The 144179-nt window shown below is 38.6% G+C and overlaps 1 protein-coding gene across 2 annotated transcripts; it reads left to right on the top strand.

Annotated features, from left to right (window-relative positions):
- The first annotated feature begins 48298 nt into the window (after positions 1–48298).
- Positions 48299–128161, top strand: col5a1 (procollagen, type V, alpha 1). Of its 2 annotated transcripts, none has more exons than XM_086152248.1 (66): positions 48299–48696; positions 68449–68616; positions 75184–75397; positions 75804–75966; positions 86061–86192; positions 87879–87986; positions 88156–88563; positions 89299–89946; positions 90038–90094; positions 91873–91914; positions 92476–92538; positions 92631–92705; positions 94112–94204; positions 94496–94552; positions 94903–94956; positions 95198–95251; positions 95439–95492; positions 95615–95668; positions 95779–95832; positions 96600–96644; positions 97257–97310; positions 98267–98311; positions 98961–99014; positions 99101–99145; positions 100346–100399; positions 101450–101494; positions 101674–101727; positions 102329–102373; positions 102695–102748; positions 104090–104197; positions 105096–105149; positions 105735–105788; positions 107088–107132; positions 107329–107382; positions 108058–108102; positions 108188–108241; positions 108330–108383; positions 108465–108518; positions 108992–109099; positions 109190–109279; positions 109754–109807; positions 110340–110447; positions 110538–110645; positions 111641–111694; positions 111797–111850; positions 111933–112040; positions 112129–112182; positions 112297–112404; positions 114411–114464; positions 114616–114723; positions 115142–115195; positions 115291–115344; positions 115461–115514; positions 115619–115672; positions 115789–115896; positions 116050–116103; positions 117322–117375; positions 117613–117720; positions 118293–118346; positions 118432–118467; positions 118583–118636; positions 118744–119011; positions 120155–120267; positions 122532–122600; positions 125201–125434; positions 125913–128161. In XM_086152248.1, exons 1-66 carry the CDS (start codon positions 48597–48599, stop codon positions 126057–126059), a joined length of 6138 nt encoding a protein of 2045 aa, XP_086008374.1. In that variant the 5' UTR covers positions 48299–48596; the 3' UTR covers positions 126060–128161. The 2 variants fall into 2 exon arrangements, with proteins under 2 accessions (XP_086008374.1, XP_086008373.1); XM_086152247.1 differs by lacking the exon at positions 122532–122600 and adding an exon at positions 122402–122470 and having other exon boundaries at positions 48301–48696.
- Positions 128162–144179: the final 16018 nt, after the last annotated feature.

Raw genomic sequence — 144179 nt, 5'->3', positions numbered from 1 at the left:
AATTAGAGCTGAACCTCCCATTTAGAGTTTTATGATCAACTTCCACCGTCCCAGACAAACATGTCCTTAACTTCAAAGTTATCTAACGTTAACCCAGTATCACCCATTTCTTATTGTCTTTCATTGTCTACCATCATGCTACATTCTTATTAAGGGAAAAAAAAAAAAAACATGCAGTAAGGAGGAGATAAATGGAAGACTGAAAGCTGCTGAGATATATTAAGCAAAAGTGCATGATATGAAAAGTAAAAAAAAAAATGTGTGTTTGTTTGTGGGTGTGTTCTGATTCTCCCAGATATAGAATCCACATGTAGAGCAAGTTGAAGCTTTCTGTCTTGCTGCCTGAGCGGAGTGGAGCTCATTAATCCAGCCACGGGAGCCTGCAGTCTCTCCAGCAGGGCCTGCGGAGCACAGCGGACCGCAGCAAAGCAGTGTTCTCCAGAATCCTGCTCCTGATCTCTGCTGAGCTAGCATCCATTACTACCACCGATGCCACAGGCACTGCCTTGACACATGAACACCCAACTCCTGCTCCTTTTTAGCTCTTTTCTCCTCCTACCTAACCGATCACGGTAAACTCCTCTACAATGTGATTGCGAGATGTTCTCCGATCTTTTTCTTTTTTTTTTGCCCTACTTGGTTGCAGAGCTCTCCTGGGGAGGGGAGGGGGGTTGGCTGGATTGTTGTGGTGAACCAGCCACCTCCCACCCCCATTCAACAGTAAGAACAAGGCCTCCACCCCCATGGGGTTATCCTTTGCTCATTCTGGGGAAGTGGAAAAAGGTCTGACTCACAGGGTGATAAATTCCTTTCCAATGTTGAAGGATTCCCCAAGGACACCATTACCAACATGATTCGCCTCGAGTCAAAAAGTGAAAAAAAAAAATAGATTAAAAGAATGTTAAAACAATAATAATTAACTTGTGCTGTGACAGCATTTTAGTTCGTGTAAAGATTGCTAATGGTGTCTTTGGTTTGGACGTTTGGAGGGCAACACTATGTAGCGTTAGCTCACAAAAATGAGGCATATGGTTGGTTTTGGCAATGAAACAGATGGAATCATCATTTTCCCTTCCATCCTGTTTTAAGATTTTAAGATTGCCTCATATTTTCCATGTTTCATTTGACTACTGTTGATTTATAACTATTCACTGTTTTTGGATTAAAAAAACACAGAGCTTTGATTCTGCAAAGATTTAATAAGAAGATTCAGGCAAGAGTTCATAATGTGTTCTTGGCTGGAATATCAGCTGTCAGTGGACAAGGTTTTGTAACCGTCTGAGACACATTGTAGATTTGGACAAAACTGTATCTGTTAAATGGCAAAGAGGGTATAACTGCAACTTTAAATGTTTAACTATTCCCTCAAGATACCATTAAATCAACAATAATCCCCAGAAGCAATGTTACATAAACCCTGCTTCCATCTATCATTCAAGATATTACAGTAAGAAACACCAAAATGTTGTTTTCTATCAAGCAACACAATCCATATTTCTCATTTGCTTTTGTGGTATTTCCTGCTTTGCCTCACTCCACCTTCTTATGGGGGAATTATGTGATGTAAAGTCTACATTTTGTTGCTGGGAGAGGTTGAGTGAGCAGTAATTGCAGATCCGACTTTAGAGAAACAAGGAGATTCATTCCCAGGAAAAGGGGTCTGCTGAAACTCAAGATGATGCAATCAGATTTGGTGGGAGGGATGCTAAAGGCATGAATTCTACAAAAACTACCCCATTGGTGTGAGACATTAGTTTCTTTTTTTAAATTCCTCTCAGACCCTGCAGTCATGTTCTTCTGTTGCTCCATTTGTTGCAGTCGGCAGTCAAACACAGAGCAATTGCGGTACATCCCTTTCCTGCTTTGTTTGTGTAGATCTGTCAAAACAAATGCAGATGAGCCCAAACAGCTCACTGTCTCTTCCTTCTGTGGTCAAAGAGCTATATCATCTCTTTGGAAGCCTTTTCATCTCTACAAATATCCAAATGGTGTGTTATAAAAGGTGCATACATTTACACATGACCTTTAAGACTGACTGTCCGTGGTTGGGGAAAAAGAAACAAATAAGATCAAACGTTTATCATAATCGAGAGATTTCCTCTCTTTCTGGTTCTGCCAAAGAAGACTGAGACTGCCCGAGCTCATCCTTTGCCATTGAGTCTATCAGAAGCACCAAGATATGTTTTTTTATTTATCTATTCGTTGTATAAACTGCTTGAGCTGCTTTCGTCAGCTTGAAGTAGACTGAACTTCAGGAAGCAGGAAGTCAGATGCCAAGATGACATGATGTCCAGTAGCCTCATTACTACTGTAACTACTTGACTTTTCCTCAATTATATTTACACATTGCAAGAAGTGGACCTTGCAGCCAAATGGGAGAAATGCTATGAACATTATATTTATATTGTACAAGGTCAGAAATCAGTGGGAAAATCAGAAAATGGGTTAAATACCATAACAATACTTGGGGGGTGTTGATGAAATAAGCAAGTCTGTACAGACAAAATGCTCCCGGTAGAATTTGATGGAGCAATTACAGCTGTGGATACATTTTGTGGGACCCAGTGTGAGACTGTTTGGTTCACACATTTTAGAAAAATAGAATGGAAAGATGGCAGGGAAGAAATATGGATTTTGGCCACTTGAGGCCTGCAAGTCTGAACACGGCTTTGGTGTGAAGATCTATCACTGCAAATTGGATCAACAACCCAACCCCTAAATCATAGTGATCAAGATAAACCTTTGCTCGCACTGATCCAATGACAGGGCTTCAGTGTCTCAGTTACTGACATTATCCAACGCTGAGCTTGGCACGTTTTAGATGATTAGTGCGCTGAAGCTCTGACCAATCTGGACGGTTGTGAGAGTCGCTGCTCATCTTGCGCCTCAAGTTATCTGTGGGCACATGTGTAATAATTTTTAGCTTCATCGCAACTGCAGTCCATGACAACAAATGCACCATTTTCACCTTTTGGTTAGACATTTTCCACAGTAAAAACAACCATATTATATTACGGTTTTGAAAATGGTTGGAATAGAGAGCCATAATTTCCATTCAGGAGGAGCAGAGTCTCCATGCTGGTTAACCTTCATAGTTCTTTAATGCCATTTTTGTGACTTTCTGCCTTTAGACTGACATAAAGCATAGAAAGACATGAAAAAAGCAACATCTTATGTGCATTATAAATTAGGCAGAAGCAGGGTATTGGTGGTAAGGAACTAAAAACAAAATCAAGTTGACTGACTCAGTCTCCCTGAAATAAATACTTTCCCCTGCACTTATACATTCCCACTCATCATCTAATATTTCTAATACAGGCCGTTTATTCCCCAAAGACGCATGTGTTTTCTTGCTCCATTGTTTTTGAGAGTCCTGCCCACAGTCAGTAGCAAGAGTCAGCAACCACAAACTGCAGGACCTTTTCAGAAGCTTTAGACTGGTTTTAACCCCAATACTCAAAGCTCACGCCAGAGCCCGCATGGTTTTCATTAAAAGCATCATATTAGGCCCAATTTCAGGATACCGTGTTGGAAAGAAGGCATCACTGTTTTGGGTACAATAATAAAGCTTTGGTTACAGATCCAGTGCAAGGATCTGAGATCAGGGTTGGTTGATCAGAAAGAATCTTGCCCTCTGAAGAAGAAAGTAAAAAGTGGAGACAGAGGTGAATGCAGTGAACAAAAAAAAAAAAGACTTTGGAATTTGTAGTCCTGCCAAATAACTTATCTTCAAACTTGATATTGAATCGCCCATCCTATTTGGCATCAGGATACAGATAAGAAAATGAAATACAACAGGAAACAATTTCATAATCAAATCAATCAGATACTTCTAGTATTTCTTATTAAAAATTGTTGATGTCCTGTTGCAGCATGTGAACTATTCATTACACTTTCTCACTTGTATAATTTGCATTAACAACAATCCAGGTAAAGCATGAGATCATCAATCACTTTTGAGAGAAAAAACAACAACACCTGTCAGTTTGACATTTATTTGTAATGAAACTGACCATGGAGAGAATATTATTTGGATGTCTTTTCCAGGACTTTGGAAATGAGAGGAAAATTTGTGATGGCTTATTAATTAATTTTCCTTTTTATGGCTGCAAGTGTGACAAATCTCCCAATTGAACATAGGAATCATGTAAATTCAACTCCTGTAGTCCATCAGTAAAACATAGCTCTCTGTAATTTGTGTACGTATAATATGCTTTGTCATGGGTAGGGTGAGTTTCATCAATCTTAATAAAGACACTGTCAAAAAATTGGTTAAATTAAGATTTAATATGGATCCACACTTTTCAACCCAATAACTACAGATTTTCCGTAGAAATCTGCGTGTAATGAGAATTATTCACATTAAAAATCAGCCAGGCAGGAATAAGATGCTACCAAAGCATTGAAGCAACCTCTGGAATGCTATTTTTTGTTGCTGTTATAATATGACAACAGTTGTTTATATTGATAAAGAATATTTAAAGGTTAATTCATTTGTTCACTCCTACCCTATCACTGTCTATGTAGCGGCGCAACACTAAAATCACAGCACAACAATAAACATTCACAGGAGTATAAATCAAGTTTTAGTGGTTTATTTTATATAAGGGTTGTTGTATGTTACTCATTGTTTTCTCAGATAATATAACACAATGATTATCTGATCGGTCACAAGTCATGTATTCCCTCTGGAATGTGCTCAACATGGCAGTGCAATCAACAAATGTAATAGAACTGTGTGGATGTAATACAACTGTGTTTGCAAGCAGCTGTAAATGTTTTATATGCCAGGACTTTTTTTTTTCTTTCCTGTAACATCTCCTCCGCATATCTGTGGGATTTTTGAGCCTGAAGAACTTGACATCAAATTTTTGCCCATTTCAAGGACCAAGTTTACATAGCTTTTTCCATTTGGTTTGATTTCATTTGAAAATAAACAAAAAGCACAGCATACCTCTCTTTACAGGAGGAACTACTGTTTTAGTTTTCTCATCATCCCACAATCACAGGTCACCTGTCTAACTTTAAACAGTTTGGCTTGGCTGTTAGTTTTATATCATTCAACCCCCAGGTGTTATTGCAGCAAACGGTGAAGTGCTTGTTATGTCTGAGGACGATACGATACAATGACAATAGTAGATGAGAAAACGGGAAGAAGAGGTTTGTGGCTAAGACAAAAGAGAGAGCAAGAAGCTTTGCACTTCCTTTGTTCCTGCTGATTTTCTAAAATGCTTGTTATCCAGATTTCCCCTCAAGACATCGCTCTCAACCGTCCACATTTCATTTTACAGCTCAATCTCCCATGACCCTTCACCATACAGGACCTCGGGCAAAAATAAATACAACGACCCCTTTTCCTCTCAATAACTTTACGACAGTGGTTTTCATTATCCACCACCCTGAATAAGAGTAGTGTATTGAATGGTTCGTGTATGAGCAAATGGCAATAATGCATAATTACAACGTGTACAAACATGGTGGAGACAGCAGTATTTTAATGGGGTTTGTATGCGTTCAGTGGTCTCAGAAATGGAGCATTGGGATGGAAAGAAGAATGACCACAAGTGCAAAATGAAACTTGACTCTGTAGAACTAGAATTGCTGGTGTAAAAGGCAAATAAACATAAATCAAGTAATGAGACGCTCAAGACTGCAGATCATTTGGAATGACATGCTGCAATCCCTGTTTCGATTTTAGTCATTACTAGTAAGCGTCTTCCAAAATATTAGACTTTGAAATTATATAATGATCTGAAATTAAAGAACCATGTGTTGCATAGTCAAAGTACTGAACCTTTGTGTGATGGATAACATATGGATAAATATATTTTTTTCAATTTTCATTTATTTTAAGAAGTCGCTTGACGTGCTCCTCGCACCATTAAAATATCCTTCATACTTGAGTTATCGAATTTGCACAAGTAGACCTGCACTGATGCATGAGGGATTTTGTTTTGAATCAGCAGTGCTCAAAATGGCTATGCACCAGGAATCTGCCTGAATGTGTCCAGGGAACACAAAGATGCCTCAGTGATTTATTTGTTTAATTATTGTCATTTGGCAACAAGGTAGCATAGCAGAAAATATCATTACTGTGTCAAGAAGAAACTTGCAGTAATACTTGTAATTCCCATTTACACCAGTGACTTCAATTGTTGCAGTGTAGCTGGTAAAGAGCCGCCTGCCATGTGCAGCAAAGAAATCTAAATCATTCAAGAAAACAATGAATCACATTGGATATAGAGAGGATTTATAAAGTTAAACAGTTAAACAAAAACCGTCTGAATAAAAAGAATTGGGAAGTGCAAAAGGAAACCTATCTTTTATTTTTACCTCTTTAAAGTAACAATAAGTTGTCTGCATCTGGCTGAAAAGGTTCAATGAGAAAATTAAATTTCAGACATTAATTTGTCTGAACTTTAACTCTCACATTTACTAAATTCCTTCATAATATCGTAATATAACTTGACTTCATCAACAAAATATGGTGCTAAATACACGTCAAGAGTGGAAAAGGGAGGATGGGGGGTTGATTTCTTTTTGACATATATTTTCTAACAATACTTTAACCACAAATATAACAATAATCTGTTTATTCTGCTGTAAAATTATTTAGTGTTATCTCTCTTCTCAACTGATAACACTTTATTCCAAAAATGGGAGAATTTTTGATTTGTATGTTTCAGAAGGCTCACTAAAATGGCATTGTGAGCGCAATTATTCTTTCATGCTGGATGATTCCCCCACTCCCTTCAAATGAATTTTTTTATTTACCGTTTTTATTTATTTTCACACTCTCTCTCACACACACACACACACGCACACACACACACACACACACACACACACAGTTGCTGTTCATGCTTTATGATAATAAATATGCTAAATAATTCAATTTTATATTACCTCCTCTTAAATCTTGCAAACCAAAGTAGAAATGTTCCGTATTTATTTGATGCAAATGAATCCCGAATGAACAGACTTTTCTCAGGAGATGAGTTTTGACATTTGCTTGGTGTCGATATAAGTTTACAAGTTTTTCCGCCTACAATCCATAGGTAAATCCGTGGCGTGTTCAGAGGTTGTTGAGTTACTTCATATCAACCAAGTAACATGAACAATACTAACCCTCAAATGTCTGAACCTCTGACCCACAAATCCACTTTTCTTACCCCCTGGCTCTTCCCCTCTGCGGCATAAAGCCTGGTTGACACGCTGTACATGGACTCACATAATCAAGGATTTTCTTGTTCTCGATAGAGGACAAACCACCCGCCACATCACAGATTCATGACCACTCGGACCCGTCCAAAATTTAATTCGAACCAGAAAATGAACCACAGAACAAGATGCTGTATTTTCCACTCTCCCACAGTATCCTGCAAAGTTCTCCTATGCTGCAGCTGCTGGATCCCCTAACGTCACGATTAGTCAGTGTCTGTGCCTGAGTCCATATCGCTGATGACTGGGGGTAACGGACTGTTTAAAGTCACAACAAGGGAAATGTCTCCTGAAGTAATCTCACAGCACTTCAGCTCAGTCGTGCTGTCACTGTCGACTGTCTGTTATACTCTGGTTTGTGTGTGTGTGTGTGTGTGTGTGTGTGTGTGTGTGTGTGTGTGTGTGTGTGTGTGTGTGTGTGTGTGTGTGCGTGTGTGTGTATGTGGGTATGTTGAAGGAAAAGATGAAACATATCCCTCTTCAAAACAAAGTAAACAAAGCAGCCAAGAGGACTCCCCAGATGTTTACACACAGAAACACAGTCCGGATCTCATCTTCATTATCCTGCAGCTGTGAGGGGATTTGTATGGTCATTTAAAAGCACGTGTGAAAGAAAGAGAGACATGTTTCGGTAAGGCCAGCATTCACGGCATCCGAGTAGACCTTTCCACTCTCAGTCTTTCCACTCTTACCACCCCCCGCCCGCACTCCCGCCCCCGCTCTTGTGTTTTAGCTGGCAGACATAAATCAAGTGTCTGGAATGGAACCACTCACGTTACTGATGTGCCACATATGTTAATACTTTAAAGTGTTTTCCTCCTTTTTTAACTCTTTCGACATGAGCACCTGAAAAATGCAAGGGGGTGGGGGGGGAGAGAAAAACACAGGAAGATTCAAATGAAATTGTCGGCCCGCCCCGCCTTCACTCTCCAGCAGCTCAGCAGATCAGATCAGTGTGTTAACCAGTGGGGAGGAAGAGAGGGAGAGGGGAAGAGGAGGCCTGGTTCTGCTTGACCCGTGAGGCCGACAGAGGTGGAAAGAATGTGCTGTCCAGCCGGTGAACACGTTAACATAAAGGGGGTGGGGTGGGGGGCTTCCTACCAGCAGCTTTCCCACCATCACAAACCCCCTCACCCACCATTTACAGAGTCGATGAGTAGCGCAGGGGACGGGGAGGAGGGGAATGAAATTGCAGAGAAATCGAGAAGGTACTGGAAAAAAAGATAGAGCTGGAAGAAGAAACTTGGAGGCCAAAAGAAGAAAGGAGGAATGCAAGAGATGCATTTTAACCTTGAGGAGTCAAAACTAGATGACTTAAATAGTCTCAGACTGCAGTGAGAAGGCAGAAGGCGACAGAGTATTATATTATATAATGATATTATATAATGATACAGTGGAGAAGTCAGATATTTTAAACATACTAAACCTCTTTCACAGGAAAAATGATGGTAGCTTGAAGGATCGGAGACGTTCTCATTTTGGCTTTGAATACTGTTAGTCTCCCGAAACTTGTTTGTCAGCACAACCAACCATCTATTCAGAATTCTGAAATATTTCCAGATCTCTGTAGGCCAATTAATTTGTTTAGCCTATGGTATTCAAAATATAAATAATTTTTGAAAAAGGAAACAGCTGCCCACGGAGCTCATGAGGAAAGTAGGCCGAAGAGTCTCCAAAGCCGAATACATCAGTATCCTTATTTGGAAGTTGAAAAATCTTGGTACTGACAAATATTTCACCTTCATTTAGATTTTATAGGGTACTGTTTAACATTAATAAATATTGTAAACTTTGAATTTTACATCAGTGAAATGTAATATTTTGGACTGGAAACCAACAAAATGCATTAAAACACCACATGTGTAGCATCAGAGGTTTGGAAGATTTTTGATTTTGGTTATTAAACCACACAAATGAAAACTAATATCAGTCATATCTGGTCTGTTCTATACCAAGTGACTGGTTGGTACATCTACCTGCAACCATCAGCGTAAGGATAGTGACACATTTTACCTGCATAGATACTGACAGATGGGAGGAGAGGAGCAAAGTTTATAACACCATGAAAAAATATTTACTCTCATTTCTCTCATACCGTCCCCGGTGAATACATTACCACATTATTATTTTGGCACTTTGGAGTTGCAAAATCATTTAGGACAAAGAACACGTAAAATGGTTTCTGTGTGCTTAACAGACAGTCACTTCGTACATTGCTTTCTGCTTTTTGATGCTTCATTGGTTCTGTTCACATAACAAGGAAACTCTTAAAAAGTTCATTTTCTGAATGGAGTTTGGTGGGATTAATATTTAAAACTCTTCTCCGTCAATCTTTTCTATTGCGACCGCTATCTCTTCCCAAATTTCTGCTTCTCTTTTGCATGCTCTGTGAGTCTTCATAAATACCGCAGTGGATGTCAGTAGTTGTGGCTGCTATGGCAACCAGGTGGCATGCTTTGTCCCAGGTATACACAAATCTAATCAGCATTTGTATTTGCTGCATATTCATATTTCAAAAACAGAATAGAAAACAACAAAAACTTTGTTAAAAGAGAAATAAACAGATTCTACTTCCTTATTCAGGTGGCAGGGCTGACATATATTACAGTGAGGCCAAAAATTATAATTAAAAACGAAGCAGGTAATAGAACAATTAAAATAAAACATTCGTGACTCGCTACACTAAATATGTATAATGAACTATAGCAAACGTGTGCTGTACATACAGAAATGCTTATGAGCTGATACAAAATCCTTAGAAAGCACCAAACAACAACAGTTTCTGTTTTAGCCAGGCTTTCCAAGTGAAATGTTATTAACTCATTCAAAAGGAATTATCAGCAAATACAGCAGTCTTTTTGTTTTATTTATTGTGTGTGTGTGTGAGGGGGGGGTGCAAAGGGATTGATGTTGTGTTCTTTAGTCAAACAGAACTGATCATGGCTCCCAATGCATTTTATCATTTTCCAGCATTTTTCACAAAAATCCCACTACATTTTCAGGGACTGACTTTGTTTCTGTGTTTTCTCCAAAGTCATGACATTTCCAATATGTTTAATCTAAAGACAAAGACTAAAGATAAATTTGAGTTTTAAATACTTAGAAATACATTTTTCTCCCATTTTCTATATGATTTATGTTCTTGTCCATGTCTGTCATACTAACAGATCATGTTCCTTCAGTCAATCATCGAAATTAAATAACAATAATAATTATGCGTAGTTGCCATAGTGTCAACAGGAAATGGGAAACAGCAACCTATAAGGTACAGGGAAACTTTTGGAGAAAAAAAAATAAAATTCTGAATCCTCTGGAGCATCTGAACAGATGAAACTAAAGCTGCATATCTGGCTGCGTTAAAGAGATTTCGGTAATTCGGTTGAGCGTTTCTATTAAAAAGTGAGACTTTTAGTGAAAAAAGTAGTTGAAAGGTAAACAAACAGCAGAAAATCAGAATGATGAGATGTTGGTGTTTCCTGTTGTTTCAGAAAATGTCAGACCCAACCGGCCAGCCATAAGAGTGTCTGAGTGTGGGTGTGTGTGTGGGTGGGGGTGGGGGGGTGCAAATGTGTCAGGCTTCTCTGGGGGTCTCTGATAGGGATGCTTTATGTGGAACAGACCCACACCTGTTTGCCTGTCTCGCTGGAAACCAGAAACCAAGAGTCAGCGTCCCTTCCTTGCAGTGGAGACACCCTTGAATTCCACGTAGAGCCAGCCTCTTTCTGGGGAAGCCAAACCTTTGTCATGATTTTGTGGGACCTCCCAAGAGGGATGGTATCCAGTGCATCAGCAGACAGAAGGGAGGATGTCCATAGGAGAGCCAGGGAAGGGTCAAGGGGGCCCACTCTGCCTAAGAGTTGGCTCCTTCTGCCTGGGATGACTCAACGGCAAAGCATCTTTTCCAAGCTAAACATCCACGTCAGCACTCCCTACATTAAAAGTACAATCTGGCCTTATTTTTCTCATTTGCTTAACTTGTTCATTTCAATCCATACATTTGAATCTTTTTAATTTTCACAACGAATGAGGTTCATACTCGCAAGGGTCACTAATTGAACTTTTATTCCGAGAGTGTGTAAGAGTGATAATCTGAAATGGCATGACTGTGATTATATGGTAACATTCCTAGAAGTTTTGATAACCGAGGAGAAAAGGCTCTAATGTCTTTCACAGACTGTGGATGTTGTAAACAGACAGGGCTTCTCAGTCCATCCTGGGACGGCTCAGCCGTGCACCCCACATCAAGCTTCCTGTACTCCTGTGGGACCATCTGTCATTACTAGTCCACTTTATCAATGATCTAGCCAGAATCTTACCTCATTTATTACTTTTTTATCCTTAATTGTGTGATATTAGGCATTTGTCGGGTTAAAAAAAAGAAAGAAAAAAAACAGAACCCTGACATTCAAAAGTATGAACATATCTGTGCCAATATTCCCTTCAGTTTGTGATTTTTGTATATAATTATACAGCAAGGTGCTACAGGGATATACTATTTCTCAGGTGATAGAAAAGGAAAAAGAGAGAAAAAAAAGGAAAAAACAGAGCCCTGACATTCAAAAGTATGAACATGTCTGTGCCATTATTCCCTTCAGTTTGCGATTTTTGTGTGTAATCATACAGCAAGGTGTTACAGGGATATACTATTTCTCAGGTGATATGAAATATTCATTGAACAATAGCGATACCGCTGCATACATTTTTAGATGCAGCGGTGAGAGGGTTCTATAAGCCTCCCTGAACCAATCCACAGTTCAGGAGGGATATCAATATTTTTTCAATTGTATCTGCTGGTTTCATTAGAGGCTCATTAGATAAATCACATACAATATTTTCCACTGTGTCAATGAAATTATCAAATGAACGGTAGCATTTTAGTCACGGAAACAACCGGGTGACGGTAAAACGTCTGTTTAATGAGCAATAGCTGTTGTTGGCCACAGCCTTACAACTAACTGTTCCTGCCCAAATCCAGGTAAAAACACCCAGAATTCATTTCACCCCGAACCACACCCACAAAATTCCCAGCAACACCAAAATCACACAGAAAACAAGCATCAACATAATCCCCCTACATTCTTGACTTGCTATGGTATGTATGTCTTTATCTTATATTTCTATAAAATCATCATGAATCATTAATTAGTTTATAGATGCAAGATAAAGTTTAGCTTTAGTTTTCAGAGCTCAGAAAAAAGAAAGAAAGTTCAAAAAACTCAGAGGCAGATGCAGTTAAAAGGAACAATTTGTGGTGTGGATAGGAACACAGGGCTTTTTGAAAATGCTGACATATGAATGTAAAATTTCTGAAACAGCAACTTTGCTTGTCATCTTGTAAGCCAATACAGCCAGTCACATAGAGCAATCACTATTATGGACACAAAATATGTTCATGTTGTCAGACCACTGACCAGATTAAAAAATAAGTTGATTGAAGGATTGGAGATATAAACAGCTTGGAGACACAGTGACGGCTCACACTCTCATGTTCCTATTAGAGTGACTGATTCAGAAACAGCAGTACGCTGTGCAGACCTTGTATCTCAAATAGAGATAGCTTAAAAACAACTTGACAGTCAATTCTTTATATGTCTCGTGATTTTCACAGCAACCGCCCCTTCAAGCGATATTGCCTGAGTCTCGTAGCCAGATGGTGAAATAAATATTGGATCATATTTTTTACAACACACTTGCTGTGGGAACATTTTGGAGCGAGAATAATATCATAGAAGGTTTGCATTAAACAAATGAATGGCAAAGCAGTGCTAATAATGGGCAAGACACAGGAGTCTGAAGGATTTGTTATCAGTAAAGTAATTTGAAGCAAGTCTTGCGATACCAGGTATTCAGAGATCTTCTCAGTTGTCCAGATTCAACCTCCTGCAAATGATGGTCCATCGAGTTTTTTTATTTATTTTAAAATGTATTTCTTTCACTTTGAGTTCGAGACACAAATGCTCAATGTCTCTTCTTGGTAAATAGTAAATGTCTTGAGGCCCGAGTTAAGTGAAGCAGCAAGAGGTAGACTGGTTACAGACAGGTTAACACAATAAGGTGGGCTGACAGGAGATATTCAGGTGTTCCTGGGTGGAGTTCAATAAACATGCAAGAACTCAGTTCTAGTTTGCTTGAACTGCTAGTCAACTTGCCAAGGAACCAGGTTGGCTGTGGAGAGTTGAGTAATGCTCCAGACCCCAACAGCAGCATATCTGTGACACTTCCACACAATAGTTGGGTCAACAAGGCCAACAATAGTCTTCCTATGGAAAGTCCAGTTTGAAGCAATCACTTAGTTGATTCATTTTGAGTGTGCAAGTTGTCTCTCAGCAAGTAAGTGCAAGTTCACCATTAATCTTAGGTAGGTGTTAAGAGCTTATCAGCAAAAGGATAATGTACAGGCAGCAACGGCTCAGGGCTGACAGCTGTTACGTTGAAGAGAAAACCAAAGGAGGAAATGCAGCCATTACAGGAGTTTGGACTAGGATAGTGGAATGTTGAAATGTTACCATGAGTCCCTTCACAGTGTGCGGTCAGAGATGGTTTGATTTTTTTTTTTTTTGTCTTTTGAATAACAGAAGATTCATTTAAGAATATTACAGGAGAACAAAAGAGCTTAAAGAATCAGGGATTCATTCCAATGTGGCCCACTTTAAACTGGTTCAGTCACCAAGCTGAAAATCCCCTCAAAGTGGGATTGAAGCAATTTGATTTTATTTTTCTTTGCCGCATTAACACCTGGACTGAAGACATACATGTCATCGGGTCTGTTAGGACTGACCAACCAAGAGAGGATGATAAAATATATTTAAATTTCATTTTAGTCCAAAAACTCGAAGGAAAAAGGAACACTGGTGGTTTAACCAGATCTACTCATCATTTTCTCATTCTTGTGGACGTGTAATATGGGCTTTGAAAAGGACGTCAATGATGTTATTTCATTGTTTAACTTTATGGTTTGCTATAAAAGTGCAGCTGAAGTTTTGGCACATTTGGTACTGCTTAAGGCCATGTCCTGGAGCTTGAGTGAACTTCAAGAAGGGGAAAGAAAATATTTGCTACAAAACTCAACATGCAATAGAAAAAAGCTAAGTGATATAAAATCAGGATGCCTTTGACCTGAAGTCACAGGATTTGAGTGAGAATTCTGGGAACACTGTGCCAGAAATTTAAGGTGAAACATTTTTTCCCTTTCAACTGTGAAAAACAAACCCCCACAAAACCGCCTGGATGGTTTTCCAGGAAGCCTCTACTACTGACACATTTCTAACATGACGTCTTTCTCAGCATAAGGGAGCATGTGTTGAATCCAATCATTTAATGATGCTGAATGTAGGACCCCACAGTTTTGGACAAAGTACTTGGGGGGCCACTTTTGGAGGGCGAGTGGTGGTAAAAGACAAAGATGCGGCTGGCTAGGTGAGATTGATAGGAAATCCTGACCCCTGGAGAGCAGCAGTTTTCTGTTGAGGATTTGCCAGAACAGGATGAAATACTACGAGGACAAGCTCAGGAATCCAGTCGGCCTCTGTACAGACATTGAGAGCAGAGGAAAGGCACAATTTTCAGTTTCATTTATCATTGAATCCCCTTTTCTAACCAGTTCTGCAGCAAGTGGAAACTGGCTTTCATGCGATATGTGGAGCTGTGGCCGGCAGGCCCATTATTTTCATTCTACTTTTATTTAATACCAACTGACGCCTAAATTGATGCACCAAAAGCAAAGGTTTAACACAAACAGGCAGGGTCACATGGCCACACCCATTATGAGCAGAGCTTCAGAAGCCTCATAAAGAATAAGCGTTCACAAAAGCAAAGTTTGTTTTTTAAGTTGATTCAATAAGGCACATTTTCCATCGCACAGCATTTTAGGTTTCCAAGGTTAGCACCTGAAACTAGGTTTCCTTTTCCATTTTTGTTGAGCTGAAGCTCACTTCTCAAGGGGCCAGCTCACCTATATATAAACACGAAAAATATGTATTTTGAATACCTTTTTAATTATGATTCATAGATCCATGTGCCTTTAGATCCATGTGACCTGAGAGATACTATAATTTGTATCCCATGAATTACATTTACAAAGGTTGATTGAATGAAATAACCGACATAACAAAAAAGTCACAAATTGCATTTATTCTTCAAAGTCTTCAATAAATAATACAAAGCAAACTTTCCATATCCTCCATGCAAATTTCTTCTACTCAAAATCATCAAGTGTTTTTTACCGTCTGAAAAGTGAAACTGAGAAAACAGCGATCACAGAATACGGTATTAACACTTCAGATGGCAATGGAATCTACCATTTGGCTCCTATTAAAGTTAAGTTACTGAAGTCCTGACAGTTCAGTTCAAGTCAGGCAATCAATTGTGGGCATGAAAGAACATCTCCATTGCAGTTAAAAAGGGCTCTTGAGCAAGGCACATGACATGTATGCTGTCTTTGTTTGTATACATATATGTACCTGTCAATGTTGACTAGAATAAGAGCTATCTTATTCACATCCTCTTCTCTTTTTTGGGATTGGGGGGGGGGTGCAGAGGGATTGCTGGTTCATTTGTTGCTGCCGAGCGGGTCCGGCAGCTCTGGTTAGAAACAACAGCATGCTGTTGGAGGCCCATGTTGCAAGTGTTACTGAGCCTGGTGTAGAAATGCTCCTTGTTTAACCTGGCAGACTGGCAGACAGAGCTTCAGAAAAGCCACTGATGTTGAGTCTGGACCAAGTGAATGCTTTGTGTTTGAAGTTGTCACAGACATTCCTGCATTTGAACTTTGCCAAAGATCTGCTTATGGTAAGATTGTCCGATGACTTATGTGTTTGTCAGCCTCCAAACTCGACTTGTAGCAGGATCTCTTTAAGGAGATGTTGAAGTAGAATCCAATCTATAGATCTTATCCATCATGAATTGTATTGGTGAGCTAAAAGTGACATTGAAATGTTCAATAAACATAATATCAGTTGAAAGACTAAGTGATAAATAAAAAGTTCTGTCATACTGAAAAGACAGATTTGCACACACAATAGATGAATAATCATGAGTGGTTAGAAATGTAATATGGAATCTCTAAATTTCAGCTCTCCAGTGATAATCAGGAATTAGGTTTTCAAATTCAAATCAGTCATTTGTATTATATTTGGGGCTGGGTTTGCAACATGTATCACTGCATAACACTTGAGGCTCGTAAAATTTGCCAGAGATAAGGGAGTAGTAGACTGGGAGTTCTTTCTCAGAGTCTGCAGTGACTCAGCAGGTCTAGCTCAATGGCAAAGTCAAGGATTTTCCCATGTAACCATGAGGACAAAAAATAACTGTACCTTAGATTGAGTTGCACTGGCTTGACCGCTTATGTCGGTCCAGTTTGTTGCCTGTGGGAGGTCAGTGATGAGCTCAAAAGTTGGGTTATTTTTGCATTGATACATCTCATAGCTTTGTCTGTGTCTCATCATATATTAGTAATGTGCAGTTAAGGCTGTTAAATTGGCTGGGTGCTGCTTGTATGTGGGTGGGGGTTGATTTGAGAAGTTTATCTTTTCTTAATTTTATGGTTTGTGTTCGGTAGAGCACACTTTAATGCCAAATAACATTTTACAATCAATCGGCCTGTTATTTCCTCCACATCTTTCATTATGTATTTCGTAGCTGAATAAACCTCATAAATGTACAAAAAGTAGATGATCTACTTCCTAAAACAAACCTGGCTGACGTAAGTTGAACTAAGTCTTAATGGAAAAGCGCTATATCTTCGACACACAGATGTGCAGCCTGTTCTGTACTGTAATTCAGAACAATAAATGTAGAAAGCTGGGATTTAAAAAATGGCATATATTGAAGATGGATGATGGTCTAATCATTGCTTTGTAATACTGCTCATAGCTCAAAGCAGAAACAAATTTCAATTTCACAAAACAGAACATTTTTAACAAATCTTTATCAAGATGCTGCAATGATGCAGGAACTAAACATTTCTGTCATTACTACCACATTTGACTTTATTAAGAAGATGTCCTCGGACAAAAAATTATATTTTCATAAAATGCAGCTGTTTGCACCCCCCCCACCCCCCCTGTGAGGGAGTTGAGGCCTGTTTCTTATCCCAAAGACTAAACTCATCTTCCCTTATTTAGCGAACTCACCCACCCTGCCAAAGTACACACTCATGAGAAGGAACCTCAAACAGAATGTGCTGCCACACAACAGGGTAAGACATAGTGCTTGCAATTTATATCTTAGTCCTCGATTATCTATTTCTCTTATTAATCCACTCTGTCCCTTGTGGCTGTTCATTCAGTTGTTGACTTTCAGGCACAGTGCTCTTACGCGTCTCCTTTTTTGACGAAAAATCAGCCATTCAAGAAAAAAAAAGGGTGACTAAAAGCACTTTACAAAATAGACAGGGGAGAAGAGCAGATGCCAAGGGTAGGAGAAGTGGGAGAGTGATGAAGTTGGGACGTGAAGTACGAAAAAAAAAATGAAGGGAGAGTTGAGCTGCTACGGGGGAGGAAATTGCAAGAGGAGAAAGGAGGGAAAATAAGTGACGGAAAGAGAAAAAGTAGGAGTTGTGAGAACGTGAGGCAGGCAGAGCAATGAATGATGCAAAAGGTTCGGTTGGAATTCGCTCAGTTAATACGGAGTTAATACGAAAGTGTTGTTATCAAAGACGACTGTTCGCTTTGAAAACACCCGTCCATCTTTGTTTGACTTGTCCTGACGTACTAGACCGACAGACAGGAGGAGGAAAAGTTAAGACAACAAGGGAAATAAAGAGTAATAGTAATTCATTTTTTTTAAATAGCAAAGAATGACAAAACAGAATGAAAGTGATAGAAACACAGCACACTGGAGATTCGTAAGTTTTGTTAGAAGCAAAAAACTCAAGAGTGGAAAGTGGAGACTCACAGAGAAAATAGCAGGATGGAAAGTCAGCTCGAAAAGAAAGGAAGGAGAAGAAAATTAATAATAGTTCTCAGTGCACCGTGTATCCCTCACCCTCCCTGTGGACCCAGGGCCTGCAGACTGCTGTGCTGACATATGTTTCTACTATTACATGATAGGCTGGAGAAAATATAGGAAACCCGTATCTGTCTGTGAATTGGGAGGGGGGCGGAGAGTGAAGTGGGAGGAGTAATATCGACAGAGTTGTCTCTCCAACAAAGAGCTCCACCTTCGTCTGGTCTCTTTGAGCGCCTGAAGTTTTCCAACGGAGGCTCAGGATCCCCAGCCCGTCCCACCTGCACTCGTTCTCTTCAGACGACAGTATAAAATCAGCAACGTCTTTTGTTCTAGTTCATGCCAGCTGTCCTCCACCTGACTAAGCCTGATATTTATTTTTTTTTAAATTTTTTTAGTAGAAGTGGAAATTTCATGTCATTGAGCAGCATGAGTAATTCACACATCCCCATGGGGGAGGATGGGGTAGTGATGCCATGACATGATCTCCGTCTGGTATGTGGCAAAGCCTGTTACGGCTGAGTCTGGCAAAGCATGTTGTGGTAACGGAAAGGAAATGTTGTGTTGTGATGTCACCCAATGAGGTCATACATAATTGGGTGGTTTAAAAGGGGTCCATGAGGCCTAATGGTTAAAATGTGCACCACATACTGTTATAATATGCAGAAGAATGTGCAAAAAAGGTTACTTAGTAAGGAAGGCACACAAAGTAATTACACGAACATTAGATGAATTTTATTGTCGCTGGGTTTTATGTTAGTCCTATTTTACTGATTTGACTCTTATAACATGCCCTCTCCTTGTAAAAGAATAAAACCCTAAAAGAACCTTGAATGTTATAATACTGTATGTGTTAATAGAAATAGGCCACATTCCTATTTCACCTCATTCTAAGATAAGACAATACTTTATTGATTCCAATTGGGGAAGTTTGGGTGGCGCTTGTCAGCAGCACAGAACAGAGAACAGGTATTAAAAGACATTTAACAATAACAATAATAATAAAAAACAACAAGTATGAATAGAAACATTATTAAGACAGATAACAGTAAAAAGATTAAAAAAAAAACTTGCAACACGGGGATCGTAGTAAAGTGACATGAGTGGGTGGCAGTTGCAGGAAGGGGCCAGCGGTACAAATGCGACTCTGGCTGTGCTGTCCAGACTGCTGTAGTACAATCTGATGGCCCTGGGTACAAAGAAGCATCTGAAGTGTTCGGTTCTGCACCGGGGCGGGATAATCTGCCCAAAGGATTGTCCAGGAATGCTCGAAATTTGTCCTTCACCCTCCTCTAAGCTATCATTTCCAGACTGGCCAAGTTTAGTCCCGCCATCAGGCGGGCTTTCCTCTCTGGCTTCTTAAGCCTGTTGACCAAGCCAATCTTGGTTCTGCCCCAACAGCGCACTACAGCAAAGATGAGTGCACTGTCTACCATAGACTGATTGAAAGTCTTGAGGCGCCCGCTACAAACACTGAACCACCTCAGTCTCCTAAGGAAGAGCATCCTGCTCTAACATTTCCTGTAGAGGGTATCTGTGTTATCTGTCCAGTTTGGTTAAGCGTTAATGTGGCCCTCAAGGAACTTGCATACGTCCACCATTTCCACCTCCTAACCCTCGATGGGGATTGGTACAGGTCTCCTCCAGTTCCTACTGGGTCCACCACCACCTTCTTGGGATTTGTGATGAAGCTAGGAAGTTACCAGTAGCTTTCTATCTTTTGTTTGCATTACATTACATTACATTACAGTCATTTGGCAGACGCTTTTATCCAAAGCGACTTACAAAAAGTGCAATTCAGTCTCCGAAGATCCCATGTCTCGCGCCAAAACAGCACTAGAAACATCCAAGAAGCCACCATTCTATGTTATCTGGTTATCTGGCTCCACTCCCAGCTACCACTAACTCTACCACTATCTGTCCCTATGTATTCCTATCCTGGATACCAAGCCTATCCATCTCTTTTCATCACCTGTATTGCCTGCAACAACATGTCCATTGAAGTCTACACCCATTACCACTCTTTCACCTCTGGGGATATTATGCATCACTTCATCTAACTCTCTCCAGAAATTCTCCTCGGACTCATATCACACCTGTAGGGTGTAGCCACTAAAAACATTAAGCATCCTACCTTCAATTTCCAATTTTAGACTCATAAGTCTATCTGACGCTCTTTTCACCACCAGAACATTCCAGTCAAACTCCGCCTTCAAGATAACTCCTACTCTATTTCTGTTCCTGTCAGTATCATGATAATACAACTTAAAACCTGCTCCCAAGCTCCAAGCCTTGCTACCTTTTCACGTTATATCCACCTTCCTTCTCTGTACCATGTCAACCAACTCTCCAGCTTTTCCTGTCATCATCCCAATATTCAAAGTCCCTACTCTCAGTCCCAGACTCTTGCTTTTTCTCTTATCTCTCTGCTCCCATACACGCCTACCTCAACTCCTTCTTTGACCCATAGTAGCCCAATATCCATTGGTACCCCGTAGGTTTTCGGCACCAATGGTGGCCATTGTTAACCCGGGATTCAATCAGTATGAGATTTGTACGTTCGATTTGCAGATTTAGTTTTGGCATAAGTGTTAAGCCAGGTACCCTTCCTGATGCAACCCTTTGCATTTATCCAGACTTGGGACTCGCTAAGACAGCCACTGGCTTCTGCCCCCCCAAGGCTTCATTGCCTACAAAAAAAGATGATTTTATTATAGAGAAGTAATTTCATCATTATCCATTGACATCAGCCTCTTGAAATGAGATTCCCTTATGGAATAAAAGTCAAAAAGGTCGGTCATGGACATCTGGCTTGGTTAAAGTTAGCCACCAAACTCTTCATTATGATTCAGAAAACAGATTGAGTTTAAATTATTGAAATGCTGTGTTTGAAACAGGACTAGATAATTGTGGTCTGTTGTTTTTCAGACTCACATAAATTGGAAATTGTAGGTCAACTGTGATCATCTATAAAAGTTTCATTGTAAGTACTAATTCCTGGCTATTTATTTTTTTTATAATTTCCTGCTCATTGTTGGCAGTGATGCTATTTTCCGGCTTCTCTGGCATTTGTGAATCAGCATGAATAGACACAATCCCTTCAGATGTAATGAAAGAAAAAAACATCTGAGACAATGCTGACTGAAAATGCAATTGGAGAAAATTCACATAGTTCTTTAATTTGCTGTTGATAAAATAAAATATTTCAATACTGAATCAAGCAGCTTCTACTTAAGTGTTTAATCATTTGAATGCATGGTCTGTGTGTCCTTACATGTTTGACAAACCCAGAGGCACTAGATGGGGAATTATTTGCAACCTCTGCTTGTTGCAGATGGACTTGTCAAACAAACTGTGTGTGGTACTGGATGTATATGAAAAAGAAAAACACTGGAGACAAAAAAGCCAAAGAAAAGGAATTGACAAACATTGGATACCAATGATTTTTAAGTTATAGCTTACACCCACAGTTAAATCGACCAATACTTACAAATTTATCTTCACGTCTGCTCTTAAAAATCATGGGCTATAAACATGCCAACCATTTCTTTGTGTGAAGTATTTACATGTGTTATAAATGGGGGGGAAGGGCGTTGCAGGTTACAGACAATAAAGGAGAGGGATTCCGCGTTTGTCTCATGTCAGCAGACTTTAAGTTTGATTGAATTAACTGACTGTTTTATGTGTATATAGCCAGACCTTCTTGAAAATGTCCGCTCTCACCCCTTTATCCCGCATTACCATCCGTCCAGCTTTAGAGAATCAAGACACTCATCCCATTTCAGCTGTGAATTTGAGGGCCAGTTTAGAACCGGTGACTAAACCAGGTTCTTCGATCAATTCTTGGCCAGAAAACCTGGTTCAAGACCAACACCACAAGGCTGCCGTTGTGCAACAAAAAACTACTGTCATCAGGAGCACAAAGATTGTGAATAAAGCGAAACACACCGTCATTCAAAGTCTGTCCTTCAGGATTTTTTGGTGTTTGCCAGATGTTTCTATGGTTGTGTCATTCTCAAAACTTTTGGCCATGACTGTAAGGCTATCTCTCAAAAGGGGGAGTTATCATGATTTGGTTCTGTATGAGCATCAATCAACTGATACAAAATTATAATATGAAGTTAATTCATTAAAATTTTACACTAGTTTCATGAACACTTCTGATTTAACATGACTGGGGGAAAATTTGAATGGTTCTTAGATGTTTGATGAATAATGATGTGGATCGAAACCAGTTAAGAACTTGAATGAATGATAAAATAGTCATTCATTTGGAAGAATAATATAGTTAGAATACAATTTTTTTCTTTCATTATGTTTTTTATGAGCCCACCTTTGAGAAGTCTTAATAATTTGTTTATAAATTTACAACACTGGCTGCAAATCTTTTTTTTTTTTTCTTCAAAAGTGATATGTGATTAGAGGTGCTAATGAGCCAAATGGAGCTAAGCAGATTTGCCTCTGATCATGATTTTCTAGTTTTCATTAAAAATAATATATACACGCAGTAAAACATGTAGCCTCCTTTCTCTCCCCCTTTCAGGATACCAATAAGATTTTTATTGAGGAATCCGCTAAATCATTGAAAAATTGAGGGCAGAAAAGGATGTTGTTTTCCACTTTTAAACACAAAAGGATTTATCCATACAGTCCCTCAAAACCATTACATTGCTGGTCTGTGCTGCTTGCATTCAGCAGTGAAATTAGGTTTATTTATTTATGTATTTTGTTTATTCATGTACTTTTATCACATTTTGGTGGTGGTTTCAGCAGTTTCCCTCCACCCTCCAGTATCTTTCAGTGTGCCAATTTTGAGCCCATTACGATATATGGGCAAACAAAAGATATATGTCAACAAATCATCCAGTTTAAGCCTCATTAAGAAAAAGAGCACACTATATTGGCCAAACATTTGGTTCTCTATACAAGAAAAAATACTGAATATTCATCTGGCCATTGATTCATAATTCCTCACTGCTCTTGGAAAAATGTCCATTTTGCCTCAACTGATTTTTCTAATGGATCTTTTCTGTCCCCAGCTCTCACCAAAAGCGTTTTCTGTTCTCTGCTTTTGCTTTTTGCATAATTAAAAACAGTGCTAACACCTCTTTCATTGCACATCACTTCACTATATATCATCGATATTGAGTGGCAGTCGACCCATCAATTTTCATTCCAAAGAAAACATCAAATGATGCCATATCCTGCAAATGAAGTAGGTTGAATTCCTGAGCCCAAAGTCCAGATGACAGCAAAATCAATGCCAGTATGTGCTGCAGATTTCTGGCAATCTCACTCTTATCAACACACGTTTGTCTTTCAATGGCTGTATGCCTGCTTTCCGCCATGTGTGAAGTTTGCTGGATTGAAGCTGTGACATTTACTTTGTCACCACAGTCCATTTCGGTTCCAGAGCACTTCATGGTCACTTAGCCTTATTTTTGGAAGACAAGGTTGTCAGTGATCCACCAAGAAACCAATTCTGATAATTAAATCAAGATCATGACAACACTTGTTAGATCTTACTGCAGAACCAGTACAAAAGTGAGTCCAGACTTTTCAAAGTGGACTATGTTGAACTCTGACACAGGAACAGGTAAAAAAAAACTCAAGAGATGTACATTGTGCATTGCAAAACTGGTCTTTAAATTATCGGAGGTGGCCAAAGTCCATCCATGTTTTGGAAATAGTCACTATTTTCATTTTCTTCTCCTTGTCTGAGATGACGCTTTTAGGAACAATGCAATCCTCAAGTTTATTAGGAAAATAGTCTTGCTGTGTTGTTGACAGCTCAGCATCCAAAGTGGACATTTCTGTGACAAGAAAACTAGTTTAGGTATTGCCTTTTTTGCCTCACATTAATGTTGAGCATTTCTGAGATTTTGGATGATGCCAGACAAGTGGTATGAAGACAATTAACACTTTTTTTTCCTTTTTTCCACCATTTATTTCAGTTTTCAGGGGGAAGCTGATTGTAATTCTGCTGATAACCCATCTACCAACGTCAGGGTGAGTAGACGTGACTGAACATTTATTTAAATGCAACATTCCACAAGGATTTTACCACAGAGAGATTACTAATGTAAATGATGCACAATCCTACAAAAACCTCAACAAAACAGATACCATCCGCCTCTTGTCTTTTGTGTTATTTGTCTATTCTACAATAATGCAATCTTTATACTTGGTCCTTGTGAATTGCTTCTTGTGCCAAATTAGTGGTGTGAAACAGTTAAGTAATTCATGGTAATGATTATTAAAAAAAAATTGCCCTGTTGGTATTTTTGGGACATGAGCTATTGTACTTAATTTGTATGAAATGCTATTTAGTAGTTAACAGATTATGCAATATAATATGAAAACAGTTGCAACAGTGATCTATGCATTCTGTCCACAATGATTTGTTTTGTTTTGCAAACTTTCTTAAATGTATATTTTTAATCTTTTTTATATTAAGTTTATTATATTAAGTGGACAGTGTAATTAATGAATTAATAATTTTGCATTGAAATGGCAAAATTGTATTTGTTTATGCTTTTACAACGGTGGGGCAAGTTTGCCCATTCTCTTCAAACATAATGTTAAAGACACAGTCTAAATAACAATGCTTGTGCAAAATAAACTTGCTCGCATTTTCTCTCAGTTCTGTCTTGTACACCAATGTAGCAGCACCCCATATTGCATATTCATAAAGGTAAAATGTGAAATTATCATGCACAATTCTTTGTAACTCACACCCCTGGAGGCAAGTGGCATCCTCCATGCAGTATTAGCCTGATAGCTCGCCTCAATTTTTCATCATTCAAGTAATCTGAATATAATTCACCACATCCCCAAAAGCACTTATGCTGCGCACCTTCGATCCCTTAAATAGGGCTATAATGGTAAGACTGCATTTGATTGGGGTTAAGTGCAGAAGTTTCTCTTACTTTGCAAGAGTACAGAAATGTCAAATGGGGAGTGGTTATTAGGGAAGCTGTGTCATCTTAGCATGTAGGACCAGTCGCACAAGGACAGATTATGGTAAAGAGGTCAAAATTGTGCATATTTCTCACCACTGCAAATTGGTGTGGAAAACTCCACAGTGGTTTGCTCTCCATGACATTTGTGAACAATATTATGGTTAATCTTGCTGTTGTAGACCGTTTTCATTACCATTTCTTTCTAACATGCATGGGAGTGAAACAAGCTGAATAAAGGGACAGACAATCAGAATGATAATGCAGTAATGCTGTGACTATCATGGTCACCAGTTGGAGTGAACTATTAACATTTGGGTGAGTTTTGACAGATATATAAGGCAGTGTTCACCACTACCACGTTCACTATGTGGTTCTATCCTTTGACAGACTCAGTCACCCTTCAACCCATGTGAACATCAATCTAGCTTGTATCAGCACAATCACTGCACTAACAACTTGGACTTTGATTGAGAGATAGCAAATTTTCCAAATTCCGTCTTTGAAGCATCAGGTTTCCACCAAAATAAATAAGAAAATTTTCACAGAATTTTGGAAAAACATCTTATCCAATCTATACTTTGTTGAAATGTGAGTATTCAAAGTTGCTGTGGTTATAAACAATGACATTCTCCCTCCAGCAGAGTGGTGCAGCTTTTTCATCCCCCTATTAATTCAGTCTGGACAAAAGCTGTATCAAGGGTTATTAATTAGCAGACGTTAACTGTTCCTACTGTTAATTCACTGGACCTCAGTCATTTATTTGAGTCTCTGTCAGCAGAGAATAAAATCTCTCAAAGCCATTTACTGTTATTAGAGAAATCAAAGTACATTTTCTGTGTGCTCTACTCTGATACACTCTCCTCACTTTCTCTATATAGTATACAACCCCTAACTTATGATTGTTATTATTATCATCATTTTTGAAATCCAGCAAACATTGTGTATTCTAATTTTATATTTACTACAGTGAAGTCAAGGTCGTAGTTCACATCTGGCCACAAAAGAAACAGAAAGCTATCTATTTCCCCTTCTCAATCATTTCTCTGTGACTTAATTGCAATATTAAAAACCATAAAACATCGAAACACACTTCTAGAGACACATTTCCAAGCTTCTCTGCTTCCTTATCCATAACAGTTTTAAGAATGTGCAAACAGTAAAAGACTGACAATTTCCAATAAACAAAATAAATCATGCATATTAGAGAGATGCATATAAGAGATGCAGCAAAGTTGTTACAGTCAAGTACAAGACTCCCTGAACGTTATGTAATATATACAATATTTATAATATTAGTCAAATACTCTTATTCACCAACAGCCCATCCAATTCTTGTTAATGACTGAAACTTTTCTAAAAATGTCTAAAACCACCTCTTCCATATTTTAGAACATGTCATTTATTTCAATGTTTCATTTCTTTTTAGATTATATTCACATTTAACTTTATATATGCTCCTTCCCCAACCACTAATTGTTAACAAATGTCTACTAAGTTTTAAACAATCAGGATTTAGTACTTGTCACATCAGAAAGATAAACATTGTCATCTGTAGTAAAATCCTCTATAAATCTCCTATTAAAAATATTGTTTGTAACATATTTGGGCATGCAAAAAATGCTTCCATAAATTTGAAACATTATGTATTCAATTGTAAATGTGCCTAAAATCCAGTGGATAAAAATACAAATAAAGAAAAATCCAATGGAAAAGACAGCAATGATTTTTTCTTACTGTAGAACCATGGTCATGGTTAATAAACCAGGAAAATGCATCATTTTAATGCTGATTTTTGTTTTTGGTTGCAAACTAATATGAGGTCATTCTGACTCACTCTCCCTTGATCTCCTCTCGTTCCATTGTCTCTCATTAATATGCTTTTTTAATTCAACTTTTTTTTTTTTTTTTCACTATTAGTACAGATCATTTGAGCAAAAAATGGCAACCAAACTCTTCCCTCTGAGCCAAGTCTACCTCAGACCTTGTTTTGTTTAAACCACCCATATGTGAACATCAAGCATGTGGATGGAAAATGTTGATGCGCAAGACTTTTGTAGGGCTGAGCACGAACCCGTTGGAGGTAGAGGTGGGGAAGAGGATGTAAGCAGGACTACGTGCCATATTACACTCAGTGACCTCGTCCCTTCATGCCATGCTGTCAATGTAATGAAGCATATTTACTTACCAACAAATTCCACTGAGACGTGTCGAGGAGTGTCTTTGGCACAGATTCCTACAAGAAAGGATGATTTGACAGCATCTATTAATACAGACATGTTAGGTTTGAGTAGTGTTTCATTTTATAATGTATTAATATTTGCAATTTTTAAACTTTTTTTTGAAAGTCATACAAATACCTTGCTATAAAAGGACTTTTTCAAATTATTATCGTTCATATATTGATCATCAGGATGTGGCTTAGCTGTTCGTTGTATTAGCTTGCATATTTCCGGCCAATAGAATGGCAAAATAAGGTGCAGAGTCCTGCTTCTGCTCTGTTCAAATGATCTTGGAAAGTTAACAGTACGGACCAAACGAACTGTATTCTGACTATTGTTACATTTTGCAATTGCTGCCAGGTTGCGGTGCTGCTCCATCCTGGAGACAAATCGCTGCTGATCAGCTTTCAGTGTTTTTTTTTAGTTCGGAACCTGCTGACAGCAATGAACGCCATCCATGGTGAGCCTGCTGGGCTACAGCACAAACACTGCGAGCAGCCTGACAGCAGTGCAGTGCCAAACCTAGGGCCCAGTTAGCTTGCTGGAAATCAACAATCTGTTTGGTGGCGGAAGTAGACTGCGATTGGCTTTTGGGTTTAGAGACCAATCAAATGTAGTTTTGTCTTTATATCATTAGATATCGGGTTATATCATGAAAAAAACTGCCCCTTTAAATGCTAAATGTGGAAAGAAAACCAACAAACTAAAAGTGACAAACATTGCTGAGATTCTTGTAAATATAGCCTGGGTCAGAGAATTTATGGTCTATTGGCTTAAAAAAAAATTGGACCATTCTGATTTTTAACATTGCTTTATGTGCCTTCAGAAATCCCACAAAACTACTCCAGCTAAAAGACTAACAACAGAAAGACACAAATTCTAACGCTTGCAAAAAAAGTTTTCTAGAAGCGTTTAAAACTTAATATCAATTGTAGGGTTAAGTTTTCCCATTCCATTCTGTCTCATACAATTCTTTGCAGACTCACATTTTGAGCCACCTTTGTGCATTTAAATGGGGTTCTGGACGAGCAGCCATCTCACTGATTTGTATAGCCCAACAAGAGCCAGCAGCTCACAGTTAAGAGGACAAACCTCAAAGCTACGTTTCCTCTTTCCATCCCCCTGGCTTTCCGTCCTTGTAATTTTGTAAAGATTCTGGAAAGTGCTACCTCACACTTTCTGTATATCCTCTTTTTATAAAAAAACAGTTCTGAACAGATGAGTCCCTGAGTCACCCCTTCTGTTGGCAAAAATGAAATTTCAATACATACATTTGATACATGTGCTTTTCTGTCCTTTAAGAGATGGAGAGATCAGAGAGAATATTGATAGAATTCAATTATGAATACCATTTTACTGTGTCTCACCTCGTACAGTTATATGCACATTTACCATCTGCTTGGAATGTGAAAGGGGCCGGTGCTGTGGAGGGGATGGAAAATTGCATGAGGCAGGGAGAAGGAAAGGGAGACACTGAGGGGAAAGAGATCAGCTGAAGGAATATGAATGGAAAGAAAAGAGAGCAGAGGGCAATGGGGCCCGGAGGAGACCATAAATCCGTGAGATGATGGTCTAAAAACAGAGGATCCTGAGTAAGCCTGGTTGGAGCCGTGCACACATTCACCAGAAGCACAGCACACATCACTAACGCACACTTCAAAGAGCAGAGCTCAGGCAAGCCAGTCTAGACACGCTCTTGCCATCACACGTTCACTCCCACTAGGTTTATTTTGCCCTATTCTACTCTCTTCAGAGTTTATCCCATCCAGTGAGGACTTTCCGTCGACTCAATTTATATTCATATACCTAACTGGCACATTAAAACAATTATGTATGACAACACGGACAGAAACTTTTCACACCCAAAGATCTTGGAAGTTCCCATTATGTAAAAAATAAATACGGGATAGATTCATGGAATCAGGTTCAGCAAATAACAGAAAGCGTAGGAATTCCAGCCACTCTGCTTGAAAAATGGCCATTGACAAAGACTTGTGTTGACTGATGAAAGGATGTATCATTGATTTAGTTCAAGAAACGGAGACAGATCTTGTATTTAATAGCCAAAAACAATATGCACCTACCCTGCAGTTATGTCACAAATATGTAGTCAATATCTTCTGTCGCTGGCAACTGGCTCAGGAATTTGCTCCACTAACTGTATATCCTGGTTAGTACAGTAGCTCTCTATAACTACAGTGGATGAAAACAGCCACAAAAAACACAAATAAATGATTCACAAATAAATTCACAATGCAAACTGCAAAGTTTGCATTATCTTAAATAAATGAATTAACTGGAAAAAAATTTCTGTGGTCAGTTCGGTCATACAGTGGAAAGCTCTCTTGCCTCACAGCAATATGGTTTTGCAGTGTGGTTGCGGTGGCCTACCGGGGCCTTTTGTGTGGCGTTTGCATGTTCTCCCCATGCCTGTGTGAGTTCACTATGGGTTTTTCTCACTTCATCCCACACACAAAGATGCAGAAACCTAAATTATGACTCTAAATCGTCTATGGCTGAGAATAAGTAAGTCAAATAGTCTATATGCAGCTCTATGAGTGACTGGCATTTGATCCAGGGTGTGGCAACCTTTCGCCTGATTTAAAATGGCATTAGCTCTGAATATATCTTATTCCTATTTCTCATTATTTTGTCCTCAGTCGTGGGGGTATAGTATTGACATGGCTTCATCACACAAACCAATCTGCAATCTTATAATACAGGTTCTCCTATAACTCAAGCTGTCTGAACACTTCAGTCATCCATGTTACTACTCCAGGTTTCTGCTCACATGTCTGTTGGATGAAATTGTTTTGCAATGTGTGACTGTCAGAAATAAATGCCTATTTTGTACATGGACTTTCCCAGGCTACTCTGTGATCCATGTTGGGCATGCCTCACTTTGACTGCATAGGTCACAGACACCTGAAAGGCAGCGGATCAACAGAGGAGCAGTAAACAAAGCCTGTCTCCGCACCATTTGAAGACAAGGCTGTTTTTGAGCCTTGCTGCTCTTGTTAAAGTTGTTGCTGGTGTTACATCCTTGTGCCCAAACCTACATTTTTATTTATTCTTTTTGGCTTTCAGCTCAAGGGCTTTGTAGAGGTTCTCTATCATGATTTTAATGTTTGGGAAGTTTCTTTTCTAGTCAATCACAAGTTGTTATTTATTATATTGTTGCCAGAAACCGATGAGGCTTGACATGAATTATTTCCTGCCATTCGCAGACTTTTTTATGTTACCAGTTATCTTTGGAATAGATGTTAGTCACGTTATTTGACAGCTGTGCACTTTCCTTTAGTTTTTTTTCGTCCTCGTATATTTAGATAGCGTTTCAGTCACGGTTCTGTCTTAGATATCAAACAAACCAGTGCTGACATTGATAAGAGGAACCGATGACGCTTATAGACTCTCTATGGTATAATGGTCGGCTTCCTTTTAAATTATTATTATTTAAATGATTAGGAATCAATTCAGCTGCAACCACTTCTTGACTCAGCGGTAAACCAGCAGACTCACGTCGCCATCCCTGGAATTACAAAATTAAATAAAAACCTTATAATGGCAATAACTTCAGTTTTAAGACAAAGAGAGTGAAACCGTCATATAGCATTGCTGAAATTTTCCCACTGTGTGATGATTAAAGGAATATTCTGTTCCGTTCTATTCAGCAACAGCTCTCAGTAAATAATGGGAAAGTCCCCCATCCCAGCCTCCGTCTCCCCCCCACCCCAACCCCACCACCAGTGGCTCCATTCCCCAGCTCTTAGTCTGGATGGGAGAAGTTGACTGAGTCACTGCTAGACATGGAGCAGACAATTTCTTCCACCAAAGACCACGGGCCTGATCCACGATTGGCTTTGTCACAGATACATGCAGTATTTGAACAAGAAAGTTTATGTGTCGTTCATGGAGTGGATTACTAAATTCGAAGCGTGTCTGTTGTAGTCTGGAATAACCCTTTTACAGCCTTTTTTTTTTTCTTTTTCTTTAATTTAGCAGGAGTTTTATGGTGGAAGCATTTGTGTGTCATGAGCCACATGAAACGCCCGTCACACTGGGATTTCTGACGTACTCTGCCCCCACGGTACCGGTCCGTCTTGACTTGCGGCCGTCTGCATATTTTCAGCATCGCCTGTGCCCATATGTGTTTTAACAATGACACCAACAGTTTAATACTATATGGGTGTTCCCAGTGAATATTGTCCATCAGCGAATTTATCCCCTCACGACCCCCCCGAATGCTCTGCCTCCTTTAGTTTCTTTTCCCTCCCTCGACTTTCCGCTGGAAAAGACCCTCCTCCAGTTTTCCGACTGCATCACCACGCAGACATCTGGATTTCAACTGGTGGCTGTTACACGGCAAGAGCACTAGCTTTTAGTAGCTTACAGAAAAAGTGGCGAGAAGCAGCTATAAAATGACAGACTCCCCAAAGAGTTCCATTGACTTTCCAGGCCGGTGAAGAAGACCTTGTGGATCTTGTGTTCTTTAGTCCAAACTTTGATAAAGAAATTTTAACTTTGAAGATTTTCTACAATAGTTTGCCACCATGTTACAAGTCCCCAGCCAGACTTTGTGTTTATCAAAACCAATCAGGGCTTTGGCATCAGCCCTGCTGTTGAGATTTTCCACAGGAGTGCTGCCAAACCCAAATGAGATGTTTGAGATGAATTGCGTTAGATGGAAAATGTATTTAAAGGACTGAGCAGGGAGATTATCAGTAAAATAATGAGAGATGGCACAGTGGCGTTTGATTTTTATTTCGCTGAGCGCTTATTCGTGATATCCTGGGACTCAGGGAAGAGCAGGATACGTTTATAAACACGATATCCCCAGGAAATCCATTCCACTCACAATGTACAGCTGCAAAGTTGGCATTTGCTAGCTTTCGTTCAAGACTTTCTCCTTCAGCGCAGTTACAAAAACTTCCTAGCTTAAATCTTGAGTTGAGCAAGGAAGATTAAATGATACGGGAATTTTTGGACCGTCAGAATATTCTGACAAATTCCAACAAAGCATTATTTTAGTTTATCCCATTTTATCTCAGGATTAAGAATCCTAGCAGTGTTAGTTTTTAATGTGTTTTGCCAAATAATAAAAAACATGTCTATTTTCATCCAAGCTTTCTTGATGACCTTTGGCTTTCAAGGTCATTGGACACTGTAGGTTCACAATACATACTGACAAAAAGGACTTTTTCACAAAAAGAAGTTGTGCAATGGCGGATACAATTTTTGATTTTTAAACCCCAAGTGGAAGAATGTTTAACCATAAAACTTTGATGAATTTGGTCTGACAACACTTACGATGTTGGGAAGGAACAAAGATTTAATTATTTTAACCCCCCCTGGCAGGACTGACTCATGAGCCAGTCTCCAGATGCTTCTCTCAACTACAGGCTTTAGGTGCAAGCACCCCCCTTTTCCCTCCTTGTTTTATTTCCTGCCTTGTTGATTATCCTCGCCTGCGTTTAATAAATCTTCAGCACTGCAGGTTTCAAATGTTTCTGCCCAATTAGCTCCCTGCCAGCCCTGATGTTGAGCACCTGTCTCTTGTTGAGTAATTAATCCATTTTGTATCTCAATTCGATTTGGAGTTTGTAGGATCCTCTGTGCTATTGATTGGGTAGTCCATCTTCCAACAGCTTGATTTAAGGTCTTCCGGAGCACGTGGGTGGCCTGACCAAATGGGGTGAACCATGTTGATAGAATATACTTCTTTACATGTTTTAAAAAGTGATTAATATGCGAGACTAAACTCAAATAAACACCCAAAAATTATAAAGTAAAAGTCTTTAGTGTATTTGCAAAGCCATTGCATAAAAATGTGACCCTTTAAGGGTTTAGCTTTGTAAATACTGGCTCGAGAAACCATCCAAGTAATAAATGTTGTACTCCAATGTCCTGTGAATTATTTTTTTTTGGCTTCATCACTGACATAGACACTAAAATTCTCACAAAGCTGTTATTTTATCTTAAAATGTTTAGGATCATATTTTTGTTATTACCTACAATACACACTATCTATTTTTTTACTGATACATAAATGTCACAAATAATAGATTGACTCATTGAAACATGGCAAAATTGTGGTGCCACGGATAAGAAATCAACTAAACAAAGATGGATATTGATTCTAAAGTTGAAAGACCGGAGAAACCTGTGGTGACACCTAGACAGCCCTCTTCAGAAAACTGCATTGTGGATCTCAACATAAATATATCTAGTATCATAGCCAATCATGGTATCCAGGTAATGTTCGAGGATTGTGGGGAATTAAAAAGTTTGGGCAATTTGGAACACAAACCTAGTTTGTAATATATTTAGAATTTTTATGTTTAAGTTACAATATTACCTCTAACTTGGGATCTTAATAAATCTTAATCGACATAAATCTTGGAAGTTTTATGTTGATCAATAATAAGTTTTCTCTCTGAAAAAGCATTATTCAGATTCTTGCCAATAAATTGTTTATCTTATATTCAAGATAAGGTCTGTAAGTTAACACCTTTCTCAAATAGAACTCTTTCTCATGCCTGCATGGATCTCAGCCTGGCCCTTCTTTAATATGCTCATCCATGCATTCAAATATAAACTCTTGAGCTCTAAATCCAACTAAAAGGAGAATTGCAAAGAAGCAGCGCCACCACAGAGGGGTATCTGATGAGTGTTAATTGAGTTCTGCTGAAATTATCAAAAAAGGCCCATCAACTGAGGCAGGATGGAACTATATCCCATGGGGTCGAAGGGGTGGCGGTTTCTTTATACTGTGAGATTGTGAATATGTATGAGAACACCTGTTTGGCACATTTCAGATTGGATTAAGATGAGAGAGAGGCCATCAGGCCTTGATCTCTGTGACAGTTTGTGTCTGTGGTTGAACTTTTCCAGAAAAGTTCCACATATGAGAGTCAGTTTTTTAGGCAGGAGTTTCTGAATCCAAACCCTCGGTTTTGCCCTCAAAGTCAAAGGGATATTTGAGCCAACGGCATCATGACCGTTTGAGGAAAACAAGATGACCGCAGGCTGCTTGACTCAGCATATCTTACTGTTCCCAGCATTTCCTGCATATACCACAATGCTTTAAACATAGAAGTTCCGATGAAAGGTTAAAGTCTCGAAGAGCATTTGAAATGAAAATATAACTAAAGCTTTATACAGACTGCAAGCCTAAATTTGTAACAGCATTACAGTATCAATTAAGTATGATGGCTGGTTTTAGAAAGTCTAAACTCAAGAAAAACCAAACATGTGACTTGCAAAGCGTTTCCGAGTCTGCTGTGGATTAAGATTTGATTCCGATTAAATTTCCCCAGATCATTGTTCATTGTTTGCAGGCATTACATTGTCTTGGTCAGTTGATACTGACATGATAATAGATGCCGAACTTTCAGCTCAAGCGGCAGCAAGTTGTAGGAAGTGAAATTTTGACCTGATGATTGAACTGAATTAAAAGGTCATCTGAGGAAGACTTCACATCGGATCATAGTAATTCTTTGATAAAAGTTATACAGGACGTTTTCAGCTTTTTTATGATCTTATATACACTTTATATGGTTAGTTTTGATTTAGACTTTATCATGACTAACCCTCAAGCTTCTCTGACCCTTATCTTACAGTGTTCTGATCTCAGTATGTTGTCAATTGTTTGGGCTCTTTCTATTTTGTCTGCCAGGATAGAAAGCACCAGCCTTGGTTGCTGCACTCAACAGTAAATGAAATGTTTGTGAATTGGGTTATCACTAAGGATCCAGTTTCATTGGGATCACAACCAATCTTTCTTCACGTGCATCTTCATTTTTTTTAACACAGGCACTTTAGACATATGGACACCTTGCTTTGAGCCAAACCACACCCAACCTGACTCCAGCTGGTCTGTTCACTGTTAATCCATGGATATTTTGGAGCCTCTGATCACCACATCCTGCTAGCACTTCATTATTTCAGCTGGCATGTAATGTTTAATTTATGGCATCAGCTGTCCAAAGACTAAAACACATAACAAAGTAAAAAGAATACACCAGCACATCTAATAGAAGCCAAGAATAGGGGCTGCATGCCACATGCTAGACCATGATAGTGTATGTGAGTGGCTGGTCGCCGGCAGGGTCGAGTACAGTCAGTGCAGAGGCAGCGATCCAAGACATGTCACAGCTGCTGACAGAGTCACTGAGGTCATTCAGTTACATACTAGTGATGCAAAGGTACTTCCAAAGCACAGGGGCTGCTCACATGTGACCACAAATGCATCATTTATCATGCACCAAAGTCTTTATTTATGTAAAATGATGTTCTTTTTTCATGGCAGTCACCCAACATTTGCAGGATAAAACAGCAGACAGCTCCACAAATCCTACAGAATTACTCAAAGCTCAGTCAGTCATAAATCATAAACTTGAAACACATTTAAAGTACTCATGACACCATCTTAATCACTTTAGATATACAGTGCAATACATTTCTTTGTTTAAAAGCCATGTTAAAATTGGCAGATTTTATTTTATTTTTAAACATTCAATTTGAAATTCAAATTGTTTTTTCTTTTCACTTTTTTAGTGGGGTCTGCACTAAATTGTTTAATGCACATGCAAGCATAATCAAAATTAAAACAGTCTTTGTAATGGGCAAGAGTAAAAAAGAACAGTTGCCTATGAACATGCCTGACCAAACATTGTGAATGGGGAAGGAAATTTTGGTTGATTTGTAAGTTCAATAAGAATGAAACGAAAAAAAAAAAAAATCAACTAAAATCAACCCAAAAGTCAGAAAAAACAAAATCCACCAAAGGATTGTCCCGGTGATTAGATACACATTATTCTTATTCTTCAAAAAAAAGAAAAGAAAAAAAAATGAAAATAATAAAATACCTGGTGTTAATTTGTGGTTTCTTCCTTTAATTGTTTAATCAAAACATAAATGTTTAGGCCTAAATGAAATCCTTTGGCAGAACATAAAAGTGGGAGTATTATGAGTCACCAACATATGGCTTGCACCGGTTCATCTTGAGAGCTTTTGCAGGATTGTGAGGCCCCAAACACAGAGTGGTGCTTCCAAGCTGCATTCTTTTAATGTAAATAATGAAAAAACGTGATCAGGAATGCAGCAAGCAACACAAAAGGCAGACTGAAACATGCCCCGTTTCGTGATGAGTCATTTGTTAAGATAATACAGAATGTAATCCGTGATTTATATTAAACTAAGGGTCTATCTGAAAACATGGAACATGAAAAGATTCTACTAACTCAGGGATAAAAATATAATTTAAAAAAAATATGCAGAACTATAAGTAGAACAATAATCTGTAAATACAGCAAATAGTTTCTTCTGTGCTCACTCATGTACAGTACATTCAGGTGACAGCCATAATATATTCAGTAAAGCAGCATTTTATATCATAGGACCAATTAAATGTTTTTTTGTTTCTTAATTCTGCAGCTCTTAAGACACTCCTGCTACCCTGCCACAGTGGTCTGAGAGCTTATAATCTGCATCAATGATTATTTAAAAAGGATGCAAGACATACAGCAAGCAAACTTACCTCGACATGAACTTCCAATACAGCTCCGATCATGCGTGAAAAGTGGTTTTATCTTTGTTTTATTTAGACAATATAAAATATGTTTTCGTTTAAAAAAAAAAAGAAGTTGGCATTTCAATTAAAACTCAAAGAACTGGTATTCCTTGTGAGCGCAAACAGGCCTTCCACTGGACCCGTGCCCATTAGGAATTTGCACTCAGTTGATAACTGGCAGCTGCTGGGTTCATGACAATGTGTCAAGTGTGCGGGGTATAAAATAGCAATGTGTGTCTTTGTGGTCTTTAACGTGTGCGAAAACCTGAGTGTACAATTCCATTGCCGAGCTTGACAAACTTCACTCCATTGTAAGTGACTGTTGATCACCCTCACAAGTGCACAAGTGCTATGCACTCATGATAACGTTTGGAAGATCCCCATTCTAACTAAATCGATGAGCCCTTGCGGAATGTTTCTGTTTCTCATTTTTCTTTCATTGTAGGTTTTATACAGCAGTAGTAGATAACCATTAGAGCTGTCTGTGGGGAAAACAGGGATATTAACAATTCCTATTCTGCATATAATTGCTTTTTCTTACCCTATGCTTGTTTGTTAAGTGATGAATACTTTGGTGCACAGTAAATACTTCAGAACAATAGTAACATAAAGCTGAAGTCTCCAAATGAACTTATACTTTTGAATTGACCTCACTGGCAAACAAACTATTTCTTTGTCTGGACCAGGGCATGATGGTAGGGGAGTCCAGTGCTACCCACAGAAAACATTTTGCAATTGTTTCAAAAGTTTGTTTTTCAAAAAATTCAAACCCAACTCCCATCTTATTTGATTCCACTGGTGTACAACAGTATGCAACCTCAGTGATTTGGTAGTATGCTGGAAAAATTCCTCACTCCAATAGGTCACAATAGGCTGGTTGTCGGAGGATTTTCAATTTAAAAAAAAAAAGGAAAAGAAAGAGTACAGTTCAGTTTAGAAGGCCCAGTGAAGCAAGCATCCAAACATACAACTGACAACGACCTTATAATCCTCAAAGGCATTCAAAATGTATTTCCATTGATCTTAAACTTGTCTGTTGCTCTGCCAGTCAGCAATGGCTTGTTTTCGTGGCAGCAGGCACCACAGAGGATGACCTTGACCCGTAGCTGTTTCCTTTGAATGCAAGAACAATTCCTGTATACTACAAACCACAAGTCTTGTATGGGGTAAATGTGTCATGTAATGCTTCACAACTTACAAGTAGTATTTTGTAATTGGTGCATGCATTTATTTATTTATGTTGTGGTGTTACAAATAATGCTTATATAGTCAATTACGACTTTGTGATGGACTTACTGATTCATTGTTGAAAACAATATAATGCTGCTGTATGTGGTCACTACTGATTTGTAGATCAAGAACTCAAAACATATTGTAAGTTTTTATTCACTTACAAGAGTTTCCTAAAATTATGAAATAGAAATGATAGAACAAAAATGTGTTGTTGTTTTTGGACTGGGTATCGTTTTGGTATAAGGGCAGGTAAATATTTTGAGTGGGTCCCAAAACTGGAATCTAAAAGGCCTCTCCTGCTTCAGTTTGTTGGAAGAAGCACTGATCCCAACCAGCCCTTAATGTAGACATTCTCATTTTTTAGCAACAGTAAGCAAAAAGTATTACTGAATATTGGCGCATTATTGAACATGCAACATTGATGTTGATGCAGTGTTGTCATTTTAACTGATTTCTCTAACATCACTGATCTAATAAAGTAAAACTGATATTCATCATGATACAATATGTTTATTCATAATTACTAATGTATAAGGATCTTAATAGGAATCCTTAACTGTCAAGAATAAGGCATCATGGAATGCTTTATTTTGACACAACTAGTGGCAGGTAACAAAGTGCATTAAAAAATCATACCACCAGCTTCTGACCTTATTCATAGCAATAAAATATATTCAATGTGTTGCGCAAACATTTAACTATGTAATAGCTTATCCAAAATCAGCATGCTGGACTGATAACCCACCTTCCGTCACATTGCTGTGTTGATAGATTCCATCAATTGACACAACTTTAACAACATAAGCATGAATTTGCCTTTATGCCCGCATTATGATATAATAGATGCGCCATTATAATAGATAAGAGCATGTCACTACAAAGGTTGTAAAACAAACAAAAAACAACATTGTACAACCATCGTTAACCTTTGGAGCAGCAGAAAAAATTGCCTTTTAGTATAATTTTCTCTATTTTCTATATTGTTGTCACTTAATTGAAATCCTTCAGTGCTCAGCATCACAGATATTTTATGTCCCTGTCCAAAGTATTGATCTTTTAGTTAGCCGTCCCAATGGGACTCGTTTCACCAAGTAGAGATGTTTATAGCAGCAGCTGAGTATCAATAACGCCAAAGGGATTACAGAGGGCTTTACATGATACAACTGAAATGTAACTGACATGTAGAAATTTTTGTTCCTTAAGGGACAAACAAAACAAACATTGCTGAAACTCATTTTATTGATTTGACATGATTTGACGTGTAAACTGATACACATTACCAACCCTACATGTTCAAGTTTGATGATGAGATATCACACTCAGATGGTTCAGTCTGCTCACTGTATGAAATGAAATTATGAAGTTAACACAATTTAGAACATTTTGATGAATCCACAAATACCCCAAAAAAAGTAAAATGAACAGCAACAACATCGCCACCACCAGCACCGCCACCGCCACCACCACCAACAACAACTATAAAAATTATAATACAAGCATATGCTAGTCAGCTTTTTATCAATTTCTGTCAATACAAACTATTCAGGAGGCATCTTATAATATCAGGGAATATTAGACACATAAAGTCTATTTTAATTAAAGATGATTTGAAGATGCTTCAGGACTGATTTACAATCAATCTGAATTTCAAGCCAGATGATCAAGATGCATCTAGAGAATGAACACAAATTTTCTCGTATTATTTAGATTTACGATCCAGTCATTAATTTTCTGTACTGCTTGTCCTGACATGAAAGTGCTCACCACAAAACCAACTTGTTGCTCCATTTATGTTCCATATGTTTGTCATACTCCATTTGATATAAAATTGTAAACCACTAAAAATGATCAAGTTGAATCCCGATTTCTTACTGTTTTTAATTGCTGTGCATTTTGTGGAATGCAGTGTTATTACCATCCAGTTTCACCTGGAGACTTTAGTCCAAACCTCGGGACAAAAATCTCATTAAATGGCCACATTGTTGTCACGCTGCAGACGCTTGCAATTATCTGCCACTGTCAGCCTTGAGAGAAGAACACAACAAATGGGTCTCATTAAACACATGGCTATGAACTGCCTTCCATAATTACGGTCACCACTACAAAAAGCCACCAGGGCGGAGCTGGGATTACAAGGGTGGGAAAGGAGACATGGGTAGTTAATGTAGTAGACAACAGACGACAATATATGCACTTTTATTCTTGCCGTTTGAGACAACAGACAAAACTAAATTTAAAGGACTGTTTGATATCCACTGTTCATTTGATCTGCGGGCTTTTTGATTTGCAGCTATCAAGATTTCAAGATTATGATTTGTTATTACACAATATTATTTATAATTGTACATGTCTTCATCATGTAAATTAGTTGGCCCACACCATAACCCATAATGGTGGTAGGATTAAAAATGTTCTCACTGTTGAGCCCATCTTAAATTTCCTCCAAAGAGTAATGCTGTGTTACATAGTACAGACTGATTTCACTTAAAGATAAATAGAAGTTATATGTATCTAATTAATGCAATCATCAATTCTTTTCTGGATATTATAACTGCTGAAAAGCCTTTAAGTCACATTGAAGCTATTTATATGTTAAGAAGTGATATCACAAGAGGGCCTTCATGATCATATTTATAGATATGATCAAATTATTCAGCGGTAACTACGTCTGCTCATGAGAAATACAGTAGATACATATTTCATCCATTCATACATACATTCCATTTCCAAGTAGTTTCCGGACTTGCATTCAGTGACGGAGTACAATGATGAAGCTGTTTTTGGTGCACTGGACGGAGGCAGAAGAAGAATGACGTTCTCGGAAACACTGAATTCTTGTACTGACTACATACCCTGGAGATTTCAGGACCAAATGTCTCATAACACAGTCTGGGCCACAAAAATGCATGAGATTTATGTGGCATAAATGAACTGTGAAGAAAAACATGACTCTTCTTGAATGGATAAGCCATTCGGTCTTTTATCTCCATTAATTTTGGGGAGAACGGCTATTTTGAAACTATGGAATTGGTGACCTCCACTTTAAGTCAGAAATAAGCAGTTTCGATTTTCATCTGAGAGCAGTCACGTACAACCGCTGAACTGCTATTAGTGATGGTTTTAATGAAATCTATTTATGGTTCTAATAGCATCTCAGGATTTACTTGTACTTTTATAAATTTACTGACTTTCTATCATTTACATAAACATGTGATTGAACAGATTACTCCTCTTTCTTTGTCTTTCATGCAATCATACTATGTGATGAGAGGTTTTAAACCTCCTAGATGGTAAATGGGATCTGTCAAATCAGGGTTTCAATGAGAGTTTGATTTTTGGTGACCCAAGTTGTGCATTTGTAGGAATGTAGCTTTGTTGAATCCAGGAATCATTAAGAAAACAAGTCTTCTTTAGTTTAATACCCTTCTAATTATCAAACGAAAGCACCAAAAGCATGAACCTCAATTGGGTTATGACACCATTTCAGTCTCAGAGCACTTTTAATGCTGTTGCGGACCATTTGTTTTACACTCTTAATGCATGCCTGCACTGGGTACACATGGCCAAACATGCTTAGTCGTCTTATCGGATTTCATTTAGAGAATGCTCATTGATGGATTTGTGTCTGACATTAGCATTTTGACATGCTTCTCTGGGAATGGCAAAAATCTGGGTTTGAGAATTTTTCCAACACATGTCAACGAAGAGATGAATTGCTGCTGGGAGGCTGAGAAGGTGGGTGGGACTCACTTATCTGCGGATGAAACGTTATGTTTTGTCTTCATTTTGTAATTAAATGTATACTCGCACTTCTATTTTTCCTCCTTAGGCATAACAGATAATTCCCGCAATTTCACATATGGTAACGAATAGGAAGTATTAAAATGGAAAAAAAAACAACTTTGATTGTGAATAGCAGCACCAGTTTGCATCTGGCATTTGGTTAATGGACCTGTTGACTGTTTTAACAATTTTTCTTAAGGTGTGTGCTTTGGCAAAACCAACCGGCATCACATGCACCAGCTATTTAACCTGGGGACATTGCATTTTTCTTGTTAAAGTGGCTGTCTAAATTAATCAGTTAAGCTGTGATTCAAAAAATAAAAACGCTGTCTATCTTGAGGTTTAATATTCTATTTTTCTTTTCTCATCGGCATTTTACAAAGGAATAGATGGCATCATTAAACCAGAAATGTAGTAGCTGATACCTACACCAATTATATTCTATGATAACTAACATCTGTTTTTAAAGCTCGATTCAAAATCCACTCTTCTTTTATTTCTTGCAGAGTCTTCATCTGCAGGATCTTTATCCTAAATTGAGAAGAGTTAAAAAGAAAAAGGTTATTTGGAGCTGCCCATGGCCACTCGGTGCCAGAATCCACAGTATATCTGGTCTGCACTGAATTCCCCCTCTGCCTTCTTAAGAATCTGTCATTAAAGCGGAGGCTTAGAATCAGCTCCATTCTGTAATTTATCTTCATCACAAGACAGAGGAGAAATGGCAGGGTGCAGGTTTGTGAGACATAGCACAGCGTAATGAAAGGTGAAAAGATGTAAGAGGCAGGACTAAATAGGTGTAATTCAGCTTGTAAAAAGTTTATGAGTTAGAGAAAAATGACATGTTTTGATTTTGAGGTAAGTAGAGGATTTGTTTTTCTTTTTTTTTTTTAAATACAAAGAAATCCACTCATAGGAGTTTGAACATTTAACCTGCAGGAAGTGAAACTCGGCAATAGAAAACACTCAGTTTTAAAACAACCACTTAATCCATTGTGTCATCATTTCGAGGGCTGAGTTGCATCGGCAGCATTTATTAATTTAGCTGCCCCTCAGACTAAGTGTCAAAAGTCTAAGACTTGTTTAAGACTAAGTGTCACCACCACCCCCACTACTACTACAACTACTGCTACTACTACTAATCAGATAAATAAACAGCCATGAAATGAAAAAAGGGAGTTCAAATATATTGAGAAAATAGGAGTTACATTTCGTACAAAGTTTAAGTAAAGAATAAACCTGTGAAAAAAGAAAGAAGAAAGAATATTCTTTTATTCTTTACAAATACAATGCCATGACATCATCTTAGAATCAGGACAAAGGGGTTTAGGGGTTTGGTTTAGGATTAGGGTTAGGGTTAGGGCTCTAGGTTAGGTTTGGGTTGGATAATATTTGGATTAGGGTTAGGGTTCAAGCTAGAGTTTGGGGTGAGTTTTAGGGGCTAGTATTAGGGTTAGTGTTAAGGATTCGGTTTGAGTTAGAGTATGGATGAGGGTTAGTGTTAGTTACGGTTAGGGTTGGGGTTAGGTGTAAGTGTTGGGGTTAGCGGTTAGTGTTACAATTAAGGGTTACGGTTAGTGTTAAAGGGTTCGAGGTTATATTTGTGTTAGGGTTTTTATTTAGGTTAGGATTGGGGTGAGGTTAGGGATTGGTTTAGGGTTTGGGTTCATGTTAGTGTTAAAGTTAGGGTTCGCACTCCTCTTTGATTTCTTGCTGTCCTCATCTGCAGGATCTTTATCCTACATTGAGAAGAGTTAAAAAAAAAAAAAAAAGGTGATTTGGAGCTGCCCGAGGCCACTCGGTGCCAGGATCCACAACTGATCTGGTCTGCATTGAATTCCCCCCCTGGCTTCTTAAGAACCTGCCATAAAATGCTGGCTTAGAATCAACTCCATTCTGTAATTTATCTTCATCACAAGACAGAGGAGAAATGGCAGGTTGCAGGTTTGTGAGACATCGCACAGGGCAATAAAATGTGAAAAGATCTTAGAGGCAGGACTAAATAGGGGTAGTTAAGCTTGTACAGAGTTTTTGAGTTAAGAAAAATGACATGTTTGCATTTTGAGGTAAGCAGAGGATTTGTTTATCTTTGTTTTAAATACAAAGAAATCGGCTCATAGGAGTTTGAGCATTTAACCTCCAGGAGGTGATACCCGCCAACAGAAAACACTGAGTTTTATAACAACCACATAATCTGTTGTGTCATAATTTCAAGGGCTGAGCTGCATCAACAGAATTTATTGGTTTAGCTGCCCGTCAGACTAAATGTAACAAGTCTGTAATTACATAAGGCACAATTGTTAGAACTTCCGACTCATGTTGGTTATTTAAGTTTGAAGTAATGTATTAACTTGATTGGGCTGAGTCATTTTACAGCAGGTCCCAAATAACTGACAAGGTTTTACAGTCATGACCCAGGTCACTTCAATTCCACCAACATCACCACCATTACTACAACTGCTACTACTACTAGTCAGAAAAATAAATAAACAGCCATGAAATGATTAAAGAGTGCTAAAATGTACTGAGAAAATATAAGTAACATTTAAGAAAAACTTCATGCAAAGAATAAAACTGTGATAAAAGACAGATGAACGTAAAAAAAAAATAGAGCTGATGTAAAGAAGTGATGTAAACTTGGTAGAAACATGTTTTAGGAGAAGACTTAAAGAAATGATAGCATTGGCTGTATTTCTCAAGGTCGATGTCATGTAAAGGTCATAGAATGTCAGAAATTATAATTAAGAGCCCCATTGTCTTCTTTACAAATTCAAAGCCATGACAGCATTTCAAAATCAGGGTAAAGCCTGATAAAAATGTGTATTTAGTTAAGATGCATTTCTTGTAAGAGGTTGGCGAGGCTTAACTCATCAAATTTGGCACTTGAAACTTCCTCAAAACCAAGTCATGGGACTGGATTATTTTTTTATTTGGTTAAGAGTAATCAACCTGGAGGTTATGGAATCCAGAATTCTGTCCAAAGGGATCAAGACATCTGTTTTGTCAAGGAGAGGACAGATGACCTGGGACTGTGACCAAAGGGACTCTTATTTATTGTTGGATGATCTGCAGTGGCTCTTAAATTAGTTTATGGTAGTTTTGTTGTTGTTTATGTTTGGTGAGGAGTTTTAGGTACGCTTGGACATTTTATACCAGAAAATAACTGGTTTACTAGCTCTGACCCCAAGGCAGTAATGGTTTAGTTGTGATCATAAAACTTTTTTATGTCTCTCTTCACGTTCATTTCTTTAAAAAGAGGGATTTCAGTGAACTCCACTGCTTGAGGTTATTGTTCTTATTAATTTTATTTTTCCCATGCAAGAGTTTTAAAAATCTCAAAATCTTTTTACCCAAATTGCTCGACAAACTTTTTGATGGGTAACATATATTTAGTATAAAGCAGCTTTTCGGAATGCAATGACCATATCAAACCCAATGAGATAAATCAAATAATTTACAATATAAATAAATAAATAAATATGATGATTTAAAGAAGGTATAATCTGTCTGTCAGTGATTGAACTTTGCTATCACTTTTATTGCTGTCACCCTTTGAATACTAAGAACAGAAAATTCTGTTTTAAATGAAACTATAATTTCCACACATGCACTGTTTTGTGTGGCAAGAAACTTTAAAATTTGTGGCTTTTAAATCGCCACTTATTGAAAACTTTTACTACAACTGGGTTTGCAGTTGAACTATGTGTGTGTGTGTGTCTGATTAACTACCAAAAACAGAGTTTAGAATTTTGGAAATGGCCTCGACAAACGTCCCATCATATCTTGGTTTTACTAACTGTGAAGGACAATAAAAAAGATGGATCGAATTAGGTTTTCTGTGGCTTTCTCATCCAGGACAAAGGGGGAGCACTGATGTGGGGAACAAAAGGACAAGCTTAGAAGTGACTTGGAAAAAAAAAGTCGAGCGCTAAATCACATCTTTGTCACTGTTTCAGACCTTAAATCCTGAGGTTTGTGTCACAGGCACATCTTTGGTGAGAAATTATTTGTACTGCAAGGCCTCAAACGAAGCATCCGTCCAACAGCACTGAGCTCGCTGTCATGTTTTTTCGGTCTCACCCTCAAGCGTCACGTCAAAATCTTTTGGTGCTCGTTGGTGCTGGTACGAGGCCTCTATAAATATAGCTCTCAGGCCCAAATCTGACCTCTGTACCCCGACCAGAGGGTACAGAGGTCAGATAAATGGAGTATCTTTTAAAAACGAGCCACATGAGTGAATATACACTAACATCTACATTTACCGTGTGAATTTAATCGTAAAAGTTATTGACTTAGAGCCACAAAAAAAAAAGCACAGCGACTGAGAGGCCTCAGGCAAGACAGATGTGAAGCTTATGACGATGAGAGAAAAACTGGCCGAGTACAGATGTTGTTTAATTACAAGTGTTTGCAGTGATGACATGAGGAGAATTTATTTTCTGTTCATATTTTGCTGAATTCCTCTGTCCACGTTTAAGTGTCACTGATTGAATATTTTTAATATTTATTAGCCAGTTGTGATGCTTTTCAGAGCTTGATTGACTGATTTTAAATCAGCAGTCTGATACCATGGTCATGTCCAAAGGCATTCAGTACAGTCACCTCAACCACCGTGCTGTCTTTTGCTGACCTTGCCCTCCAGACACACCTACACACACACACACACACACTCGCGCTCACACACACACACATGCACACGCCCAAGCCAGACGAACACTTGTAAATGACAACTGCCACTTGTGGCTGTTCTTGAGACAGCAGAAGCAAGAGTTAAAAGTTAGTATTCAATGCGGCTGTGCATTGCTTTTTTTTTTTTTTTCCAGGGCTTTTTTCCTCCTTATTAAAAAGTACAAGTGTACCAATTATGCTCCTATAATTTACAGCAATTTGTTTCCTTGATGAGGTCATATAGAAGCTCTTTTCTCCCAAATTTAAAAAGAAGAAGCCTATGTGAAGTGACCGCAGCTTTTCAGACCGCAGAAGACAGCATTGGCACGTGTCGGGATTTTGTGCCAGCACCATGGGATTGGTGCCAATGGAAAGACCAGTTGGGGAAACATTGTGGCTTGGTTTTGAGTTGTGAGATGTCGTGTCAACTGGATTTCTCATATTTAAAATTTCTCTCACTTTAAAGATTAACATGATATCTTTGGGTTTTATTTTGAAGGCGTGCTGCCACATGATAAGGAGATGTCATGTCTTTAATATCTCATTGTACAAAACTGTCATTGTGCATTGTTGCTTTGAGGCGCAGGAAGAGGACTCAGGATTCTGGAGGTAAAATAACATCAGAAGCAAAATGAAGACGATGAGGATGTATACGTGCGCATATTTCCCCTTTCATATATGGCATCGTAATCCGTAAACTTGCCTAACACACAGTGCCTTCGAAGTGCTAAAAGGTTTCAGGCTGTTCTTTGGATAATCGATAGTTTACCATATTTCCGACTTAATCGAGTTTCATGGTTGCTTATGTCATAACCTGTTTGGACCGAACAGTTTTAAACACCGCTGAGGTAGAACAGCTAAAGTTTCAGGGCTCCAAAATACGACTGATACCTTTTGATTTGTCATTTATAGCTCACGGGCCAAGTAACTTCACACAATTAAAGGGATTGAAGTTTAAAGAAATGTCATCCAAGAATGAAATGTTTGACACATTTTCAAGTATTTGTAATAAGAAACGATCAGAAAAAGCTTTGCTTGGATCTCGTCCATACTCGGGTATTCATAGACCAATTTTTATGTGTTAGGTGTTGAAACATGTTAAAAAAAGGCGAGCCAAAGTCTTTATTTTATTCAAATCACAGAACAGAACTGCGCAGAAACGTGTGCACACAATATCATCTGACTCAATGAAAATAAATAGTTACGTCTCATGGAGAAGTTAAAGTTACAAGACAAATTCTCAATCCCCTGAAGAGAATCTTAAAGTTTGACTCAATAAACCCAGTCAATGTGTGCAGTTATGGAGGGCATCCGTGATCATGAGTCATTATCACTGCATTTAAAAATAAAAAGAACAGTGGGATCATGGTGAGAAAAGATGAGCGACCTCACCCAGCTTCTGTGATCGCCCCCCCCCCACCTCAACCCCCGCTGTGACCCGTCCACGGGATGGAGCAGACTCAGTGCGAGGGGAATTCAGTTGGAGGCGTGAAACTTTCCCCCTCTCAACTTTTCCTCCCCACCCCCCGGCCAATAACAGGGAAGGCTGTAATATTCGGGCTCCTCCGATTTGCCTAAATCCCCTGTCCGCGGAATGAGTGACGGCCTGAGGGTGGGTGGGGTAGGTGGAGGGAGGGAGTGGGGGTTCTTGCGACCACTGAGGCTTGCAGGGGCTCTACGTGACGACTGCAAGTGTGGGCTGCACTTCTGATCGGAGGCGCAGCGGCGCAAGACAGTTCAGAAGCGCAGTAAGGAAGAGGAGCAGCGCGGGAGCGGCGGGTCCATCCGTCAACTAGCTGGAGGAAACCCACACCAACCAACCCCTATGGCTGCTTGAGAAATAACCAGAGGCCCCCCCTTTCCCCCCCTTTTTTCTCTTTCTCTTGGACATTTGGCTTTCTTAGTATTGTCCTGTCCAAAAGAAAAAAAAAAGTTGTCGCAAGTCCAATTAGTTTGTCCGAGTTGTGAATCCACTTACCGTGGACGTCTCAGGCGGTCATGGATACCCACAGAAGATGGAAAGTTAAACGGAGAATAAGGGACGCCCAGATCACTTTGGCGGTGATTCTGCTTTTTGTCACATCGCAAGCAAGTTCAGGTAAGATGCGGCGGGTGTGGGGGGGAACTCGTGGGCACGCTTTGGAGGCAGAGCTGCGCGCAAAACTTTCCCCTCTCCCTCATCTACAATGGATACCCTCCAGATCTCCCCACAAACTCATCATTTTGGTACTTTAGATCTTCCCTTAGATCAGCATTTCTTACTCTAAGCGAATTAGTTTTTTCCTCTTTTCCTTTTTTCTTGATTTATACAGAGACAGAGAAAGCTGAGAAATTAATAATAAAATATTGCAGTGCAGTTGTGCATGGCTGCAAAAACGGCAAAAATCGTACCACAATAAAAATCCAAAAAAAGTATAAGCACATAGTTATTACATTGTTTAAGTTTTATGTATTCCATAGCAGCTTTAGTTCATCATCAGGTGTCTCTTTAAAAGTTGTTCAGAGATTTCAGACTCTTATTATGTGATTTCTGGTGGTGAATTTTTGAGAATGCTCAGTGGCCTCCCTAGCCTTTTTTTTTTTTTCAAATTAAGTGATGAGGTGGATGAGCCCAACATCCATAAGAGGGTGGGACTGGAGCTCCTCTAAAGTAGTAGGGTGGAGCCGCCTTTAGGACTGAGGCACAAAGACATATTTTCTAGGGCACTCAAAAGGAGGCTCCTTACGCCACATCTGTCATCAGCTATTACCTGGAAGTTCTCAGTACAACACTTGGCCATCATAGCTGCTGGCAAGGAATAACACCAAACACACAACATGTTACTTGACAATCACAAAATCTAGTTGCTCTCCCCATTTAGTTTTGAACGTAACTTTAAATTTTTATTTTTTTCCAATTACTTTTTGACACTTGTGTTGTGTCCCAGGGGTTTTTCGGAGGTCATGTAGCAGTGGTATTTGTTGTGGGGGGTGTTGCCTCGCATTTATTATTAGCACCTTGAGACTGCCCGGCATGGTTGGTGGTCTGCTGTCTGCTGCAAATCAGGCCTGTGAGTTGAACAGGTGGATTCCTCAGTGTGTAAAATGGTAGGTAAGAAAGTGCCCAAAAATAGCTCGTATGGTGTGAATATTAGGGGTTTTGCTGGCGGACAGACAGAGATATACACTTCCCATGCACAGCTTGCACAATTTTATAAAAAAAAGCATTCCCAATATTGTATTGTTCATTATCAATGGATTTATTGCAGATCGTTTGTTTTTAATGCCCCTTATAAATAGTGTTGCACCTCTGATCCATATCTGGATCATTTATGGTTACAGTTTTGTCCTCCAGCGGTGTACTGGACAGCCTGGGGAGGGGATCTATTCTGATGCTGCAGGCGGGATTTATTCCGTTCTTAAGTCTGTCAGAAAGCAACCGGAGTAGGTGATCCTCAGGGGCACTTAACTTCCTGAAATTTGACACTCTACATATGTGAACAAGGAAATACATGAGAGTGCAAGCATGTCTATGAATTCCAAGAGTTATGAAAACAAACCTTTTAATCTGGTGCGTATTGCTCATAAATGGTCATTTTTGTACTTTAAGTAATTTTTTTTTTTTTGTTTGTCCTTTTTCTTCGTTGATACGAACACAATGTTCCTCCAAAGGGAAAACACAGAGCACTTTTAATCACTTTTCAGTTTGTCATCGGCAAAATAATTATCTTGACCCAAACCAGATGACCTCTTAGCCTGAGGAACATGTATTTCATTCACCGGGAGGCAAGTAGAGGCCTGCTCACGCGCAGATCAGTAGTTATCTTAGACATTTGGTGGAAAAATAGGAAAAATATCTACTATACATCAATCTATTCTGATATTTTACCTACATATAAAGATATCACAGAAACCAATTTTAACAAACCATTTTTCACTCCATAGTTCTTTGAATGCAGATTAAGGATGGTACAGTTTTCATCTCTCGTTTGAGCTGCAAATAAGCTCTTCTGCATGACGTAATTTGAACTGGCTGAGCATGAAACTCCCGCTAGTTTCAGGTACTGGAAGCTAGCTGAGAATTGTCAGGAAATTTATGAAGGAGGCTGAAAAAAAGAGGAAGAACTGTGTTGAACTCTGCCCATTCAAAGTCAAAGTAAGAGATCTGAAAATGTAATGATCCTCTATTTTGCCTCTTGGTATGAGCAAAGGTTGCTGCAGCACAGAATTTATCGCTGATAAATTTGACGTTACATAAAAGTAAATAGCATACAACACTGTTGTCACTTTGGCCACTACTGGGAATCCCTCAACAGTGACTTATTTCAATGGTACCATCATTTGGCGATCGTTTTACTTTGGGTTATACCGTGTCTGAAAATGCTGCTCATAATATCTGTTAAATCACAATTACAGGGTGGAAACATGAGCAATACGCTGAAACATCTCCCCTCTCAACATGGGCTTAAATTCAAGGAATGCTGTGCATTTGACACTCTATGCCCCACTTCTTCTCAACAGAGCAGTGCGTCCAGCGAGGGCAAATACGTTAGAATAACATTAACGCCAAGCCGGGCGCCTTAGCAGATATTTTTTTTTCTTCGACCGAGAAAACCTAAATGGATATCAGTGCTGCAAAAATATTGTTTCTTTTCACTTTTTTTTAAATTTTCTATTTTGAGTGACAGACTGTTGCTACTGCTAGCTCTGGAGATACAATAGCTCATGAGCTTTTTTTCACTATCATGTAGGGCAGTGGTCTCCAACCCCCGATCCCCGGACCGGTACTGGTCCGCAGATCATTTGGTACTGGGCCTGCAAAGAAAATCTTTCTTGGTACATATTAGGTTTTTTTCATCACATCTTCTGGATCTTATTTTGAAAAATGACTTTTTCCGCCTCTGCCGTACTGCCGGACTTAATATCGTAATTGTCTAGTATAAAGTGCAATCGTTGTATTCAGACTAATTACTGTGAACTGACAAAAGTTTTATTATTTGAATCCCCAGGCCTCTAACTGGTCCGCTGAAACATTTTAATGCATAAAACTGGTCCTTGGTACAAAAAACGTTGGGTTCCGCTGATGTAGGGGATATAAATGATGAGAAAAGAACAAATAAAAAGTGATTATTCAGTCACAGGATATGTTGCTTAGGGTTCTCCACAGCAGGAAAACCTGTATTTCAGCTGGTTACATGCATTAACTGTTACCTATGTGCTAAGTTATATGACATCACTATTGATATAATTTTACAAATTTTACAATTTTTATTTCAAATCAAAACACTTGCAGTGAAACGTGCCAGTAATTACAACTTCTTGGTTTACTTTTTTTTTTTAATGCTTATTAGTTGATCTATCAACCTGTGATTGACTGGAACCTGAGTGCAGAATAAGCAGCAGATGATGGATGGGTGGATAGATAGTTGACTATATCTAAAGATTATTGATTACTTTGCAACAACAGTATGAAGTAAAAACATCAAAATACTGTCATCAGATGTTCAGACAATGTCAATGTTTTGTTAACAAATAGTTAAAGTTACACATTCAGAATATTTTAACATCAGGGGGATAGATAGGAGCTTTAACTTTCATGTGTTTACACTCCCTAAATGTTATGGATGGATATTCATTTTTCTTTCACATCTATTTTTGGTCTTACAAACTTAAACTAAATCAGAAAATGTATTCTCCAGTGATGCTAAATGTTCTAGTATGTTTAACAGTGTTTTTCACATATAAGATTGAATTATGAAAGAAAGGCTGTCGTAAAGATATATACTGCAAGAGTAAGTTTTATGCTGTTCAAACAAAAGTCTCAGTTGCCATGGTCTGCACAGTAGAACAGCAAAATGAAATAATGTAACTTTAAAAATAGCAAAGTACAACTTTAGAGAAACCAGAAAAAAAGCAACATTTTGTCGGTGCTACCAAACCAGGTGTTGGTTACAAATGCAATAAATGAATCAATAAATAGATTATCATCAAAACCACCTCTGCTCAGCTTTACAGAAAAGGAAAAAAGAAATAAATCAGTATCCCTTAGAGAAAGTTCAGTCTTTCTACATAGCATTTATTAGCTAATGCTAATAAGTAGTCATGCCTCAGTAATAGGTACTAACTTTTGACGTTCTATTGCTGCAATTTCCCTAAAACAACCGTCCAATGTCATTTTACGAATATACAATAAATTAAAAAAAAGGAACATATCCACATACATGCAGATGACAGGACCAGAAGGGCTTTTTTTGTTTTCACTGGCAGACCTGATGTCAAAGAGGATTACAACAAAACTGAATTAAAATCGAAAAGGATTGGTGGGTGCTGTCCAAAAACTACTCCTCCTATGGGACGTCATTTCAAACTGGCGTTAAAGAGGAAATCTGGTTTTGAACAGACATGAGAAGTGGTAATAACAGAATGTTTGTTGATCTTTAAAGAAGGAATGAGCAGAGTTCAGCAATACAGGTCAGGACATTCAGAAATATAGTCCTGGGTTACGTTTTCAATGCTAAAGGAAAGAAATCTTTCTGTCAGTGGATGTGAGATGCTTAAAACTGGACCAGTCTTTGTTGCATTGCCTCTGATATAAATGTGATGTGCAGAAGGTGAAGGTGGGCAGAATATCTATAAAGATGAGGAAAAGAATCAGATTAGCCATTCATCTGTAGTTTTCAGCTTTTTGTTGCTTTTATTTGGATGTTCTAGCACGATAGTTGTATGACATAGCCCTGGAAGACCAAAATGCTCAATTTCTCGATTAGCCGTTTAGGATTTTGCTACGGCGCCCTTTACCTGTAGGATCTGCATCGATGGATTTCCTTTTGTCACCCCTTCGTAGAGGGTTATTACGATTAAGTTGCCTAAAGCGTGTTTTCTTTCCCCATTGGCAGTTTAATGTCCATAACAAACGTTCATGCAGAACTCATTTCTGCCTGGTACTTAAATGATCAAAAATACTGAAACAACATTCTTTGAATAACTTTGAGCAAATGAAAACAAGGATGGATTTGGGCCAAAACCATGTTTGGCAACAAATAACAATGGCAAAAGACCGAAAGAAAAGTTAAAGAATGGGGCAGTATTTTCATGATTCTAAAATGATATTGTGTATTAGGATCTCAAATTTGTGGATTCCTTATATATGCTCTATTGGGATAAATGGAAGAAGGCCTTGCGTTGACTGTGCGCTTTCACATCTGGATTTGATAAGGCCCATTGTACTGTCTGCTAAGACCTCCAAAAAGCCAGAAAAAATGCCTTCCAGATGTTTTCTTCCCATTCTTGGTGGAATGAAGGACTATGAAAAGTATATAATGTTGCATTTTTAAAAAGAAAATACACAACTCTGTGCTAGTTTGAGAGAAAATACCAAATTGAATAACATTTTCAGCCTTATAGCTGAGTTTGTAAAAATAATAGGCTTGTATTTCAGCTGGGATTGCGGCAACACATCCAAGGTCATTGAGAGGTTCTTTTTATTGAAGTTAGCCAACTTTATAACAGGGTTACAGGTCAGATGCAGATATTCTACAGGTGCTTCTCATTTACTCTCTCCCTACAGCAGGTCGTCTTTTCTTCCAGATACATTAGCATAGGTAATATATCCCCTTTGCCCGATTGTAAAGTAGGACAAGGTGATTTAATTCTTGTCAAATGAAAAAAAAAAATCTGTAGTATATTCTTGAATTGACAGAATTCATGAATTTATAGAACTATAATAAGTGGTTGCTCTGATGGGACTATTATAAAATAAACGCAACAAAGAACTATTGCTAATAATGTCTGTTTGATGCATTGCTTCTCATTTTCAAATGCAAAAAATACATCTGGATAATCTTGTTGGTGTATTTGATTCAATGGGAAACTAAAACTGTTGGTGATGCAGTTGTGTTAAATGCTAAACGGAGAATACCTTTACAATACCCATATTGACGATAAAGGTTCAAAGAAAGAGCTAGTGTGGAAGTTAGAAATCATAACTGGAAATGTTGTATACAGGAGCGAACACAACTAACAGCTAACCATACAACCTCAGCACTATGCAAAAGATGCAAAACTGCGACTACCTTTCTGGGATGTAGCAAACATGGTTGTGAAGGTGATGCATATATCTGTACTTATCTGATTGGATAGAGGAATGTACCTCGTTTATCCAACAGTCCTGTGATACAAAAAACACTATCGGATGGCTGCTGTCTCTATTTATCATTAGAGAAGGGATATTAAGAAGCTGTGTGCAAAACAGCAATTTTTGGCCATGTTGTCTTGTTCTTGTCAAGATCATGACCAATAAATGATTTCCGGTTAAGAAATATCAAGGCACAACTTGCTTGCTAATTTTATAACTTCTGGTTTTCTTACTGCAATGATTTCTTTAAGCTTATCAACCAATCATAGTTTGTTCACCTTGATATTGTTATTGCTGACAAAACGAGTTGCAGATTAGCTGCAGCAATAAATGTTTTGTAGTGTGCTGACTCTTTTTCTGGCAGTGTAACCATTTTGCTAGTACACTGTTGAATCCTGCAACAAGCTCAGATCTGCTTGAGCCAGATTGGCCGAAAAAGAGGCCTTCAATAGGTCATTTAAACTTTTAGGATAAACCACGAAGCCTATACTCAACGAGAGCCTTAGGTTTGACCCAGAATGGCCCAGAATGGCAGGCCTAAGGTCTCTATTTTATGGGATGGATTGCAAGCAAAACTGTTGAGATCAAGCCTCACACTTTACGACATGTTCAAGGCACAGAATAGACAGACACATGTGGCTGCCAGGAGAGACTGATATCACCTTTTTTGTTGGCAATTATCTTACCATCATTTAATTATCTCTCTCTGAGTCACGTTTCACTGTGAGACGTTAAGGTAGCCTCCCATCAGATGAGATAAACACAAGTGCTGACATTATGGGTTTTTTTGGGATGGCACTGATGGCGGAATCTGATTTAACTGAGACAAACATTGACCGCGCATCTGTATGTGCCACATCAACCCGTAAAGCACGCTTTGTGGAAAAACCTATGATAATCACCTCTAATGCCTGATAACAATATAGAAGATAAAACTAAATATGCAGGACATGTTTCTGACCCTTTGTCAGGGTTAAGGCGTTTCTTTGTGCTGCACAAATAGTTCATTATTTGCCATATCCTGGACAGTATATTGTCTATTCCTTTCCAGACTAATTAAGGGTCAAATAATTGTTTTCAACTGCTCAATGGCGCTCTGTACTAATGAAACAGCAGACTTGATTTGAGGCCAGTCCCAGATGGTTTTATCCAGATGAGTTGCTTGGCCCAAAACTTCAAATCCACTAAAACACACAGACAAAGATTGATTTCAGATTCCAACTGAAGTGGACAATGTGTCCTCTGTACTCTGATATGTTTGTCTTGAGTAAAATGGCAACGTGAGGACATCACTGATGTAAAAGTTGGATGAGCTATGAAGTGATGCAATTTTTTGCTCCTGTATTTTGATTTAAACTGTATCCTTTGTTGAAGCGTGTTGTGCATGGCCGAGAGAAGTTAGTCCGGTCCGGGCTCAAGCACTGGGAAACAGTGCTTTTCTCTGTAATAGGGTATTATAATCATTGAGCATGGAAAGCAATGTATGACTCATCCTTTCCAACCCCATTCCCCCCTGCCCCAGCCTGGGTTTAGCCGCAGCCTGGGCTGTAAAATTACCGAGTGTAAGCATTTTTTCCTATACTACGAGAAATACAATGGTTTTTGGTGACTCCAGAAGCTTCTCTGCAGTCAAATTTATTCTATTTTTTATTCATTAGGTGATGAAATTAGCAGGAGTTAGAGGGGAAAAAACAGCACACTTGCATGGCAAGATTCTGCTTATTCAGCAGTGCTAAGTTAAATCTTATGTCTTTGGCTTAATTGGTTTAGTCTGATGCATCAAGGTTCTAAACTACAGTTGGGGCACAAATACCAGCAGCCATGGAAACAGTCTGAAAGAAAGATGTTCCACAAATTAAAACAACACTATATTTCTTTTTGAAAAACTCAGTCAAGGCCATTTTTTGAGACATATATCCTCTAACATATATGCATATATATGATTTTTTTTTCTTCTCTTATTTCAACATGCTCATTTCTTTTTAGTCAATATTCCCTGCTCAGATTTCCTTTGTTTTCAACCTTATATTGAACTAACATTTGTTAGTGGTCTAACAAATGGCACAATGAAAAGTCAAATAAAAGAGAAAAACTCACCTTTCAATATTTTCGCCTCTTTGCCATCCACTACATGGCTTTACATTTTAATCAATTTATTTTTTAAAGTGATATATGTCTCAGTTCTTAAACCTTGCCCATATCTCTATCAGTGATGTTGCGTCAGTGGGATGCAAACTGCATCACAAATGACCTAATTGGCAGGCGACTCAATAATCAATACTGATGGATCAAGGATGAATATGAATGTTACTTTCAGTAAATAACTTGCAACCACTAAACATGATTATTGGGAAATTCACAAAAAGTTGTTACCTTAGTATTATGATTAATAATGTAGCTATGTTGATATTGGAAACACATTTTCTTTTCAAAAGGTTATCGCAGATCAAGTAAAACACTAGTTTGTGTCATCAGGAGAGAAATTAAGCTCTGACATGCAAATTCTTTGGCAATGTATGAGAAGTAGAGCTTTCCTTATTTTAAGCTGCAGTAGTTTGTTTTTTATTATCACAAGTGTGATGATTAATTCAGTGGTCTTAGCTCTTATGTGGCTGAGCTTGAGGGAATTCTGTTTTTTGTCTTTTTGTTTTTTCAGCACAATTACCTGACTTGCTCTCACTCAATCACAAACTTCTTAAAATGTGGTTGTCACATTTCAAAATCACTCAGGCTTTTCAAAACCCATGTTTGTTCATAATGCAATTTGTGGTGACTTTTTATGAAAGACAATTTAGGGCTAGTAAATATATAATTGCTAATTTTGATACAGCACAAAAACATCTATAAACTGGTCTAGAGTCTAAAACTGACTGGAAAATGAAAAAATCTGCTATATAATGATATATTCCATGATTCAGATATTAAATTACCTGTTGCATGATAGATTGTTTTGTACTTATCAAACAGCCAAGAGAATATGAAAAAGAAAGGAAAGGAAAATCTTGGTCATCACTATAAACCTGACTGATAGGCAAAGGCCTGCAAATATTTAACTTTAATAGCGGTTCAAAATACTTGTGTGTAAAAATCATACTCCTATTGGACTTAGTATGATTATTTGGTATTAGTAACTGTATATTAGTGTTATATAAGTGTATTTACATTTTGTGGCCTTGGTGAGAGTTCTGTTTTAAGAGATTATTGGTCACATACTTTTACTTTCAGATGAATATTTTTCATTTACATTTTTTTGATAGATTTTGAAATTTACCTTTATCATATAATCTCAAATATTTGTTGCCGTCATTACTTACGAGGCACAGCTTTGTAGTTAAGTGCTTTAAAATGTGACACTTAGATTTATTAGGTGCCACATGGGTGTCAGACCTTGATTGTACAAAAAGTCTTCATTATCATACATGATTTGATTTTTAAAACATCCCTGCTTCATGTTTTATTTCAGTGCTGCTGGAATTATGGTTATCTATGAGGCTTGCTGTGGAAATGGCTTGGTAATGCCAGTGCTGTAGGGCACTCTTATCAAATGTTTTTCAACAGTCTGCTATTAAAATTGTATCTGCTAGACCGAATAGGGTAAATGTTGTAAGATAAAACAGGCAGTGAGAGAAAAAAAATGCTAAAAAGATAAGAAAGTTAAACTGAGTGAAGCCAGTTCAAAAGAAGAGGAAATTTAAGGCAGGGCTAACTGCAATCACACATGTCCTTCAAAAGTACAATGTAAAATGAGCATTCAGAAGCGCACGATGGATTTTTGAGTCAGTTTTTCCATTTTAGTCTGTGGTGGACGACCGACAGATTTATCCTCACTGCTGTGAGCGGCATAGTGGAGATAGTCAAGCAAACCATCTGGTGTTCCCTCTGCTAAAGCAATAAGAGTCCAGCTAAAACACTTGAGTCCTGGGATATGCAAGGTCTCATCAGAAAAAAAAAAGAAAAAGTATCATCTTCCAGGTCGTCTGGTTAACTGTGACAGACAGTACCAGTGAGTATCGGCTTGGCGTGCATCGGACTGTACCTGGGGATTCAGGATGAGTTTGTCATCTCATTTGAACTTCTCATTTCTTTCCTTTTAGTGTGTCTTACATCTTCTTCACTGTCTTTTTAGATATATTCTTTAAATATCTCATTTTAAATCTAATGCGTAAGGAGTAATAATGAACGTATCAATATGCAATATGTCAATGTATATGGAAAATATGTGGCCTTTCTATGATTAATTGGGATGTATTATTTATCTACATCCATACATGGTTCATTGATGGCCAGACTAAAAAATGTTTTCGTCATAACCTAACATAACATTAAAAAAATTGTGGAGATAAACTATGTTGTAATGCAAAACAAGTTTTCATTTTTCAGTACTGCCTGGGTCTGATAAGTAGGGAAATAAGGGTATCATCAGGTGTCTTACTCTTCTCATTTCCTCCTGAAGCTTTTCCTCCCTGCTGCTGCTGTGTTACAGCTTGTGCACGTGTAGCTCTCAGCTGAGGTCAAAGGGTCATTGCTCTGAAAATTGTGGATTATAACAGGGCTGACAAAGTGAAACTTCTCTAATACTGATATTTGAGGTCATTTACAGAAAGAATGCTGATGTTTTTGTAAAAACTATCCTCCGGCACCTTGCAGAGTTGGAAACAGAGTCATTATCTAGCTCTCACTTTGTTATTCAACTTTGTTCTTCAAAACATTCTGCTATGCTGCCATGGAAGAATTGCTCTTATTTATTATTCTTTATTAAAAGTGTTTCATATTTTTTGTATAAATTATGGATGTTTTTCCCTAATTTTTGTCTTAATGTTTGTATTATTTCTATTTTTACATTATATCACAAAGGATTAAAAAAAAAACTTAAATCGTATCACTTCAGACTGTCATCTTCCATTGACCCGCCAAAGGATTATGGGATTGTGACATGAGGTATGAGAGGCTCTCAGTCCAATCACTGTCAGAACATATTGCTTCATGCAATTTTATCACACAACTAATATCTTTAGTTAGAAAGGCAAAAAAGGAGGGGTTTTGGTTACGTCTTCATGATTATTGAAAGAGTAGTTTTCTATCTCTTTGTATATGCAAGACATGAAATTCACACTTGTGATACACAATTTTTCCTTACCCAAGATGAGGAACATTACGTGACATGAAAAGTGTCTGGCTTTTTGTCACGGACATGACTAAAGTCAATGAGTATGAGGCTAAATGAAGAATCCTCTAAAGATAAAGAATTTACCACCAGTATATATTGGTAAAGAGTGATACCAAGGGCGAGGAGCCCTGCCAGGATAGTAGTCAGTTGTTTTAATTAATTTAGGCACAGGGGTGGTGTGGGACCACCTGGCATCTTGCTGACTCACATCCTCTTCAGTTTTGTGCTTCTAAATTATCATGTGTTGCACATCTGCAGTTTTGTGAGTTCTCTCACGGATGCAGTGTTTTCAATGTGCTTAATCTAGCAAGCATAATGACTGTGGTATGATTCCCACGTCTAGTCACATGAGACTCCCCACAGACAGTCTTAGGTCAATGATGGATGTGTGTCATTCATTTTTTCCCCATATTTGTAGACCACATTTGTGCAATATGACACTTATTTATCAGTTATGAATATCAATCATGAATTGTTGTAGTGGTAGATAAGAGAATATGGAAGAACAACTCTAAAAGTGAAGAATACTACATATCATATGGGCTAAGCAATAGGTTTCCTCTCAAACACGTCCAGTTAGAGAAGGACACATTCATATTTGTTTAGTAAATCAGTGTTTAACATAAAAAACAACATTAAGATTTTGTATGTTGATCATTTTTGTCTGCTATAACTTACATATATAGAGCTGTGTCCTCAAAAGCAAAGGACAAATTGAACTTTTGTTGCGTTCTTATGTTATCTTATTTTATTGTTTTATCACTATTATTTCTTTTTTACTTTTTATTTCAGTATCTGACTTCTGTGCATATTTCACACACATCTATGGCACTATACCTGTATCGCTTCTACTGGATAATTTTGTTCCATTCCCCCATAGTGGAATGGCAAACCTTGAGTCCTTGAATCCTTGAACTTGAATTAGCATTTATCGGCACATCTCATTTAAAATGAGTGTAGGAAGACACTCATTAAGTAAGATTATTTACCTGAAATGTGCTGGCACAATCAAATGAATAAAACAGAAGAGGAAAAACTCTGGAGTGTATTTGATTGAGCAAGAGAATTTGTTATTGCATATGCATTCAGCTATTTATTTATGAGGGGAGTTCTGTTTCAGATCATCATTCAATTGCCATTTGGTCTTGCCTTGAGGAATAACAATCAGAGCTTTAACTTTTTTAAAGGCTTCGACTTTATAAGAAAAACAGGTAATAAATAATATATAAAAAAGCACCCTTTCTGTGATTCGCTCTAGGAGGGGGAAGTCTGTCATTGGGCATTCTTGCTTTTGGCTGTGCAGTTTCCAAGAGGCAGGGTCCTCTTTATGGCTGCTAATTACTCCTTGTCCTCAGCGCCAGGTCAAGCATGTGGTCGGAGAGTCAGGCCTCACTTCAGGAAGGGCTTGGGGAGGAGAAGGAGGAGGAGAAGGAGGAGGATAGGGGCAGTGAAAGAGGGAAGAATGTTAATCCCCCCCCATGAAAAAGTCCTAATTCACAGGTCCAGCACCCTCCTCCTGTCAAATGAAATGGTGCCGTCTGGAGTCACTGACGCTTGTTACAGACAGAGAGTATGTATATACGTGTGCCTTTGTGGAACTGTAAATATATTGGTTTAGGGAATGGGATCCACCACAGCCTTGGCACTGAGCCGAAATTTGGATTATGGATCTTGCACTTGAGCTACTGTTCAAAGAAAGACAAAAAAAGGTGAAAAGGAAAGTTAACATTGTGTGGTAGGGGGTGGAAAATATTCACAAAACCACATCATGTGCATTATACCGCTGCTGTAGTCTGGTACATTTTATCACAAGTTCTATATATTTAATGAATTAATTAACTTTTACTGTGCTGAAGCCCATGTCTCCAAACGAACCCATAAAAAATACAAAGTCAACCACTTCAGTTTAGTATGTAACATCAAAGATATAGCAATTAGCTTTCTCACATTAAATGTTTTCCTGCTGTTCATATGGAATGAGAGAATCTACTCTGTAAGTACAAGTAGATTACTTTGAGTTTACCATTTACGAGTTTACCATTTGGATAAAGGGTGTTCTGAAAGCTGAAAAATAAGTGAAAATTAGTGCATTTGCTGTTATGGTTATCATTAGCACTTTCTACCTACTTTGCTTATTTTTACCCTTATTTTGTCTAAGGGTTTCTCTGAAACCTTTTTTTAAACCAAAAGCAATGTTCTTTTGGAGTCAAGATTTCATTTGAGAGAAAATTTAGACATCCATCAATTATTTTGCAACAAAGTCTGCTCACACGACAATAAACAGCAGAAAACACAGACTCAGCTGGAGAATGTGAAGAAAAAACATATCTGACTGAAATGGGACTCTCAGGAAGTTAACTCACAGGGAGTATTGGCAGTACATCCAAATGCGGTTGTGGAGCAGAGACGAACCATTCTTTTATATTTGGGGTCATAATTTTCCCTCTCTGACTCCTTATCCTTGAACTCATCTTTGTACCCCCTGAGAGGCATTGCCTGGATATAGTCTTCTTGTTTTGTTTAGAAAAGAGTCACATAATGTAGCTTAACCTGGGCATCATGAGATCCAAGGCATTATGAACCCCTCACAGTTTAACACACAAATGTTATGGGGCATGTTCAGGACAAGAGCATGAAAACCAGGAATCAGATTGGCAACATAATAGCCTGGTTATTACATTTTACATATTTGTTTATGGGGAAATAAAACGAATACTAAAATGCTTGAGGGCCCATGACAGGGTTACTATTATTTGTGATTATAACACCCCCTAATGCTGCCATGCCCAATAACCTGTTCTATGATTGTTTGACAAAGGTAAAAATTAAATATCCCTGGGAAATGTATTTTGATGTTTATGGAATTCCAGGTAAAATGATGCTGTATCATGACATCTGTGAAGTTTCTCAGCCATTGAGGGCATGGCGTAAATCTTATCATTAAGATGTTTCACCTCTCATCATGGATGCCTCTCTGGTTCAGGACCAAATTGCTCAGCATTACATCTCATCTGCCTGGAAAGGTTTTTACACATGAAATGCTCAAAATATTTGGATTTATGTCATAGCATTTCTTTTTGTAACACTTTCAATTTACTCGAAAGTCATCAAAACCGGCAAGATTCGGGGAAAAATACACAAGACTGTGTCATACAAACAGCTACAGTGTATTTGAAGGGAAAAGCCCTGCTGGATATGAGGGCCTGTGTGGTCATAGGGAGATGTATTTTTAGCATCGACTGCCAAAGGTGTGAGTCTCTGGAGGGAACTGCCATGCTAAGAGGGTAAAAATGTCCACTTAACAAGGTGAGACTGAGACCCATACCTGCGGCTAAGGATGTGGTCAGGACAGCTTCCGTGTGAAGGTCAGCTGGAGGTGACCGAAAGGCATGAATGAGATCACATGTGTCTTATTGCGGAATAGATAATATTCATTTTCTGCTGTGCCTGTGAATCAGCAGTTAACTTTTTAACAATGATTGCCATATGCATGACCTAAATAGAAACTAAAAATGTAAGTTTTTGGTCATGTAGGCTTTATAGAGCTGTTATATTCTATTTATTATGTTATCCTTTCACCTTTTGTCACCCTTTCTATAGCAGCTAATCAGGCCGCAACCCCTGCCTCACCTGCAGGTGACCTTGCAGAGGCATTTAAACTCACCAGGAGATACTAAACCTCAAAAACATCCAATGTAATGGATATTAGATGAAGGAAGAGGAAATGGGCTAATGAGAAACGAGCAAGTACAACGGTTGGAAGGTTGACTAATGGAAGCAAAGTGAGGTTAATGTGTCAAATAAGGGTTATCCTAATAGTTTTTCCTCAAAAATACAGATTTCCGTGGGATTAGTTTGTGTCAGGATGGATTAGTAAAAGCAACACTCCTCACCAGGGGTTGTGACACATTGAGCATCGATTGGTTGCTTTTCTCAGACTCCACCCTGCTTTTCCCTGCTGTGTAGCTGTGAATTGTTATGATGTTTTTGTAAGCTGCTGCAGCCCAGAGGAACTTTTTTGGTTGATTTATCAACTTTTGTTTGTGATTGTCATGGGTAAACCAATAGAATAGATGGTCCCTGTTGGAACTATCTGATAAAGAGATTGGGTGTGTTAGAAGCCACTGTCGGCTTCCACATGTTTAGATCTGGGACCGTGTTGTAGAAATTCTCATAGGTACCTCAAACACTTATTATTTCCAATGTTAGGCAGGCAGAACCAGATGCAAAATGTACTCTTATTACTTATAACTGCTCAGAATAACATTTTCAGAACCATCCTTCATATCTATTCTTCCATGTATTAATTATGTACCAACTGTATTGAGGAGGCTTTACAATATTTTTCTCATAATATTTAGTGTTCCTGCTACTTTTGAATGTCTAGCTGGTGCAACGACTAAAACAAGAGGGTTTATGCTCTTATCCAAAGTTGGTTTAAATACCAAACTCGGAGGGTTTAACCAAAAACCAAAGATGGAAGGCTGCCGTTTGAAGTGCATATCCCATGCTGGCCATTCTGTGTAATTACATCTTCATATGATATACACTGGCCACATAATGCATACCATCACTGGCTTGCGTTTTGAATGAAGCAGCTTTTAAATGCTGGATAGTTTCAGCCTCCATGAAATGACTCTTGGCAATCATAATCTCATCCCTTTGGTCTAAGACCATATGGGTAAACCAGACAACTCAAAGGTTAAACTTTAGTTTGACCATTTTAGTTAACTGTGGTCTGGGTGACATATGAAGTCACTGTTTGTACCTGTCACCAGCAGGCCTTCCAGGCAGTACAATAGGTGCAAGTTTATGTCCTTATAAAGAAATGAGGGGAGCCATGATAGAAAGCAGCTATGGGGCTATGGCTGGTTGGTTAGTTGGTTGGTTGGTTGATTATAAAACAAATGATCAATTGAAGACTGATATCAGATTATTTTAGCCAAAGCATTACTATTAGATTGTGTCAACATAGCTTTGATTGTTGCTGACTTGAGGGACTTCGTCATTTGCTTTGAAAAGGTACTCTCCGTGTACACGTCAGAGTAATAAATTACAAGTTACAATATGCTGCAAGATTTTGGCTGGTTAGTGGGAACTGGCATGCGGCATCAAAACTTGCTGTTGTGGCTTTAACAGCAAACATCTGTGACTATTTAAAAAAAAATAAGGTCGACGTCTTCTTTTTGTCAGCTATGGTCCTTGTTAAAACACTTTTAACAAAATGGCTCTCCTTGCCAGTTTATGTGTCACTGTCTTGTTAAACAGTCAAGCCCTTTGTCAAAGCACACTGAAATGATTTTTGCACTTTTATGGTTGCTTCATTTTCTTTTTTTTTTCTTTTTTCTTGATTGTTTTCTATGATGCAAACTTCTAAATAGAGATACTGCATGGCAGGGGCACAAAGAAGTTAAAATATACATTAATCCTGGGCCAGTTGACATTAACACAAGAAAACCTTTGCAGTTTTGGAAAAAAAAAGCTTTCGCAGAGGAGCATTACTATAGAATTAAAAGTACTTAAACATTAGTAAGAATATTAACTAATTCATTAGGGACACCCCAGAATTTAATCAATTTAATGTAATATATATTTGTTTAATTTTCACAGACATTAACTGTATAATGTAGACAACTTTCATACAAATATCCATATCTACATGCATATGAAATTCTGCATTTATTAAAAAGTTTGCTTTTTTCCAGATATACACTGCTATATAGATCTCACAACTTTGTGGTCATTAATCAATATGTCATAATGGCATGGATTTACAAAAATGATGTAGCACAAGTGCATTTCCCATCACTGACAATGTGATATATTATTACTCAGCTGCAGATTTAGCTCCTTAAACAAGCAGCCAATCTTTGGAGTCACGCTGAGTGATCGACATTTTCTAGCTGGTGGGTTTTTATCGTGTCAGCCTCTTCATTATGAGGCGCTGACAGACAAAGCTGTTTTTGTTCAGATACTTCACCTGCTTTGAGGTGAAGGGTCTTTGGTATTTGCTCCCAGGGATATGTAAGCAGTTGCACGAAATTTGACATGCCCTTAGGTAGATTTGAAAGGGATGGGTATACAGGCACTTGGGTTAATGTATTTATTTCTGGTGAATTCATATAGAACTGTGACTTTACTTTCTACAGAGAAGACTTTAGAGGCAGGGTTTGGTGAGCGGTCTCCCTCTAAGACAGGAAGAATGGGGCGGCTCAGAGGAGATAGAGGCAAGATGAGGATATTCTGATTAGGTTACCAACAGTCACAAAATGTCTGGGACTCAAATGGTGCATTTCCTTCTCAAAACTGTCCTGCAAAGATTTACCCCAGATTACTATGTGTGCAAGGACAATTTTGAGCTACATTTTTTCTTTTTGTTTCATTCGCTGAGAAATTTAAAAAGGTAAGCCATTTGTGAAAACGCTTTCTGCTTTGCATGCAGGGAGTGACATTGTTTGTGTTTGTGGTGAGGCGGATGTGATGTTAATCAAAATTCAGGACTCCCCCAATCATCCCAAAAATGAATTCCACAGCACTGAATGATAATCTATGTTTTAAGGAACACATTGCAGATAGAGGAAGATTTAGGAGGAGATTCAAATTGAGTAAAGAAAATGTAATATTAACTATATTTGGATAAAAAATATTTGGATGAAAATTAGGCCTGAGATATATGGAAAAAAAGAAATAGACAAAATGATAATAATCATGGTAATTGGACATATAAACACAAAGTCATAAAATATACTCAATTTTTACATATTTTTCTTTACCTCCCCAAATTATTGGTTGTCTTGGTTGACAGGTTATGTTAATAAGGCACAAATTTATGCCACTCTTCCAAATAACTTGATGTTGGTGAAAACAAGAAAGATTACTTTGTTATTATCATTTTTTTGTTGTTTTCTGCAAAACATGTCTTATGGAATGATGAGTGACAAAACATTTAGCACCAAAGCCAGGTATAATGCTGTATTTTTGTTATGGTCAGAGATGGGAGGTGGGAAACAAGCCATCGCTAACCTAAAATGGTATTGTCAAGCCTTGCTGAGGCAAAGAGTTGTAATAAAGGATTAACACTCCATTATTAAACAGATTCTTATTGATCATGAACTATTTCAATGAACTGTATGAAATACACAATCTTAGAATTGACTTCAACTAACATCTATTCAGGTTTTTATTAGTTTATTTATTTCTAAACCATCAGATCACTTTTAACCTGCATTCTGGTAGATGTTCTCTTAGATTATGATTTAGATAAGGCTCCACAATTTTTCTGGTTTTGTTTGGTTGTCTCTTTCATCCTGAAGCTTTAGAGGAACATGTGCAGTCACATTTTTCTCAAATGGAGAACTTCGCCCAAGAGGATTGAGCCTCTTTTTTTTTTTTTTTTTTTGCACGTGAGCCATATGTAATGACATCCAGCTGGAGGTTGTTACAGGGCAACATTGAGTGCTCAAACGCCCCCTAGCTCTGCCCAGTCCACCTTTCCCAGCAGCCCTTTCACTCGCAGATAGATGGAGCTGTTGAATTTTTTGTTTTTTTTTCTCTTTGAAGAACGGTGTGTGGTCTTTAAAGCCTGACACTGGTGCTGCTGTGTACCTGGGTGTGTGTGTGTGTGTGTGTGTGTGAGAGAGAGAGAGAGAGACAGAGAGAGAGAGAGAGAGAGAGAGAGAGAGAGAGAGAGAGAGAGAGAGAGAGAGAGACCGTGAATGCCTTTACACTCTTGCCTTTGTCCCCTCAAAACACAAAAAAACATCCAAGAGCATACCTACTTTTGTTACGCTTCTCTGTTGTAAAATCCTTCTGTTGTCCTCTGTTTGGTGTCTCTAGCTTATACTGTTGACATTTCTCCAAGGCACCCTGTTGGCTCTCGTGGTTTTTGTGGCTGTCCCTATAGACGTGACCCTGTGTCCTTTCCTATCCAAATCTTTGTTGGAACAAGGCTGGAGGCTATTGTGTGTCATTGCACAGCTGTTTGGCCGCATCTGGCCAGAGCAACAGCTGTTTGTCCTGAGTGGTTTTGGCATGCAGGGGTGCGGTCCAGGGTCAGACCCAATCCCATACTGCTCTGACCCAGTGTACGTCTCTGGTGGTCTGGTTATGACCAAGACGAATGGCCTGAAAGTGTGTTAATTGCATGTTTGTGGTCAAAAGGAGGCGGCGGATGATTTCACATTTTAGGGATAAGGAGGGAAAGATTGGTTTGGCTACAGTAGCAACCCATGATCATGGTGTGGTATAAATTGGGTGCATGTCTGTGCGGTGCGTACGTGCATGATATAGAAACTCTACTCTGAACCACAACAGTGAAATCTCCAGCTAAGTAATCATGGCTTTTGTTTGAAATATAGAATACAGTCAATGACAAAAATAAGAAAAAGATAAAAGTCCATGATGAAGGCCTAGTTATAGTGATTTTTTTTTTTCTGTTTTTGAAGACCATTCATATGTTTAATAAGCAGATGCTATGCATAGAATACAAAGTTGGGACACAGAGTGCCTATTCAGCTGCATTTAAAAAGAGAAAGCTAACTTTTTTTGTACTCTGTTTTCTCTCCGAACAGTGGAACCAGCAGACCTTCTGAAGATTCTAGATTTTCAAAGTTTACCCGAGGGTGTTACAAGAACAACAGGCCTCTGCTCACATAGGAGGTCAACTCAGGGTCCTGATGTTGCTTACAGAGTATCCAAAGATGCCCAGCTCAGCGCCCCCACCAGACAGCTGTATCCAGGTGAGTTCTCTTGCCTTGACACTCTCCATAGCTGTCGGTCCATCCATCACCTTTTGACTGGAAAGCCGTGGCTTCAGGGGAGTGAGAAATTTGTTTAAATTCTCGAGAAAAACAAACACATTTAATTACCTACTAAAAACAGTTAAAAGAGGTAAGAATTAACCTCCCATTAAAAAACAAAAAAGGATGTAGTGAAAAATTGCTGCTCAAAAAAGGCCTTAAAAATAACAGGTAACATTATTTTGAAAAGTAGGAGTAGAGCAGGTAATTTCTGTCACTCCTACCTTGATAGTCTTGAAATAGTGCCTCTCGAAAAGAGAGCAAACCCTGTTAAAGTGCAAAGGATCGCAATGTCCTTTCCTCATATCTGGCTTACCAACTAAGTAGCACTTTTATAGGCTCCCATAAATTGATTATTTATGTAAACTTGTTGTTTTAAGGAAAGCTATCCAGGTGTTTTATCTTGTCCTTTGTTTTTGATGTCTTTCTTATTACCTCATCCCCATCCATGGACTTCAACATTAGAGGAATGAACACAAAGTCAGAGAATGGAAGTCGTAGTAGAAGTACTTCTATTGTCTGCTAATTCTGCCCTTGAAGACACAGCAGATTCATGAGAAATCCAGCCCTCAAAATATTTAATGTTGTGGGAGGAGCTGAACAATGGGGAAAGCAGTGAAATAGGGGGAGGTATAAGGGAGGGAAGTCAGGGGTTCCACTTTTTCCTTTTTCAATTGTGCTGACGTGGCTCTCAGTCTCTAGAATTCTCTGGTCTGTGTTCCCTTTCCAGTGATCCTTGCCTCCCTCCCCTCCTTCTCCCTTTATTTTCCCCTCAAGCACCATCATTTTCCCCTCTGCCATTTCCAGCTTCTACTCTCATTCAAACTCTGTGTTTTGGGGCATGCTCAACTCCTTTTTGGTCCACTTTTTCTGCAGTTTTTTTTTTAAACCGTAAGTCGATGACTCAGCGGCCCATCTCTTAAATGATAGTGATTAGTTTTCCATTAAAAAAAAAAGGGATGAAAAACTACGAAAAGTGCTGTGATGTGGTCTTGATGCAGAAAAGAGACACCAAACTCTCTCTAGGAGAATTTATATTGAATGATCGCCTCAGTCAGGGTGATTGCAGATGTTGCATTGGCCTTGGCACTTTTTCATCCATGCCACAGCTCTTTTTGTGGGACTTGGAGTAAAGTCACAGAGCATCTGTGGCCTGCATGTCATATCATGAACCACAATCAAATAATATTCGCTTTGAAGCTTTGACACAATGGAGTTCCAAAGCGTATCTGTGTAGCTACATATTGTATAATTAAACATGCTACCCGGGATTCACACAAAAACAAAGAGAATGCTAGAGTTTATTAAGGCACAGCATTGTTTCTGGGTGCAAAAGGCCCCTTTGAATTGAAGGTCTGAAAATCTGCGATAAGTAGAAGATCTGGTCCATGTCTCATCTCAGGAGAGATATACTATACAGCTGATTTATTCTAGAAGACAGCATAAGTTGTGAGGTAATTTTTATTCTATTCCTTCTTCCCTCTTTCACTAATGTAGCTACTGAGTTCTGACTATGGCCTGAGGCCTTGAGGTAAATTTGTCACAATTATCATCACAGCATCTAGCCTCCTAAAGGTAAGAAATTCCACATGCAGAAAAAAGGCATGCATACTTTCATGTTTTGTTAAGGTTATAATGTGGCCAATGAACCGCTCTGCCCTCTGACCCCATAACCACAGACAGCAATGTGCTGGAATAGGGCAAGCACACACATGCAATCATTAGGCAAACAAATGGAAAGGATGATTCATTTCAGCATTCAAAACACAAGATTCCTTTCTGAACTTTTATTACAAGGAGAGGTGAGGACTTTTGCCAGATGGTCTGTTTGGCTGTCTGACTTTTATGCCTCCACTTCCATGGTCTCATTTCTGTGATGACTCTCTCTGGATCCAAATGTTCAGACACTGAATCAACTTCCAAACTGGTCAGAACAGTGCTAATGTGATTAAAACCCCATTTAAGAATAGATAGAAATATATTTAAATTAATGCACATTAAAATTCACTGATATTTTCTGGTTTGAGTGCCCATGATGGCCTCCCATCATGACCCAAAATCTTTCACTTTCTGCCATAGAAAATTAAATACAAATGAAGTACTATGAAAAAAAAACAACTATGTTATAACTTGTTTATGCTAAGTTGTCAGTTTTCTTAATAAAATGCTGTTGAGATTTTTTTTTAATCTGATTATTTGATTTAACAGTCAAATTTTCCATAATGAACTGGTGAAATATTAAACCAAAAAAGTACGTCTCTTTGTACGGAAAGTTAATTCATTTCAATAACACGAAAATAGAATAAGGGGCAAAAATCTAATTAAATGAATCTTTATTTATTATTGTAAAACTGCAAGAGAGATTAAAGCTGTAGATTATACCTTTTCCCTAAGTGTCTGTGTTTTCCTGGCACGGGGATGGTTGTCTGGACTGGTACAGCCAGATAGCATGGCCATCTGTTTCAGCATAATGTGAAATTCAAATAGCTGAATATAATTCACTGCAAAAGCAATAAGGATCCTGTTGTTTGCTTCAGATAGATACGACATATTGCATTTTTTAAGTCTGGACCATTGTTAATGGCCACACATGCAATATGTTGTATTTCTTTTCAAACAATCTATATGGAATTGTCGTTTTTATCCGAATTCCTTTGGCCTATTCCTGTAATTGGAATAGACTGCTTTGGCAGTTAAGATCCTTTCTCTTTTCCAAATTCCCACTATTGAACCCACACACACACACACACACACACACACACACACACACACACACACACACATATATATATACATACCTTTTATACCTTCGGATTAAGTATTTGTTATACTTTCATACATTCCTGACCTTAATGCCAGAAACATCCAGTTTCCTGCTCAACCACGTTATGCATCTCTCTATGAGGGCTGCACACCAACAGACAGGTACACTTGTCTCCGCAGCTCCGAGCAATTTCAATGGAATGCAAGTTTTGTTGAAGAGGAGAAGGCATTCGGACACAGTGATCACTGTGTGACCAAAGGACACACGACGATAACATTTGCACATACATAGAGTTTAGAGAAGATTTTACAAAAGGACAAACTAATTTCCAGTCTATGTGTTTGAAAATATTTATAGGGGATCTATAATTTAGGTCGGTATTAAAAAATCCTGGGATACATCTCACTTTAAACTCTCTTAGTTTTGAATACTTTCCCAAGAGTTAGATACACTTATGACTCATTTATCACAACAATTACATGCTTTCTTACTGGTTGTTTAAAGTCTTTTGCAAATGATGTTTTACTTGATTGGCTTGTTGAGACTTCTTTAAGTCTGAGACTTTTAAGACCTTTTTAGGCTGAGACCGATGGTGTAAACTTGCCAGGGTAAACTTTCCATTCCTACTGTGTCTCCATACCAGAATGCACACAGTCCTATTCTGTTTCTCATTTTCTTTTTCTGTCTGTCTGTCTGTCTGTCTGTCTGTCTGTCTGTCTGTCTGTCTGTCCTACTGCCTGTCTCTCCCTCTATCTCTGTCACACACACACACACACACACATACACAATGAGGAACTGTGTATCTCTCATCTGGTAACTTGAAGTAGCAGTTTGGGAGACCATTCCTGGGAAACCCGAGCTTCTCTGAATGATTCCCCCACCCACCACTACCCCTCCTCTCTGTCTCTCTCTCTCTCTCTCTCTCTCTCTCTCTCTCTCTCTCTCTCTCTCTCTCTCTCCCTTGCTCTCTCTCTCTCTCACACACACACACACACAAACACGCACACAGACATTATCTTAGAGAGTACTGAGGAGTAAGCCAGTCTTTCTTTTTGTCCTCTGTTTCATGTTTTTTGTTATTCTCTGCATGATCCCAGTTGGCTAGTGAGAGCGGGATGACAAATTGAAATCCTTCTTGTGTGAATAATATCGAAAACAAGATTTGCAGTCCAAAAAGCAATTTCAGTTGAAATGAATATATTCTTGATATTGATTTTCTTCCCTCCACCTCCCATTTCTTCTGTGCCATGTTAGTTGCCCCCCTGCCCCCTCCACAAACAGCCCGTCCTGAGCCAGCGCTGAGTCACATTGTCTGTGACAGAAGAGACCTGTGGGCAGCTACTGTTTCGACAAATCTCTGTTTCTTTTTACTTTTATCTTCCCAACTCCTACCTCCACCTTACTTTCATTTCATTTCAAGTACTTAATTTGTATTCCTCACATCCATGTCCTGGGTCCCCCTCCTGTCAGCCTTACAGCATCAACCTTAAATTAAAGTTATATTTCTAATGTATTGCCAAGCTGAATTCCTTAAGGAGCACCCTGCCAAGGCATGTGTTCTCCACATGATGTGATTTGATTCTTGGCATTAATGAAGGAATGATGGAAACGGGCAGGAGGACAAAATGCAATGGCAGAAAAACACCCATATCCAGATACAGTCCTTATTGTAAAAAGAATACTGACTTGGGTATAGACTTCAGTATTTGAACTATAGCCCACACTTGAATGGTCTCTTGTTTACAGAAATATAAATCATAATACCATTTACATGCTGTAGTGTTTTGATATAATAATGACCAAAGAGGAATGGGGGGTGGTACAATAATGGATTGTTCCCAAAATGCATCCATTAAATGACACATGGGACACAAGCCTGTGCAGATAGTCGGTTAGATTTCCTAATTAAATCCATATTTAAAACCATAAGTAATTTATCCCTGATGAAGGAAAAAATACATATTTTTATTATAAGATTTAATGCCAAATATTTGATTAAAGAAATCAAAACATGTCTTCTGACATTGCCAAGCTTTTTAACCTGTTGAATATGAAGCTTGATACCGTAGCCAAAAATATTCTGTAACAGTGGCTCTAATTATATAATCATAAATTGTATAAATCCCAGTCAGCTAAAGATGTGTTTACTTCATTTAATTAATCTCATTTTGATTGGAAGTATTATCAAGATAATGTAAATAAATACAAGCTTTTCTTCTGTATAAAGTCTTTTCATGATCACATTTATTTACTTGGTTAACCTAGCTTTAAGCACAGGAGGTAATTGCTGAAGGGTATTTCATCGCATAGATATATGTGAAGTTACTAAGTGATTAAAGTTTGTAAATTGTGATTCTGTTTGTGTGACTGCAAGAATCCAAGTGATTTAATAATGTGAGATCTGATATTAAATTTGGATAAAAGAATCGATCATAATCTGTGCTCAAGATCCCTTCTCCCATTAGAATGAAATGACACCAGGCTCTCTTAGTACCCGCTCTCCAGGGGGACAGTGGGGAAACACGTGATACAGGAAATGACTCTACTCTCTCTGTACTCTCCTTTCTAACCCTTCTCTGATGCCTCTAAGATAGTAATACCTCATGTTTTAGTCAATTATTTCTGACTTTTATTTTGACCATATTTGGTATTAAAGTCAATGGAAACACTTTCAGAGTTTTCCGCGTCTCTTCCCAACCTTCCTCTTCTCTTTGCCACAGGCTTCTTTACCGCATTCCCTACTGAGGTGTCTTTGTCTCCACAGGTTGTGATTGGCCATCTAAACCACAGTTATTTCAATTAAGCGTTTCTCTGCCTGTCTCCAATTATTCTGAAATTGGCAGCAGAGGAAGAGGTTTCGATGGGTACAGAAGGGGCTATGAAACTGCTACGGCAGCTTACTCTAACTCTTTCATGTTCCACGAGACTTATCTGCCTCTGCTAAGCCAACTGGTCAATTTGCAAATATTGACACAATTCATATACCTAGGTTATCATAACAGTTGCGATTTTAATTGTACGTACATGTATGATGTAAGTGTATGATAAGAAAGATATCCTTGCCTCCAGTGGAGTCAGGTCTCAGAACAACAGTCTCCCCACACTCGGAGGCATGTTGGCTCTCTGGGTTCCTGAAAGTATCCCATTAAGGGTTTTTCTTTTTCCAACAGATGTGACCCAAGCTGCAAAATGGAGGAAATTGTTGAGGTTGCAAAAGGGTGCCATGCCAATGAAGGCTAAAACTTTCTTGTAATGAATGTTTTTTTGTCCCTTTTATGTGTTAAAACACCATTTATTCCATTTCCATGCACATTTGTAATCATTTCTCCAATAAACTTTTCTTTACTCACAGTATTTTCTGCTCTTCTGCTTTCTTCTCACATGTTTCTGTCATTATTCTTCAAGTCTCACACAAAGCTAACATTCCTCTTTTTACTTCTTTGTTTGCTGACATAATAATGAGCTTAATTCTATGGGTAATTTAATATTTTCCAACCAGTCACCATAAGACCAAGACACAGGGACCACTGATAAATTTCCATAGATGTTTAGCTAAGCAGGATGCATTAATGCTTTTGAAAAATCCACTCCCAAAGGTGTCGTCCAATATGTTCATACATACAGATATTGAATTTATTTCAACATCTAAAACTTGAAAGTATAACATTATTTTTCTTTCTTATTAATTGCTGCATATTCTAACTTAAAAATCATCCTTTTTAACTCATCATACATCCTACCAGGTGTGGATTTCCCTGAGGACTTTTCCATCATGGCCACAGTGAAGCCAAGGAAGGGCAGCCAGTCCTTCCTGCTGTCTGTGTACAATGAACAGGGCATCCAACAGCTTGGAATGGAAATTGGCCGTTCCCCTGTCTTCTTGTATGAGGACCACACAGGCAAGCCCACCCCGGAGGACTACCCCCTTTTCAGAGGAATCAACCTGGCTGACGGAAAGTAGGTGCATCTTTTATCAGCCGTTTTGTGGTTCACTTAGCCTACCAGACTTTTTGTAAATGTACAGACTGTCATGCCATACTAGCCCTGGGCTGTGTGGATACATATATATACAAATAAAAGGTAATTCCATCAGATACTCATGTGGTATCTGCAAATGTATCAATGAGAAAGTGTTGAATACAAATAAAATCAGCGTGTTAATTCCAGAATTAAAAGTAGTAATTAATTCAACATTTTTTTATCTGCATGATACCTTATGAAGCCCCTCACAAAACTCTATTTTTAATTGCTTTCATTTTATGTGAGTCATATGTATTTCGTCATGCAGTCATGACGGATAAACATTTTAATGCAGAATAACATAGGATCCCATTTGTGCAAACTAACATTACTTTTCTCGCAGGTGGCATCGAGTAGCCATCAGTGTGCACAAGCAGACCATCACCTTGATTCTGGACTGTAAAAAGAAGACAACTCAGAAGCTCCTCCGAAGCCCCCATCCCATCATCGATACCAAAGGAATTATAGTGTTTGGAACTAGAATACTTGATGAAGAAGTCTTTGAGGTAGGCCTTAAGTGTCTCTAACCCCTTCAACCCTGTAATGAAGTTAGGCTTTAGTGGTTCATATTTTACCCGTTTAATCCTTATCCTAAGATAAGATAAACTTTATTGATCCCCATAGGGGAAATTCCTTTGTCACAGCAGCATAACAGTTATAATGACAAAAGAAAGAGAATATAAATAGAGACAGAAGATAGCAAGACATCCAGGAATAAATAGAGAGCAGCATCAACAACAACAGCAGCATTGGGAATAACACTGGACAACATAAAGGAACAGTAAGGGTGAAAAATACATAACCAGAAATAAATAACTATATAACTAGAGTGACAATAACAATGAATAAAAGTAAGGGCATGTCATGTGAATGGGTGAGGTAGTGAATGGGGTGAGATTGTGGAAGCAGCACTGGTACACTCAGAGACGTCAGAGTTGTGTGCCGTCCAGGCTGCTGTTGTAAAGCCCAATGGTTGTGGCCACAAAGGAGCGTCTGAAGCGTTCGGCTCTGCAACGGGGTGAGATGAACCGTTGGCTGAAGGAGCTGCACATCAGCCACAGTTCGTCGTGCAGGGGGTGGGCAGGTTCATCCAGGATAGCTCCCTGTTTGTCCTTCACCCTCCCCTCTGATTGAAGATGGTCCAGGTTCTGTCCCACCTCCGAGCGGGCTTTACTCACTATCTTATTGAGCCTATTGACCTCACCAGTCCTGGCACCAGCACACTATACTGAAGAAGAGTGTGCTGGCTACCACAGACTGGTAGAAGGTCTCGAGGAGCCTGCTACAGATGCCAAACTACCTCAGTCTCCTCAGGAAGAACATCCTGTTCTGACCCTTCCTGTGGAGTGCATCAGTGTAGTGTGACCAATCCAGTTTGTTGTTGATGTTGATCCCAAGGTACTTTTAGGAGTTCACTATCACCACCTCTTCGCCCTGGATAGTGACTGGTAGCTGTCTCCTGAGATTCTTCCAGAAGTCCACAACGACCTCTGTGGTCTTAGAGATGTTAAATAGGAGGAGGTTCTGGTTGCTCCACTCAACAAAACTCGCGATCAGACCTCCGCACTACTTCCTGTTATTGAGGATCATTGTACATGTGGTGTTTTTTGTCAGCATGGATGAATTGAATTGTAGATTTTTCAATCCTCTATTGTATGCTAATTCCCAGGCTGCGTTACAAAAAATACATACCAGTCTTCTTTGTGGATTTAATGTCTGGCCTAAATTTAGAAGTTTAAGTATGGAAGCAAAGAAGAAGTGAATTGAGCTTGACTGTAGTAGACACATGCAGATGGGGTTCAAATTATGGCCATCATTTTGTGTCGAAAGCATATACAGCGACTGTTGCAATGACCACAAACCCGGGACGTGACAAGTAAGCTTATAGGGTTTCCTTAAGCTAAACCTATAACTGTTACCGCACAGTCAAACACATGAGCAATGGAAACAAAAGCAATTTACAGCAAAGCACCACAGAGAAAAAGAGAGGGAGCAAAATCTTGTAATGTCCCATCGAATCACAATTCACAATGCCATCAAAGTAGTCAATAAAACCAGAACACAATCCTACTGGAGATGACCACAATATGAATTGTGAAGCATTTTCCTTCACAACATTAATCACAAAATCTAACACCACTAATTTAGTCGAAGGAAGAAAAAAATATCCGATTGGCTTGAATATAAGTTTCAGATCGCCTTAACGTTACTATAAATAATTAATTTAAAAAATAAATAAATAAAACGGGGACATGTAATTACATGTTGTGCAGGCAAACAGAGGTATATTAGTTTGACTGGAATGTCCTGGAAAACTATTTTCTAAAAAAAAAAAGGGGAACCCCCATATCCTCTTGTTTTCTCCCAGTGTGACCGATTGGAGTGAGAGTGATAAGTTCATAAAACAAGCTTTGAATGAATATTTTTGGCTCTTAAACATGACCCTTGGATACACACATGCACTCACATACATCCGCACGCAGGCACAAGGAATAGTGTTGTCTTTGTCCCTTCAACGTTGTGCTTGTTTAAAGGAGGATTAGTCTGCCAGGCTGAGGCCCTCAATAATAATTAGTAACAGAGGCTGACTTATGTGACTGATGCTGAGCCAACCAACCTTTAACCTCACTGTTTCTCTGCAAGAACCAACAAAAAAAGAAAAAGAAATAATGACATCATACATCTCACCGTCCCAACAGTGGGGCTGCCAAGCCATAGGGGAGGGAGATTTATAATGTACAGTGAACTTTCACTTCATGCCCTCTTTCAAATTCCTCCCATCCAAAGACTGGTTTCTATATTCTGAGTGTTGCACTGCAGTATCTTTGTAATGTTTGGATGTGAAAGGCAGATTTCAATTTCAGGTCATTTACAGATACCGTTTTTATTATAAAGAATCGAGTTAGTCCGCTTAGCCCTTAATGTTGCAACTGGACAATGGATATAACATTATTATGAATTTGAAAATCCTCAACCACTTCTTGTGGTCATACAGTAATGCCTGACATTTAGACATGAAGACTCTTGACCTGAACTTTTTGTGCACATCATTTTGAGTACAGCAGGGACATACAGTAAGCAACAGTTCATTGTTAAATGGAAAAATTCTATACATTTATTCAATGCATACTATAAGTGATGTTTTGGTAAGGTCATGTGTATTCAGTACTTAATAGATTGGTTGGTAAATTCTTTCCGTCACACGCAAGATGGCCACATGTATTCAGCAAAATATTTTTTTCTTTCCCACAGAGAATCCATAATGAAATGGAGGTGACAATGGAACAATTTAAATCCTACCCAGCAATCAGAGTCGCTGAAAACTTTTTCGCCAGGGACTGGATGATATTTTGTTAGGGAAGTTTGAAGCCCTTCTGCCATGTGTCTGCCATTTGGAAGACAGTACGGGCCCCAGTGCATCCAGAAAATAGAAAATGTGCCACGTAGTTTCCACATTATGCTCAGGCTGCGCTCCTTTCTCCCCTAACTCCCCTTAGTCTGATCCTTTCTTGACTCATGCAGCAGTCAGTTACCACCATAGGCATTAAAACACCAAAAAACATGGTTGATTTCACCACAAACCAATGAAAATGAATTGCAAGCTTCACATTTCCAGGCATGTTAGTCAGAAAAATAGATTTTAAAGTTAAGTTTAAAGTATATATTCAACCATTCCAGAAGAAATTTTGCACATATTTAGTTACAGTCAGAGCATCTGTTTTTCAGAAGGTAATCAATAGTCAGAAAACATTCCCTTATTGATTTTTTTTTGTTCACCCTCTTGCAGATCTAGGGATGCTTACTAATTTGGTCATGAAAATCAAAACAAATTAAAATTAATCTTTAAGATTTACTGTCCGAAAAAGATTATTATTAAGTGCTTTATGAAATGTAGTTACAAAGTAACTTTTTGACCTGTATTTTTTTTTTACTCAAGATTGAAGTCACGCTGACCCTGCAATAAAAATCCATGTATAATTTGAAGTCGGCATCAATACAAAAAAATACGAAAATGCATACATTTAAATTCTTTAATAGAAGATTAATTTTCTTTCTTTATATAAAGAATAGCACATGCACCCTCCAGCCCCCCCCAAAAAAGGGAAAACTTTGGGCGGTATGGATAGATAATCCGCATTTATCATACCTTTCAATTCCACAGACTATAGTGTTTCATCAGTCAGCAGTTCTCAGTTTAGCCTGTGCCTTCTCTTCACATACAGAGGGAAGTCAGGCCAGTAGCACTAATTGTCTGCCAAGGTGGTTTGTGGTTTGGTGTCTGACATGATACTGTGGTTACAGAGAGAGCGTTTGTCCTCTATAATGTTTTTTTTTCTTCCTGTATAAGATACCCGAAGTTTAGTTTGTGAGGGAAAGACTATGTAGGTAACTGCAACTGTGTTGGTGGGAGAAGTCGGGAAATGTATTACGAACATGGTAATTACATCATTATGGGAGCTTATACTTAGTCTTTGAGTGTCATGATATGAGGCAAAATTCACCTATTGACTGACAGATTATTCTCAATAATCCTAGATGTAGCATGGGTTGGTTTCACAGAATGCATCCAATTGATTGAAATTGAGTATTTTGCTTTAAATGTATGGTACTGATTAGTCATAGGTATCGTGAAGTGGACAAATGGACATTTTGGCCTTGCAGATTGTTCCCAGAGTAATGAGAATAAACTCAGAGAACAAGGGTATATTGTGCAATCTGCCAAGTTCATCTATTTTAAAACTTTGAATTTGATTAATGTAAGGAACTCTGTATAGTCTGCATTTCTAGATTTAAAGATGGAGAGGGCATGGAGGTATACTGCAAGTTGGGGCATTAGGTTCAGGAAGAAGGTCAAAACCTAGGGTCAAACTCTGGAAAAAATGAGGACTCTCTCTCCATTGATGTCAGCCTTTGAACAACAGCCATCCCACATGACATCATCCAGATGTTTCCTAAGCCGTCGAAGATAGTAGACTTATGGTTAGAAAAAAAGAGGGCTTGATTGGCAAATGTAGAGATGCTAAGGAGATGAGAACTATGGTTCAGGTATGTTCTACAAAGGATTTCGGTGATAGCTATAGGAGAAGTTAATGACAATTTGGCAGGAAAAAAGGGAGCATTTAAAACACAAATTTGTGAGATTTATTGGGGCAGGAAAACAAGGAAAGAGGTAAAAATTCAGGACACTTTGCCATGGATTTGCATTTCCTAAATCGATATCACAAGTTGTTTGCATTTTACTTTTGTAATGTACCATCTCTGGCCCAGATGGTATATTGATTCTCTACTTTGACATTAATAGGCATTCAGGTGCACTTAGCTAAGAGATTTTCCATATGGCAAAAATAGTCATGTGATACAAATCGGTTCTATTTAGTCCAATTGGGATATCTCACAATACATACAGGCTACACTGTGATCCCCTTGGAGGTCAACATTTAATGGTGTCATGAGAAATTTGTTCATTGCCGCAAATGCGGTTGATTCATAAGGAGATAATTGAAATACACCTAAAATCTCATCAAGTTCTTCATTTTGTGATGAGTGTGAGTTCTTCATGTTTGTTTGAATCATCTTGCTCCAGCCATATGTCACGCTTCACTGTCGGAGCACATAACGTCCACGCAGGAGCACATTTAAGCTGTTGACTTCAGTAGCCCATGGGAAGATGGAGTTTCCACCATGGGCAATTAAGAAAATTTCCTTAACTCATGTCAGATGTTTGTCTTTCTCATTTTTATTCACTGTGTCATTCCTTTACTGTGTCAGCAAGCCCCAAATTGTGCCCTCAGCATTTTTTATGTACATTTCAGCAAATGGCCAAACCAAACAGCGAATCTACCTCGGTTAGTCGAGGTGTACCGCTCTGGTTTCCGCAGCCCCGAAAGAACAGGAAATGGGAATATCGTTGCCTGTAGTCTGTAGAGACTTGGGATTAAAAGGTTTCACATAGGGGAGTTGGAGGGGGGGCGGAGGGAAGAAATGGGGGAGAAGACATGGGAGGGATATAAAAACAGGAGAGCAGCAAAGAGGTGAGGCAATGGTTAAGATGATGTGTAGTGGATAAGTGGGGTGGCAGACAGGCCTGTTGCTCTTGGCAGCTCCCCTTAGCCCTGGGATCTCTCTGCAGTCTGGAGGGGAAGGTCTAAGAGGGTGAAAATGTACTTGATTCTATTAAAGTGGGTTGGAGTCAATCATTTTTGTTGTATGTGTGCCTTCCGTCTGTTTGTGTTCAAAGAACAAAATGCGCCACTTTTGTGAGTTGCATCCCTTTGCATTTTTGTGAGTCCACACTGATTTATTACCACTGTGCAATGGGCTGTCTCCTTTAGGGTGTTGTTTGGATTTTATATTTAGTTTGGAGATTGCCCAGGTGCTGAGTGTATGAATATACTGGTTTAAGCTGGCATTGACACCAAGGGCTGGCTCACAAATCTGTGTTGACTTTCTAAATATGTTGTGAACATTGCTTGCATTAAAAATGCAGCCAGAGCTCAGACCTCCCAGATTCTCATCCTGGTTTGTGGGTCCCTCCTGCTAATATATTCCCTCCTGACATATGACCTGAGAATAATGGAAATCTACTCTGGTTGTTTTCATCTTTAAGCTCCTGTCTTAGTGCTATGTGAGGCATAATAGGTAAACAGAGCCACTCAGGTGTCGCTGGGGTTATAAAGAAATAATTGGCAATGCTTTGTCCTGTTTGTGAGCTTCTCTAAAGCCGCGAAGTAGAAACTTTATGGGATGTTGAGCCCGACCCGTCTTAACTGGTCAGCGGGGGATTGCCTGACATCACCTCCAGAGGTGACTCAGTAATCAGTACTCTCTTGTTGGTTGCTTTTCCTTTATCTTCACTCTATAAATAATTGTCTAAATGAGAGGAAATAAGACAGAAAGAATTGAAAATGTATGCCCTAGATTGCGTCACTTAATTTGTGTCTCTTTGTTATATTTGAATGATTTTCTGTTTAATTCATCTCAGGTATCATAATGCATGAGAGAGCACAGAATGAACTCAGTCCACTCTGACTGGCATGGGTCAGGTTCAGATGTAGACAGATGTTTGGCCTCTGCTCAGTGGAGCCCTCTCCTGCCCCCAACTGGACGCAAAGAGAAAAAAATTACCAGGTGTAGGCAACCACAATAGAAAAAAACAAATCAAAATATGGCCTTCTTAAAATTATTTTAGCAGAGTGGTCAATTAAGATGTATATGTTTGTTCAATGATGTATTTGGGTTGTATATTGAAAGTCTATTAACTTGCACAGCATGTTAGCAGCCTCTAAGGTCCACGCAGTCCTTCGTTGCTTCTTTAACATGTAAGCTGTAGCTCACGGCCATGGGCAAAATGTCTCTTGCACCAGAGTTGGACATGAGGAGAGCATTAGCCAGGGGCAGAGTCATACTTCAGCGGAGTCTCGAGAGATGCTGACAACAGCAGTCCTGTTATTGTCTGAAAATTCTGCCTTAAGCAACACTCAGATGTACCACATGACACTCCAGGTTGAAAATGTCACCATCCCAGCACAGAAATGAAAGCCATTTGCATTGTTTTCATGGTCCCCAAACCCAGGGTATGGGTGTGATTCTACAACAACAGGTTTACCTCTTCTGGTATGAGATACAGCTGTGTTTACAGGTGTTGCTTTATGTTAATAATCAATTTAATTCAAACTCTGTTTGAAAAAATCAACCAGAGTGAGCCCTGGTTGATTTTTCACATAAGTCGTTTTTTGACTGCAGTGCTGCTCCGGTACAGTTTGACTGCACACGTATAAAGGGTAAAATTATGTATCTAATGCAACAGTGGGCTAAGTCAAAAAAGAACATGAATAACACAGGAGGCAATTGGCATTAGCCTATAGCTAGGGAACAGTATAGGAATACAGCTACATCTGTAAAACAGAAGCTTATGTAATGTTTGGCACTGCAATCTGTTGAATGATGTGCGGTGAAAAGAACTGCTCTCATTGAAAGTCAGAGAATAGGAACCAGCTTTAGTGGTTGTCATGGTGGATCATGACTTAGACAAAAGCTTGCTTGTGAAGGTGTGCAGCATTTGTGGGAAAACATGTTCTGTTTTTTGCATGCCGACTTTTTTTTTTAAATGAGAAAAAGAATAAAGATTATTTCTTAAAACACACAGCCTGTGTGATTCTAAACTTAGGTAAGGACATATGGCTGCTTGTCCTAATGCTTTTGTATGTTATATTTGCAACGCATACAGTTGAGTGTGATTTATAAACTTGGCGTCGCTCTCAGATAATGACAATATCATATCATGATAAACATCGTTAAAAAGATATACTGAATTGGCAAGTTTAATGCTGGAACATCTGCTCTCCCATAAAATACTCATTCATATAGTTAGCTGTATGAATTACACTTTATTTTCCCTCTTATACTGTTACTCCACAAACAAATGAATGAAAAGGAAACTTATTTCAGTGTTTACTGTTATTCAATAAAAAAATCAATTCAAACTACGGCCTACTCCTTTTTTCAAGGAATCTCAACATTTTTTATGCATTGATTATTTTTAAAGCCTAAACATGCAGAACTACAAATATTCAATTAAACTCAGGATTGTGTATCAGTAGAACTATTGGAATAGCTATTTGTTTTCCAATATTTTTTGATTCTCAGTTATATGACTATCTTTTAATGTCCCAGGTTTTAAACACACATTATAAGTTCAGTTGGCCACATGTTTTTTCTCAAAACCTGACAGGATAATCCGTGCAGTTTCTCCAGCCTCAATTAAAGCCTTATCACACACATTTCCTCTTCTAGACAGATCAAACTGTCACACATCATTATTCATTATGTATTCTGCCACAGTGTTCGAGGCACTGTGAGGATGTGATCATTATGTTTTAGGTGTATTGTAAATGATATCATCTTGGTAAAATTAGGGTCAAGCCCCTGATGGTGGATTTTGCCTGGCATGCATTTCGGAGCCTTGGACAAGGAGAGGGAAAAAGTTAAAGGAAAGAGAAAATGGAAACCAGAACAATAGCAAAAGAATTGTAGAGCAGTCACAGTGCTCCAGACTGCACTGCCGTTTTGTTGTACACAGAGCTCAGTCCTGATTGAATGTGACCTTATTTCAAACATTGAAATCCCATTGTCCCTTCTCGGTGCAGCTGTGACACAAGGTCTTGTCGGGCTAAAGGAAGAGAGATGTCAAACTGATAGAGACTCAAAGCCCCCAGACGGATTCCAACTCAAGACGATTGGCTCGGAGGTGGCCATTTTGAAGTTTCCTCAGCGCTCCTATCTGGGAGAGCAGTGTGGCAACAGTCTTGGAGGAAGTATTAGGATTTGTCCGCCATCCACCATAAACTCCAGTAATAACTTTAGCCAAGGACACGGCAGGAAACATCATCATGTGTTTGTGAGGGTTATAAAAGGATCCGAGACTTTGGGTTCTCTTGAGTATACTCAGTTGTAGCGGGGGGATCGGTGCAAGGCGGTGAACTTTCAGACTACAAATGGAATCCATTTGGGGTTTTTCAGAAGAAGAGAGCTGTCCATAAAGGATTTAAGCTGGGAAGACTTGTTGAGGGATTTCATTTTTTTGGCAATTGGTTGTAATTGAAAACATATTCATTCTCTTGGAATGCCGTAAGATTTTCATACCCCTGGAAAACATAGTTATACCGGCTGAGTTGACACTGGGTTTGAGTGATGTGCAATGACATCATTGAAATTGCGAGTGTGATTAGGACGTGTTTAGGCAGATACGATACAAAGCCATATGTTTTTTTTCTTTTTTCTTTTTTCCGTAGAAACATGTAGTAAGCACACACACCCAGCACTCCATGTAGCCTAGAGATCCCAGAGACCCTTTACTGCTTCTCCTCTTGTTTTCTTTTCTGTTTTCATCTGTGTCACGCCTTCTTTGTGTATATGTGTGTGTGTGTGTGTGTGTGTGTGTGTGTGTGTGTGTTTGCTTAAACATACCATCCCTGCCAATGATTGAGATTCAAACCCTCTTTACCCTCAATTTGACCCATCTTATACACTCCCATTAGTTAAATGTCTCAGGTCAGGGATCTGTAACTACAAGTCTGCACATGTTTCTCAATAAGTAGAATGATTTCTCTTACACTCAGCTTAGAGGCAATTTCACTTACGCATGATTCAGAGCTACAGCAAGACTTAGTTTGCTTTAATAACAATTAATCTTATGAAACATGTCCTTGTGAGTCTTTTATTGAGTTTTGCATGTTTGTCCACTGCTGCTTTAAGTCAGCCATGCCATGTTGGTGTCGCAACTGCACACTGTTTGCTGTTAGCTTTTTCTCACACTCCATTGCTTAATGCGGATGGGAAACCACACTGTTGGACCTCAGACAGCTTCATAATTTAGTCACCCCCAAAATTCCCCAAGCTTGACCTAGTTTAAGGATTGCCTGGTTTGTATTTGATACTTGAAAGAGCAAATGTTCCCCCTCATCTTTATTTGTTTATGTGTTTCAATATCCCCATTGCATCACTGAGAGTGAGAATGTAATCTCTGTCACTGTCAATTAGATGCATTGCTTACTGCTGTATCCAGTGAGTCTCATGGCTTTCTGCTTCTTATGGTTTCCAGGGAGACATTCAACAGCTAATGATAGTGGGAGACCATCGTGCCGCCTATGACTACTGTGAGCACTACAGCCCTGATTGTGAAGTGCCAGCTCCTGACCAGCCCCAGAACCAGGACCCCAACACAGACGACTATGTGAGTAATATGATTTATTTTGCTTTGAATCTCTTAGTGTCACCACAGATACCCCAGTCACTCTCTTTGGTCATGACCTTTTCTCTCCTGGTAGAAACCTGTGAGAAAACATAAAGTGACTGAATTGAGATGAATCAATATCTATATGTTTGGTCTACTTAGAATTTCCTCTAAAGGCAAAAGTTCTTGTTTCCCAAGCAGATTTTCATCAATCACTGTTACAAAGAATCTAGTTTCATTACCATGAGGATACCAGAATCCAGAAACAAATTGGAATTTGCTTGATTCTGTGACACATCTACAAATTTAAGGTGCAATCTTTACACCAAAACCTAAAAGACCAAGAGAATGTGTGACAAAAAGTTAGGAGCTAGAAAAAAATGCAGCTACCCACTGCTTGCCAGTCTTACAGACTTTCCTAACAATCTAAATCAGAGCTATCACCCTATCACTCCTTTAGTCACTCAAACCAGCAGATTGAAAACAAACCTGCTGTAAGGCTTTGACTTTTCTAGGCAGTTGAGAAAGTGGGGACACATTAAACACTTAGATGATGCTCACTGCCCTTGAAAAAGTTTTGTGTTGTTTGTTTGCCTCATGAAAGATGCAGTTTAGAAATGGTGGCCACAGCAAAGGCTGTGCTAAATCAGAATTGTATCTGTATGATTTCATTATTTTTCATGAACACCGACAACTCTAAATCCTTTTTAGCAATGCAAAGCTTATCTGAAAGTTATCTGGTTTGGAGTTTGGAAACATTAAATGAGTATGTTCTTCGGGGTCGACCGGGCAGAAAATTGTCAGCAAAATATTTTTGGAAGGGTCTAAACTGATATAGAACAGAATTTTATCACACATATCTGTATGCACTGTGAACGACAAAGTAAGAATTTCATTGTATAGGGAAGCATGATACCAGACTGTACGTATGACAATTAACATTTTGAATCTTGAATCTTGAATGACCCTCATCAACAAATTTGTTTCATTATTGTTATAAATAGGTAAAACAGCGAGTTTTTCAGAATCTCCCTCTCAGTTTCTAATGTAATAGTGCATCAGTGTAAATTGTGTAACATTTAACTGGTAAAGTATGTAAGTAGTTGTAGGAAAACAATAGGAGCTGGTTAAAACTTGAACCATTAATGGTTTAATTCTCAGATTACATTTAGAAAAATAAAACTTACCTTGTTCAATAGAACTATACCCAGTCAGAGGGAAGTGCTTCTTAAAGAAAAAGGTTATCAGCTTTTGCAGTTTGTAAATAATGTTAAGGAATAATGTGTTGCTTGCCTAAGCCTGCACCACTGCACTTTGCTATTTTCCACACCAAATACCAATGCCCTGTAGTGTGATCATGGTAATTTATCTTTGAGTCTAAGAAGTGTTGAAAGATGGACAGGAAGCTTTTCCAGTCTTTTTAAAAGATATACAGCGGTTCCATTTGGAGGATATTGAAAAAGTAATTTGTCATTCTGGGGTTACAAGTTACAACAAGGAAGGTAAGCATAAGGTTTCCACAAGCAGAGGACATTCCAGTGTGTGCGTCTGATTGATTGCCAGACTCTCTCACATTCATCAGTCAGACGCAAAAGCAACATCACACCGTTGAGGAACCATGGTTTTAAAATGTGACGGTCATTTTTTTCACTTTGTATATGTCGATTCAATGTTTCCATCATTTAGAACCCTGAGGAAGACAGCTACTATTATGAATACCCCTTCTACGAGGATTTGGATGGCAAGCCTTTTGAATCAACCGTCGATGTGGAGGAGACAGCAAAAGATGACAAAGTCAGTTTACATACGTGTCACATACTTTGTTTTAATCAAAAATTACAGAAAAACCCCTACATCATAAATATTTAGTTAATTATTTAGTTTGTCAGGAGTGATTATCATAAAGGCAATTCAGGAATGCTGATCTGCTTTGGTTTACTAATATCAGGACTCTGCCCTCCAGGTGACAGGTGGAGATGGTGTTGTTTCCACTGTAAAGGAAGTTTTGAGCTCTGGTACTGGCAGCACTGGTACTAAAGTGCTGACCTCCAGTTCCTCAAGCTCATCTTCCTCATCAGGCTCAGCGAGCAGCTCTTCGGCTACTGCCAATGGCGGTGGGGATGCCGTCGGAGAAGAGGATACCTCTTATGATGGCTACGATTCCTATGGTACTTACAATTCCTACTACGACGAGTCCAGCCCATCACCCGATGGTGACGGAGCACGTGTCACCATTACCGACATTGGCACCGGAGGGCAGTTGGATCTGGGAGCAGGGGGAAGCATTGACCTGGGCACCGGAGCTGGCATTGAGAGAGTCATCACCAGTGGGGGTGGATCTACGATGACCATCACTACCAACAAAACTTCAGTAGGTTGACATTCAGCAAACTTATATACAAATCTTTTCACAACACATTCACATGTTTTAGTACAGGTCGCTAATGAAAAGGATCACCCAAACAAGGGAATGAAGTTGAAACTGAATAGAACACGATTGACTAAAGGTCAATATACATTAATAATAAATGATAAATAAACACTGGTCAATATGGTATTTAAAACAACACAAGGAGGAAATCATTTTCAACCTTTTTAATGTGACACCTTTAATGTACCTGTATTTGATTGTTCAGCTGTATCGAGGAAAAGTTGAATTAATGTCTATGTGATTTGGCTTGGATTTTTGAGGATGTTTTACCGCTGTTTTCTTCTTTAATATACAGCCGGTAAGGTCGAATTACAGCCAAAATTCCACCCAGTTTCTATAAATCTGCCAAATTGTTGTATCCGCGACACATTTGAGTCGCTCAAATCACTGGAGTTTTCAGCCAAATCTCTACCCATCAACTAGTTTCTGTTAATTCAACTCCTATTAGATAAAAAGTACCTAGAAATTGTTATTCTTAAACTTGTGAAAACAAAAATGCATGATCAAAGTGTCAGAATTTTTTTAAACCTTTTATTTGACAGTAGCTGATCGTTGTCATGATTATAGATGTATTGACGGTACTCATCAATGCATAGCCTTTCCTGCACCATAATGTGTATTTCTTACTTATAGGTCATAGTATATAAAAGCACTGATTTATACTTATTTTTACAGGTTGGAGGGTCTTATGACTATGGTGAGGGCTATGACTACAACGTGGATGACCATTACTCCATTGGTGGAGGAGGTGGCAGCAGCAGCAGTACAGTTCACATCAGTGGTGGTGGTGGTGGTGGAAGCGCTGGCACTACTATGCATGTCAGTGGCGGAGGAGATGGCAGCAGCAGCAGCACAATACACCTCGGTGGTGGTGGTGGCGGCGGCAGCAGCAGTAGCAGCACAATTCACCTCGGCGGTGGTGGTAGTGGTGGCAGCAGCACTATTCACCTAAGCGGTGGTGGCGGTAGCAGCAGCAGCAGCACAATTGAACTTGGTATTGGTGGAGGCACCAGCAGTGGTTCCACTATCACCACCGGAGGAGGATCTACTGGAGGTTCAGTGTCTGCCGGAGGTGGCTCTGTGTCTGTCGGAGGCTCTTCCACCACAGGCGGGGGGTCAGCGAGTGCCGGCACAGGAGCCGGGGGATCCATTGCCACTGGAGTTGATCTTGGCCTAGAAGGGGATTACAGTGATCTGGACATATTCAAAGAGGAGGACATCGGCAACTATGACGGTCTTGACAACCTTGACATCTATGACAACTATGATGATGACAATGGGGCAAAACAGCTGCCTGCTGAGACTGATAAATATTTTGAACAGGTGAGAATGACTGCAATGGGATAAATGGTCTTGAGTAAAAGGATATCTTATTGAGTATATCGGTTTGAATATGTTTGTGTTTTATGTGTAGGTCCATGGAGCTCGTGGTGAGAAGGGACAGAAGGGAGAGCCTGCTGTTATTGAGCCTGTGAGTATCATCAACATTAATCTCTATAGATTTGATACATAAGCTAAGCACACTCTGGTCATAAACAAGGCTTTGGAGCACAATGGTCACCATAACTACATCAAAAGTTTTTTGACAGTAATTAATGGCTCGTCAGTCCTGAATAAATATTAGTTCAGTGCACAAAAACTGTTGCAGAAGGGGAAAGGAAGAGGAAAATGGCAAAAATAGAAATTATTTCCCCCCTTTTCTTTGAAAAAACTGAGGGTTGATTACAAGCTTAAATCAAATTTTCTTCAAGTACGTGTTTTTAAAGAGTTCTATTTCACAACTTTATGTCTTAAATGGTTTCAAGGCAAAATGAGTTTGCATGTTTAATACTGCTGTTACAAAGAATGCAAACCAATGTTACACTCATGCACCCTTTTTAGATTTTTTCCACACACACTGCAGGAAAAACTGCATGTATATCCTACAACTGGTGTTCTACTGGAAACCACATGTTGAAAATAATTACATGACAGTGATAGGAAATGATGACATAACATAATTCAGATATGTATAAGTGATGGATAGGATTGCTTCATAAAACAAGAGGGGGACAAGTTTTCCCAAAAGTGAGGTGTTTTGTTTTATTTTTTTCCTTTCTCTATGGAATGTATTTCTAAGCACAGGCATATACAGAATAACAATTTTATGATAGCCTTGATTCAAATCTTTGGCCTAACTATAACTACAGCTATAATTGGCCCAACTTTCAAAGGTTTTGATTTACTGTTCATACATAGCTGATAAAGATACATCAGGTGACAGGGGAAGGCAGTCTGTGTGTATAGGTGTTTGTGGGTGTGTCGCAGCAGCTGCTGTGTGACCTGTACGCAATGTTCAGCTGACAGCATAGTCATCATCATAGTCATAGTCAGCTGACAGTTACAATGACAGCAGCAATTAACACACTTGAATCATATTTCAGATCAATTTATTGACTCACATCATAAACACATTAGACTATATTATGTAAAACTATTAGCAGCTTTTTCCAGCATTCTTGAATGCTGACATAGAATTTTAAATATACAGTCCATGATGGCAATTTTGTGTGCAGGTGTTTTAATATAGCAGAGAAAGCATTAGAAGAAATGTGCTAATTTTATGATTTCAGTTATCTCATATTTCAAATCCAAAATGGCATACAGAGCATTTATGAATCGCTGCAATGACAAAAGTATGCACCAGTACTTGTTTGGATGTGACTGTTAATGTGGATTTGTGTTTGGTATGCAATGGACTTAGATGTTTGAGAAGCATCATTACACAATCTGGATTCATGTCTGTACCTCACCATCTGTGTCCACAGCCTCAGCAAAATGTTATTACATATTGGGTCATTTCTCTGTTATGTTCCTCTCAATTGTTTTTTAATGGATCATATCTTTTTTGGTGGAAAAGATATGATCTATGAAGATTTCAGGCCCCTATTTTTGCATTGACAGGGACTATGGGTTTAAACAAAACTGATTGTGTCTACAGGTCGATTTGCATTACTCAGTTTATTCAGGTATGGGAGGAGTACAGGGCATATTTGGCTTTGTATCTTTGCAGTAACCCTACCCTTCACCCATTAATTAATTGCAAGCTAAAGTGAAATGACAAGCAGGAATGCACATCTAAGTAAGTTGATAGCCAGGTGTGCTGGGCATGAATCTTTTATATTAAGGAAGAGGACACTGCATAACTGAATTAGAAGTAGTGATGGATGTATTGTGGTATCTGATCATTTCTGTGCTTGTGTGTTTCAGGGGATGTTGATTGAGGGTCCGGTGGGGCCTGAAGGCCCAGCTGTAAGTCCGTCATTCTCAATCTTCTTTTCATTTATTTTGATTTGTTTCCTTTATTTTGATTTGTCTCATGCCTTTTTCACCCTCTCATTATGTCCTTTGGTCATTAGCAGTATTTGTGTAGTACCTCAGACAAACAATGAAAATTAATCATCGGTGCCTTACAAGGGAAATTTCTCCTGTTCGTATACCCAGCTGCTTGATTCTTTTTTAAACGGAGTAGCAGAAACACTGTCTCCAGCATGATTGGGGCTGTTCCAGATGTCAAAGTAGTGTATTATTTATCAATTTTTTTTTTTCTAACACAGTGGCCCTCGAAAACCACAGATGGTGTCCCATTGAGGCTGGCAATTCATGGGCCGAGCTTTAGATAAATGAAGAATGCCTCACAAAAAGATTTCAAACTCACCGAGCTGTCTTGTATTGCCTCATGGATTTCTTTCCCCCATGTGTGACCGCTTTTCAAATTAAAGCAAACAAGCAAACATTTAGGGAAGCAAATATGACCTTTTTGTTGTATTTGTGTATGGATATGCCTCAAATGGAATCTTCTGCTTTAAATAGGGTCTCCCTGGACCCCCAGGTGCCTCTGGCTCACCAGGTAGCCCTGGAGATGTTGGAGAAAGGGTGAGTTGTGTCGCAGTATCTTAAGAACAAAAGAAATAAAAATAACACAATGTCTGCTGAGTTCCATCTGCTTGTGTTATTGTCTCTCCAAGGGCCCACCAGGCCGACCTGGTCTTCCTGGTGCTGATGGTCTCCCCGGACCCCCTGGTACTGTCATGATGTTGCCTGTAAGTATATGCAGTTGTTGTCTGATAAGATCGTATTACTTTTTTACATATTGTTTAACTGATGGTGGTTTGCCGATTACTAGATCGGGGATTTCCTATTAATCATTTTAATGGCACTGCTTCTTTATGAATGTGTTAAAATGTAAATCTGTGTATTAGCAACCCCTTGTGGCTCGCATTCTAAATGAGATGGTATCATACTCCACCACCAACAATCCCCTTACTATTAGTTGTTTGAGTCTGCTAACTCTTATCTCTGTCCCATTCAACCCGCATTCTTCAGCCAAACGCAAGTCCTGGGATACCCCTCCAGGAAGTCGTCTAGCTGTAGACAGGAAGGAAGGCAGCTTTTGATTCATCTCCTTAGTTACAGCTGTACGCAATGCCTTGACTGCAATAGTTATACAGTCTTTCTAACGACTTCCTTTGCTGTCTACCTTTTCATTCTCTGTCTTTTGTACTTGGAAATATGTCCAACACAGTTGACGTAGGAACTGATTAGTAGTGCAGATGTGAAGCTGTGGTTTCAGAGGTCCATAGAGGTGCCTGGTTGAGCCATGTGGCAAGCTTTGTCTGGACAGGAACTCAAGTTATTCTGCTGGTAGAAAGCAAAACTTGAAACCTGATCCGTGAGCTGATTGAGTTCCAGACTCAGTGTGGAACATGCATTGTTGCGTCACTCTGATTTTAGAGGAGCATTTTGTGTTGTAATATAGTGATCAAGGAATTTAATTTGCTAAAAGTGTCAAAACTAGTGATTTGCATGATTTACAAATCACAGTAACAAAAGAAAGAATATACTACAAAATAGGCTCCTAGAATGGCAGATAAAATCAGTGAAATAGTTCCTTAAATTTGATTAGCTCTAAATTCTGAGCCAATGTTTAATCAAATGCAGCTGAGGGAATTGTTGGAGTGAATTAGTCGGGCAGCAGTTGGTCTGATCCCGATGTTCTGAATTGACTATTTGTATCCTGTGTCATGGTAACAGTGCTAGCAAATATTGCAAATTGCTTTATTGCTGTATAAGTCCCCATTCGGCAAATAACTAACAGCCTTCAATGGAGAGCTTGATCCTAACTGCGGAGTCTGGCTCTCGTATACCTGTGTTGCATCACATCCCTCGGTAATCACCTGTGGTGCAATGCTGACTGTTCACCACCAGATGCCAGTAGAATTTGAAGCTGCAGGAAGAGCCTTTGATTCCAATGATTAGCCTGGGGAGAATGATACTAGTTTAAAAAAATATATATATCTTACAGCTTCCATCAGGAAATATTAACATCATCATTTGAATTTCAGTTTTATATCAGCTTGCAAATACATTTTTAGCCCCCATTGCAGGCACTTGCTGTGATCATTGTTGAAAAGAGTGGAATTATGACAATCTGCGTTTCCTCCTATAGTTCAGATTCAGCTCTGGAGGCGACTCTGGACAAAAGGGACCACAGGTTTCAGCACAGGAGGCCCAGATGCAAGCCATCATGCAGCAGGCTAGGGTAAACATTCACAAATGAATACATCATCAGATTACTTGAATCAGCAATTTTATTTATGACTGCATTTATTTATTTATTTATATTCTGTATTTGTAATATCAATTTCAGATGTATATCAAAGTATACAGCTATATAAGCATATAAGCTTCTAAGCATCTAAGCATAAGCAATTGAGAAATGTAGATCTAGATATGATCTCCTATACATGTGTATAACAATATTATGGCAGTTTTTATAATACTTTATCTATATTTTGATTATGTTGTTGCTCTTTTTTCCCCCTGAATTCAGTTGGCAATGCGTGGCCCAACTGGGCCAATGGGTTTGACTGGGAGAACTGGTCCTCTGGTATGTTTTTACACTTTGACAGTATACACTACATGATCAATGATCAATTTTTGTTCAAAAACAATCTTAAAGCAGTTAAAGTTCTCAATATTGCGTACTTGTCAAAAAGCATTTCAGGATGTGTAAGACTGTATCATCCATATTATTTAGCCATAATTCTTTTTTTTTTTAAACTGACCAATCAAATGGGTTTAAGATTTGATTTTTTTCATCATCTTATTTCACTTTATATTCTATTTTTTTTTTATCTTTAACCTTTTTTCCCCACACACTGTGATCTGGATTACTTCTTCTAACAACATTGCAAACAATTATAAAGCAGTGAATTATACATATTGATTTCTGTTTAGGGTCCACCTGGTGTTCCAGGACTGAAGGGAGAGATTGGAGAGGCGGGACCTCAGGTATTGGATTAAAAAAATATAGATAAATTCATTAATTGATAAATGAAAAGTATAGATATACTGCACATGCATATTCTGACTAAGAAATAGAAACTACTGATATCTTTTATTTGAAGATAAAATCATTTCTATGCTTTCTTTAACAATTCCTAGATCTTTGTTACTCATTCAGTTTACGTTGACCAAGTACAATAGAAATCCTTCAAAAACCTGTAATCTTAAACAAGTCCTTTTGTTTCAGGGACCAAGGGGACCCATGGGATCCCCTGGACCTTCTGGAAAGCCTGGCAGAAGGGTAGGTGTTCAGTAATCTAAGTTTTCAGTAGGGCAGAAAGACCTGCTCATACATGTGCATACTTACTAATATAGTTATAATTATAGTTAACACTTAAACTGTGCATCTGAATATTGAAAACTGAAATTTCTCAATCAGAGTTTGTTGCATTCCTATTTACATAAAGATTTTTTTTTTTTTTTTACAGGGACGTTCTGGAGCCGATGGTGCCAGGGGAATGCCTGGACAGACTGGAACAAAGGTATCTTGTCTGCCAAAGTGATACTTTACGTTCTCTTCGATCCACCATATTTGTGAATTTAAATGATGGCTTCGAAAGCCTTGACAATACATCCTGAAACATTAGAATTTTTTCCTCTTCAGGGAGACCGTGGGTTTGATGGTCTGGCTGGACTTCCTGGTGAAAAAGGACATCGAGTAAGTGACTTTGTGGTTTTGAGAAAACTGTATTGATATTGTATCCAAATGTATCTACTAAATTAGAAGTAAACCGCTGTTAAATTTGAATTTAATGTTCATTGTTACAGGGTGAATCGGGTCCATCTGGACCTCCTGGTGCCCCTGGCGAGGATGGAGAAAGGGTAAAGCAGAAATGCTGAGAGATTATATTTATTTGCAACTGTTACCTGGTAGGCAATAGCCATTAAATGAGTGTATAGATAGTATCTCAGTTATGCACCCAATAGTATTCTTAGTTATGTAACACAAATTACCCCTAAGATATTTATGTAGTGTTCGGTGTGATGTATGCTGTTGTAAGACAGGACTGTAAACAGATTTTATACACATGTGTGCGCCACACACAGACACACAGACACACACACACAAACAACACGCAAGCTAATTGTATTTTGACAAATATTATGCTATGTTTTTACATTTTAACTGAAGTATTTCAGTTGAGCCATTTAATTTCATTTCATTGCATTTCATTTGATTTCAAGTTCCTATGACTTAATACTGAAGAACATTGGGTTTTTTAATCGTATAATTGATACATATATATATTTGGATATAGATGGACTGTGCTCAAAGTGGTTTACTCCAAATTGTTAAAAGATCATCTGATTGCTCGTCATCATTTCTCACAGCATTTTAAATTGACTTCACGTTCTCCATAATCAAATTTAATTCCAATTTATATAATGTTTGTATTTCAGAACACCTTTTTGAACTTTATCTGTCTCTCCATCCCTATTAACTGATGCCATCTGCTGCACACTTTTGCATCCAAGCGCACAGACAAACACACGCCCTCGCACACACTCACACACGCGTATCTCCAGCTTTCTCCTCTATCGTTATTCACTGTCTGTTTCACATTCTGTCCGGCTCTGTCTTTTCACAGGGAGATGATGGAGAGATCGGACCAAGGGGACTTCCTGGTGAACCTGTGAGTGATCTCTCATGTTGCCAATCAGTCTCAAGCTGAGGCCTGCTCTTGTTATTTCACAACATCTAAAGAATTTAGTGATACTAAACCGAGTCACGAGCCATATTTACATAAATGTAGAAATCTAGCACTGTACAGTGGAAAACCATGTATGTGGGTAGGACTAAGTCACTGAGAGGAGGATTGCAGTCAGTTCACATCAAGCCTGATATAATAGCCTCCCACACTCAGGCAGGATAGTCCCCAATGAATGAGAAAAAAAAGACAGGACAGGAGTAACCTCTATTAAAGCCCCTTGAATATGATGTTATAATTTATTTTGCCCACTAGGCTGTGCTATATTGGTTCACTTGATAGTTCCAGATTCATACTGTCTTGTAAATTGGCTATCAGGCGTAGCGCAGAATTTCACAGCGTTGTATGAAAGGCATAGCTGTGAGCAGTGAATGAATAATAAAGAAAATGAAAATAATTTGCCAATGTAGAATTCTCTCAAGGACATTTTGGAAGATGGTTGTTTCAAAGAGTGTGAATTGGAAACCCAATTTAGCTGAGTATGTTGAATAATTCAGGTGCGATATCTTTCTAAATCTCATTTCTCTATTTTCCCAGGGGCCCCGTGGTTTACTTGGACCAAAAGGACCTCAGGGACCTCCCGGACCCCCTGTGAGTCTTTTGTATACTTCATTCTCCTTTTCATATCAACCCCAGAGTTATTCTTTTTTTTAACCATCTTACAGGCAATAAGAACAAAAACAGTGCAAACAACACCCACAGGGAAATACAAAACTCAATATCTTTCAGGCCAACTACCAGAAGAGTAGCATATATTATTAAGTTTATATCTGGATTTCAGATGAGCCTCTACTACAAAACACTAATATTTATATAGTTTCAACAGATTGAATTTCACATAGGCACTGCAGATCAATCAAGTGGGATGTTTGGAAAAACTGTTGTGCAGAATGATTCACTGTGCAGAATGTAGAGACACTGAACACAATGAATCATAATACAATATCTGCAGTGCAGGAACCGAAAGCAAGGCAAATATAATTGAATTTCATATTCCCCTTTCTTAAATATATCTTAAAACAGATGTTTTACTATTTCTGGTGAGACTGGAAGGAGAAGCTAAATCTCTGTTCAAAGACAATAATGTTGAATAATGTTGCGGTAATGTTGAATAGAGAGAAATGTGTGCATTTTGATAAAAGTGTCAATTAGTGGTCCCAACAAGTTTGCCTTGAAAAGAGGGAGTCAATTTAACACGAAGATATGGACGAAAGTCAATGGTTTTTTTTTCCCCGATTCTGAGTTTCCCAAAGCTTTTTGAACTAAATTTCACATTTAATTTTTGTACGTCTATGTTTATTTCAGCTCATTTATGTAATAATTTCCTGTTACTTTTTCAGTATCATGAAACACATTTTTAGCACCAGATGAGTGTCATAATTTCCCCAAGAAAGTGATTTACAATATAATAATCTGTGTACGATATTTAATATCAAAATACTGCCATTTTTTGCATTCATATAAATTGATATTTCTCAGGTCTCACTTTTACCTTTGGTGCATCCAAATATGTTGCATGCTAAATATATTCGTCTTATTGGCTGTAGGGTGTTACTGGAATGGATGGCCACCCTGGACCCAAAGGAAACATTGTAAGTAAGGCTGTTATTTATTTTAATCTTGTATCTGCAGTACTATCATTTATCTCGCTAGTAGAACCAAAATAACAACATAGACATTATGTAGCCTTTCACCTTTCTAACACACATAGCTCCTCACATACATACTGTCACTAATGCATTAGTAGATACTTAGCAGATAATGAAGAAAATACAGGTTGTGTTTAGTTCCACTTGAACGAGGTACCATTCCAGGTCAATATCTGGTTGTGGCTGACAATAATGAGAAAATGCCTGCGTGGAGCAGGTGTTCTGTTCTGTGGGGAATGTTCCTACTTGGTAGAGATGTAGAATCATCCTCTTTCTTCACTTGGTAAGAGGCAATTTTATCGATTGCCTGTTACCTGAGAGGAAAGGTGTTTTGAGTTTAAGCTCTGGCAGTTTCCGTCTTGAAGATTGCTCATGCATTGCTGTTGACGTGTGTTCATTGACAATTGGTGTGAGCTCTTGCTCAAAACCTCAGTAATAGAAAAGGTAAAGACTTAGTATTCAGCATTGATTTTTGGACAGGTTTCTAATTTGTATTTATATTTACGCAGCACATTATTAACCCTTTAAATGATCTCACAGAACCATAAATCACTTTTACTGTATCTCTTAACAATGTGTTGCATTGCTTTAGGGACCACAAGGAGAACCAGGGCCTCCTGGTCAGCAAGGCAACCCAGGTGCCCAGGTTAGTGGTGAATACATCATCTGGTATTTTCATTACCTCTTACTCTTGAAGGAAAATGATCTGAGCATTGTTTGTCGTTCCCATAGGGACTCCCTGGTCCTCAAGGAGCCATTGGACCTCCAGGAGAGAAGGTAGGGATATGTGAAAATATATAATGTTATATTTCCTTAGGTAAAAAAGAAAGCCAGCCGGATTAATTGTTAATTAACTAGAATTCAGAATGCAGAGAATTGCAGGAAACTGTGTGATTCATTTTCATGAGCTTAAAGCCAAGATGCTGTCTAACTCCGCTCCAAGTGCTTATCATGCCATTATGCAAGCACACCCCCAGCACAGCACCAAATACTAACTAAGAGATTGTACAGGGCGATTTTAATCCTGATACACTGTAATCCAATTTCAGATAACTCACATTTCCAAGTGTATGTGGGGGGTATTATTCAGTTATTGAACGGATGAGAATTGAGAATGAATAATGTGGGAGCTGCGTTTCAGCCCCTGAGCGTAAATAAAATCATAAAAGACAAGTCAGTCTTTAGTGAAGTAAAACAGAAGAATATACACAGCAAATTCAATGTTATTACACGATTCTGTTTGCTCAAAATGTCATTGTTGTCTTAAGTCGATGATTAGTCATTAAAACCAAATGAGGATTTCATAGGTAGTTCGTTAATGCGCTTTGTAAGCAATTCCATAATTTGGGAGTAGAGCAAAGAAGCCACATCATTTGTGTTAATTTTCAAAAATGCTGACAGTTTTGGGGGTTTTGCTACATTTTTATGTTTAAGTGATTCATTTTGAGGAATCCAGTGCTGTCATTGTTCATATCAGGAAATACTAGTAAAACAGGGGTGGCACAGTTATTAAAAATATGATCATAAAATGACCAGTGCAAATCACACGACATTTTCTCTCCTTAAAAATGATATCCTCCCATAATAAAAAAGATACAGTCTTGGTCCAGATCCATAGAGCATATTTTCTCTGGGAAAATGTAATGCAAAAATATATTTTCCAAACATAATAATGTCCCAACAAAGTCTTAAATTTAATTAGAGAGTAGTAGTTGTTATTTCCACGACAGAGAGCATTGCTTCTATGTTTGAATATGCGTGTTTCTGAGAATTAGGAATTCGGAATATGCAACATAAAGTTGAGCTAAACTAATGTGAGGAAGGTTTTGCCATCCATCAGATGCTGAATTCAGCTTCTTTCACAGCTTGAATTTAAACTGCCTACTTGGTGCATCATTCTAAGATGGATAACTGTCTATGCCGTTGTCTTTGTTTGCGAGGAAGGTTTCAAGACATCCTGTCTCCTCTTTAATTTAGGGCCCTACTGGAAAACCAGGCTTACCTGGAATGCCAGGAGCTGATGGTCCACCGGTGAGTACATTTTACTACTCACAGAAACAATAAACAGCAGACAAGCACAACATTCTCTCCTCTCCTACTTTACTTCATTCACAGCATTACAATGAATGAGAGAAATAGAACTAGCATAGCCAGCATTCATGGTGGGATGATTATATGCAGTTAAACACAAGCGTAATTCGACACATTAAATCTACTGTTTTACAACGGATCCCACCACACACTGGTGGTAATTTACATATAGTCCCCACGTCTCAGCACAGGTAGCAGAGACTGCCGGTCCGGTGACAGCGGAAGCCAGACACCTGCACTGTGTCACACAAAGCTCGCAGGTGTCATCTGAGAGAGATTCAGCACAGAGAGGTTGTGAAACATGAATAACTGCAGGCCGGCAATAAAAAGACAGGGAGTTGTAGAAAAAAAAAAAAACCTTGTTAGGAGAGAGTGAAAGATTGACCATACAATGTTCCATGGTCCTTTAATGGCTTCCCGTGCAGAAATAGCTCCCTGCCATTTATGCACTCTTCCCTTTTTATTCGCCCATTTGTTGCCTCTTCTACCAACTGCACATCCCATTCTCTACCGCTTGCCCCCCATTTCAGTTCTCCCATATCTATTTCTACCACTATTCTTTCTCACATCACTGAAAACCCATCAGAGGCTTTGCAGGCTTCTTTTGGCCCAGAAGAAGGCAATCAATTTCCTTTTGATCCAAGTGTTTTTTTTTTTTTCCCTCTTCATGGGAATGTGTTATGTGTGTTGATACTCTACAACTTGCACATGTTCAGTATTTATGCTGAGTATTGCTGAGTCTCAAGGGAGCTGTTTGGCTTTCAGGTTCCATAATGACTGGTAGAGGCTTTTTTAATACTGTACATTAAAGATAAAGTCCAGAATGAGAATGGGTTCCAAAGGCTCTTATTCCAATTTTCCAGTTTGATACGCCCTCCCATAGTTTTACAACATAATTGTTCACTTATAGTGCCGTACTAGTGTTGTAGTATTTATGATGGTAATTAAACCGAAATGAGATGCAATACGATTTTGTTGAATAATTCACAGGGTCACCCTGGAAAGGAAGGCCCTCCCGGAGAGAAAGGACACATGGCAAGTTACAATTTGATCTGCTTTTCCTCGATTTATTTATTGCTTTCCTAGATTCATTTCCTTTACTCGCTCCCAGTCGATACACATTTGCATATAACATTTTGCATTGATGCAGTAATAGAGTATACACATCGCATTACTTTGTGTTATAATTTCTCTCTCAAATGCGTTTTCTCAAGGGACCTGCTGGCCCTCAAGGACCCATTGGTTATCCCGGGCCCAGAGGCGTGAAGGTGAGTTGATTTCGAGATTCATTTGTAATATTTTTCACTTTCAGTACCCAGGGACAAACAGCTGTTGTAGGCAATGAGTTTATTACCTTTGAATATCTTTAGCATCACAAAACACAATATATCAAAACAAAAATTACACCCCACCTCCCTGCCACTATAATTTGTGAAGGACATACATTATTGTTTTGCTTTGTTTGCTTGCTTGTCATTTGTTTTAACAATTACGATCCACCATTTTGCAACTAAATTCCGTATCATGGAAGTTAACAGGGCCAATAATAACTCAGATCATAAACTTTTGCTTGTGCTCTTTGATAAAACTAAGACAAAACAAATATGAACAAGGTACTCTTCGCAACAGTATGAAAGCATACTAAAGAGAGCAGTTGCTGAAAAGGTGACGACTCCTCGGCTTACCGTCCCGGTAACGGTCCCCTTGGTACATCGCTGACATCAGATTTCACAACCTAAATTTAGAAAACCTGTTATCTTCGGTCTGTTAGTGGATGCCCTCGTGGCCCATGGCTCTACAACACGATCCCTTCTCTTTTTGTCCCAATATGCATCTGCCTGTAACTTCTTCCCTTTTCTTGCATCACAGGGTGCTGATGGTGTGCGAGGTCTTAAAGGAAACAAGGGTGAAAAGGTAAGAGGACAGACTGCTTGAGACTGGAAGAAAGTGCCTGTGTGGAATTCAAATGGATTGTTATGCAAATTAACAGAACAATGATAATTGTGATTGTGCTGATAAACCGTTTCATGTTAATGATGCAATGCATGAAATTCAGTGAAGCTCATTTGAATTTTTCTTGTGCTAAAGAAGAACTGCGGTCTAGAGTATCCATGGCAACATCTGTGTGCTTAGCTCTCCTTGAGAGCCTTTGTGTGAATACCACTCCGATTGTTTCACTTTCTGCATTTAATTCATTCCTTGTTTATTTCAATCTGTGCTACATTCTCTTACTAGGGAGAAGATGGTTTCCCAGGCTTCAAGGGAGATATGGGTATCAAGGGTGACAGAGTAAGGCTCCTTTGTTTTTTGTTTTACTGTATGCATAGATGGACTGTGTCATCGTTTTGAGTGCCGAATGCACCAATTGCATCCAAATGAGTAAAACAGACTATTTTCCTGGGTGAGGGCATGAGGGAGTTTTGCATATTTTGAATTTACCTGCCGAACGAAGCAAACCGCCTCAGGCAGGGAGACGTGATTTGAGCTGGACCGTGTCAGTGCTGACACAGGAAACACATATTGGTTTAAGGTATAAATTGAATGTATATCTAAATTCAATCAGGACACATAATGCAGTTAATTCAGTGGTTTAGGTATAAGTGGTGTGTCTATCTGATCAATGTCCAAGGCTTTTTATTTTTCTTTGCCACCTCTTCAGTCAGTTGTAATCTGGACAGGAATAAAACACAAGTTTGACGGTTGTTCCCTGCAACCACTCCCTTCTCCAAACAGCATTAGGGATTTATACTGTCAAGTCTTCGGAAAAACGGCTTTTACAGTGGGAAGCACTACTCTCTTTTGCCTGCTCTTCAAACATCAAACCCCCAATCCCTGACCAGGCTGTCTATAGTAGAGAAAGGAAAGGGAAATCAATGGCACTTTAAACCTCTTCAAACCCATGTAAGGACATGGGCCTCCAGTCTGTTTTCCTCCAGAGATGAGCATATTCAGATCAAAGCAAAATCTGAGGAGCCCCTTTGCTCTGGAGAAGCCAGACATAGGCTTGAATCTAAATGACGCATTTTTAGCATGCCTGTGAACAGTGTGAGGGTGCTCAATTTAAAGTGTTCTCTTTGATGAGCTTGCTAGCGTGAGTCAAGCTCAGTTTTCTTGATGCCGTTTTATGTGTCCTTGAGGGTACATGCACGAGGAGACACCATGCACGAGCCTTTGACTTGATACCTTTCACAGGCCAATGAGTCTTTGCAATGGAAGGGTGTCAGGATAGGTTTGTATGCTGTCATTTAATGTGTGTCCTGCACACTCACAGAGAAAGGCAATTATGGGATATCACTGAGCAGTACGAGGGGTCTGCAATTCATGAAAGTACCCAAATGTTTGAAAAAAGTGATCTCACTGTTCTAGTAAAGGACCGGCATCCAAAATTCTGTCTTGGACCAAATAAGTAGATTTCAAGTGATGAATGAAAAGAGAGGTTTCTCAGTAGTACCAAATAGGTATAATGGATTTTATGAAGATTTCGATAAATTCACCTTATAAAAGTAAAAGGTCTTTAACTCTGAGATGTGAGGAACTAGATATTATTTATCTGTCCTCCCACAGCATATCGGTGATGGAGAGGCTGTTCAAGTACTCCATAATGATATATTTGTTTCTGGCCTTTTCCAGGGTGAGCTCGGATCATCCGGACCCAGAGGAGAAGATGGTCCTGAGGGACCGAAGGGTCGATCAGGTCTCCCAGGAGACCCTGGTCCTATTGGCACCAGTGGAGAGAAGGTAAGGTCTCTGACCAGTTTGTCTTCCAAAAATATTTTTGCTAATGTCTGACGGAAACCGTGCTTTGAATGAAAAATTAATATTTTGGACTGATCATATGGTAAACAATGAAAATACCCCATACCCCATACGTCTATGTATTCTGTTCAATCCATTTTTCACTGTTGGTTCTCTTCAATACTTGGAGAAAATGATCCTTTATGTTCTTTTTCCAGGAGGGAACCATAATTTTGCTATTTTCACATTGGAAAATATTTGCACTATTTCATTAGTAATTAAATAAAAGTTACTGCAAGTGTAGACAGTGTAATGCATAACATTACTATGAGTATTACTATTACAAAGAATGGCATCTTGATTTGAAAAAAAATATGGTTGTAAACAAATTCATCAACAAGCTCTCTGCACATTTTAATATTACACAAATAAAAAGTTATATTTTTATACGTATAAAAAAAGTCTTCTCACTTTGTCGCCTTCCAAGAAACAGTCCCAAGTTCTGCTTCCTTTTTCTTAGTACCTTACTGAATAAAAGAATCAGAATTGACTCCCAAACACACAAATCTTTATTATACTTTGAAGTGAGTCTAAAGGAGCTATGCAAAAACAAAAAAATAGCCATGATAAATGTCTGTTACTTTGTTATGCCATCAACTCAGGGGGGAATCTAAAAATTCAAAAATTGCAACCTGACCTTTTTCTCCGAGATTCAATTAGATAATTTTACTTTATAGTCTTGCATTACCATTATTTTTACCCTGTCGAATTGTAGAAATTACAATTTAGAGTATGATCTTTTCCTGCATCTCTAGCTAATGAGTTTCCCATTTTTATGTATGTACCACCAAAATACCCCTTAAGAAAATCAAATAAAGAATATGACTTTTCTTTTTAACAGGGTAAACTTGGAGTGCCCGGGTTGCCAGGATATCCAGGAAGACAAGGACCAAAGGTAATTGAATTGTACACTAAATCTTATTAAATTATATAGTTTATTATCCTGCAGCTGGATCTACCTGAGACTGACTAATTTTCCATATAATAATAATAATAATAATAATAATAGTGATTCATGTATGATGTCTTCAACACATTACATATTTCTGTTGAATCACCTGATCATAATGAATAGTTTGAAAAGACATAGCTGTGAACTGTGTCTTCTCCAAATAAACTAATTCTTAATTGAGCTGATAATTTTGTGCTTCCGGACCTACAATGCATAAAAAAAGATGGTGATAGCCTTCCTATGTGTAGTACTAATTTTGCTTCTGGCTTCCACCGTTTACTGGCTCAGGCCAGTGTAGGGTGGTTACTGGACAAATGTCAACTCCCTGATCAAAGAGGCAGGGATTTCAATATGACTTATGATGGCAGCCTTGAGCACCTGATGCAATATCAACGCAGGACTGCATTTATTCATGGGTTAAAAAAATACCATGTTGGATTTATTTAGCAAGTGGTATTTTTGGGACATACAATGGGGTATTTAAAGTATCTATTTGAAATGATTAACTATCCTCCTTCTCGCACACAGGGATCTCAGGGTTTCCAAGGTTTCCCTGGTGCCAACGGAGAGAAAGGAACAAGGGTATGGCAGATAGACCACTTATTATTCCACTCATTACTACAAGGCTTGAATCAATGCAGGCTCAGTTTCTGGAGACAGGCTCTTGTCTTAGCTCCAAATTTATCAACCAAGAGAAAGTTGCCTGGCCCTGAAATAAAAAAAATCTTGCAAGGACAAAAAGACAATTGCAGTTTCCTTACTTTACTACTTACACAACTTATCCTGAGCCCCCAAATGCACTGTTTATCACATGTAGCCTATGAACTATGTTCCATTTTCTTTTGGTTAAAAGGATGGCCCATTAGATGTCATGCATGATGGTTATTGCTTGTCTGCACAAGAGTAGTAAGCCGCGTAAAGATGTTCATCTTCACAAAAATGTGCAAGGTTATAAGACTAAGGCTCCAAACAGGGATAATAGCACCATTAAAATTGTTTTGCAGCACTTGTTTTTCACATTTAAGACACAAGCAGGCAGTGTAATATTCAATATTTATGTAAAAGAACATTGTAGTTTTTTTAACATGTTTATTTGAGGTCGTATGGGTAATTATAAATTCCATATTGGCAATGATTAATTTGGATGCTTATTTTGAAACAACTAATTCTAAATAAATATAGAGTATAATCTCTGAGGTCCTGCATGGCCCAGTCGCATTGAAGTCAACACTCAAATGTTACTGGTAAATAAGGACCTTATTTACTTTATGTTTGCATGCTAAAACATGTGTTATCCACTAACAAGGTAACCAGCTGGTCTACCAGCAGTGAGGATTGCATCTATCCAATTATTCTCTCTGTCTCGATGAACAAGCAATATAAGACATCATGAGGAGATTGATAATTGAAAAAAACAGCATTCATTTTCCTGTACAGTACTATATCAAAAATTCAGTGATCATCCTATGTTCCTAAAAATGAAAATAAACAGTCTCAGTAGGGAGAAGAAAAAGTAAAATATGATTATAGAAATTAGTTTTGGATAAAAATGCCTGGGTTGACATCTTTTACCTTGTTAAGATTTAACATTCTGCCATTGTTTTTGTAATATTATCTTTTCAGTTTTTTTTTTAGTAATTCTCAGTTCACAAGAAAAAATCATGTTCCACCTGAAATGATTATGCATCGATGACCTACAAAACACTCACATTCATATGACATACAATATTATGCATTTTGTGAACATGCAATATAGTTTTCATATTCGAGTTCTCACTAAACCGGGCTCTTTGATTTGATTAACTCTTCTGAGAGACGTAGCAGGTTGATGAGCCGAAGTGCCAATCCTTTCATCCTTGTGTGTTCTGTTTGTCTCCTCAGGGAACAGCGGGAAAGTCTGGCCCACGAGGACAGAGAGGACCAACGGTTAGTCTTACTCAGCAAACTTGTGCCTTTGTACAGATGGAAATTTTGGCACCAGAATGAACATAGATATTCAGCCCATCTTTCAGGGGGGAATCCAGACCGAGACAATAACCACGCTTAACATTTTAAGGGTTCATATAGACTGGAACACTTGAGTGATTTGGGCAATGTTTACCCTTTCTTCTCTTATCTCAAGGGGCCTCGAGGAGAGAGGGGGCCAAGAGGACCAACAGGCAAAGCTGGACCCAAAGTATGTAAAAAAGCTGCATAGTCAAGGGACCCTGACTTTTCAGTTTGATTTGAAACTAAATGCAAAATGTCCTCCAGATCTAATGACCCGACGTCTAAGCCCAGCTGAGCTGGTGGCCATTATCCGGACTTAATCAAACCTTGGTGTGATTAGAGTTTGTAATTTTGGGTTACTAATAGGATCATAACTACTTAGAGAGCCCCACTGTACACATTCAATTTACAGTCTTTTAGTATACCACAGAAAGTTAGTATTGTCATAAAAAGTGTATGCTATTTTAGTCCTACTTTTCTGAACAAGTTTATCTTATTTTTGAAATTACTCCGAAAATGGTTCCAAGCTTGTTTTGCAAATCAGCAAAGAGCAATTTCCCTGCTAATATGAAAACTGTGTTAAAGCTTGCTTCCTATTTGGGATCCTGATTTATGTATGACTCTTAATTATACACCGTTATTGTTGAAACTTCAATTGTCATTTATCTATTTATGTTTGGTATGAATGGATCAATTTCAGGTGTATGGAGATGAAGTTCATTAGATAATTGACAAAGTTACGTTTTAGTGCACTTCCAAAATTACAACTTATACCAAAATAAATAGCAGCAAAAATAAGGTCACAAAAAGATCCCTTATCTGTTGCATGTACATAATTTCCTCTATTTCCTTGTCTATTCAGGGTAACTCAGGAAATGACGGCCCACCTGGACCTCCGGGGGAGAGGGTACGATCTTTCATCCAGAGGCTATTTTATAATGATGATATTTAGTTTTGAATGATGCAAAAATTGATTTTGTTTTTTATTCCAGGGCCTACCAGGACCTCAAGGGCCAACAGGTTTCCCAGGACCAAAGGGCCCCCCTGTGAGTCCTGATGCACAACCACACTAAATCTCTCTACTTAGATGCATCTCTCATTTCATTAGCTCAAGTAGATGTGTTTACCTCTTAGGGACCTGCAGGAAAAGATGGTCTGCCTGGACACCCCGGACAGAGAGGGGAGACTGTGAGTAGCCGATTTTGACCAAAATTCATCAGGATTCCCGCTGCTGTATGTCAACTCTGTTTTATTTTCCATAACATACAGGGATTCCAAGGAAAGACCGGCCCTCCTGGCCCTCCAGGTGTGGTTGGACCTCAGGTGAGTCACAACGGTGTTGCTTGCAAAGTCAAGTAAATTGTACAGAAACCCTGACAAAGTATTATAGAATTAAAGTAAGTAGGGTGTATTTTACCTCTAAGTTCCTTTAAGAAACTGGAATATGATGCCTCTATATCTTCATATTATTACATGCCTGGCCATGACTTCAGCTTTGTTATCCTTTTTCATATCAGCAAGTCTCCCCATCCGTTACAATTAACTTTGAACAGACTTTTTTTCCAAGCTGCGATGCTAATGTCAGCCGAGGGAACATTTAGAATAATGAAGCTGTATTTGTCCATAATGACGAGTAGGCACTGCACCGAAGCATTTGAGTTTTTTTTCTTTTTGCCACTTTTCACAATAGGAGACAGTGTTCTCTTCTACTTTCTGACTGGAGTTCCTGGTTTGAGTGTCGTTCATAATTCAGGTTTGTGTTAATTTTACCTTTTTTTTTTTCAAAATAATTTTAGGGACCAACCGGTGAAACAGGACAAATGGGAGATCGTGGCCATCCTGGACCCCCAGGCCCACCTGGAGAGCAAGGTCTTCCTGGTGCTGCGGGCAAAGAAGGAGCTAAGGTGAATGATGAATAATAAAGTCAGCAAAGTGTCACTTGATTTTTTCCACTTATTTTTCCAAGAATGATGACATTTTGCTTTTACCTCCAGGGTGACCCCGGCCCTGCTGGTCTTGCAGGAAAGGATGGTCCACCTGGGCCAAGAGGTTTCCCTGGAGAGCGAGGTCTGCCTGGCCCAGTGGTTAGTATCACCCTCTGATCAGGCTGCACAGATATTATGACAAATTCAACACTGCTCACAGTTATTGCATAATAGTTCTGGAGCATGAAATCTCTGGAAGAGTGTGTTGGACCTAAAGCCATGTTATCAGATCTTTGTGTGGGCCTCAGAAACAGAACAATGTGCTCCAGGCTGTTTATTAATGATTTTCGTTTTGTATTCTAACTTAACTACGTCAAGTCCTGTTTGTTATGTAATTCACACTTATTTTGTAACTAGGGTCTTGCTTTGCAGATTTTACAACAGGAGAGGGTTTTGATTTAGCCTCCTAATGCGGATATTATGCAATACAATATTCTTTAAAATATAAAGATTGCTATCACAGTACACGTTTTTTTTTTCCAGGTCTACTGGAATTTACCACATCATTGACAATAATTGGTTTTCTACTTGTGTTCATGTATGCTAAAACCATCATTTCATTCTGTTCTGCAGGGGGCTCATGGCCTGAAAGGAAATGAGGGTCCTAACGGTCCACCTGGTCCTGCTGTGAGTAAAATTGACTATTTCGACCTCATCAGTTTATCATCCTTGTACACGTATTCACACCCTCAAGATTCTCTTCGTATGCAAGAATCCTCTTTATGCAAGAGGTCCCACCCTCACTTGTTCCAGTCAAGTCTTACATAACATAATGATATGCACCTCTTACATAACAGTGGTCAAATCTATGATAAGGTATTAAGTAGTTATGTATTGATTTTGCCTGCTTGATGCCATTGACAAGAATAATGTGAAACATTTGTCATAGTATAATGTAATAATAACCAAATCTATACAAACATAATTGCACATTTTATTAATAACTATGACCACACATTGTAACAATGACTTTAACCAATAGGCTTACATCATCATTAGTATCTAATAGTGTACTAATAGTCAAAAATAATAATTTTTAAAAAACAATGAATTCAAATACATATAGTCATACAGCTAATGTTTGATATTACGATCGCAATGGTTAATTTTTTCATGTCGTGAGTTTCCTAACTAACGTTACTTTTCTCCGTAACAATAGGGTTCCCCTGGTGAGCGTGGTCCAGCCGGCCCAGCCGGACCCACTGGTCCTCCTGGACGACCAGGCCCCCAGGGACCTACTGGCCCTGCTGGAGAGAAAGGCGGACCGGTGAGAAAGTCACGCTGTAACATGCAATAAGATAAGGATTTAGAGTATTGTACATGGCATACATGACTGTTTGGTGGAATACAATCTTAGGGAGAGAAAGGACCTCAAGGTCCAGCTGGACGGGACGGCATTCAAGGACCTGTGGGTCTACCAGGACCTGGAGGACCTCCTGGACCACCAGGAGAGGATGGAGACAAGGTAGTATTTGTTCTTATTACATTTCTTTTTTAATTTTACTTCTTATTAAGGTATAATGGTGACATTCTATGGAGCAGCTATAAAGTTAATATTTTTGACAGCATTCACGCACTTAAGCTTTTAGAAATCTTCCTCATCCCCCTGTTGCATAAACAGGAATTTGTCTTACACTCAGCACAGATCTTTGAAAGGCAAACTGTTCCTGACACTTTGTAACCCTCTAAACAAATTGAAGACAGGAGAGAGAAAAGCTTGTGGTTGTGACAGAAACTGGTACTTTAGTATTCTGAAGCACGAACAAATTATCGTTCCCTCTAAAATCATTTGCAGTGAGCTCGGCTACAAAGCCACTCAGTGGATAATGTCTTCACTGGCCCTACAATGGTCCAGCACAATGGGCGGACACAGGGAATTCTGCATATTTGCTATGCAGATAAAAGGATCTTCAGGGCAAATGTTGCACAAATATTCAAACACATTGTCATCGCAATTGCTGTCTATAGGGCGACAGACAACACCAGTGCTTGCATTAAAGAGCCTAAATCTGCCTCACCGTGAGTGGTGACTCAAACCCAGAAGTAAACCCAGTGCCTTTGGCTTTTGCACTTATTTGCATTATTTTACTTCTCAAATTCACAGCTTGTAAGGGGGCTTTGGTGCAAAGTTCTTCATTCTGGTGCAAACAGTTTGAGATGGGACCAATTATTTATTCGGCTTTGGCTGCTTGTAACACCAGTGACTCAAACATCAAGATAAGCCCCCTTCAGACGTGAACTATATTTATATCCATGACACAGATGGAGGATTGTAATTTAAATTTAGATGGGCTAATCCTGAATATGTCTTCTTGACAATGGATTTTATTTCAGTTTTGAGCTGTGATATGTCATCCTCATATCTGCCGATTGCAGAACGGATTAACATTGAATATCAGTGTGTATTTCGTCTCTTGAGTGTTTCAGCTGATTTCTTTTGCCTCTGATTGTTTCATCCAGGGCGAGATCGGAGAGCCGGGCCAGAAGGGAAGCAAAGGTGACAAAGGAGAGCATGTAAGTTGCTGTATATTGACAGTAAAACACTGTCACGGTACCCAGTTGTGATTTGTTTTTCCTCGAGCTTATGAATATTGATTTGCTGTGTTTTCTCTCTAGGGTCCACCTGGTCCTACAGGACCTCAAGGACCTGTTGGAGCACCCGGCTCTCCTGTACGTGTAGCTCTCATTATTTCACACGATATCTATTAGGCTTACGTGTTAGTGTGACCTACTTATCTATCACATCTTGCAGGGAGCAGATGGTGAGCCTGGTCCCAGAGGTCAGCAGGGATTGTTTGGCCAGAAGGGAGATGAAGGCGCCAGAGGATTTCCGGGACCTCCAGGCCCAGTTGGGCTTCAGGTGCGGAGCAAAATGCCTAATAGAAACAGTTATACTGCTAACCAGTTATCATTTTGAAATGCTGAGAGAGTATGATTTGATTTCTCAGGGTTTGCCTGGTCCACCCGGTGAAAAGGGCGAAACTGGAGATGTCGGTCAAATGGTAAGTGATCGATATGGAGGGACTGGAAGTTAATACTCTTGATTATCAATGGATATACAACTATGTAACTGATAACTTGGATTTTCAATTAACCATTTCCTCTCCTCTGTGAAGGGTCCACCTGGCCCACCTGGTTCCAGAGGTCCATCTGGACCCCCAGGTGCCGATGGTCCTCAGGGACCTCCTGGTGGAATTGGAAACCCCGGTGCTGTCGGAGAAAAAGTAAGCATACTTTGCGGCTTTGATTTACTATATTTTTCACTGTATCACAGTTTTTCTTAAGGACAGACTAGCGGTACTTAGAAGATTATTGATAAAGATAGACTCAAAGAAATGGTAAGGCAAAATTGAATATATAATGAAAATAGATATTCGGTATTCAGATAACCTCTTTATATTGATATTTATCTTGGTTATAATTATTGGGAGAACGGTAAACTATAAATCCAGCACCACTGTATTTAATGCACAATTCTAACAGGCCATTAATTACAACACATTTTATTTTACTTGCACACTTTCACAGCAAATGTCAGCCGCATTTCCAGAATATTGATAACAACAAATATAAATTCTTCTTGCATTTCTATCTGCATCTATTATTCAAATATTAGGAGTTGCTCTTTTTTGCTCCGAGCTCATATCAAAGTGTATTAACAAGCAACATCAGACAGTCAGAGTGTTGATATGATCTTAGCTTTTCTTTTCAAGAACAATCTTTCTGATTCTATTCATATATACAAAACAGCAGTTTTGCTTTCATATCCAATATTGCACACCAATTATCTGCCCCGAGCCCAGAGACAAACTCTAGTTGTCCTTGTTGCCTATGAAATCCTCTCTTATTTTCAACGGTAGAATATATCGTTGTCTATCTTTCTTTTCCCTTCTCGGAAAAAGGTGGTTCCATCTACTCGTCTCGAAATTATTAATGTGACAACATTCGAACACAGCTGACTAGTTCTATTTAAAAGACAGATGCTACATGATAGCCGTCTTTTGGGGGCCGTGTATGTTGAAGACATTTCTCTTGACTATTTATGTGAAACTCTTAAATGGGACAAGATAATTTCTTGTTTCTGCAGTGACAGATCTAATGAACAGTCCAACAGCCTCTACGGCACAGTTGCTGAGTACAGAGAGCATGAATAAATACTCAAACTACTTGCCATTCCAAGATGATAGGTGCATTATTAAAGGACATTCTTACAAAGTCTACTTCCAGCTTTATTTGTTGCTTTGGAGCCACAAGACTATTGCGCATTTTGCTCATCATCCTGTGTCCTGTAATGGCACGAGTTGTTATATTGGGGTCAGTCAATATAGTCACCTTGGTTCTTTCTCCAGAGGATGGCCTGCTTCCCTGCAAAAAAAAGCCACGCTGCTCTCCTTTGTCTAATTGTGCCTGTGCTTATCTAGCATTTTATTCACCATCTTGGGGAGCTGGCAAGAAAGTGAGCTCAGTCTCCTTCAGTAAACACATCCCTCAAATAACTATGATGAGCAGCTGCCTCTCTTGCTCTGAATTTTGCTGTTGTCAGCTGAGTTCTTCAGTAGCTCAATGAGGAGGTTGTCATTATCAGTGAGTGCCTGTAAGGAGCTTCTTAGATGCATAAACTGGGATGTGTGCTCCTGAAACAGCAGCATCAGTCAAGTATCAACCTGGATTTCCTGACAGCAACAAGAGACACTTTGAAAGACATCTCATTTAGGGTAGCAGCTCGCAATTCAGAGCTAGGTGATATCTACATGCTTATCATCACGCATCACTGCTCAGCTTTGCAGATGCTCTGCAGAGCGATCAACCAGCCAGAGCGCTTCCGCCGCGCAGGCAAGCTAATATACACCAGGTGAGGCCTATGTAGGGAAAATAAAAAGGAATTGTGACAGTGAGTAACGATGGTGCCCACTGTAGTGTTTAGGGGAGTCAACAGTGCAGCTATCCAATCAAGCTGGAGTAAGACAAAAAGATGTATGCGTAGTTTTCAAGATAACAGCAAAGTCAGTGAACCCGCCGACAGCTTTGCAGCACAAGTGCATGCATTTGATTCAGTTCCCGTGTATCATCTTTTTCAGTCCCTGCTCAGGTAACAAGGACACACAAACAGTGAGTCGTGCTGGAGGTTGTTGGATTCCCCTTCAGCATGTTTGGATCCACAATTGCTGTTCTGAAATTGTACAAGTTCCCCGTCCCCTTTCATTTAACGTGTTCTTTTTTCTGTTCCCAGGGAGATGCTGGTGAAACGGGAGAGCCAGGTCTTCAGGGAGAAGTTGGCCCACCAGTAAGTCATCACAGTTTCTGATTACTGATGCAAGAGATTACATTGATAATTACTGGCTTTGTTATTTGACACAAAGTGAGGCAAAAACTCATATTTATTCATATTTTCATTCATTGTTGCGGTTTTCTAACATATTTGCGGATAATTTAAGGGTCCACGAGGAGAACGAGGAGAGAAGGGAGAAGCTGGTCCAGCTGGCGCTGCTGGGCCTCCCGGACCCAAAGGGCCCCCTGGAGATGATGGTCCTAAAGGCAGCCCAGTAAGTGTCGACTTTATATAAATCATATTTAAAGTAGGTTTGGGCCATGAATGCTCTGTCTGTTTCCTATCCACTTAGTCTGCAAAGTAGTGAGAGCGGTATTATGTCGCAATTGTCAGGGAAATCAAAACAATATGTTTTCAAATAATGCATTATATTTGAAATGGATTCATCTGAATCGAATTCACAGTCAATTAAATCAATAGCTAACTAGTTTGACCCCTTTTCAGTGAAGCGTGTAGTGGTTTTAAGCTAAGTGTTTATAAGATATATTTTTACATAAAGGACAGGGCACTGATTGATCTGTGACTCCTGGCTTCAAAATTTGAAGAATCTGGAAATGATTAAGCCTTGTTTGGTTTTGCTGATGAATCTTGTAATATTATAAAAAACATTCAGCAAAGCTATTTCTTTTCAGGGTCCAAGTGGTTTCCCTGGTGATCCTGGTCCTCCCGGAGAGCCTGGTCCTGCTGTAAGTCTGAATTTATGATATTTTATTCACATTGTTTTTCATTCTGTTTCTGATGTAATTCATAACGGCTAGTGTGCGGTTGGATTTTCACACAGGGGTTAGATGGTCCTCCTGGTGACAAGGGAGATGATGGAGAAGCTGGCCAACCTGTGAGTGTGTTTCTAGTTAACAATCACGTTCCACATAAATGGTATTATTAAATTGTTTCATTGTTATTCATAATGCAGATGTTTTAACTCCTTTCCTTCCTTTTTTTCTTAACAAGGGTTCCCCTGGACCCACGGGAGAATCTGGTCCCTCTGGACCACCAGGAAAGAGGGTAAGTGTTATCTTTAACCCTTTCACCAATTTTATCACCGTCACAACATCGAAACGGCCCCATTTTATATTCCACAATCAGAAATTTGCATTGTTTTTGTTTAGGGGCCCCCTGGAGCTGCAGGACCTGAGGGAAGACAAGGAGAGAAGGGAGCCAAGGTAAATCTAAAACTTGTGTTGTTGTTTTGTTTTGTTTTGTTTTTTGATGAACTCAAGTAACAAAAAATGAGTAGGAATGAGACCCATTATCTATGATTTGTGTTTGTCCTCAAAAGGGAGAACCCGGCTTGGAAGGTCCTCAAGGAAAGACGGGTCCTGTTGGTCCTCAAGGTTCACCCGGCAAGCCTGGTTCTGAAGGTCTCAGAGGAATCCCTGGCCCAGTTGTAAGTGAGGGTTTCTTATCCTCATGCCAATTTAGTCTTGGCAAGTTCTTTGTTATGCTATTGAAATTGAATGCAGAAAATGTATGTACATATTCCCATTTCATTTGTCTTGCTAGATGTGGAAAGGAAAATATTATTGTTTTTTCTCTTCAGGGAGAACAAGGTCTGCCTGGCCCTCCTGGCCCAGATGGACCTCCAGGACCAATGGTAAGTTTGCTGTCTTCCCCAGGTTCCAAACACCATGTCCAACATTTTATCATCTGTTAATTGTTAAGCTAATATTTCTTACATATGAAACATTTTAATTGATTTTATTGATTCTCTTCTTCAATCTTCAAGCACAACTTCCTTGAACAGTCCATGAAATAACCCAGTTTTCCCTTTTAAAGTGTCCATGAAATTGCAAATGTATTCTTGCAATTTGAAGCTTATTAGCCTGTGGTTAGTAGTTATTTATCGTATACTATATGCAAAACCACATACATTCTGACAGCATCACCTGAAAAATGGCCCTTTCCCTCCCTGTAAAAGGGTATGAAATGTGTGATGACTCATAACACACTTAGGCTTGTTAACTAATGTTTCATCAAATTAAATGGGTTTTAAGATCCATCTGCTGTGTTATTAAAATTCAGAACTGGGTAGAAACAAGAAAGCAGAGGGCAGATTTGGTGCTGGCTCTGTGAGCTCCATTGTATCATTACATGTATTTCTTTCCCTTGTAACAAACAACCCACAGTTTATTAAGGGGAGCATTGCTCTCATAGGTCACAGCACACACTAATCAGTATCTTTAGTAGTTCTCTCCCTAACTTTTTTTAATGTATTTGTGGGAAAGATGCCAAAAAAATGCTCTCTGACTGCAGAGAATTCAGAGAAGCATTGTGAAAAAAATATATATTCTTACTCAAACTCAAACTTACGCACAATTTCAGTTTACTTGGGATTCCAATGTATTATTCAGCTTTGGGATGTGTAGTGACACGTTATAAAGATAAAGATAGAGATAAAGATAAACTTTATTGGTCCCTGTAGGGGAAATTCTTTTGTCACAACAGCCTAACAGTTATAGTATCTATAAATATAAATATAAATAGAGAGACAATTAGAAGATAGCAAAAGACATCCATAAATAAAAATAGACAGCAGAGAGAACAACATCAAGGATAAGAATGGATAGCAAAATGGGGGAAAAAATAGCAACCAAAATGACAACAACAAGGACAGGAACATAAACAGAGTGCCAAAAATAAACAAAAATAGGCAGAAAACGAATGGGCTGAGACCAACAAGGGTAAAAATAGACTACAAAGTTAGGGCATGACACGTGTATTAGCCCAGAGGTATTGTTGTCATCTCTAATTCCTGGGCCAAAAATGGATGGATCTAATATGAATGCTCATTAAGCTGTTTTCTCTCTCACAGGGTCCTCCAGGATTACCTGGTTTGAAAGGAGATTCTGGTATCAAGGGAGAAAAGGTGAGTCATCCAACACCTTCTGCACAAATGAGTCTTTTGATGTCACGCTTAATACTAGTAGAATAATGCACCTCCTTCCTATGTGATTGATTAATTTTGCTGTTTGCCTTGGGCTATCAAGTCATGTTGCAGTTACGATCAGAGGGAGCAGCAAATAGATATTTTATTTGACTGAGGTGTGTCAAACTTCAATATTGACTCCTGTATGGATAAACGTGTGTTATGTTCTGCCCTCAGGGACATCCAGGTCTTATTGGTCTAATCGGACCCCCTGGTGAACAGGGAGAAAAGGGTGACAGAGGACTTCCTGGTCCTCCAGGAACATCCGGTCCTAAAGGAGACCTTGTAAGGAAAAAAAAATGTTTCTGAGCCTTTGTCGTTGACCTTTTATAGATATTATATGTGATACGTGTATCTGTGTGTATTGTGATTGCATTTGCAGACTAACATTTTAAATGCAAAATAATAAGTTTTGATATCCTTGGACCAAGTAGGACAAAAGTCTTGACTTTGATACAATGATGATTTTACGTTGATCGCAATAAATTTGAACATCTACAAGTTATTTTACCTTTAACAGGTGTAATCACAGATTAAATAATTGCGATAATGTAACAACAGCATAATCTTATTTTAGTGTAAAAAAAAATTAAGTATATGTTATGTAATGTAAGTATAAGTTTAAAAGATTTTGAAATTACTTTATTGTCCAGCACAGCTGATTTTTAGTTTAACATTTAAATATCAGTGACTCTATCAGTCCCAAAAGTCCAGAAAAGATCAGGCTCTATATGTGATACTAACATAGTACAAAGGTGATGAAAATCCTCATGATTTTATGTGTTTCAAATGAAAAAATTGGTCTTAAATTGTGTTAAAGCCATCCTGCAATTATTGGATTCCCTTTTTCTCTGCAGGGTATTGCTGGTCCATCTGGTCCACTTGGTCCTCTTGGTCCTCCTGGATTACCTGTAAGACTTTTATAAATATGAGAAACTTTATAACACACAATGTGGTTTGAACAACAATGAGTCACCTATCAAACTGTGTTTTCAGGGTCCTCCTGGTCCCAAAGGTGCTAAAGGATCAGCAGTAAGTTGTTGTCCCCCAATGATACATTTATTTGAAACATAAGCATTGAATTGGAAGAATTCCCATTCAATTGTTTCTTAAATAATAAAATCTCAATTTAATCTGTCCTGCTCAGGGTCAAACTGGACCAAAGGGTGAGAGTGGTTCACCTGGACTTCCTGGTCCTCCTGTAAGTGCATTTTCCTTCTGAATCAGATCATTTTCATCAATTTGTGCTGTTGCTTTTATGTGTTTTGCATTGCGTGGTATTAATCTCATCCCATGTCTCCATAACAGGGCCCTCCTGGCGACGTAATCCACCCACTCCCCATCCAGGCTTCCATGAAGGGCAGAACGCGTAGGAATATTGATGCCAGCCAGATGATGGATGACGCAGCTGTGGATGCCAATTATAAGGACTATGACGATGGCATGGAAGAAATCTTTGGCTCCCTCAACTCCCTCAAGCTTGAGATAGAGCAGATGAAACACCCACTGGGCACCCAGGCCAATCCCGCTCGTACCTGCAAGGACCTGCAGCTCTGCCATCCTGAGTTCCCTGATGGTTTGTATCACATTCAAATGAGGCACCAGGTCTATTCTCTGATTTTTCCCCATTATAGATTTTTCATTCTGTATAATATAAAAGTGTCTGTAATCACACAACCGCCTTGCAGTAATGTGGGTGAAAAGACCCCTTTACTGCCATTCAGGTTTGTTAATGGATTCGGTTTGCTTGCTATGCAAATTAGCCTGTTGTCAGGGTGTTTCCAACAATGCCAATAATAACACACGCGCACACACACACACACGGACAACATGAATAAATTGCATGTATTTTATAGTGACTGGATGTGAGCAGTTGCTCTGATAATATTGAATGGTTATATTCATGGTATACAAAGAAATGGTTATATTTATTTATACAAAATTTGCATATTTACATATTTACAATTTCATTAGTTGCAAAAATTAACAGAATACTATGCATTACATTAATTAGCTAATTACCATCAAGAAGCTGTTCCAATTATCTAGTAAAACAGAATTAAAACCATATCTTATCAGTTATGATACAATACATCATCTACATGCTGTTATATAATTAACGAAGAGGTATGTTAAAGATTTCCCAATAATTATGAAATATCTAAAATCCCCAATTTTACTGTTTGTCAGTATTATAAATAACCTTAATGAAACTGAATTAAATGTAGTTACCATTTATTTCATTGTATTCGTTCAAAATATCTTTTCATTAGTGCCATTGTTAGTGGAGATCCAGTGACTTTTGGGAGCTGAGGTGGTAGCCTCATACTTAGCTCCATGGGTTCATTAATTTGTAACAGAGTTTAACATTACCGAAAATGGTTGTAAGTGAATAGTCCTCTGGATCCTCAAATCATTTTGTGTCACATTGAAATTCATGGAAAATCTAATCAATGGTACCTATGATTATGATTATCAATGGTACGATAATAAAAAAGCAGCAGGTATTAGCTTTACAGATAATGTTAATTAAAATGAAATGCTAGATTTACCATGTCAAGTGTTTCAGAATTTACTTTATAGGTTCCTTTTTTCAGGATAACACTGAACTCGTTTTAGTTTGTTGACTTTTTCAGAGTGTTGCTGTAGATGGTTTAAAATCAAATGTGACAGTTATTCAACCCTTTGTGTTTTTTTCCCACTCTCTCCACTTCTCCAGGTGAATATTGGATCGATCCAAACCAGGGCTGCTCCCGGGACTCCTTCAAGGTTTACTGTAACTTCACAGCAGGTGGAGAGAGCTGCATCTTCCCAGATAAAAAGTCAGAAGGGGTGAGTCAAGCGGATTTCATATACAGACACACACACTCACTAACATGCCAAGGATACTGTGAGAAAAAAATGATTTTTATTAAGGAAGTGTTTGTTGTTACTACTTTGGAGCACTGGGTTCACGATTTGATTGACAGTTAGATAACATTAGCTGAAGACTTTGAATAAAATGATTTTCTCCTCCACCAGCGACATGCCGCCGTGCATACTGTGTAAATTTGAGTGTCTCGAAACAGCACTGTTTGTAAGTCTGCTGTATTTCCTCATGTATCCATATAATTAGCTTCCATGAGATTACCTAATATGCTCATACCAAGGCAGTGTGAGAGATGACTCACTGGCATGCCTTGTATATCCCATACATTTCAAGGAAAAGTTTATTTCACAAACACTCCAGGCATTGTGGTTTAGTATAGCTACCAAAGGAGAATATAGCTCAGATCACATATTGGCCACAATTAGCCTAATTTTATGTTGTTTCTTTATTCCAGTTTCACTTTCTGTATGAAAATCACATGACCAGAATAAATCGTGTGGCCCACTACTGCTGTAGGTAAAAGGAGTTGTGATATTTCTCCAGAGGCAAGAAATTACTGGGTCACACTTAATGAAAGACTGGCAGATTTTTTTTCTTCAGATAACACTTCATTCTGTGCTGGGCACAAAAATGGTTTTGTGGAAATAAAATGAAAGATAACATGTGGAACAATTATAATATAAGCAATAGACCCAGTTGTAAGGCTCAGGCCCGAAGAGAGTAACTTTGGGCCATTAAAAGCGTGCAATTAATTATAAAGAGGAATTACTTAAAAGTCCTTGCATAAAAAATTTAACTCAGAATTTCAAACAGGCTCAACCTGACTTTATTGGTGCCTCAATCATATTCAATTTTGAATTTAAATATTTATCCCAATTTTCAGAAATGGAAAAAATATATCAACAGAGATAAATCTGCATTTAAATTACTCGATTCTAGATCAACTTTGAACAATTCTATTTCTGGATATATTTTAATTTCCAGCTGCTTTGGCGCTCAAGTCAAGGTGTCTATTTGAAAAAACAGTGGACCGTAAAAAATGTTAAATTTAGATGATACACTGTATATATCTGTATACGCAATCTAAATTCAATACTTTTGGGTTTGTTTTTCACACAGGCCTCTGGCAGGTGACAAGCACATGGAGAGGATTTTAACTCCATTATGCATGAGCATGTAGAGGAGAGTAGCAGAGTGTTGAATCATCGGGAACACTGTCTTTGACAAGTCTGTGGGTTGTGTAATGGTGCAGTGCTACAGCCATTTTAATGATCCCACTCACCAGGCCTCGGTGGAGAAGGAGTTTGTTTGAGTTTGTTTCTCGGAATAATGAAGCAGACTTTTTATGGAGGCCTGCTCTCATTCGAGTGGAGTGGAAAACCCTTTGCTGTCATTTGCATTTGCACTCACACACCTATTACGGCATATAACCACACAGCAGACTCACAGTCACAAGTCCTGCGTTTATGAGTTCTTGCTTTAGACAAAGTCACTGCGAGGATACAGTTCCTGCTCTCCTCCTGAAAGTGTCTGATACTGACCTTGAAGGCAGCATGGGTCTAATGTATGCAGTCTCCCTGGGATAAGTGATCTCCAGCCCATCATTCATTAGACCATTACACCACTGATGACAGTTCCATATCAAAGTCTTGCTATCTAATTATGGAAAGATCCATCACTGTCGTGGTTGAGACTGTTAGAGCCATGGCCCGTTGGCCGATTTATAGCCTTTAACGGAATAACAAAGAAAGTGCACGACAGCTCAGAAGCGCCGACCCTAAACAGCAGGGCTGGGGTATCAGAGCTCCTCACAGGCGATCATTTCTTCATTAGTCGCTGTGTACTCATGAATTTTTCAGCAGCAATTAGCTGTTAGCTACTGTTTGTTTTAGACAAAATGGCTTAATGAGTCACTAAAATTTTCTGCTCTGGTCTGGCCAGTCTGGATGGTCTCCCTCAGCACAGTTACAGGTCTCCTCTGAGGACAACCGGAACGAAGAAGTGGGGTGAACGTAAACAGAGAGGATGTGTTTCTCTCTGATGGGTTTCTTTTTTAACATTGCTGTTCTTTCCTCCTCTTTCAACCCGTACCCCCAGGCTAGGCTCACATCCTGGGTAAAGGAGAATCCCGGTTCCTGGTTCAGTGAATTCAAACGTGGTAAACTGGTAAGACTTCCGACTTTCCCAAGTCCCTTTCCCTTCCCTGAATGCCTCTTATATTTTACAGAGCAAAATGGCAAAATGGCCCAAAGACACGCCAGGCACATGGTATAGTCACTACAAGAGAGGTTCTCTGGTAAGTGGCCCTGCCCGTGGCTACAGAGTCCCGGACGAGCCTCGGACTCTGTGTGCCTGAGGCTCTGCATGGTTTCTGCACCAAAGTATGTAGCACTGTTTATTGCATTTTCATGGTGCATGATTCAGTACATGCTGTGCTCACCTTCAGTTCAACAACACTGGTGCTGCTCTCAGTGGCAGGACAGATTTATAGTTTGAATTTTACTGTGATAAACCGACAGCCTTCAAAGGGATACACCGACTTTTTGAGAACTTGTTGGATATGATGTTGAAAGTAATATAACAAGATAGAGGATCGTTTGGGCATTTCAGAACTAAAGCCTTTCCCGTTCCCACTGAAAGTTCAATAAAAATTGTGGAAATAGGTAATTTGATATCCAAAAGCCCCTATGTATATTCACAGGCTTATTGACTGATAATGTGATATTAAGAAACACAGAAAATATTTGGGAAAGTATAAACTATTTGCCGTAGGGCATCCAGGGTTTCCAATGAAAAACAGCATTTATGAGTTTTAAGGGGGAGAGAGGAGGGATTCTTACAAAATATAAAAATCTTGCCTTGACATTTTTTTTTTTGTCATAGCACACAATGCATTTTATGTGCATCCATCTTTATTTGCATCTATGACGGATCCAGTTGATTTTTTTTCCCAAAAAGGAGTTGTATCCCTTTCATTTCGGAATCAGTATCCAAGGAGAGAAAACTCTTCCCACTGCTTTAGTGTAAATTCTTAGGTGTATTTCCATATTGCTGCCTAAAGAGCATCACCTGAGTGACTGCATGTCCCGACTCCCCTGACTCAAAAAGTACTATTTCCCGATGTGGTTGATCTTATTTTGCAGAGAAAACCACCTCATAGTGAATAAATCACTCCACACCTCCCTAAACATTTTGCCTTAAACAACATTTGTTTTCTTTTTGGTTCTGGCCTCAGCAGGCCATCCATCCTCCACAAGGGGGCAAAATGAAGTATCATTTCCCCCTGCATTCAGCTGCACACACATTTCCTGTCACCGCTCTCCCAACGCTGCTTGGATGTGGTGACGTAGCCTTGAGTCAAACAGGTCAGGTACTCAGTCACCGTCAAGGGGCTTCTCGGAACTTGGTCACTGCTGACTTGCGGCTGTGATTATAAAGAGGTAACGTTTCTTTGGTGAATCCACACACAAACGGGATGGGGAGTGGCAGGGTAAAGGAGGATCACATGGGACCCGGGCTGGGCAACAGCCAAATAATGGTTTACAAATATTTTAAATGGAAGAAAATGGACACAGGATTATTGATCTGTAATGATGTGCGTGTGTGTGCACGTTGCCCAGCCTGACCATTGGACTACCCAGCCACTCCAAAAAAAAACAAAAAACATCCCTCTTGTGGCATTTGGTTTTCTTTGAGCCACAGTGCTGACACTTATTGTTTAGATCTTGAAATTAATCAGCTCATTAAATTGGCACTAAACTGTTTCATAAAGTAGACAGAAACGATAATGAGCTATCTCTATTAATGCCAGGCTTGAGTGTCAGTACTTTGGGTTTGTATATGCTTGCATGCTGAGTTGTGTGGGTGTATGATTGTGTGCTTCTGTGCAAGAACAAGTCAAGAAAGACCAAATCCAGACTCACAGATGGTTTGCTCCCTTTGCTGCATGGCATGGCTGATGCATGCGCTCCCCTCTCAGTCAGTCCTGTTTGTCTGAAAGACGAAGCCACAATGTGGAGCTGACGGAGCCCGATGGTTGGTATAAGAATAACCTAACGGACAGTCAAGTAAACCCTGAAACCTTCCAGTTTTTATGAGCCAGGATTACAGCACACTAAATTATTGATGATGGGAGGTAGCTTGTTTCTGTGATGTGGAAAAAGCTACATTTTCTCATATTGAATCATTATCATACAATCACTGCCATGTATTTTCTTCTAAGCAAATGTTCATGATTTCACTAGAATTTTCTACAACCACTGAAATAATTTAAATAGTTTATGAACTACATAGATTATAATCAATAAATAATAAATTATACATTTACTCTAGGTTTCTTAAAAGGGATATGCAAGCATCCCATCTTAGAATAATGCTTTTGTTTCTAAATGGTGCACTATTGTTGCCCAGAAATGCCAAAAAAAAAAAAAATCATCAGACAACACCACTGCCCTGATCCACTAGTTCTTTTAATTACAAACCATTGCAAACATACAAGCTGTCATAAACAACAACAGCATGTGAAAGGCTTTGGTAAATAGATATTAAATCGCAAAATATTAACCTGATTTGAAAATAGGTAGGGAGTATGTTGTTTCTTAATTAAAAAAAGAGAAAAAAGTTTTTAGCAGTGTTAATAACTTTGCTGACTGCTAGAAAGATAAACTGCGTGTCACTGACAGCTATAAACGATAAATGCAAATTATTAACCATTTATTAAATCAAAATGAGTCTTTTGAGAAAATTATTCAGAGAAGTGACATGAATATGCAAAGATTGTTCCTCTTTGGTTATCTTCAGAAAATTCCTCTCAACGTCCAATCCGTACTCTGATCCCCTACTCAAATTAAGTTTTTGCCCCATTCACTCAGCCCCACCTATTACTTCTGTTTTTAGCTCTCCTATGTGGATGCTGAGGGCAACCCCATCGGTGTGGTCCAGATGACATTCTTGCGGCTGCTGAGCGCCGCTGCCAAACAGAATATGACGTACAACTGCTATCAGTCGGTTGCCTGGCATGACGAGGAGCAGGATAACTACGACAAGGCCATTCGCTTCCTGGGATCCAACGATGAGGAGATGTCCTATGATAATAATCCATACATCCGCGCCCTGACCGATGGATGTGCAGTAAGTTTCGACCCAGTGTGATCTGAGAGACTCAAAAAGATATCTGTATTGATACTCCAAAAAATAAAAAACTGCATTTTAGCTTCAGCATCTATTTTAAAGAAGAGTAGAGGACTGGAGTGTGATGAGTTGAAACTGAGCTTGTGATCGATCTTTAATGTGCCAGCAGATTTGTCAGCCTCCCACAAAAAAAAAAAGAAAATCCGCCTTAAAAGAATATATATCTCATCAGCAACATGAGCACCCAGCGTTGTTTCTTGACATTCGATTCAGCCTCATTTTTACTGTGTATATCTTACAACTTTTTTTCTGAACAACCAGAAACTGGGTTTCACCCAAAACCGAGCCACAAATTCTAGCTGGTTATATAAGATTAAGACAAGTTTTTATAGTACTGTGTGTTTTCATCGATTATTTTACCAAGAAACTCACTTCTCTCTATCTATCTCTCTTTTCTCTCTCGCTCTGTCTCTCACAGTTGAAAAGGGGCTACGATAAGACAGTACTTGAGATCAACACGCCAAAGGTCGAACAGGTGCCATTTGTGGACATCATGTTCAATGATTTTGGGGGTTCTACGCAGAAGTTTGGATTTGAAGTGGGCCCTGTCTGTTTCATCGGTTGAGACTGTTTACTGAGCAAATGGAGGAAAAAAAGCATATTTTTGGTTTCTCAGAAAATTGGAAAAGGATAGGACACTTCTATTTGTAAAAAAGAAAAAAAAAAACTTTTTTTTCCATAAAGCAACAAGTAAAAAAAATGAAAATCCTGTTGATGATACAGTGAAAAATCCTTAAGAAAAGAGGAAAAAGAGCAACCTTGAAACCTCAGTGTGCCTTCTCCATCACATGCAAGTTTTGAAACTGGATGTCACATCCTGCCTTCCACATGACACACTCTCGCACACTCACACGAAACCCTAGCCCCACGTCGTCATACTTGATTTAGAAATTGCATACAACAAAGGCGACCATGAGAGCTGCAGCCTTTCCAGACGGCCGCAGCGCTCGCCATGGACTCCATCTGATTGGCTGTTTTGTATCTGTAGCTCTGATCTCATCTTCTTCCTCGTCTCTCTTTCACTTCACTTTTGTCGGTTTGTTTGCTCAATCACTGCGGGAGCTTTGTTTGTGCATAATTGTCTCCCCATTCTCTTGGAATGGATCTTTATATATAAATATATATATATATAATTTTTTTTTTTATGTTTGTAAGTACATTCTGTATATTTTTCCTGGTAATGTTTATTGCTTCTGGCTTCAAAACATGCATGTGACTTTTTCATTGAGAGGTAGAAGACGGTGGATGCAGGGATGACATCAAATTGTAGAGATAAAAAAATTTGACCTGTAAATTGAAAAAAAAAAAAAAGACAGAAAAAAGGAAAAGAAATAAATTGGGAAGTCCTGTCTTGTTGCGGTTGTGAAGCACACCTTGTTGTAATTTAAGAACAGAATGGAAATAAAAGACAAAAAACAAGCTCTGTGATATGTGACAGTTGATTTGCATAAAAACGCAAAGAATACATTCCTCCAATCTTCGGGTGCGATTTCTAACAGATAGTCCATTTTGGTGGGAAAATTCATGAACTGAATAAACAGCTTCTCATTTTTTCCCCCTCAAAATCTAGCTATGCAATGGGAGATAATGTTTTAATTTAATGAATAGTCAAAGAATTCAAAAACCGAGGTGCTATTTCTCTCCTGTGGTGCTATGTAAGTGTATTATTTGAACGGAAAGAAATGTTTGGCAACGACCGCCACCCACCCTGCTAACCAACACATGTGACACAGGTGGATCTTTTTGCTGCATTTATTTCTTCTTAAAATATTCAGAAATGATGCTTTAATGCCATTTTCTGAATGGCCATTCACTGATCAGTGCAGCATGTCACCTCACATGTTCTACTGCTTCACTAAAACCACATCAATAATGAAATAGGAGAGGAAGCTAAGGGTGGTGCTGCTGGCTTTTGTGGTTCTTGCTGTTAGATTGTTTGTACCGTATCATTTATAGGGAATAAAGAAGCTGATCAAGCCAAAGAGATACAGACCAAACACCCTGATTTGTTAGTGTTTGACCCTCAAATGCTTCCACCCAAAAAAATTACACTTAGCTTTAAGTGGCTCAAAAACCATTAGATTTGGTTTCTTTGTTTTTAATATACAAAGCAAATTTTAAAAAGCCACTATTTCTTCATAAGTGGATGCAAATCAGACGAACAAAGCCAGACAGATTTGTGTAAAAATTATTTCCTGGCCTATATTTTGTTTTGCCCTGATTTGTTTTTATGCTCTTTGTTTAAACTATGCACTCTCTATGCTTAAGACCACTAGTATCTACCACGGACATTTTCAGACCTTCACACAACTTGTTTTATTTCCCTTTTTAAAGAAAAAAGAAAAACAACCTTCCATTATGTGACTTGAATATTTTCTGTTAAGATAACTCAGTATGCTTGTAGATTGTTGGCTTTATGTTTCTACTGTGATGCAGTACGCCCAAGTTTTTCACTCTCATTTCCCAAAAAAAAAAAAGGACAAACACATTTTTTGTAAATTTCCAGAACCAGCAGTGTCGCTGCCATTGTTTTTTTTCTTTTTTCTTTTTTTGTAGATTGTATGTCTATGTGTTTGTTTTCACAGTCTTGTCAAACCTGTGTAAGGATAAGAGGATAGAAGATATATTGGTTTTTATGTCAATAAATTCAAGTTTACTGTGGCCATCCACTCTTGTATGTCTTTGAAGCATTAAAACCTATCTGTATGCATGAAATTGTAAGGATTATTTCTCTTGTTGTTACACTTGTAGAGTGCCATCCAGTTCACGTTTGATTCATCAGGATACAGCCTTTTCATTTTGTTTTGTTTTTGTTTATTTTTCATTTGTTTCTTGTTTTTTATTTTGTTTTTATTTTTTTTCCAATGCAGATGAATATATAAAAAAAGAAAAAAAAAAAAGAAAGAAGGGTCCACATTTGTGAAGTGGAGGTAAAATGATGAATTTGTTACTCTGCCAAAGCCAATGTTCATTTGTAGTAATATTTATTGTATAATTTAAAATAAAAAATAAATGTTAAATGATGCCATAGTGTAAGTGTAATAGACAAAGTAATCCACCACTCGATACGTTAAGCATGGGCAGGAAATTACTCCATTAGGTTTCACCATGGTTTAATTAGATAGTTTTGTCTCCTTCTTGCGACCTACTTGAATCGATGTGAGCAAGAATTTTTGCTGTATGTCTGACGTTCTGATTGGCTGTCCTTAATTACGCCAAAAACCGTGTGTTATTTGTTCCAAAAAGTTTCATTCTGCAGATACTTGTCAAGACAGAAGATTCCTGGCTGTGTTTCCCTGCTGAGGCTGTCGACAACAACTTTTTATGGACATCTAAAGTATGTTTTTACCACATCGGTCTCATTTTTCAATATTGCCTGCAGCACTTTATGACAGGTCAGAATCTTTTTTTACACTAACTCCCCCACCGTATGTATCTCCTGCAAGCTAAGCTTGCTGATCATTAAGCTAAAATCACATCTCCCATGCAATACTAATTTCAATAACCTGTAATACTCCAGCTTTGATCAAGCGGCAGAGAAGATGATGCACAGCATTTCAGGAGCCTCATTAGGGGGAAAGCCGTGCGCAGGAGTTTGCATTAAGCCAAGCACAGCAAAAATATAAATAAGAAAAATAAATAATTTGGAGGAAAAAAAAAGTTGTTGTGCATGATACCATGATCAATATTTAATAATGTGTTCAGAGGATGGATTTGTGATGACCAGATTCTTCTGCAGCTCCATTTTGGGTGAGTTTAGCAAAACATGAATTAAGGAGAAGCAGTTAATATGCAGTTAATATGGATATACAGATGGTGACAAATTGAAGGACAAAAAACTGAAAAAAAAGGGACCCTTAGAAAGACTGATTGATTGATTTTTTTTTGCGCTTTAAAACAAGCCCCCAAGACAATTGTTTAGAGATATAACAGCAACTAAAATAGCTATTGAAATGGCAAATCAGATCGTACAAAAAACACATTTTTATATATATATAGTATATACAAGCGGAGTGAAAGAGATTGAGAATGTACAGGCATTTAAATTGAACAAAAATCATCCATGGATCAAAAGGAACACGTCTGGATTTTATACTGACATTTCATTAAACAGATCATTTTAAATCAATATCCTAGAAGCAATACAGAAGAAAATGAGCTTCACTATCAACTTCTTTTTTTATTCCCTTAGTTCATGTACTCAGATTTTGCCTACCTTAAGATGAAGGATTCTTGTTTATAAGTGGTTTTAAACACCATTGGAATGTTAATGAGTTTGCTGTAACATTGAAACTGGTAGACAAAAGATTTGGGTCCTTTACTTCAAAAAAAAAAAAGTATTAATACCAGAGTTAAAAAACTCTGAGGAATATCCTAGCATCTTTCATTTCCAATTTTATTTCAGATAAGTTAAAGTAGGAGTAATCATGTCTTTATTGTATGCCAGTCCCAAAATGATAAATTTAGGATATTTTATTTGCTTTATGTGTAATCTACTAGACATGATAGTGTGTTTATAGCATCTCTACCATGCCATGATTCTCTTATCCCAGATGCTAGGTCCCTGTCTAGGGCTGTGAGACCAAACAAAAGGTTGATAACAAAAGTATGCAGACGTGAGTTACAGAGATATAGCGTGTATTTATTAAGTGCAGGAGAGAAAACAGTGCCACAGAAGGCAACACCCCAAAACTCAAAGCGACCCCTAGGGAAGTAGCACAAAGAAATTGGCTTACATGAGCACATTCTACCTGTTTGTAGCTCTTTATGTCAGCTTTATATGCCTTCAAAAAAAAAGGTAGCCCAGTGAGCTCTGGGCTCCCATCACCCTTCATTTTTGAAATGTATGTGTTCTCAGAACAGCAGGTTGAGGAGCAGTGTGGAGAATGTTTGGAATGAAAAAAAAAACTAAGTAACCCCCTCACCCCCCAAAAAAGAAAAAACAAGGGATGCGCTGAAAATCAAGAACAGAGAGAAATTGAATCACTTGAATCAATACAAATATCCTAAACCACTAAAACATGTACTGGTAGAATTATGACAAAATGGTTCTATGAGGCTTCTCTTATCCCAATATCAATGATAGTTGGGTTACTGATAAATTCCACAAAAAAAAGAAGAAACTAATAATTTTCTATTGAAGGAACAGAGATTACATAACTCTTGAAAAAGGTTAAATAACTGCAGCAATTTAAAAGAATTGATTCAAAAATTGTTGACTTTTAAATGGTGATCAAGGTTTTAGACTCAAGATATCAGTCACACAATGTACAGTATTTGAGAGATCTAAAACAATTTGACAGTGGAAATTTTGGTTTAAATATACTGTACAATGCAGCCTGGTGAGTATTATATATTTTTCCAAGTCACAAAGAAGAGAAGACAGTCAAGCCTCATATTCAGAGAGGTAAAGCAAGCTATGGGAAAACTCGCTGGCAGAAATCAGTATGAGTTGAAAAAAACTCAGATGGAGGAGTATATGTGGTAGCTTTGAGTAAGAGCTGAAAGTGAAGACTGAGGTGGATATTGTTGTCTCTGATATTCTCCAATTTGCAGGTACAAATGCAGCACTGTTTTGACGAAGTGGAATGTGTCTGTGGTTAAACCTGTGCCCCAAGTGGCTTCTCCTGGGTGCCAAGTTATTGATCCTCTAACAACTAATTAAGAGCTCTGCACACTATTCTAAGAATACTACATAAATCTGCACATATCCCCTCCTTCAGCTGCCACTGTACCGTGGTGAAGGAGTTTGCACGTCCCAGTGATCCTGATCCGATGTTGTTGGGGGCTTTATGCCCCTGGAAGGGTCAGTCTGGTCTTAGGTTAGGGACCAGACAAAGCGTGCCTCAGAAGACGACCCATGAAGAATAAAAACTTTGGATCCAGTTTTCCCTTGTCCAGACACAGGTCATTGGGTCCTTCTCTGCAGCGAGGCCTGGGGACTGGGCTTGATGGTGAGCGCCTGGTGGCTTGGCATTCACCCATGGTGTTTGGCCGGGTACACCCCAAAGTTGACATGGGTCCCTCTTACCCTGGGCTCACCACCCACGGGAAGGGCCAAGAGGATCGGGTGAAGTGTGAGCCAGGCGGTGGCCAAAGCGGGGGACCTTCCGACTAGATTCCGACTAAATATAGTCAGACTCACCTTGATGCACAGCGTGGGGTCTGGAACCAGGCCTCTTGACAGGTGGTGGACTTTTTTTTTTACTCTGGAGTTGCTCCCAGTGAGAGGCACCAGGAAGTTATGGGCATTTTGATTGCCCCCCATCTCGGTGCCGGCACATTGGGGTGCAACCAAGTGAACGAGAGGGTAGTCTCCCTTTGCTTTCACGTAGAGGGACGGGTTCTGACTGTTGTTTGTGGCTATGCACCCAACAGCAGTTCAGTTTACCCACCCTTCTTGGGACCCAAGAGGGGGTGCTAGAGAGTGCTCCTACCAGGGACTCACTCATGCTATTGAGAGTTCAATGCTCTCGTGGGCAACGACAGTGCGACTTGGAAGGGCATGATTGGGAGGAGGAGCCCCCTAGATCTGAAGCCGAGCACTGTTTTGTTATTGGACTTCTGTGCTTGTTATGGATTGTCCATATCAAACACCATGTTCAGGCATAAAGCTGTCCATATGTGCACTTGGCACCAATGCACCTCAGGCCACAGCTCTTTGATCGACTTTGTGGTCATGTCATCTGACTTGTAGCTGCATGGCCCGGATACTTGGGTGTAGAGAGGGGCGGAGCTGACAACTGATCGCCACCTGGTGGTGAGCTGGCTCCAATGGTGGGAGAGGATGCCGGTCAGACCTAGCAGACCCAAACGAAACGTGAAGGTCTGCTGGGATAGTCGACCAGACTATCCCATGGGGTACCAAACCCCGTTATACGGGCTGTTTGGTCCCTGTATGACTGGTGTCGGAGCTTGGTCGGCATTGTTGGTTGTAAGTCGGACCAGTTTCCAGTGAGAGTTGGACTCAGGGCTGCCCTTTGTCACCGATTGTGTTCATAACTGTTATGGACAGAATTTCTAGATTTACCCAGAGCCTTATTTTTGAGCCTTTGTTTTTATTGAGTCTGGGCAGTATTTGGAGAGGGTAGAGAAGAAAAAGATTTAAGTCTTTAATCCTTATTCGAAATTTTTCAGTCTACAACAACCTCCATTCTCTAGGGGCCCTGAAACGCTCCAAATTGTCTTAAGTAACATGGACTACTTTCATCTGTTCAAATTGTTGCTTGTGTAATCTCTGATCTTTAAAGGGACAAAAAATAAAACAGAAAAAAAACAATTGTGATAAAAAATAATCATTTTGAAAAACAATCTGAATGAATCTGTTTTTTTTTGTGAATTTCCTGATGCTATTATTATTATTTCTTGCTAGTTTCGAGGTATCGGTCTCTCTGTGTGTACATCTGGTATCAATAGGTCATTTCTAATTGACTGATTGATTGATTTAGGTTAATTACTTGTTTGATTTTTTTAGTTTCTTGGGATGTCTTACCAATGTACTGATTGTTATTCCATTATAGTACAATTTGTATTGTCATTCTAGAATTCAGTGATGTTTCTTAAAAATGTAAGGATAAAAATATACAAAACTGAATATTGCAATAATTATAGTCCTACCACGTAATTGGCAAAATAAACTGCCATATGTGGGTTTGATGCATTCCTGCCTGGATAAAGAAACCGCATCAAGTAGAATTCATCAAAGTGTCCTTCTGTCTCCATTATTTCATCAAAGTGACATGTTAGAATGAGCACTTGCCATCTTTTATTAACATCCCTGCCAGTTTAAATCATAAATCACCTTCTGTAAACAGTCACAGTTTCATATATGATTTCCATAACAATAAGTCTCAATAAATAAAACTCGCTTGTAGAATCCTGTTCCTTTTGATAATTTTCTGAAAAAAACAGTTTGAAGCCTTAATTTACTCCGGTGCAGTCAAACACAACCAGCATCTCATATAATCCCTGCCTGCCAACTGGAAAATCAAGAAGAATGTAATTGTTTCAAGCAATGTATCATCTAAAATCAAGCATTACTAAACAACCGATTTTATTCAATCAGGATTAGTGTCAAAAGCTAAACCCCCCAAAAAGCTGTGATAATCATAACTCTTCAAATAATGCTGAACATTTAATTAAATCTGTGTGTGTGTGTGTGTGTGTGTGTGTGTGTGTGTGTGTGTGTGTGTGTGTTTTGTTTGCAGGGGAGTTGAACAAAACACATGAATATATCACAAAGCAAATTGTTGAATTGTTGAATTGTTTGAAATATACTGAAATATACTTCAAAGATACTGTCTAAGCCTGTCTGAATTGAATTCACTTCAGTGTTAGCATAGGTGTGTCCACAGAGTTAATGGTTTTCCAGCAGGAGCGTATTTGACCCTTAAGCACTGAGACTACTTAGGCTGAAATGGGGGACAGACCACCCTCCCATTGGGGAACATTTAAATTTATGTTACATCGAACTCCGGGGACATTGGTCCATTCCTAAACTGAAACACAGTGTGGTGCTGTTTTAAAACTAGCTATTTCTTGTTTAGGAATATGCACATGAACTCCCAAGCGATTTTATGTCCATCTGGTGGAACTGGATACTGTACTGCAAACTAAAATGTGAAACCCTGCAGTTTTGCAAACTTTGGAAAATTTTGGGACATGACATGAACTTCAGTTCCTTTGGTTTTGTTGAGAAAAGAGCTTGGGCAACTGGTTGTTTTAAAGGTGGGCAACTGGTTGTTTTAAAGGTGTTACACTAAGCTAAGTTTGTTTGCATGTAGAAATCATACTCACACAAGGAGTAAGATGTATTTGGCTGTTGATGCCATTAACTTGTAAGAGTTTTACTTGTACCGTGAAACTTCTCAGAATAAATCAAAAAACAATCTCTAAATATGTCTTCGAGTGTATAAAAGCAAGATGTGTTGAACCTCCTCCACATACTGTTGTTTTCAGCTACCAGGCTATTTAAAGCTCAGTAGAACTTGGCATTTGAGGAGAAACCTCTTGAAGTACTGGAGAAAATAAAGGGAAATGCTAACAGAAGTAGGTACCATCTCAAGTTGTCAAAGGCTGAAGAAAAGGCAGGGAAAGTCAGGTTGATGGCATTGAGTCTCTTTCTTCAAAGTTCCATATGAAGGAAAAGTTTAATCAGCTGAGTGTGAAGCTTGAAACAAGCTGCCGCCGCCTTCAGATTTGTATTTTTATTTGGCTTGCTCATTAATGTGAAAAACTATGATACCTTTATATTAGCAAGCGTGTATTCATTCAATGTTCAGTAGTACAGGTAATGTAATAACTTCCAATGATTAAAGATGAATCTGATCGTCCTTAAAATAATGATCGCACAATCCTGTCTTTGGGAAAAGATTTAAGTGAAATAGAGTAAAAAAAGGCCCAGAGTACAGGGGAATGAAACCAGATACAAGAACAGATGGGAAAGGATCGGAGGAGATCTGAAAGACAAAAAAAGGAAAGTAGTGATGGGGAAACGAGGGAGATGTTTGATGTGTAAATATACCACACACAGCCGGTGATGTTTTCCCTGAAGAAAGGCAGGTAAATAACTCATGAGTCTGGTTCATATTTAGAATAATATTCTAATATATGTCGGTAGATATCATTAACGTGCAGAGAATAAATTAGCCCCATCATCAAGTGAATCTATTTTGTTCCTATCAGCTATTGTCATGAGAGATAAAAACATCTGGGATGCCGTTAAATTGAGATCTCTGAAGATTCTCACGGGTAAAAAAAAATATATATATATCCTCAGATGCCTGGAGCAAGTTAAAAGTATGGAATTATGTAGTTCACAGTCTGCCACATGTGCACAGATGACATTCTTTGTGTTTTTAGCATAAGACAAGGTGGATTTAAAGTTGCTTTAGACATTAATCTTTGGCTCTGCATCGATGGCATCAATTCCCTGCCAGAAAGAAAAAGCTAACAATATGACTTTGAATTTTCTCTCAGCAGGAGAAGCTTTGTCCCGCTCATGTAAAACTTAGCACTTGATTTAATTAGCGTCTTGTTTTACTGCCAGAAGGAAGAGCATATGGTCCTGCAGTTTTTTCCCCTTCACTCACATACAGTATCTATGTTCTATTTTAAGAACCCCAGCTTTGAAGCTGCATGCTTCTCCTCCGCACTTTGTTGGTCCCCTGTAGAGAGACGGGGTCAAAGAGACCTGTGTGGTACAGGCCCCGAGCAGCAGCCAAGGACAGGCCTGAATTAACGGCATTAATTAGTACTACTGATTACAGAGTTTTCCCCTTGATGTCAGTCAAGATGGACAAACAAGGACAGAGGGGATGATTTATTTAACGGTATCACTGTTATTTTCATTTGTCTTGAAAAAGTTGGAAATTTCTTACTGAGCTGAGAAAGGATAGAACATAAATAATTTGGCAGGTTTTTGTTTTCTCAATTATCTTAAAATACTAAAATCTCGAATCAACATTTCTTGCTGTTAAAACAAGCTTTATGGACACATATGCGTACGTATACTGGGGACTAGATTTATGATTTTTATATCGATCTCAGAGCGACAAATGAAACAGTGGATATTAACCCCTGGAGTGAAATAAGGCGACAGATAGATCATGTTTTTTTTTTTTTTTCTCTCCCTGTGTTTAAAGGAACCCACAGAGATTTTAGGCTCTTCTCTCCCCATCAAGTTCAAGGGTCATGAGGAGTTATCTTATACAATTCCTCTAAATTATAGCAATAGATAATAGATATTGTGTATCACCTGAAGAAACACTGTGGCAGCGAAGAGGCCCACAGTGTTTCTTTTGCCAGCCATGTCTTTTATGTGAGAGAACCGTCAGTTGGGAAATAACAATTGTTTTGAGGATCTCCACTTGTCTGGTCAGACACAATGCCTGGAATTTTTGAAAAAAGCAATCTGTTGTAGGGTGAGTGAAACAGGCTCATCTATGATGTCTCCTTCATGTGATGCTTTGATACAGGGATTCTGTGTTGGTCTCGCTTTTCCCCAGCCAGTTCTTACAGTCCTTTCCCGCCTACCTTACTCAAGCTTTGACTTCTTTTTCCAGAAATTATGAATTCATATTTTTGTAGCATCGGCTTAAAATACACCCGGCTATTTTGCAATTCTTCTCCACTGTGTTTGCAATATGCTGAAATCTATTGCATCAAAACTTTTAATCTCAAGATTCACCCAGCAATTCTGAAAAAATGAACAGTCGCAAACATCCTGCAAATTGCCCTCATCTAGCAAAACCACCTTCAAGCCAGACCATAATTAGGCTGAGGGTTCGTGTAACCTTGTTTAGTAGATGATATGTTTACAGTGAACACAAAAATGCAATGGTCTGGTCTTTATGACGGATTTGCCAAGTTTTCTTTCTTGTGATTCAGTTCACAAAAGGAAAGGCTCAGTGTTGGAATGGCAGAGGATCCTGTTTGTCTTGACATTTGGAGAAAAAGCAATATTGTTTGCTCTCAGACTCGATCAGAGTTTCTTTACATGTTAACTGCCAACAAACAATTCCTTACATCCATATGACTATTGGTTCCTTATTTCTCTCACTGCCTCACACATTGTTTTTACTTTTCTGTGGAGTATATAATGCAAGAGTAGGAGGAAAGAAACAAAGAATTGTCAGAGGACTCTGGAGTGGTGAGGTGCATCTTAAAATTGTCAACATTGTGCAGTTTTGTAAAATGCAAGATTACACCATTTAGCAAAAGATTCATTCATCAGCTGCAGACATCGATTGCAGTGGTTCTCAAACATGTTGCCCAAAACTGGGCAGCACATAACAATATATAGTAAATATCTTGTAACAATATATTATAAATAACTTGGCAGAGTGGAGTATCCCAGCATGTCAAATATTTAATCATTGTTTTTTTTGCAGACAGTGCAGTAGGCGGCATTGTACTGTTTCATACCTGCTTGGCTGTATAATTCGTATTTTTGTCATAGCACCTTTAGCATCAGACTGCCCATGGCGTTACTGACTCTCTGGTCTTTCTCTATTCAGTAAAGTGACGGTTGAGTAGATACAAATACACATATTATCAAACCTGAAAATAACATTTATTACCAAGCACTTGTCAAAACGAATTGATTTGATTGGAAATGTAGACAGAATCAGGGATGGCACTTCAGGGTTTGTGCCTTAATCATCCAAAACTATAAAAGCAAGAAAGGAAAGGCTGCAATGAAATAGTTGAAATAATTGTAAACAGCTTCAAACAAAGGACTTGATAGAAGTTTCTACCAGGAAAGAGAGCAGATAACGTACAGCACAAAATGAAATTAAACTGAATATTTTAGAGAGACTTGTACAATTCCAGTTGAATCAATTACACAACAGGAGAGAAAAAAGGAAACATGGGGGCAGGCAAGGAGTCAATATGAGAAGAGACAAAGGGTGCACAGTTGATGAATAGAGAACATGAATAAAAATGGCGAGGACTAAAATGTGTCAAAGCAGTGCAGGACAAAACAAAAGGACATTAGTACACTCTAAGCAACAGCAGCAAAATAAACAATGAAATGAAAATCAACACTCAAGGACAATTTGACATGATGTTGGGTTTCATAAAAAAAAAGGACAAGCAAGAAATGCTGAAAAAAAATAAAAAAACAAAACAAATATAACAATGTTTAATGAAAAATGGACTCTGGCACATGTCAATCTCAATTCATACTTTGTTAATATATTTATATAAATACCTGACTGTAGATGATTTACACAGATAAAAGGTTTACATGAAAATGTTCTGGAAATTATTATTTAAAATTATATGTGATCAAAGTCTGAGTACATCGAATGAATCTTTGATACATATCTAATTGAATTATAACACAATGATGCACACGAGACCGTTTAATCTAATGTTTCAAAGTCCTGGTAATGTCTCATGTTTGGATTTGTCAAGTTATTCCACTTGGCACTGATATTGCCGCAGGAAGTGTGTCACAGAGTGAATCAGCACAAACTCCAGTACATTGGTGGCAATCTAAAGTAATGCAGAGATAATTAACACCCTGGTGAATGCGTGTGCAAGCAAATATGCTAACAGCATTTAATAGCATTTTACTGATGAATAAATGAATTCACTGCTTGGGCAGCAAAGGAGGGATATTCTGAGCATCATGGCCTATCAGGCACTCTTCCCCCTGTGACAATAAATCAGTAGATAAATAAATAGAATAAACATCAGTGGGCCACACTATCTCCCAACAATCTATTTGAATCGACCTGACTAATAATCAAATGAAGAACAATAAAACTCAGAGCCAGATAGATCTGGTGGCATATTTTGCACCAACATCATTCATTATTTTGATATTGATAAGCTGCCTTTTTGTAAAAATCTCTGTTAATGTACAATATATTGCAGTCTTGAGGCATCCATGGCATTTTAGATAAGATATTATCCCATAAAAATGTAACCTAATTTGTTTACATCTGCGAGACATGAGAAGCGATCCCTGTTTGAACAGTTTATGAGTAAATCCATATTATTCATTATATTATTCTGGCAATCCTTCAATCCTTATAATGTGTCTCTGGAGGAGCAAATGGTTTGATGCTGGCTGTCAGGAACATTTGTAAACGCCCGACCCTGAAATTAGCCAAGGCAACATAATCTGTCACCCTGGCAGGCCTGATTTGAATTGAATCTGCAATTCACACCTTCAGTGCAAACCACAGATGGAAATAATACAATTAATTTATTTTTGGTTTCTGTGCACTATTTGAAATCAATCAATTAATCAAAAACATTACAATTATCCAAGTAATCATTTTTTTTCATTTTTTTTTTCATTTCCAATAGGTGAAGAGAAATTGTTTTAAAATGTATTTCGTGTTTCTTTTTAAGAGGACATTTGTCATTTCAAACAAGCTATTTCATCTTTATGCTGAATCGTAATTAATGAACCCCCTTATTTCATAATGAATATCTAGGAAAAAAAGGAGAAAGAAAAAGAAAAAAACAGCAATTCTTGAACTTCAATATAACGAATTAACTTAAGGATGTTTAAAGATCAGAAGTACAGAAGAATAGAAGAATACTAGAATTCTTCAAGTAGGGGGTGTTGGCTGATTTTTCTTTTTCCAGAGTAAGATCATGAAACAACATTGGATGAGCTATGAATATTTCATTTTTGATTTATCACAAATCAGCAAAATATTTGACATAACCTGCCCCTAAGCCAATGGTTCACCATACACAACACAGGATTGAACTAATATAAATTGTCAAATCCAGAGATAATGAAATTCAAAATAGCCGCCACCCAGATTCAATTTTATCCACTGCTAACATGAGCAACAATACTGTATTATTTGTGATGCATCTGATTCATTCATCATAATTCTTTCTCATTCTTTCAGGTTGGAGAACACATCTCTTAGCTCTCCGTCAGCATATGTTTGACAGATCAGGTGATAAAATCCTTTTAGAGTCTGTTCACTCAACTGAATATTTCATGATGCTGGCAAAAGCTTCACTCCCTCACAATCTCACCCTTGCTTTTATTTGCTATTAAATCACTTCTGCTATGACAAAAGAGAATATAGACCTGGTCATTTGCGGATGCAAATTGTTCCACTAAAAATATGCACACATTAGCATTGAGAGACAGGGACTTGTGAAACAGTATGTTTGTATGATCACAATTACTGGCTCTGTGTAGCTCTGTGCCATGTTTCTTTGATGCCTTCTATATATCAGAGTGCAAACATGAGCCCAAGGCTGCTCCCTGATTCCAGACAGAGACTTTGACCCTAATAGCTACTGAAAAAGCACCTGGTTGGCTCCTTGGCCCAGCCTTGACAACATTTGGTGCCTGTAATACTTCAGTCTTGGTAACACAACTGGTTGTTTGAATGATTTGTAATCCTATTTTTCGTGAGGCATGAGTTATCAACATGTGTTTGTGTGTGTATCAGTGTGTATACATTTTTGACTTGTGACGGAAGCCCGATTTTTCTGGGTTCCTAGTAATGCAGGGGGCTTGTTTTGCTCCAATTTTTGATTCCCTCTCAAATTATAACTGAGACAACAATAACATGAAAAAGATTTCACTTTTTAACATCAGTTTTTAAAATAAATTTGCAAAAATCAGCTTTTTTATGCTTGAATTTATATTGATTGTAGATACCTGGAATCATGCTCCTACACTGCATTCGGCTGAAAAACTATACAAGTTGACATTACGAAAGTGTTCATGTACCACCTGAGGATACAGCACATGGGGGTAATTCATCACTGTCATCTCGACATCAACACCTCTCCAAAAGGTCAAAAAAAACGCCTCTGGATAAAATTCAAGTGGAGACTTTGGTGCCAAAGACAATTTAAGCAATGAAGCATCTCCTGCCTGTGTGAGACGTTAGCATTCTGTTAGTCAAGGGAGATACATCCTCAAGTAGTCCAAAGAGAAACATTTAATTTGAATGAGATTATACTGTACCATTCACAATCTGCTTTGGAAAGATTGTTTTCTCCCAAAATGGACAGCCTGTGTTAGGAGTGTCTAAATTCTTTTGCTTGTGTCTGTGTTTCATTTCAACTGCTTTCCATGTTAACAATGCAATGACATATCACAAGAATTAATGATTTCTTGTGGTTTAAAAGGCGCATACATTTAGATTCATTGTATTATATATTTTCAGTTTCTGCTACATACCTATTCCACGCGATCGCACTTGAATACGTACAATGTTTTATCGGTATGCTACAATTAATAGCTGTCATTACCATGGCATTGATGAATAAAAAAAAATCCATTACTCGTATTAGCAGTAGTTATCTAAAAGTAATTCATTATAAATAAATGATTGCATGTGAAATCATCTAGTTTGAAGCAGACTTTGCTGAGACAAACATAGGGTTACCGATTAGCAAGTTTCCCCTCACGCTGGGAGCTGTTGTCTGATAGTCTATAGATTATTCCTCCATCAAGACAATAAAACAGCCCTTTATAATGTGGTAAGTACATACACACATTTTTGAAAACATTCTTGCTAGTTACAATGGGATAACCAATATTTTCAGACTCTTTCACTCAAAAAAGATAAAAAAGGATAGTTCAAATGTGGAAAAAAATGCATGGCATGCATAAATAGTAGGAACACATTTTTTATTTACACTGGCTCATGCAAACATCCAAGCAAGTATATGGCGTTCATTGGGAAATAAGGTCACTCGTCATCTTCTATTGCTAGGCTCAGATATTATTGGATCCACAGGCTGAACTTCAGTGCTGATTTGATCCTGATATGTAGAATGCATTATATTTATATGTCAGCACTGTTTCTGTGACATGCTAAAAAATATCTAGAATCTAAACTGAGGCACAGTTTCTCCAGAGTAGGAACGAACAACCATGAAGAGAATGACAAAAGAAACACCACCGATCGTTTTTTTTTTATTGTATTTGTGATGTGCTACAATAGCATGAATTCCATTCGTAACTTATTCAAGAGAAATGCCAAAAAATGTGAACAAGGCAGCAAGAAAGACAGTAAGGGATAAATGTGGGAAAGGGATAAATAAATAGATAAAATGAAGAAGAAATGTAAGCAACACAAAATGAGAATACCGAGTCCCCTGAGTTCGATGTATCTCAGTCCTTTGCCTCAGTACTGCATGTATTTGCTAATATTGAAGCTGTAGATTCCAGTAGCAGCAGCCGCTTAAATCCTGAATATCCCTGTGCATGAAGCAGAAGCTCAACTGTGGACACAAGTGAAGTTTAACTTGGGAAAAAATACAAAAAAAGACATATATATATATATATATAAATATATATATAAAGTCCAAGCGTATTTGTCAGTCTCCCATTTCAGGGAAAACAGGATGTTCCATCTGTAGGGAGAAGAGAAGCTGCAAAATGGGCAAAAGTGTTGAAGTCTATACAGTTTTCATTTTGCAGGCTATGGGATGATGTAAAACATTAGATGGTGGTTTGAGCTTTTGACGCAAAAATAAAATACATTCTAAATTATCCCTACTTTTAAACCCCAAATGTGTGTGTCAAAATACACTACCTTTTTCAGGCTAAAAGAAGTCACAGCCATTCTCTGTGCAACGGGCCTCTTGATGTGTTATAAAATTTACATGGAGAGTCACGGAAAGTAAAACATTCCAACTCCTATTTATTCTAAATTTAAATACATCAAACCTGAACCTCTGTTCTCATTGTACATGCAACGGAGAGACATCAGAGGACCAGTCACTCTCTCTGCAAGCCTTGGATGCCTTGTCAAAACCATGACACTTGCCGTCCAGTACTAGACTGACTGATGGAGAGAATAATTCATCTAATGGTATTTAGGTAACGTCGCTCACTGCTGTCATTGCTGTTCTTCCCTGGCACCAGGTACAGCAGTCACCAGTGACTCTGCAGACACACACTTCGACATTCAGGCAGAAATGAACCGATTCTTAGGAGAAAAGGTGAATTTTATTCATGCTCACATCACTGACTCCAAGGGCTCCCTCAACTCTGCAGTCCCAGTGGAAGACTATATCCGAACCCATTATTAGTTTTATAATTATCAAATTATAACACTGGATCACCATGTGTCTCTTACAATATTAGAGTCCCAAATCATTGCTGATAAAAAAGGTATTCAGATTTTCTATATCTTTTTCTTTTTCTTTTTTTTTCTACATCTCATATCACATTGTTACTTTGAGCACTTCTGCCTTCACGATAGGAATAAAGATAGAAATAGCCAAAAGGATATTCAGTTTTTAACCCTATGTTTCGGAGATGGTACTTTGTCTGCACTTCAGTTTCAATAGCTCACAATTGGTAATCCTTGTTATACAACCTGGGATACAATATTTTGTTTGAATTATTAGATGTGTATAATTTGCAGTGAAATTTGTATCATATTGCAGCATTACTGTGGCATGATGTGCTGTAAACTTTCCAGTGGTACAGTCTCATTTACAAAGTAGCAAATTAAGCAATGCCATTAAATAACATAAAAATAAACATTATTCCTAATAATCATTGTCAAATATTATCATGGCAACTAGACCAAGGTTTTTTTTTTTTTTTGAAGATGTTTCACCTCTTATCTGGCAGGATCCTTAAGTTCAAGGGTCAAGGTGAACAGTCTTAAAAAAAAAAAAACAAAGTCCAGAGGCAACAATGGGATTTAACAACCATTAGGCAAGTCCTGGATGACTGAGGAACTTCCCAGATTCAGATTCTTTCTCAACTGTCTGTTACAATCTTGAAAACATTCTACCTGTTGCGCCTCAGTAACCCAACTCTTATTCAGTCAAAATGATTCTATTTTAGGCTTGACTTCCCATTACTTTTGCCTGCGCGTGATGTTACCCAGAATGACAGCCGGATTAGGAAATGCAGAACGCACAGCATTAGAAGTGCAACAAAGATGTTTCATCATCAATAACCAGCTGGATCTAATAGAGTCAGTTGATACATGTTTAATGGCACCCAGGCAGGAATCAGGAAGCATTAAGATTTCAGGAATAATCCACCCACAGGTTTTCTTACACTGTGGGTTATCATCAATCTTTGACACTCGTGTGTTGAGCAATTTTAGGGTTTCAGTGGTGCGCCTATATCACCTCAATCAGATTTAACATCTATCTAAGGTTGTTCCCCCTGAAAAGCTCTTAAACAAACTCCTTAGACAAAACAACTTTC

This window comes from Fistularia commersonii, chromosome 9 (genome assembly GCF_037954325.1).
Source record: "Fistularia commersonii isolate RoL2024-O1a breed Wild chromosome 9, RoL_Fcom_v1.0, whole genome shotgun sequence".
Taxonomy (NCBI): Eukaryota; Metazoa; Chordata; class Actinopteri; order Syngnathiformes; family Fistulariidae; genus Fistularia; species Fistularia commersonii.
The sequence above is the reverse complement of the archived record's forward strand: the minus strand, read 5'-3'. Positions and strand labels throughout refer to the sequence as shown.

Coding starts and splice junctions, on each gene's coding strand:
- col5a1 (XM_086152248.1), top strand. CDS start 48,597: ATGGATACCCACAGAAGATGGAAAGTTAAACGGAGAATAAGGGACGCC. Junction 99,015..99,100: donor AAGGCAACCCAGGTGCCCAG/GTTAGTGGTGAA, acceptor TCGTTCCCATAG/GGACTCCCTGGTCCTCAAGG. Junction 110,448..110,537: donor CTGGAGAGAAAGGCGGACCG/GTGAGAAAGTCA, acceptor ATACAATCTTAG/GGAGAGAAAGGACCTCAAGG.